This window comes from Nycticebus coucang, chromosome 3, assembly GCF_027406575.1.
Source record: "Nycticebus coucang isolate mNycCou1 chromosome 3, mNycCou1.pri, whole genome shotgun sequence".
Taxonomy (NCBI): Eukaryota; Metazoa; Chordata; class Mammalia; order Primates; family Lorisidae; genus Nycticebus; species Nycticebus coucang.
The window spans coordinates 101,845,439-101,989,617 of record NC_069782.1 but is presented as its reverse complement, the minus strand read 5'-3'; the positions used below and the strand labels follow the sequence as shown (position 1 = coordinate 101,989,617).

Sequence of the window (144,179 nt, the reverse complement as noted above, 5' to 3'; positions counted from 1 at the left end):
TTAATCTGAAGATTTGTGTCTTTATATTAATTTGAAATTACAAAGTAAAAAAATAAAATAAATAAAGAACCAGATATTTTAAAATGCTATAGAAATAGGGACCAAAATATCATTCTATTAGCACTTCATTTTCATCATCAACCCATGTACATAATATTTGCGTATTATTATCTTGGAGCTTTCACTTCTATTGTTTGGGCAAAGTGGAGAGTTTGCATTGGACCTCTCAAGATTTGTTGAAAATCTATGTGCAAAAGAAAAATTAATTGGAGAAAAGGCATATGAATTCATTTAACATATATACATGGAAGCCTTCAGAATAAAGATCAAAATACAAGAGAAATTGTCCATTTTTATGCTTAGTTTCAACAAAGTATGGACAGCCAAATACAAATATGATTGGACAAAAAGGGTATAACCTAATGCTAATATACTGAATGGGGAAACTCAACAAGGCCATCTGTCCAGATTTTTCCTGGTGTCTGAGCTTGCATCCCTTCCTTTTCTGGAATGGGAGTCTTATGACCTACAGTCAAACAAGAAAGGTAGGATATTTTCTTTATGGCCAGTTTTTACACAGAAAGGGAGGAGGGAAAGTTAAAGTAATATTGTTAGCTTTTAAGGCTGGATTGGGAAAGAGAGATTTTATGACCTGCCTTGGGGAAGAGAGAGTCTAGTTCCTGTGGCTAGCCTTCTATAAGAAAGCAACTGAGAAACCAGAGGGGAGAAGAATTCAGAGAAAAGGTTGTGTTTTGAGGCCTTTATTTTGGGGCATTATTTTCTAAGTCTCAACACTCCATCTGTATGCATTTAGTCCACTGCTTTTATAGGTACTTATATATATTTTTTCAAACATTTCGTTAGATCTGGGCTTTTTTTTTTTTTTCTGTAAAGTGTCAGAGGGTAAGTATTTTAATCTTTGTAGACCATTAAGTCTGTGTTGCCAACACTCAGCTCTATTAGTATAGCATGAAAGCAGCCACAGATGTTACATAAATGATGGTCATAGCTTTGTGTCAATGAAACTTTATTTAGAAAAGCAGTTGCCTGGTCTCAGAGTTCGGGCACTCCTGCTTTATGGAAGGATGGGGTGGGAGAGACGTTTTTACCATCAATAGAATCTATTCCTCCAAAGAAAGTGATTTTGGATCATTTATCACCACTTTTGACATGTAAAATTGGTAGTGGTGATGTAAAATTATTTCACTTGTTTATTGAAAGCAAGCTTAACAAGAAAAACTCTCATTGTGGGAGTTGCAGCATAAATCTTCCAGATGGAATACTTTCTGGTTTCACTTATGATCTTGACAAGGGCTTTCAGGATCCATTTCTTGCAAGACTGAGATACACAGAGAGGGTTAATTAGACACTGTCAGCTAAAATAAAAAATGCATAAAATATTAGATTTATTGGGCGGCACCTGTGGCTCAAAGGAGTAGGGCGCCAGCCCCATATACCGCAGGTGGCAAGTTCAAACCTGGCCTCGGCCAAAAAAAAAAGAAAAAACATATTAGATTTATTATTTAATTTTTCATTTTACATCAGCAGTAAAAATAAGTAAAGCTAAATTTGGTTATTAAAAGAGACTTCTCAGAGGGAATTATTGTAGGACTGGCTATAGCAGCATCAACAGAAAAGTGCTTCAATAAATTATGGTGCGTCTATACTATGGAGTGTTATGTAGCAATGTAAATAAGCTAGATTTTTTTTGAACTATTATGGAAAAATATCCATAGAATAGTACAATATGGGTAACTATGAGTTCAAAATATATATGACACATATTTTTGTTTTAAAAAAATACATCCAAAATATATGTCTGTAATTATTTTGAATTTTATAGAGTGCTGTGGATACTAATATAAAAAAAGTTATTATAATTCAGTTTGAAGAGTTATTTCTTAAAAAGGAGACCAAAAAAATAAACAATAATTTTGTATTTTGTCATTTGTATAAAATCTAGTAAAATGTTTGTCATAAAAAATAAACACTCAATCTCTTAATATTGACAAGGGCATTCCTGTCATTGTTATAAATATCAGACTTTCTCATATTTCATTCTAAGGAAAAGCATATAGGCTTGATATTATAATTCCCATTTACAGTCATATTTGAAGCACAAGTTTGCTGATCTCAATCCAAATTTCTAAATTCTACTTACTGACTCATGTATATATGGGCACACAAATTACTAACTATAAGGCAATCGAAGAAACCTATGTTATCACCTATCTGTGTGTGAGAATAAATTTCAGGCTTACATATTTTATGGTAATTAAACACACTTTGAGTATTAAGTGTGTTCACAACCGAAGACATTTCCTAGCACTTAATAAACACCACATAAATACTATTACTGTCATCAGGAATATTATCATAATAATCATCAATATTACTATTCTTAATAAGCATTAAGGAAATTGACTACATATGTGAATGAAATGATTCCAATCAAGACATAGCATGCTTTTTTCTATCCCTGAAAGTTTTCACAGCCAAAATTTTTAAACCTATAAATTATTTCATTACATTTTAGTATGGCTAACTGGTACATTGATTCGGTTTAAGAAAAATTGGAAGCAACTTGACATTTGCAGCACATTGAGACAGTGGTTACCTTGAAAAAAAAACTCAAGATGATTTTCTATAGGAAAGCCCTTTTGATCAATACCAGGTAAATTTCTACAAAATAATAATGTGTTCCATAAAGTCACCTTCTACTGCAAAACTACTGGGGTTATTTCTCGTTAGTTTATTTCTTCCAAAGAAGATGAAGATATGCACAATGAGCTGAATTTCCACAAGTTTTTACTCTGAATTCCTTAATACACAAAAAATATTTTCGGCAAATTCATTTTTTTAAATATTCCATAGGTAGGCATTCAACATTCTGCAGATTCACTGACGGCGCTATTTCCTACATTCAACTCCAACCTTATCAGTGGCAACTGCACACCCCATTCACACTGATTAAAGTTCCCAGCTAAGAATAATTCTTAGTAATTGCTTACTTACTCAATATGCTCTCTAGCTGGCTGTTCCAGTGAGATTCTTATTAAAGGATCAGCAACTTGTCTCCAATTCATTTCATTAAATGTAGCTTTCTATTATTGAGTAATGACAAGGTGCATAATCACAAAGTGAAAGGTGTTAATATCTATTCTTACTTAAAATGAATCACAACAGTTCTTCATCTTTTATCAGAACTTTAATTAGTATTAATGACCTAGAGGGTAGCCTAAAAGCAACTACAAGGTAAAGAAGACAATAGCTGGCCAGAATCCCCACCACTAAAGAATCTTTGGAGTCACCTAAAAAGTAAAAATGCTTAACATTGGTAGCTAGAAGTTAAGGTTTATGTGTGAAATTGGCAGTAAAAGTAGGTTTTCATAGTCATGGTATATTAAGAAGTCACTGAGAATATGGAATATTATTAGCAAGTTGTGCCTAACTTTGAATGAGAGATGAACAGGATTTATTTATTTCTTTTCTGCAGAATCTCATCTTTATTTTCTTTTTTTGTTTGTTTGTTTTGGCAGGTTTTGGCCAGGGCTGGGTTTATGTCACCTCAGGCATATGAGGCCGGAGCCCTACTCCTTTGAGCCACAGGCGCGGCGCTCGTCTTTATTTTCATCACAAAGTCAACCATACACTCCAGACAGCACTGGTTAGTCAGTGCTTAATAATTAAGGTTCGTGTGTCTTGGCTTGCCCACTTACTAGTTACATCATGGATATCAGGCTACTTATCTTCCCTGAGCATTAGTGTCTTCTATGTAAAATAGGATTATGAGATACACTTTAGTACCTGTCTCAAAGAGTGACTGTGAGATCAAAATAATCTACGTAAAACGCTTTATGTGGGGCTGGTTTATTACTCAGTGATGATAAAAAGTCAAAGCGATTAGTGTTGCTACTTCCTAAGTGGGCCCTTTACAAAAGGTTCTTTTATGCTTATGATGCAACAGAAATACGTTCCTTGAATGAACCCCAACTCCTCTCCACTCGCGCAAATTCTATTCATCATTTCCTACCCAACCCCGCCCAGCCCAAATATCCATGGGGTCTTTTAATGTCTACTCTTCTAATCACTCTTACGATTTTGTAGTATCAAGTTCGCATATTTTGCACTTTAAAAAGTCTTTTCTATTTATTAAAATGATTTCTCTTTTCATTTACATTTTTCTGCAAGTGAAATGTATATATTTTAATTTTTATTCCTTCTTGTGGATCTCAGTCCTTTTTGAGCATCTAAGGAAAGCGGTGAAATGTCTGCTGAAGATAAAGTTCATGTGTATGTCTGTATATGCGCACACAGAGATAAGAGGATTTCTGTGTATACAGTGTTCGACGATTAAGTTCACGGACTCACCCGAGCAGAAGCCCTATGTACATATCTCATTGCTGACTATCACTGTAGTCGCCTTCCAAGTCCACTCCTTGGGAAGCCACGCCCCGATGCCACTGCCTCATCCACCCTTTAAAGCAATTGTGCAATTCTTTTTCTGGATTGGCCATGAGAGCCGTCACTGTACAAGGTCAGACAATTAAGTCCACACACTCATCCCAGAAAAAGTGCTTTAAAAGGTGTTGGCATCCGTTGCATAGCTTCCCAAGAGGAGTAATTTCAAGGTGACTGCAGTGATACTCACCAAGGAGGTATGTAGCACTTTTTCTGGGATGAATTCAAGAACTCAGTTGTCTGATCTCATGTACACATGTTCACACACACACACACACACACACGCTTTCCAACCAATTTCCTAAGTGTTCTTAACCTACATCATATCACATCTCTGGTGCACCAAGGAGTTACCTGGAGATCCAAGATCCCAGCCTTAAATATTGCTGTGGAATCTCTAGATTTCTTGAAATCTCAACCTGACATACACTGAATTCTTCATTAGAAGATTAAAATTTCCTTTATCTTAAGATTAAAGGAAAATCTAGATATAATATAAAATATTTGGGAACTCATTGTGAAGCCAATTTGAGCTTGAAAAAGTGACTCACTTTTCACCTAATGGGAAGTGAAGTCTTATAAGGGCACTCGGGTGGGATGTAACAGGATATGAAGACAATGGAGTGTAGATAACAATGTAGAAAAATTTGAGATAAGTTTTAAAAAAGATATATGAATAGCTTTCCAAGGAAGTGCAAAGAAAGAGGAGTTGTCCATGGATATACTGTGGCTCGGAAAGTGATACCCCAAAGTAGTATGGTGCTTGACATGCCATGCTGAGGGGTTTTGTTTGTTTGTTTGATTGTTGCGGGGAGTGGGGGTGTTTGTTTTTTACAGAGACGGGGGGGTCTGTCATGTATCCTGGAGTGCAGTGGTGAGGTCATAGCTCACTGTCATCTCAAAACTCTTTTTTTTTTTTCTTTTTTTTTTTTATTAAATCATAACTATACAATGATATGATTATGGGGCATCACACACTCACTTCATAAACCATTTGACACATTTTTATCACAGTGGTTAACATAGCCTTTCCGGCGTTATCTCAGTTACTGTGCCAAAACATTTACATTCTACATTTACCAAGTTTCGCAAATACCCCTGTAATATGCACCACAGGTGTGATCCCACCAATTCCCCTCCCTCTACCCACCCCCCCCTTTCCCACTTCTCCCTATTAAGTTGTAGCTGGGTTATCAAAACTCTTGAGCTCAAGCATCCTTCCTAAAGTTCTGGGATTATTGCATGGCCCAGATGACATGCTCAGTATTTTGAACTAAAGAAGTGCCTGAGAGGGTGGTGCCTGTGGCTCAGAGGAGTAGGTTGTTGGTCCCATATACCAGAGGTGGTGGGTTCAAACCCAGCCTCGGCCAAAAACTGCAAAAAAAAAAAAAAAAAAAGAAGCGCCTGAGAAATAAGATCTTTTTGACTCTCCCGTGACCCCCTCTCTCTTTACTGTCTTTCTCTCCTAAAGCACAAAGAGAGACTCTCTATTCAATTTTCCTTTTCTGACTAAGGCAAGTTCCTCCAGAAGTCATGCAATTTGTCATGAACTTCCTCCCTGATTTTACATTAATCAGAGAAGATTAACTCCTACAGAAGGAGGGGAGACCAAAGTTCTCCACTCCCAGGCCATCACACCCAGAAAGCTATTCACCCACTCTCCTGAGGGCTGCTACCTGAAAGACTTTGTCTGAAGAATAAGACAACCTTTATTCTTGGGGCAATTTCTCCCCTCACCCTCCCATAGTGGCCAGGAGCCTCAGAGCTCCTGTTCTTTTTGTAGACCCCAAAACGTCAATCATTGGGCCCTCCTTTGTGTTTTATACTTTATGAGGCTTCCACGCATATTCACATAATAAATTTGTATTCCTTTTCTTCTGTTCATTTGTTGTTAGTTTATTTCAGCAGACTCACCAAACTTTCAGAGAGTGGAAGGAAAAATTACCTTTGGCACTGTCGATGGCCATGAGATGAGACGCACTGGGCTTGGGGATGCTTGTGTATGTGAAGGAATGGTAAATCAGGGCAGTGAGCCATAAGGATATGTCTTTAATTCTATATTTCTGTATATTAGGTCACATTAGTACATTCAAACTTTGCATTAAACACTAGTGGGCAAATGGAAAAGGTCAAAAATAATGAGCTATCAGTGGAGAATTCCTAAGACTACTAACTCCTGTCACATCAAAACAGATCTGTTCTTGGTGATATTTGCTGCACGAGAATAATGACACAAATATTCCCTAGTTTTTTCTTTATGCTGAACATGGCATACTGCACACAGCTATCTGTTGAAAAGTTTTGCCAATCAGATTCTGTCTGTGCGAAAACCTGGACTATTCCACTGTTCACTAGGAAAAGTTATTCAGCTTATTTTAGTTTTACTTTCTCATCAAATAAAGGCACAGAATTTTTGCAAATCAGTGTGGGGAAGACAGTGAGGAGCCATAGGGAGTGATGGAGTAAAGTGCTTCCATTTCTAATGCACTCGTGTGGAAAATTAACTGTTCACCTATCTAGGTCATTAGAATGACTTGGGAAGATTCAGGTAGGCTTAGTGATTAGGCCGCTGAAGTAGGAATTCAGAAACCTCAATTTTTGTTACCAGCTTTCTGCCTTTTGACCTTATGAAAAAGTAATTTCAGATCTCATTTTCTCTGGCTCTTAAATAGAATCATACATGTCCATAAGGCAATTTTAAGATACTCAGATGAATGATGTTACACAAGTTTAAATGCAATTCTCTATTGATTTACTGGAAGACATGTATTTCTTTTTTTGGAAAGTGTCTTATATCCTTTATTAGTCCTTACCATATAAAAAGTTCTGAAATACACTTCTCCTAGAATCCCCATTTTGCCCATATGTAAGCTGAATAATAAAAGTGCAAATAAAAAGATCAGAAATCACAATTTCAGAAATCAAATTATGTCAGTTGCTCCTCCAAAATGACAGCAAATAAGGAACTTTGATAAATTCCAAAATTCAACCTTTGATAAAATTTAGTAATGCCCACTGAATCGAATTCTCAAAAATACTCATTATGTGTGGGTACTGTACTAAGAGTGTTGCTTACATTAACTAAGGTGTTCTCACATCCACCCTTTGAGGTATAGAGTATTGTTCCATAGTATGCTTTAGAAATTTGAGAAACAAAAGAACCATCTAATACACTAGAGAACAACAAGTGGCAGAGCCAGGATTCAAACCTGGGAAAAATAGATTCAGAATCTGGGCTTGTACCTCTTCACTATTCTTCATATCTAGTTGGGTAGATTTTCATAACTGCTGTTAGGTCTAAAAATCCATGAAATCATCTCTCAAACATTATCTACCAACTAACTTCAACTGCCTTAAAAATTGGTTTAAGATCTTTGTTTTTTAAAACATGAAGTAACATAATGGACTGCGTTTTTTATTAGCTGAATCTATACTCTAACTGGAAGAAGAACCCTTAGTATCCCACTAACATTATAGGACACCAAGGAGCAACATGGTACAGTCAGATAGTTACTATTTATAATGGCTAAATTTGCTCAAGTGTCCAAGACTTATATGATAGTGTCACCTGGGACTTGAACTTTGTGAAACACAAAATGGCAAGTTCCACAAAGATTGTCTGGATGTTTGTTTGCTTAAGGTGATACTTCTAAGATCCACTTACTTAAAACTCTCATGCATTTCAAACAAAACTATTGGAAGTACACTTTGCATTTTAGAATTGTTCAGTGTAACCGAAGTATTTTAATCGCTGTTTCATTAATGGGTGATTCATAACACAATGCGACTCTAAACTCTTGTAACAAATCAGCATATATTCAAGCTGATTTATAAAATACAGAGGCAGAGTCACAGTTATTAGCCTATACCTACCCCACAGCCACAGGTCGTTTAACTGAATTAAAATTTGGCCTCATATTCTGCTAAGATATGATAATAATAGATTTAAAGGAATGTTTATTAATGTGAATACATCTCAACAACTTCTTATAAATTTGTTTCCCAAAGGACCCTATAATTATCCTTTATTGAAATGCTTGTGGATTTTCTTTTTAAAATATCCCAACCAAAATGTGTGGCCCAGATTTCTTGCATGAACCCCTTCAAATCACTTTACCAGCTGAGGAATCTATTTTTTTCTACATAAAATAATGCATTATTCTTCATCAAGTTACTCTTGTAGAGAACAAAAATATATGTTGAGAAAAACATTTCACCAAAATTGTTTTTTAAAAGATCATAAACACCGAAGGCATTTTTTACATTCCCAATGATACCAAACTATGTTCACTGGTTTTCCATTTTTAAATCTTGTAGACAGAAAAAAGCAACAACAATAATAACAAAAAATAACTACTCTCCCCCTACAACAAATTACATATAGCTATTTACTTGAGATCATGTTCAACTTGCTAGAAATAAAATATAACCAATATAATTAACCAAAATTATATGCCTGTCTAGCTGTCAATGTCTGTAATTGGGGTTTAGGATAGTACTTACATAGCTCGGACATATCGGAGAGGCTGAGCATCAGAATTTTTAAGCAACTTAGATTACAATGTGAGATAGGCATTGGTCCTCTTAGGATAATATGCCATATGGTAGATGGACAGTTAGGCTCTTACTTAAATTATATAACACCCCATAAAGCATAATGCACTGGAAATGGTGAACTTTGATTCCAAAAGAGAATTCATTCAGGATGTGAGACTACAGATTGCAGGGATTAATCTCAATAACATAAAGGTAAAAATCAAACAGGAATGCATTGTACCTGTTTTTCCTTGATATTTTCATGTTTAGAACAACATGAGGTGTCGTGGAATAAACACTCACTGACTGTAAATGGGCAACCTTAATGAGATACTACAGAGTGATGGACATAGGGATGAATTTTAAATAAATAAGAAAAGCCATTTTGGGTACCTCTCTTGGTATACAGGATTTATTTTTTAAAATAATACATGGAATTAAACCTATGTTGCAGCACAAGAGAAAACAGTTATAGAATCTAAATTCTCTAAACAGACTCCCATGGTTGAAATAAATGTTTATTTCTGCTCTATGAACAAGTACATGTCACAGTTTTCTATGCTGTGTCTGGGGAAAGTGACATCCCTTTTCTCTGTTAGATGTTACAACTTCACACCAGGGAACAGATAAATATGCCATTTGTGGATTTCTTCTGACAGAATGAACACTAAAAAAATACTAATAAAGAAGTTTGAGCCAGCTCTCTATGATGATTAGCTGTTTCCCCATTGCAACTTACTAAGTCATGACTTTTTAGGTTGCATATTGGTAGCCCCTCAAAGAAAATGCAATAGTCTCAATCAGGTCTTTGGACGAACATGTTGGGTAGTGCTCCATCAACTACTTTAGTTATAAGGAAAGAAACTACCTGTTCTCCTAGTGGAAATGCTTGATAGTTAGGTGTACTAATAGATCTCATGCTTCTTTATGAAACATGTCAGTTACGTTTTCTTTTACAAGATATTTCTACAATTTTCTCAAGGGCAACCTTTGTGTTATGCTACAAATACTGAGTGTGATGTTGCACACAAAATGAGCATGAAAATATGTCTGTGTTAAATGTATTGCATTGGCAGTTCAAAAGTTGCATGGAATTAAAACATGTGAGTTCAACTCCAATTATGCTACTTCAAGCTAGATAGTATGGGATCATTTTTCTCATCTGCATAAAAAATGATAATTATAATTATTTAAATAGGTTGTTATAATGTTCAAATGTGATAACATGTGAGAAAGTGCCTTGTTGGAATAAAAAAAAAAAAAAAAAGAAAGTGCCTTGTTAACTCTAAAGAGCTATAGAAATATACATTGTTATTATTCAGGACATGAATTTAGCTATATACTGTCCAGTTTAAATTATACATTGAACCAATTTTTATAAAATCCTTTGCATTTTTACAAGTTATTTTTGTCATAAGCTGTTTTCATTTATGTAAAAGAAACCTCAAAAACACAAAGGTTTAATTATTTAATAAAAACATCACTCAAGTCTACCATGATTTCACTAAGGAAGGAACCAATGCATTAAATGAATTCATTTTTGCCACCAATTTTGTATGTACAAAACAATCCTCTAATATTGATCAGGGTTATTTGTGATTGTAAAGGGATCAAATATTTAGATGAGCTGTTTTCAAAACTGAATTTTTTCTAAAATAATGTTAGTATGTTATTGACCCATAGAACAAAACAAGCATGAATAGAAAGGTATAATTTCTTGAAGCATTATCTATCACAGAGAATTAACTTTTTCAACACCTACAAACTATTTGCACAGTAAGAACAGAATCAATGGCTATTCCAAGCCACATAATAGGGCATTTTAAAAACTGGGCCCAATCGCTTATTGTACTTCTTTCTATGTTACAGTACATGTGTAATTGGCCATCTGAGAGTTGTTTTTTGTTTTTTTTTTTCTCCTTGAAACTACACAAGAAATAGTGGGCATCTCTTATTCTACTCAATGGAGGTATTAACTTTAGAGCTACCTATCTTGGAGAACAGTACTTGAATTGAACTCTTCAATTAGCGGGGGCTTAACTTTTGGTCTCAGTTTAGGACTGAAGGAGTGCAGTCAGGCAGAAAGCCAATTTAGGTCTGACAGGAATTTTGTCCTTGGGACTACTAGACTTGTACCCAGAGCTAAAGATCTGTTTTCCATTGTTTTAAAAAACACAATATAAAGAAAAATAAACAAAATGATTTGCTATTATATCTCTCTCGGTATTTTTCTGAATTTCCATATATGCACAAGATTAATTTTTCAAGCACATTATTATTTGGTGACAAATATTTCTTCCCATCCTTCCTACTTTCCATGGCTGTTTAGGAATCCTTACTACATAACCACTTTGGTGTCTCTCCCTATAGATAACACCTAAGTCAAGTCCTTCCTACCTTATTAATATTTGCTTATGTAATATTTTCCATTCTCTGAATTAAAAAAGATTAATTTGGCAAGATTGCATAGAATATGAATAAAGTAAATTCACATGTTTACTGTTGTTCCCTCTAATTATGTATAATACAATCGAGTTTCTTTTTTCTGTGGTGGCCTCAGTGATCCTGTCTATAAGCTTCCTGTGTAACTGGAATTACAGACACAAGCCATCATTTTTGACACTATTCACATTTTTAAGGCATTATGTCTGTATTGCTAATTTTCCATTTTAGGAAGGTGGTGTCAATTTGAACTCATAACCCATAGTTATGGAAATTCATTATTCATAATTTTCTAAATTTTGCCAATTAAAGATAAAAATCATATCTCATGTCTTTAATTTACATATCTTTAAAATTGTTTAAATATTTTTACTAGACTAGGTATTTGAATATCCTCTTAATATCTATTCTTATTCTAATTTGATTTTTTAGAAAGATACATTTATTCTTGACTTAGAAGGAAAGCATGTAATAATATGAAATTTTTATCATTTTTTGCAAATATGTTTCCCACTCTGGATATCTCATTTAACTTTAACAATTTCCATTTTTTATTATTATTTGTAACTTCATTGAATAAATGATTTTGGCCAGAGAAAATTTGCATACAATCAAATAAATATTTTGTTTTTTACTTTTTTTGATTTGTACGTAAAATTTTTTCTCCATCAAGATTGTATTTAATACATTTTCCTAATAATTGTGTGGTTTTCTTTGTCTATGTTAAACATATTGCTTAAAAGAACCTACCAAAATGGTTGCACGTTCTGTGTTATTCCATGGTAGAAATATGTCAACATAAATGTACATACATGCATTCATTTATGTTTCTGTATGTGTTCTTTGAGAATTCTTATTAATTTTATATTCATAATAATTCATACATCACATCAACACACATTGACTTTATTATGTTCTAAAAATTGATCTGCAACTTGCCATTTTTTTTTTTTAACCTATCAATATTTGCTGGGCATTTTCCCATGCCAATTCATACAGCATTCACTAGGTATTTTTTGTGTGTTTGTTTGTTTTGCTTTTTGTTTTGTTTTGTTTTGTTTTTGGAGACAGAGTATCACCCCCTTGCCCCAACTTCAAACTCCTGGCTCAAGTGATCCTCTGGCCTCAGCCTCCCTGAGCAGCTGGGACTACAGGCATGTGCCACCATATCCAGCTAGTTATTCTATTTTTGGTAGAGATGAAATCTCGCTCTTGCTCAAGCTCATCTTGAACTGCTGAGCTCAAGCAATCCACCTGCCTCAGTACTAACTAGTTTTAATGACTGAAGGATCATGTTTTACTTAACAATGGATATATATTCTGAGAAATGCACTGTAAAGTGATTTCAACATTGTGAGAACATTACACTTAAACCTAGAAGGTACAGTCTACTACTCACCTAGGCCATATAGTATAGCCTATTTCCCCTAAATACAGCTATATACCTATACCGTATTTTATTATATTGAATACTGCAGGCAACTGTATTGGAATGATAAGTAGTGTGTCTCTAAACTTAAAAAAGGTGCAGTAAAAATATGACATCAAAGGTAAAAAATGGTACACCTGTACAGGCCAGCTTGAATATAATCTTTATGCAACCACCACAACATATCCAATCTGTCCCTGACCTAAACATTTTTATGCAGCGTGAGACTGTATGCCATTTCACACAATACATCTGTCAATATTTATTTATACATTTATCTATTGATTAATATTCAAATAGTTTATTACTATATGTTTAGATGTGTTAGCATTGTATTTTGGTAGCATCAATTCCTAGAATGTTTATTTTGAAAAACATTTACAAATATATATCACACCTACTAATACTTGCTATTTTGGAGTGGGGTTATGATGGCTTTTTTCTTTGCATATTATACCTGTTTCATTATTTGCATTCTTTATATTTTTACCATTTCCAAATGCACTTGCCTGCAACAAATAAAAATACATTTAAAGAATTATGGAGGCTCTCCACTTAAATACAGTGATTGAAAACATGTATATAACAAATCTCTGTTTTTTAATATGATAGGAAGTGATAGGAAGAAGATGGAAAACACGAGGAAGTCTGAGTGCTTTAGAAATCTGATATCTCCAAATTGTCTATCAGTAGTGACATAGTGACAAAATTCACTTGGTAGATCCCTCAAAAGACATAGTCATGGGTGGCAACTTCTTCTTCAAGAAGTGTATGTATGGTGATGTGTGAGCTTGTGTGTGAAGAGAGAGTGAAAGAGAGAGGGAATAAAAGCAGAATTCCTTTAAATTCAACTTCCACTGTAACCAGCCAGACTCTGATCCTCCCCTGCCTTGCTCTAGGGGATTAATTCACTATAATGTAATAGTAACAGTAGGGTTTGGGGTGATATATACCATGAATAATTTAGTGTGGTGATACTGTACAGACACCAGGTGGTTATATGAATATTTGCATAATATATGTTGCAGATGTCTAGTTTCTTTCTCTATGGGTGTCCAGAATTCAATTAACTAAGCCTAACCCCTCTAGGAAGAAAACTTAGATCTTTCTCCTGGAAATCTGACCAGACAGAGATAAAAGAGATAAAGACATTGATAATGAGGAAACCCAGTGAGTGAATTATGGACCCTTATCCTGAGCCTCAAGGATAAGTCATCTTCTCCAAAAGTGTATATTGACCTTGTGATACTCTGAGTAAAGGACCTAGTTGAACTGCGGACCCCCTCCGCAGCGTGACCTCATCTCAGCATTGTTTCCAGCCAGCCGCTGAGTGGCAATTTGTTATGCAGCTGTAGAAAACTTATACATGAAAAGTCTCAGAACATTAGCCTGCAGCACCCTTTCAGAGGAAGCTCCTGAAAAATATATACCACCTGAATAGAATTGGTCCAGGCTCAGGCTTCAGCAAGAAAATGAATTAAGTACAAAGTGTGCACAAGATAAGGGATTCCAGACAGAAGGCAATAGAAGGAAATTGCCAAGATAAGTTTAAAGAGGTAACAGGTAACTACTGCGACTGGAGCAGGCGAAAAGGCCTCAGGAAAGTTTTACACTGTTGGACTTATTTGATAGAATAAACCATGCATTTGAACATGTTGAAAAGAGGTTTAGACAATTGGCACAGTGTTCAGTATTGACTAAGTGAAAAATATGCAGGGAACTACATCACCCAAAACAAGGCCGTATTAACTTCAGAGGAAAAAAGTCAAAGCAGGAATCTTCTTTAATGATCTTAGTAGAATAGATGGTTCAGCTGTGAATACTGGCTTCATAGTAATAACGCTATAAATATTAAAATTGGTAAAATTAAAATTACAATTTAATTAGATTAGACATGTGGGGAAAATAGAGGCTACACCTTTTGGGGTGGTTCAGGGGCTTGTCTAGGGCATAAAAAGACCTATATTTAAATTTCAATCTTAGAAATAATATATGATTCTTAAAACTTTAAAAAAAACCAAGAAGCAGCTGAATAGGTGTATTATTTAGAAATATGTAATTAAATTTTAGCAAAATCATATAGAATTTGAAGCCGTAGTGTCAGGTTAGGAAAAAGTATTAGGGTATGTAGATTACTACAAGGAACACTATAGAACTATTTGACTCCAGACATATTGTGTGCAAGTATAACTTTTGTTTCTTTTTTTTTTTTTTTTTTTGTGGTTTTTGGCCGGGGCTAGGTTTGAACCTGCCACCTCTGGCATATGGGACTGGCGCCCTACTCCTTGAGCCACAGGCGCCACCCGCAAGTATAACTTTTGTTTCTTGCTTTTTTCAGACAGATCCACTCACTCTGTCATTCTGTGTAGAGTGCTGTGGCAACATAGCTCACAGCAATCTCAAACTCTTGAGCTCAAGCAAAACTCTTGCCTCAGCTTTCTGAGTAACTGGGATTACAGAGTCCGCCATGATACCTGGCTCATTTTTTCTGTTTTTAGTAGAGATCAGGTCTCACTCTTGCTCAAGCTGATCTCAAACTCCAAAGCCTGAGCTCAAGCAATACACCTGCCTCAGCCTCCCAGAGTGCTGGGATTATAGGCATGAGCCACTGTGCCCAGTACCATGTATAACTTTTAAAAATAGTGAAAACAATAAATAAATTTTACAAACAGAAAGATGCTACTGTTAGGTATAATTGTTATAAAATATTTAAGAAATTAGTGTAGGATTAGTCAGAAAGCAACCTCTTTCTACTCTAACTAAAATTTCCTGAACCTGATTTCCATTACTATTTCCACTTGTTTGCTTTTCCAAAATGATACAATTGTTTGTAAGAGCACATTTTGGGGGGGTTTGGGGGCGTGGAGTGCGGTGGTGAGGTTGGCTTCTTTCTTTTTTCTTCAGAAATGTATCTTGTATATTTTATTTTTGTGGTTGTTTTATTGATTTTCTGTTTTTTTATTTTTATTTAATTTTTTAAGCATTTAGGGGATATAAGTTTTTTGGGGTTTTTTGTTAAATGGATGAACTGTAAAATGCTAAAGTCAGTGCTTTCCATGTTCTCAGGAGCAGAATAGTGTACATTAACTTGGGTGGTAGATAAAAATCTCTCTAAGCCTCCCTCCTTCATAGTGTCAATGTGCATTTAGTTAAGTCCTCTTTATTTATTATGATTGCTATTGTATTTGCTTTGGGGTATTACTCATAAATTCTTTACCTATGCCAATATCCAGAAGAGATTTTTTCCTATATTTTCTTATAGAACTTTAATGCCATCAAGTCTTATACGTAAGTCTTTAATCCATCCTGAGTTAAGTTTTGTATGTTGTAAGAGAAAGGCATCCAGTTTCATTCTGCTATCCCAGGAATAGTGAGTTTGTGGCCTTACGGTCCTTAAGGGTGGACTTTGACTAAGTCCAAATTTTACATAACGAATCCTTTTACTTGCATTTTTGTCATTAATATTTTTGCTTGTGTTTTATATTTTTATTAATGTTTTATTTTTAAAAGGAGTATATTTAAAATAACAAAGAATAAAATAAGTTCCAGTGAAATAATCCTCCCATTTTGCCCAGCACAATTAGAACATGAGTAAGCCATAAGGTCTACATTGACAGCAGCTACGCTCATGATTTAGTTCTAACTTCCTCCTCCTGACTGGTGTCAGTACCTCATAAGGTTAGCTGGCAAGAGAGTGTAGCAGTCAAGCATGCCAGTCTGTTATCAGCTTTTGACAATAGTATACTGTTTTTCTGTTTGAAGTGGAATTTGTGAATAGCTGCACAGCTTGACAGTATTTTTTAATTCTGTCTGCTTAACATCCCATCATGTCAAAGAAGACCAAGAGAACACTGAAAGAAGAAAACAGATTTTTTTTCTCGAGAATTGGGAATTGCAATAATATCCTGCTTGTGCTAAAGATAAGATGATTTGCTTGCTTTTTGATGCTGCAGTACCCACATCAAAAAATTCAGTGCTCATCAGTATTATAACACTCATAAGGACCACAAATATTTTAACTTAACAAGCTTAGGTACATAAGATTGTACTTCAGAAATTAAAAGATGAAAAGCAAAAGCAAAGACAATTCTTCCAAGCAGCAATAAGACCTGGAAATGATGCCACGGAAGCAACTTATAAAGTAGCTTACACACTTGCGCAAAAAAGGGAAGCCATTCAGGGAAGCATAAATTGTGAAAAAATGAATTCTTGAAGTTGTAGGATGTTTAGACTCTAGTAACATTTCAAAGTACAAACAACTTCCCCACAAAGAGAACCAAAACTGATTGGAAGCAGCATTAACCTTCACCTTCACCGGATAACTTGATGCAATACTTCAAAAGGAAAATACAGATTGTTCCATTGCTTTGGATGAATTAACTGATACCACTGACTAGGCACAGGTTTTGTATTTTATTTGTGTCATCTCAAAACATTTTCTTTGCCAAGAAGAGTTACTTCCTTTGTGCACTCTTGCAAATGGAAGACAGGGTAAAAATACATCCAACAACTTTGAAGATAAATGCTATGAAGAAGGACTGAATTTGCTAAATTTAGTGAGTGTATGTACAGACAGTGCACAGTCCATAACAGGAAAACATGAAGGGTATATTGCCCATATTTAAAAAGGAATTTCAGCCTCAGCCTCACCTAGCTGACATCATCAAGGCACCTCCAGCTACAAGTGTAATTCATTGAGCTCTCATTAGATGACATTATAAAGTCATTGTTTTCTGCTAAGAACGATCCCATTCAAATGCAGAAAACATGCAGTATACTACCTACATCTTTAGCAACATGCCTGAAAAATGTTGCCTTGCTCTTAACCACTTAGTGATGTGAACAATATCATCTGGTGACTAACACACAAACTAGAAAATCTAGAGGAAATGAATAAATATTTAGAAACTAACACCCTCCCCAGCTTGAATAAGAAAGAAATAGAAATCCTGAAGAACCTAAGCATGAGCAATGAGATTGAAAGAATAGTTCTTCCAACAAATAAGAGCTCTGGACCCGACAGATTCACAGCTGAACAGTATCAGATCTGCAAAGAAGAACACGTCCCTACCAAAACTCTTCTATAGTGCAGAGAAGGAGAAAATCCTCCTTAACTCATTCTACAAAGACATTATCATCCTGAGGCCAAAGCCAAGAAACGATTTGCATCTGCTAAGATGATTATATGATTACCTTTTTATCCCTAACCAAATCAAGACACATGTAAGGTCACAAATGACTGATACCCATCCAGAGGAGCAAATGAATCTGTGGACCTCTGTGCTGCTCCCAATATTCAAATGCTTTCTAACAAAAAGCAGACACAACGAAGTCATTAAAAGGTTAGTTAATTTGCAAACTAATAAATAGTTTTTATGTTTTGTAATTGCTAAGTACATATTAGTTATATTTTTGCTAAATAATGTATGAATGTAGCCTTATTGATTATACCTAAATTGATGTGGCCTTTCACCAGGAAAAGCTTCTCCACCCCCTATGTCTCTACCTTTATACTAGTTTCCTGCTGTTTCACTTAGCTGTAATAGCCTTGTAGTTTACGATAAGCTCATGTAATGTGATGTCTCCATATTTGTTCTTTTTGCTTAAGATTTCTTTGGTTATTCAGGTATTATTTTGGTTCTGTATGAAGTTTGGGATTATATTTTCTAGATCAGTGGAAAAGGATGTTGGTATTTGGATGGAACTTGCACTGAACCTGTAAATCACTTTGGGCAGTGTGGACATTTTAACAGTGTTGATTCTTCCAATCCATGAGCATGGGATTTTTTTCCATTTGTTTGTGCTATCTATTATTTCTTTCATTGGTTTGTAGTTAATCCTTGTAGAGACCTTTTGCTTCCTTAGGTAAGTATATTCCTAGGTATTTTATTTTCTATGTAGCTATTGGAAATTATATTATTAATATTGGACATTTGATTTGACTCTCCACTTGACTGTTATTAATATATAGAAATGCTACTGATTTGTATACATCAATTTGTAACCTGAATTTATTGATTTTTTTGTTTTGTTTTGTATTTGTTGAGACTGAGTTCTACCCTATACCTTGAGCAGAGTGCAATGGCATCATAGCTCACTGCAACCTCAGACTTGGGCTGTGAGCATCCCGCTGCCTTAGCCTCCGAAGCCGCTGGGATTATAGGCATTTGCCATGGCTCCCAGCTGGGTTTTTTTCCATTTTTTTTTTTTTTTTTCATTTTTTCACTCAGACAAGCCTCAAACTCCTGAGTTCAGCAATCCTCCCTCCTCAGCCTCTCATGGTGCTGGTGCTGGGATTATAGGTGATAGCCACTGCTCCCTGCTGACTTTATTAAATTTATCAATTCTAGCTGTCCTTTGGTGGAGTCTTTAGAACTTTTCTAGACACAAAAGCATATCATCAGCAAACAGGGATAGTTTGACCTCCTCTTTCTTGATTTGAATCTATTTATTTTGTTTTCTTCCTTTATTGCTTTGGCTAAGACATCCAGTAGTCTGTTAAATAAAAGTGGTGACAGTGGGTCTGTTCTAGTTTTAGGGAAATGCTTTCAATTTCTTCCCAGTCAACATGATGTTAGTTGTAGGTTTCTCAAATACAGCTTTCGTTATGTTGAGATAGGTTTTTTTCTATGCCTAGTTTGTTGACAGCCTGTATCATGTAGGAAGGGTTATTATGCATCTATTGGGATGATTATATGATTTTTGTTTTTAATTCTATTTGTGGTGAATCACATTTCTTGATTTCAGTACATTGAACCATTCTGTATTCATAGAATAAAAAGCACTTCATGGTGAATGATATTCATGATGTGCTGTTGAATTTGGTTTGCTAGTATTTTGTTGAGAATTTTTGCATCTGTGCTTATGAAGAATATTGTTCTACAGTTTCCTTTTTTTATTTGGTCCTTTCTTGGCTTTGGCATCAGGATGATAATGGGTTTGTAGACTGAGTTAAGGAGGATTCTCTCCTTCTCAGCACTATAAAACAGTTTTGGTAGGATAGAGGCCTGTTCTTCTTTGTAGATCTGATACTGTTCAGCTATGAATCTGTCAGGTCCAGAGCTCTTATTTGTTGCAATAATTTACACTCTTCTTTCAATCTCATTGCTCATTCTTTGGCTCTTCAAGATTTCTGCTTCCTTCTTATTCAAGAGTGAGAGGGTGTGTGTTTCCAAATATTTATCCATTTCCTCTATTTTTCTAGTTTGTGTGCTTAAAGGCTTTCATATTAGTCGCCAGATGATATTTTGCATTTCTGTGGTATTAATTATAATGTCTTCTTTTTATATTTCCTATTGATCTCATTTGAGTTCTTTCTGTTCTATTTCTGGTTAATCTAGCTAGTGTCTCTCAATTTTATTTTTTTTTCAAAGAACATATTTTTCATTTGATGATCATTTTCATTTTGGTGGTTGTCTCATTTAGTTTTGTGCTTAGCTTCGTTATTGCTTGTCTTCTAGCTTTTGGTTTGGTTTGATCTTCTTTTTCTAGTTCCTTAAGATATTACTTTAGATTGTTAATTATTACTCTTCCTTTCATTGTATATAGTTAAGGCTATAAACTTGCCCAGCAGCAATGCGTCTTCTCTATCCCAGAGATTTTGGAAGCTTGTGTCATCTTTGTCATTTAGTTCAAAAAGTCTTTGATTTTCATCTTAATTTTGTCATTGACACAAAGATTGTTCAGCAGCAGACTGATTTTCCTGTATTTGTGTAGTTTTGAGAGTTTCTTCTTGAAATTATTTTCTGGCTTGGGTCCACTGTGGTCTGAGAAGATAAATATATAATTTTGACTTTTCTGAATTTCCTGAGACCGATTTTGTGGTCTAAAATATGATTTATTTTAGAGAATGTCCCATGTGCTGAGAAGAAGAATACATATGCTGCAGTGTTTTCCTCTTTTCTTCTTTTTTTTTTTTTGTATAATGTTCTATAAATATCTGTCATGTCCCCTTTTTTCTAGAATCCTATGAAGTTCATTGTTTCTTTGTTGAATTTCTGCCTCAATAATCTGTTCAGTCCTATCAGTAGATTGTTGAAGTTGTACCTATCAGGATCCTCCTGTTCATTTCTATGCTTAGATCTAGTAGAACTTATTTTGTGAATCTGGGAGCATCTGTATTATGTACATATACATTTAGGATTAATATATCTTCTTGTTGAATTGCTCCCTTTGTCATTAGAAAAAGTCTGTCTTTGTCTTTTTTTAACCATTGTGAGTTTAAATTCTATTTCATTTGATACGAGAGTAGCTACTCCTGATCACTTTTGATTTCATCTTGCATGATACATGTTTTCTCACTGATTGATTTTTTGAGAATATTGGTCAGTAAATTGGGTTTAGTGGGGACAGTGTATATTTGGGTTGTGTTTTTATTCATTCAGCCTGTTTAGATCTTTTAATTGGAGCATTAAAACCATTTAATTTTCATATTAGTATTGATACATGAGATACGGTTTTGTTCATCATTTTGATTGTTATCTATTTGCCTTCTTCTTTCCCTTTTGTTAGTATTTTATATGATCTGTGAGTTTTAACTTTCAAGTGGTTTTACATTGGTAGTGGCAAATTTCTTTTTTTTTTTTTTTTTTTTTTTTTTATTGTTGGGGATTCATTGAGGGTACAATAAGCCAGTTACACTGATTGCAATTGTTAGGTAAAGTCCCTCTTGCAATCATGTCTTGCCCCCATAAAGTGTGACACACACTAAGGCCCCACCCCCCTCCCTCCATCCCTCTTTCTGCACCCCCCCATAACCTTCATTGTCATTAATTGTCCTCATATCAAGATTGAGTACATAGGATTCATGCTTCTCCATTCTTGTGATGCTTTACTAAGAATAATGTCTTCCACTTCCATCCAGGTTAATACGAAGGATGTAAAGTCTCCATTTTTTTTAATGGCTGAATAGTATTCCATGGTATACATATACCACAGCTTGTTAATCCATTCCTGGGTTGGTGGGCATTTAGGCTGTTTCCACATTTTGGCGATTGTAAATTGAGCTGCAATAAACAGTCTAGTACAAGTGTCCTTATGATAAAAGGATTTTTTTCCTTCTGGGTAGATGCCCAGTAATGGGATTGCAGGATCGAATGGGAGGTCTAGGTTGAGTGCTTTGAGGTTTCTCCATACTTCCTTCCAGAAAGGTTGTACTAGTTTGCAGTCCCACCAGCAGTGTAAAAGTGTTCCCTTCTCTCCACATCCACACCAGCATCTGCAGTTTTGAGATTTTGTGATGTGGGCCATTCTCTCTGGGGTTAGATGGTATCTCAGGGATGTTTTGATTTGCATTTCTCTAATATATAGAGATGATGAACATTTTTTCATGTGTTTGTTAGCCATTCGTCTGTCGTCTTTAGAGAAAGTTCTATTCATGTCTCTTGCCCATTGATATAAGGGATTGTTGGCTTTTTTCATGTGGATTAATTTGAGTTCTCTATAGATCCTGGTTATCAAGCTTTTGTCTGATTGAAAATATGCAAATATCCTTTCCCATTGTGTGGGTTGTCTCTTTGCTTTGGTTATCGTCACCTTAGCTGTACAGAAGCTTTTCAGTTTAATGAAGTCCCATTTGTTTATTTTTGTTGTTGTTGCAATTGCCATGGCAGTCTTCTTCATGAAGTCTTCCCCCAGGCCAATATCTTCCAGTGTTTTTCCTATGCTTTCTTGGAGGATTTTTATTGTTTTGTGCCTTAAATTTAAGTCCTTTATCCATCTTGAATCAATTTTTGTGAGTGGGGAAAGGTGTGGGTCCAGTTTCAGTCTTTTACAGGCAGACATCCAATTCTCCCAACACCATTTATTGAATAGGGAGTCTTTCCCCCAAGGTAAGTTCTTGTTTGGTTTATCGAAGATTAGGTGGTTGTAAGATGTTAGTTTCATTTCTTGGTGTTCAATTCGATTCCAAGTGTCTATGTCTCTGTTTTTGTGCCAGTACCATGCTGTCTTGAGCACTATGGCTTTGTAGTACAGACTAAAATCTGGTATGCTGATGCCCCCAGCTTTATTTTTGTTACTAAGAACTGCCTTAGCTATACGGGGTTTTTTCCGGTTCCATACAAAACGCAGAATCATTTTTTCCAAATCTTGAAAGTACGATGTAGGTACTTTGATAGGAATGGCATTGAATAGGTAGATTGCTTTGGGAAGTATAGACATTTTAACAATGTTGATTCTTCCAAGCCATGAGCAAGGTATGTTCTTCCATTTGTTAATATCCTCTGCTATTTCCTTTCTGAGGAGTTCATAGTTTTCTTTATAGAGGTCCCTCACCTCCTTCGTTAGGTATATTCCTAGGTATTTCATTTTCTTTGAAACTATGGTGAAGGGAGTTGTGTCCTTAATTAGCTTCTCCTCTTGACTGTTATTGGTGTATACAAAGGCTACTGACTTGTGGACATTGATTTTATATCCTGAAACATTACTGTATTTTTTGATGACTTCTAGGAGTCTTGTGGTTGAGTCTTTGGGGTTCTCTAAGTATAAGATCATGTCGTCAGCAAAGAGGGAGAGTTTGACCTCCTCTGCTCCCATTTGGATTCCCTTTATTTCCTTGTCTTGCCTAATTGTATTGGCTAGAACTTCCAGCACTATGTTGAATAGTAAAGGTGACAGAGGACAACCTTGTCTGGTTCCAGTTCTAAGAGGAAAAGCTTTCAGTTTTACTCCATTCAGTAAAATATTGGCTGTGGGTTTGTCATAGATAGCTTCAATCAGTTTTAGAAATGTGCCACCTATGCCTATACTCTTCAGTGTTCTAATTAGAAAAGGATGCTGGATTTTATCAAATGCTTTTTCTGCATCTATTGAGAGGATCATGTGATCTTTATTTTTGCCTCTGTTAATATGGTGGATAACGTTTATGGACTTGCGTATGTTGAACCAGCCTTGCATCCCTGGGATGAAGCCTGCTTGATCATGATGAATGACTTTTTTGATGATAAGCTGTAATCTATTGGCTAGGATTTTGTTGAGAATTTTTCCATCTATATTCATGAGTGAGATTGGTCTGAAATTCTCCTTTTTGTTTGGGTCTTTTCCTGGTTTTGGTATCAGGGTGATGTTTGCTTCATAGAATGTGTTGGGGAAGACTCCTTCTTCCTCCATTTTTTGGAATAATTTCTGCAGTACAGGAATAAGCTCTTCCTTGAAGGTTTGATAGAATTCTGGAGTGAAGCCATCTGGACCAGGGCATTTTTTAGTTGGAAGCTTTTTTATTGTTTCTTTGATCTCAGTGCTTGAAATTGGTCTGTTCAGGAGGTCTATTTCTTCCTGGCCAAGTCTAGGGAGAGGGTGTGATTCCAAATATTGATCCATTTCCTTCACATTGTCAAATTTCTGGGCATACAGTTTCTGGTAGTATTCAGAGATGATCTCTTGTATCTCTGTGGGATCAGTTGTTATTTCCCCTTTATCGTTTCTGATTGAGGTTACTAGAGATTTTACTTTTCTATTTCTAGTTAGTCTGGCCAATGGTTTATCTATTTTATTTATTTTTTCAAAAAACCAACTCCTTGTTTCATTAATTTTCTGAATGATTCTTTTGTTTTCAATTTCATTGATCTCTGATTTGATTTTGGAGATTTCTTTTCTTCTACTGAGTTTAGGCTTAGATTGTTCTTCTTTTTCCAATTCCATAAGGTCTCTTGTGAGATTGTTGATGTGCTCTCTGTCTGTTTTTCGAATGTAGGCATCTAAAGCGATGAATTTTCCTCTCAAAACTGCTTTTGCAGTATCCCACAGGTTTTGGTAGCTTGTGTCTTCATTGTTGTTATGCTTAAGGAAGTTAGTGATTTCCTGTTTGATTTCTTCCTGCACCCATCTGTTATTCAACAGAAGATTGTTTAATTTCCATGCCTTTGGATAGGGTCGAGCATTTTTGTTAGAGTTGAGTTCCACCTTTAGTGCCTTATGGTCTGAAAAGATACAAGGTAAAATTTCAATTCTTTTGATTCTGTTGATATTTGTTTTGTGTCCCAGGATATGATCAATTTTGGAGAATGTTCCATGGGGTGATGAGAAGAATGTATATTCTTTATCTTTGGGGTGGAGTGTTCTATATGCGTCTATCAAGCATAATTGTTCTAGGGTCTCATTTAAATCTCTTATATCTTTGTTTAATTTCTGTTTAGAGGATCTGTCCAGCTCTGTAAGAGGTGTGTTAAAGTCCCCTGTTATGATGGTATTATCAGATATCATATTGCTCAGACTGAGTAAGGTCTGTTTCAAGAATCTGGGAGCATTTAAATTTGGTGCATAGATATTTAGAATTGAAATGTCTTCTTGTTGTAGTTTTCCCTTGACCAATATAAAGTGACCATCTTTGTCTTTTTTGACTTTAGTTGCTTTAAATCCACATGTATCTGAAAATAAGATTGCAACTCCTCTTTTCTTCTGAATTCCATTTGCCTGAAAAATTGTCTTCCAACCCTTGCCTCGGAGCTTTAATTTGTCTTTTGAAGCCAGGTGTGTTTCTTGCAGACAGCAAATGGATGGCTTGTGTTTTTTAATCCAGTCAGCCAATCTATGTCTCTTCAGTGGGGAATTCAAGCCATTAACATTTATGGAGATAATTGATAAGTGTGGTAGTATTCTATTCGTCTTATTTGGTGAGAGTCCATTGCTTAGTTTTATCTTTTGCATCAGTGTGGAGGTTAGGTTCTGTCCTTTGATTTCTGAGTTCTTACTTTGCTGCTGATCCATTGTGGTGGTCAGTGTGCAGAACAGGTTGAAGTATTCCCTGTAGAGCTGGTCTTGTTGTGGTGAATTTCCTCAATGTTTGTATATCCGTAAATGATTTGATTTCTCCATCAATTTTGAAGCTTAGCTTAGCAGGGTACAGAATTCTGGGCTGAAAATTGTTCTGTTTAAGTAGATTAAAGGTAGATGACCATTGTCTTCTTGCTTGGAAAGTTTCATTAGAGAAGTCTGAGGTCACTCTGATGGATTTGCCCCTGTAGGTCAACTGGCGCTTACTCCTGGCAGCTTGCAGAATCTTTTCTTTTGTCTTGACTTTGGACAGGTTCATCACAATGTGTCTTGGAGAAGCTCGGTTAGAGTTGAGGCGACCTGGGGTCCGATATCCCTCTGAAAGCAGTGTGTCAGAATCTTTGGTGATGTTTGGGAAATTTTCTTTTATAATATTCTCTAGTATGGCTTCCATTCCTCTGGGGCATTCTTCTTCCCCTTCTGGAATTCCTATAACTCGTATGTTGGAACGTTTCATAAAGTCCCATAATTCTGACAGTGAACGTTCTGCTTTCTCTCTCTTCTTTTCTGCCTCTTTTACTATCTGAGTTATCTCAAAAACTTTGTCTTCTACCTCTGAAATTCTTTCTTCTGCATGGTCTAACCTGTTGCTGATACTTTCCATTGCATCTTTAAGTTCCCTGATTGACTGTTTCATTTCCTTCAGCTCTGCTATATCCTTTTTATATTCTTCATATCGTTCATCTCTGATTTGATTCTGTTTTTGGATTTCCTTTTGGTTATTTTCCACTTTATTAGCAGTTTCCTTCATTGTTTCCATCATTTCTTTCATTGTTTTCAACATGTGTATTCTAAATTCCCTTTCTGTCATTCCTAACATTTCTGTATAGGTGGAATCCTCTGCAGTAGCTACCTCGTGGTCCCTTGGCGGGGTTGTTCTGGACTGGTTCTTCATGTTGCCTGGAGTTTTCTGCTGATTCTTCCTCATGAGTGATTTCTTTTATCTGTTTCCTTGCCCTAATTTTCCTTTCACTTCCTCTTGCTCTTTAAGTTCTTGTGCCTGTGGACTAAGGGTTACAGGACCAGAAAGGTGAGAAGGTTGAAGAGCAAAAAAGGGATGAAAGAAAGGAGGACCGAGTGATAAGAAAAAAAAAGAAAGATAGAGAAAGGAGAGGGGGTAGGGATAAGGAATATTGACAAAAAGAAGAGAGGCACAGAAAGAGGGAGACAGGGCAATATAGGTGTACAGTAGGGTACTTTGACACAACCTTAAAAAACCCCACCTTCTGGGGGTTGGGTGCCCAGTTGGGTGGTTCCCTTGAGGTCAGCAGCTCTTTGCTAACCTGGTCAGACACAGTACCCCACCTCCACCAAGTAGAGAGGAAAGACAAAAATGCTATAACTCAAACCAAAACAAGCAAACAGAAAACTTTATGGCGATAAAATTGGGTGAAAAACCAAGTGATAGCGGTAGAAACACTAGCAAAAATGAAGTTGTAGTTATTAAAAAAGGCAGCAATGGGAAATTATAATTAAACTAGAAAAATTGAGAAAGAAAAAGGGATCTGTATGGAAAAGATTGAAATTAAGAAACAAAAGAACATCAACAACGTCAAAATAAACAAACAAAAAAACCCAACCAAACAAAAAAAAAGAAAAAAAAATACACAACCAAAAACAAAGCAGTTTGTATATGTTGATGAATATTGTCTGGGCAACACGTGGTCTTTTGGGGTATGGGATGTTAGTCACAGTTCCGATACGACTGGAGGCTGCTGATTTCTCAAACCCCAGCAGGTAGACACCCTAAATCTCTCTTCAGCCCACTTAAAAGGCACTTTGAACTTGTAAACTTGCTGAGCAGAAGCTTTCCCAGCTTTCTCGCTGGAATCGCTGCTGAAGTGGCTATCCACTTACTCAGTGTGCCAAAACTGGTCTCACTCTGCCCCTGAGGGTTAGGGCTGCAAGGCGGCTCAGACCCCACCCTTAGGCTACTTGGTTGCTGGGTTACCAGCTCCCACCCGTTTCTAGCTCTGTGACCCTGAGGGCGGAGCTTGCCGGGGCAGATCGCTGACAATGGATCCGTGTGACCCACCGCCAAACACTATTAGCTCCGTCTGGCTCAGCGGCTCAGACTGGGGCCCTAGACAACGGCCAAAGTTCTCCGCACTCCCACTCAGGCCTTCCCCAAGGCAGTTCAACTCAGTGCCAAGTCCAAGGACATCAAAAGAGTTCACAGGTAAGGCCTTTCTGGTTTGCAGTCTCGCTGCTACTGAACTTACAGTTGTGGGCGGGTTTAGACGGGTTGAACACACGCGACCACTTGCCGGTTTTCCACTGTTTTAGTCCTCCTCTTGGGGTCCAGAAGTCTCTCGCTGACTCCCTGTATCCTCATAGGAGTGATGATAGGCAGTTCCCACCAGCCAGAGATGCCTGGAGTCCTATCTCCCCAGACTCACGGTGCCCAGATGCAAGGAAGCTGTTACTCGGCTGCCATCTTGCTCCGCCCCCCGCCTGGCTATTTTTTGGTTGCAGGTTTCATTGTTGCTTAGCAGGCCCTGGCTGGGCTGGAACCCGCTAGCTTTGGTGTATGTGGCTGGCACTCTACTCACTGAGCTATGGGCGCCGAGCCTCTGTTTTGTTTTTGATCCCACTCCTGAGTTGGAAACCAGGAGAGCCCTGGACTAGAAGATGGGGGCTCCAAGATTCTCCAACCATTCAAATGTCCCTCATTCATCTTGAGGCCTTACTTTTCCCATCTGTTGGCTGAGAGGGCTGGGCTAGTTGACCTCAAGGGCCTGCTGGCTCTGCCCCTGGTTTATTTGTCTCCTGAGTGCAGCATGCAGAGTAGGACACGTGGAGAATGACAAAAACCACCTTCTAGGCCTTGAACTGGCTGCGCAGGCAGGTATGCTAGTGCTCTCGTTTGAGAGGCCTGCGCTCAGCTGCTACCAGACCCTTGCCGGCACCCTGTTGGATCACAGCCCTGGGACCACACTTAGACCGGTAGTGGCAAATTTCTTTAGAAATGAAGTGTTGGGAAAGAATTTATATCTCCTTCCTTTATGAAGCTTACTTTTGTAGGATACACAGTTTTGGAGGTCAAGTTATTCTCTTTAAGAAGACTAAAAATGGGCCTCAGATTCCTTCTGGCTTATAAGAAGTCTGCTGTTGGTATTATGGGTTTTGATGGGTTGATTCTTTTCCCTACATTTTTGACTAACTGGGTGAATTGGAAAGCTATTTATCTTCAAGCTCTGAAATTCTTTCTTCTTCTTGGTCTAGTCTGTTGTTAGAAATGTCTGCTATTTTCTAAAATTTCCTAAATTTTTCTGAGTTCTTTCATGTCTTTTCTTATGCTATCTCTTTAATTAATTTTTCATTCATATCTTGATTTTTTTTTTATTTTTTCATGTTGGTTTTCAACCTTCTCATCAATCCCAGTAATACTATTTGCCATCCATTTTCTGAATTTCATATCTGCCATTTCCAACAATTCCCTTGTGGTTGGAGTCCATTACTGGAGAACTATTGTAATACCTGGGGAGAGGGTGGTGTCAAAACAGCCTATAATTTTAATGTTGTCAGAATTCTTGTTCTGTTTCCTTCTCGTCTAAAACTTTTTCTCTCAGCTCAAGATAGATAGCTTTGCAGTACACCTGTTCTCCTCTGTTGAACTGTGTTGCTCAGAGAAAAGAGGGAGCGGTCCTTGGGTGGTGAGCTTGATTTTTATACCAGAAGAATGACAAAGTAGGAGAGGGGCAGAAACACCATGAGCCTTTAATACTGCTGCTCTTCTGAGTCTTCCTGTCCCTCTTTGTTTCTCAGGCGCAGTCCATGTGCTGCATCATGAGCAATTGGCTCACCCCAAGTCTATCAGTAACATTTGTTGGCCTGTGGCAGCTTGAGAGACCGTAGCCCAGGTCTCTCAGCTGCAGCCTTTGTCACCCCATGTTGAGTTGAGCACTGCCTCATCCAGGTCCATCAGCAATGATATCTGTTGTCTTACAGTGGCTTGAATGCTACTGAAGCTGATGGCAGTGGGACAGTGACCTGTGTGTTCACCTGTCCTGGTCCCCTGGTGGTGTCAGGCATGTGTAGCATTGGCAGGGAATGTGGAAGAATGCAGGCCTCCCCTCCCAGGTCCAGCAGGGCTGATCTGAGCCCTAGGTAAATGCAGCACCCTGGCACCGGGATAAGCCCTGGTATCAGGGCTTATAAGCCAGTGGGAGACTGCCGTGCCTTCTATTCAGAGCAGTGCTGCTGCACAATATCCATTCAGCTCCCTCTGTCAGTTAGTGTGGCAGCATGTTGCACTAGAGAGCCGCTCACAGCTCTGACTGTAATGTTATGGGGAAGTGTGGAGCCCTGGGATTCTCTTCCCTACTCTGTCTCCACATTCGGATCCTTTCCCCGTGTACTTTGGATTCTGCTTAGCATGTCTTCCCACCTCCTCCTCCTTCACTCTAGGAACTTCCTTTCACCTCTCCATTGATTACCAATACTCCCCGAAGGTAAAACACTACTCACTACTTTCAGTTTTTTCTGAGAGTGGTTTGTGCAGCTTCATCTTGCCTCCCATTTGGAATCCCTCTGGGAAATGCTCCATCTTGGATATTTTAAGGAGATGTTACACCAAAACACACAAATCATTCTCTTAAAATTAACTATTTCTTTGAAAAGATGTTTTCCAACATCTTGCCTAGACAAGTCAACAAAATTACATGAATACTCAATGAAGTAAGTGCATTTAGGTATATAATACATGTACTCAATGTTCCCATATAAAACCCCCTTTTGAAATAGATATTCTTCTTGCTAGATGGTACTAGTAAATGGTAAATATGTTCCCTATGGAAGAAATGGAATGGACCATTAAAGTGAATAAAGTTAGTAAAAGAAAATCAAAAGTATGAGCAAAAACGATTCTGGTATATTTCCAGCTAAGAGAAAGAAAATGTTAAATTCTAATTTTTAACACTGTATTGCAAAAGCATGAACAAATGCTTTGGTTCATAGGGCAATTTATATTTAGATGAAGTTTGTTTGACTTCTGCGATATAAAATATTTTCGGAATGTTAGTTTACATTTAATTTGTTGAGAAGCTTCACAGCAGAAGTAAAGAAAAGAAATTTTATTAAATACACTATCAGCTATATAGGAACACAAGTGAAATTTATATTTTTTTTTACATATTTTCATGAAAACAAATTCACCAGAAAAAAGCTTTAACATTTGAAGGCAATCATTGTAGCTGATCTACAAAATAAAATTCAATTTGTTTTCATGTAATATTTAAATGAAGATTTTAATAACTTAGTTACAATTCTGATATAATGTGGGAAGTTTAATTTTTATTAACTAACATATTATTTTGAAATTTTAGATTTACAAATAAGTTGTAAAAATATAAAAAAGTACCATAAACTCTTTTCTTGGCTTCTTATAATACTAACATCTTAAATAACATTAGTACAATTACCAAAACTTGTACATGAACATTGGGACAATTCTATTACCTAAACTACCGACCCATGTGAGTTTTACCAGTTGCCAGCTCTTTATTCTAGAGTCCTATCTGGAATCTCATTTCCACATGAATGTAAGCCTCCTTGGTCTCCTCCAATCTGTGGCAGTTCTTTGTCCTCTCTTTCATTAAATCACCTCGACACTTTTGAAGAGTAATGGTCTGTGACTTTTGTAGTCTGTCCTTCAGTGTGGATTTGTCGGGTATGTTGTCTTGATTAGAAAATGGTATAAATGTGGGCAAGAATGCCACTAAAACAACTTTGCACCCTTCTCATACATCAGGAGGTGCAGATACGTGTTTATGACCAGTGACGTTAATCATGATTGCTTGCTTTAGGTGATATCTGCCGTGTTTTCCTCTTACAAAGTTATTATTTTTTCTTTGACAATTAACAAATATCTTTGGGAGATAATTTTAGAACATTAAACATTTTTCTTTATTCTCAAACTGCAACACACTAATTTTAGCATTCATCAATATACCTCATTTGCACCAAGTATAGTATTATTGAGGTATATAACTAATGGTGGTTTTTCTGTTTTACTTTTTCTTTTACATTTATTAATTGGAATTATTTTATGAGAAAGACCTCTCCCTTCTCTTCGTGTATTTATTTATTCAACACTGTATTGTTATCAATACAGATCTGTGGATATTTGTTATATTATGTGGAATATAATGCATTACTGTCACACTTTTATTTTATTTTATTTTATTTTATTTTATTTTATTTTATTTTATTTTAAGACAGAATGTCTCACTCTGTTGCCCCAGGATAAGGTGCTGTGTCTTCATAGATCACTGCAACCTCAAACTCCTGGGCTCAAGCAATCCTCCTGTCTCAGCCTCCCAAGTAACTGGGACTACAGGTGCCACCACACTAGGCTAGTTTTCTATTTTTCAGTAGAGACAGGGTCTCACTTTTGCTCAGGCTGCTCTTGAACTCCAGAGCTCAGGCGATCCACCACCTCAGCCTCCCATAGTACTAGATTATGGGCGTGAGCCACCGCACCCAATTTTTACCCTTTATTTTAATATGAATAATAAAATAATTTTCCAATTCTAGCCATTAGGAGCTCTTTTGGGTTAGTATCTGAGTTCTTTCAACATGGTTCTGTCCTTTTTGTGAGTGTGCTTACTTTCTGAGAGAAGATCTTCTGGGTTCAGGTTGTATTTTCCCTGTCTTAGTCCTGCATTAAATCATTTCTCCAAAGACACTGTAATAGGACTCTCTCAAGAAAATGAAGCAATGGGATATGTGCATATATGTATACTGAGACATTTTGTTTTAAGAAACTAACTCACACAATTTTGGATGCTGGCAGGCCCAAAATCTGCCTGGTAGACCGAAGGAAGACCCTGGGAAGAGTGATGTAGCTTGTATCTGAAGGCAGCCTGCATGCAGAATTAGCCACTTCTTCTGGGAATCTCAGTCTTTTTCTGTTAAAGCCTTCAACCAACTAAATGAGGGCCACTCACGTTATGGAAAGTAATCTGTTTTACTCAAAATTCTAATTTCATCTAGAAAGCACCTTCACAGTACCATCTAGACTGGTGTTCACCATGGTTTAGGCTTGACACATAAATTAACCAGCATGGAGCTGGTTTCCTTTAACGGAGAATTTTAGAAATCAGCACCTGGATGCCAAGTGTTCTCTTTGCTACTGGGAAATTGGAGGCTCTCAGTGGACAAAGCTAAAAACCATAGGTAAGCATACTAATTTCCTAGATACATGAAATGCATGTGCTATGGTTCTATGCATGAACCATAGAAATGCATACTAATTTCATGGATTTCACACAACTCACTCTCTCTCTTCCCCTATCTACCTGAGTTCAAACTTAAACTTCTGATTTCCAATTAGCACCACAAAGTTTATATTAACCTTTCTCTTTCCTCCAACATGGACTATAACAAGACAACACGTGTGTAAAGTCATTTGTGAATGACTCATATTCTTGAGAAATAACTGTACTCACTGTTTAACAGTATGAGTCCATTTAGTCAAATGCATGTATAGTGTCTTGTCAAAATATTATTTTCCAATATGAATTAGGCTGGTTTTTTTTTTTTTTTACCACTACCTTCAGTGAGGTTATGTTATTCATTTGTAACACATTTAGCTTCTCTTGTTTGTTTTTAGTACCTTTTTGGTGGTAGGTCAATTTTCAATTCAACGATTTTATGTAATGAACAGTGAATATTTAGACTTAAATGTCTATCAATTTGTTTTCTTTTTTTTTTTATTGTCGGGGATTCATTGAGGGTACACTGATTGTATCAATTTGTTGTCAAAAACATGTGTTTATCCCTAAGTAGTAAATGTGGCTTCCATTTTAGATTTCGGATAAACTCAGTCTCCCATATGAAATCAGAGGAGAAGTCATTGACCCTCCTCCGCATATAGATTTTGTTCTCTCCTCTTCTAGTACTTGCCAATTCTTGGGATGTTCACTTAGCACCAATAAAACTGTAATTTTGTGATGAAAAATAAGTAAAAATGCTAGCATAATGCTTGAAACTGCCATGATAACTCTCAAGAATTCTCTAAGACACATGGTTTGTTAATTGATGTTGCATTAGTTTTAGTATCTAGTAAGAGTTTGCGGTAGAACATCGAAAATATACAAGAGTATTCAGCAGTGTTTACTTTAATTCAACAGTGGTATTTGGTCATTTTATTTATTTTATTTATTTTTTTATTAAATAATAAACAAATAGATCATGTATACATTAGTGCATGTATAGGTTACAATGGGCTGATTTCATATAGAATTAGGAATGCTTACATCACACTGGTTAATGTTTCTCTTTTATTGATACATAATGTTTACACATATTTATGGGATATACGTGGTATTTTTGTATGTGCATAGAATGTGTAAAAATCAATTCAGGGGATTTAGGATACCCATACCTCTAGCAATTATCATTTCTTTTTTTTCCACTTTTTTTTATTAGTAAATCATAGCTGTGTACATTAATGAGATTATGGGGCACCATACACTGGTTTTATAGATCTTTTGACACATTTTCATAACACTGGTTAACATAGCCTTCCTGGCATTTTCTTAGTTATTGTGTTAACACATTTATATTCTACATTTACTAAGTTTCACATATACCCTTGTAAGATGCACCATAGGTGTAATCACACCAATCACCCTCCCTCCACCCATATTCCCCCCTCCCTCCCCTCCCTTTCCCACTTCCCCCTATTCTTAGGTTATAACTGGGTTATAGCTTTCATATGAAAGCCATAAATTAGTTTCATAGTAGGGCTGAGTACATTGGATACGTTTTCTTTCATTCTTGAGATACTTTACTAAGAAGAATATGTTCCAGCTCCATCCATGTAAACATGAAAGAGGTAAAGTCTCCATCTTTCTTTAAGGCTGCATAATACTCCATGGTGTACATATACCACAATTTATTAATCCATTCGTGGATCGATGGGCACTTGGGCTTTTTCCATGACTTAGCTATTATGAATTGGGCTGCAATAAACATTCTGGTACAAATATCTTTGTTATAATGTAATTTTTGGTCTTCTGGGTATATACCTAGTAGAGGAATTATAGGATTGAATGGCATATCTATTTTTAGAGCTCTAAGCGTTCTCCAAACATCTTTCCAAAAGAAATGTATTACTTTTGCATTCCCACCAGCAGTGTAGAAGTGTTCCCTTTTTTCCACATCCACGCCAACATCTCTGGTCTTGTGATATGGGCTAATTTTACTGGAGTTAGATAATATCTCAAAGTAGTTTTGATTTGCATTTCTCTGATGATTAAAGATGATGAGTGTTTTTTCATATGTCTGTAGGCCACGAGCCTGTCTTCTTCAGAGAAGTTTCTCTTCAAGTCCCTTGCCCAGCCTGCCATGGTTTCACTCGTTCTTTTCTTGCTTATACGTTTGAGTTCTCTGTGGATTCTGATTATTAAACCTTTGTCGGAGACATAACCTGCAAATATCTTCTCCCATTCTGAGGGCTGTTTTCTTGCTTTACTTACTGTGTTCTTGGCTGTGCAGAAGCTTTTTAGTTTGATCAGGTCCCAGTAGTGTATTTTTGAAGCTGCTTCATTTGCCCGAGGGGTCTTCATCATAAAATACTCGACCAGACCGATTTCTTCAAGGGTTTTCCATACACTATCTTCTAGTATTTTTATAGTTTCATGTCTTAAGTTTAAATCTTTAATCCAGTGAGAGTCATAGTTAGCGGTGAAAGATGTGGGTCCAGTTTCAGTCTTCTGCAGGTCGCCAGCCAGTTCACCCAGCACCATTTGTTAAATAGGGAATCTTTTCCCCACTGAATGTTTTAATTGGCTTGTCAAAGATCAAATAATGGTAAGTAGCTGGATTCATCTCTTGGTTCTCTATTCTGTTCCAGACATCTGCTTCTCTGTTTTTGTGCCAGTACCATGCTGTTTTGATCACTATTGATTTATAGTATAGTCTGAGGCCTGGTAGCGTGATTCCGCCTGGTAGCGTGATTCCTCCTGCTTTGTTTTTATTTCTGAGTAATGCCTTGGCTATTCGAGGTTTTTTCTGATTCCATATAAAACAAAGTATGATTTTTTCAAGATCTTTAAAGTATGACAGTGGAGCTTTAATAGGGATTGCATTATAGTATCCCTATTGTATATTGCCGTGGGTAGTATGGACATTTTAACAATATTGATTATTCCCAGCCATGAGCATGGTATGCTTTTCCATTTGTTAACAATTTCAGTTATTTCTTTTCTTAGAGTTTCATATTTCTCTTTATAGACATCTTTCACGGCCTTTGGTAGATAAACTCCCAAACATTTCTTCTTCTTTGGCACTACCGTGAATGGAATAAATCCTTAACTGTTTTGTCAGCTTGACTATTGTTGGTGTATATAAAGGCTACCGATTTATGAATGCCTATTTTGTAACCTGAGATGCTGCTGTATTCCTTGATCATTTCTAAGAGTTTTAGAGTAGAATCCTTGTTTTTTTCCAGATATACAATCAGATAATCTGCAAAGAACAAAAGTTTGATCTCTTCTGACCCTATATGGATACACTTGATCGCCTTTTCTTCCCTAATTGCCATGGCTAAAACTACCATTACAATGTGAAAGAACAGTGGAGACAATGGGCAGCCTTGTCTGGTTCCTGATCTGAGTGGAAATGATTTCAATTTAACTCCATTCAGTATGATATTGGCTGTGGGTTTGCTGTAGATGGCCTCTATCAGTTTAAGAAATGTCCCTTCTATACTAATTTTCTTAAGTGTTCTGATCATGAAGGGATGCTGGATATTATCAAAAGCTTTTTCTGCATCAATGGAGAGAATAATATGGTCTTTGGTTTTTAATTTGTTTATGTGTTGAATTATACTTATAGATTTACGTATATTGAACCAGCCTTGAGACCCTGGGATAAAACTGACTTGGTCATGATGTATAATTTGTTTGATGTGTTGCTGGATTCTGTTTGTTAGGCTCTTGTTGAATATTTTTGCATCTATATTCATTAGTGATATCAGTCTGTAGTTTTCTTTTCTTGTTGGGTCTTTTCCTGGTTTGGGGATCAGAGTGATGTTTGCTTCATAAAACGTGTTGGGTAGTCTTCCTTCTTTTTCTACATTTTGGAACAGGTTGAGTAATATAGGTACTAGCTCCTAAATGTTTGGTAGAATTCTGACATGAAGCCATCTCGTCCCAGGCTTTTCTTTTTAGGGAGATTTTGTATGGTTGATGCTATTTCGGAACTTGATATTCGCCTGTTTAACATTTCCACTTGATTCTGGCTAAGTCTCGGAAGATGACATGCTTCCAAGTATCGGTCAATTTTCTTCAGATTTTCATATTTCTGAGAATAAAGTTTCTTGTAATATTCATTAAGGATTTTTTGAATTTCTGAGGAGTCTGTTGTTATTTCGTCTTTGTCGTTTCTGATTGATGAGATTACAGATCTCATCGTCTTTGTCGTTTCTGATTGATGAGATTACAGATAGTACTCTTTTTTCCCCTGGTTAGGTTAGCCAAAGGTTTATCTATTTTATTGACCTTTTCAAAAAAACAACTTTATTGATTTATTGATCTGTTGTATAATTCTTTTCTTTTCAATTTTATTCCATTCTGCTCTAATTTTGGTTATTTTTTTTTTTCTTCTACTGTGTTTGGGGTTGTAATGTTCTTCCTTTTCCAGTTGCTTGACTTGTCCCATTAAGTTGTTAACTTCCTCTCTTCCTGTTCTCTTGAGGAAGGCTTGCAGTGCTATAAATTTCCCTCTTAGGACTGCCTTTGGAGTATCCCAGAGGTTCTGATAATTCGTGTCTTCATTGTCGTTTTGTTCCAAAAATTTGGCAATTTCCTTCTTAATCTCATCTCTGACCCAGCTATCATTCAGCATAAGGTATTTAACTTCCAAGTTTTTGTATGAGTATGCAGATTCCTGTTGTTTCTGAGTTCAACTTTTATTCCAAGGTGGTTCGAGAAGATGCGTGGAATAATTTCTATTCCTTTAAATTTACTGAGGTTAGACTTGTGACCTAAGATGTGATCAATTTTGGAGTATGTTCTGTGGTCTGATGAGAAGTATGTGTTCACTTTTGTAGGGATGAAATGCTCTGTAGATGTCTGCTAAATCCAAATGTTGGATGGTTAGGTTTAAATCTAAAATTTCTTTGCTAAGCTTTTTATTGGAGGATTGATCCAACACTGCCAAAGGAGCATAGAAATCTCTGACTATTATGGACCTGAGGAAATCAAGTTGCTTGTGTCTGTTAGAGTTTCTCTTATAAATTGAGGTGCATTGAGGTTGGGTGCATAGATATTAATAATTGAAATCTCATCATATTGAATATTACCCTTAACAAATATGAAGTGACCATCTTTATCCATCCTTACTTTTGTTGGTTTAAAGCCTATTGTGTCTGCAAATAGAATTGCAACACCTGATTTTTTCTGATTACCATTTGCCTGAAATATGGACAACCATCCTTTCACCCTGAGTCTATATTTATCTTTTAAGGTAAGATGTGACTCTTGTATGCAGCACATATCTGGCCGGAGTTTTTGTATCCAGTCAGTTAACCTGTGCCTCTTTAGAGAACAGTTTAAGCCGTTGACATTAATGGAGAATATTTATATGTCTGGTAAAATTTTGGGTATCGAGTTTTTCGAAAGTCCAGTGGACATTTTTAATCCTTTCACCACTGTGTAAGTTGGAGTTTGATCAAAAGTTTCTGAGTGAGTTTAATTTTGTGGTAGAGGATTGGGCTTGTCATTATGGAGGATAGGTCTTAGAATATCCTGAACAGCTGGTTTGTTTATGGCAAATTTCTTCAACATATGAATGTCATTAAAGTTTTTAATTTCTCCATCATAAATGAAACTCAGTTTAGCTGAATACAGGATCCAGGGTTGAAAGTTATTTTGCTTTAGGAGATTAAAAGTCAATGAATACCCTCTTCTGGCTTGAAAAGTTTCAACAGAGAGATCTTCAGTCATTCTAATACTCTTCCCTTTGTAGGTGATGGATTTCTTATGTCTGGCTGCTTTCAGAATTTTTTTCATCATATTAACTTTAGTGAAGTTAATTATGATATGCCTGGGGGATGTCTTATTCAGATTGAGTCGTGCTGGGGTTCTGAAACTGTCTGCTATCTGAATTTCGGAATATCTTGGTATGTCTGGAAAATTCTCTTTCATAATATCATGGAGAAGAGCCTCTGTGCCTTGCGAGGCCACTTCATCACTTTTAGGGCAGATATTAGCCTTCTTTGAATTATCCCTGAGCTCTCTGAGTGAATGATCCATTTTTGCTCTCCATTTCTCTTCCTCTTTGAGAGTTTGGGAGTGTTCAACAGCTTTGTCTGCAATGTCAGAAATCCTTTCTTCTGCTTGCTCAACTCTGTTACTGAGGGATTCTACTGTATTTTTGAGATGTTTGAGGGCTGCAAATTTTTGCTTCAATGTGTCAAAATCTTTGGTAGTTTTGTCTTTAAATTAGTTAAATTCTTGAGACAACTTTTGAATTTCTCCTTGAATTTCTAATTCTGACTTTTGAATTGCTAATTGCAAATTTTTCTCCATTCTATTAATCTTGTTTGCAATCCAATTCTGAATTCGATTTCTGACATCTTGGCCAGCTGTTTATGAATGGGATCTTCAGTTATATCTGCCATATCTTTCCTTGGGGTGGTTGATCTATTCTGGTTATTCATGTTACCAGAGTTTTTCCGTTGATTCTACCCCATGATTATTTTACACCGTTTGACTTTTCCCCTGGAGCTTTGTCAAGGACCTGTACAGTGCTATGGCCTGAGAAACTGGGGACCTGTTTGGTGTGGTGGGGCTAAGTGGTTCTCTCTTGTTTTCAGCTGGTCTCTGTCTGGCCCTAGTAAAACAGTTACTCTGGGTTGAAGTCTCAGCTGTGGAGAAATACCAGCAATTAATTCACCCCGCCCCCCACAGGCAACAATTGGAAAAGGAAAATCAAACCTTCCTACAACCACACACCCAGGGCAACACTTGGATAGTCCTCGGGCAGTTGGCTCAGTTCAAAAGGTCCAAATCAATTGTCTCAGTCAGTACCTACCTCAGGTGGGAGAGTTTAAAAGGTCTCTGGCAACTGGGTCACAGGGGTCTGCTGACAACTCAAATATGACTTGTTCCAGTGCTCTGTGAAGCACTGGAGGACCCACCCAGCAAACAGATTAGTCTGGGAAGGCTGATGCCTCCTTCCCTACCTTGCACCTCTCTCACATCCAGTCACTGATAGCCCCGCAGGTCTGTGATCCAGTTGCTTCCAAGGAGCAGATACTCCAGGGGTTTGCATCTGCCTGAATCACAAGGAAATCCATATATCTGCTCAGCAAGGCTGCTGCTTTCTGCCTCTATCCAGCAGGCGGAGGTGAGGCCTGACAACCTCGAGCACTTGATGGAGGCTGGGTGGTGTTCACTCAGTTCCAGCCCCGCCCCTGATTGATGTTACTGACAGAACAGAACAACTTTGTGGAAATTTGTTTCTGTCCTTGCTAAATTCTCCTGCAGAAGAGAAGCTGTTTTGAGTTCCCAGAACCTGTGCCTCAGGCCCTATCTTTGCTCCTGCAGGTTTGTATTCACAGCCTGGTTAGCTGTCAGTTCTAGCCTCCTGCCTTCATTTGTCTATAGGCTGATGATCCCCTGAGGGCCAGGTATGTGTTAGGCTCAGTAAAGCCGTCCTCTGGGTCAGCTCTGCCCTGAGAATTTCCCGGTTCTGCAAGTGCGTTTTCTAGTCCTCGTGCTTCACCCAGGCAGGTACCACCTCAGGCAAACCCTTTACTCACAGGGCCTGCGTTTCAGCCCCAGATCTGTTCTGCTGTGGTTGCCACCTGATAAGATGCCCGGCCTCCTCTGGTTGCCCAGAGAGACAGAGGGTATGGCTTTGGAATATCCGGGGGTGAGCCCTATTGTTGCCAAAAATGGCTGCTGCTCTGTGTCTCGGGGCACCACCGCTCTGGCATGGTTCCCTCTCAGCCGATCATACTCTCCTCACTCCTGTGCCACAGAACCAGCACTGACCAGCTGCAGTCCAGGCCCCGTCCACACCCCTCAAGAAATCAGCCAAGAATCTGGACTCCTGGAGGACAGCCTCCAGACCTCAGAGTGAGAGCAGGGGGGAGTGGTGGGAGCTCAGAACTGCAGGTAGAGAATATATACAGTTTTATGCCTGGCAGGGGAACGCCGTGGCACCCTAGTAGGGGAGGTAGGTCCAGTTTTTAGAGTGTCTCTCCAGTGGAGTGTTGTGGGAGGACCTTTGAATTCTGCTCATTTGTTTGTGGGTCACTCAGAGCCATTCTCATGGGGGAGGGGACTCCCAGCCGCTTGGTGATGGATTTTGTACCTTTTGTTTGTATTCTTGGTGTCGCAGTTCCCCTCAGCAGGGTTGATGTGCGTTCTTCAACCTTCTCTCTTGGTGCAGCTCTAACCCACCAGGTTACTTGCTAAATTTCTGTCCTTTAACTCTCTTTCTGGACGGGAGCCTCTATGGAAAGCTGGCTTCAATCAGCCATCTTGTCTGCCTCACAATTACCATTTCTATGTCTTGTTAACATTTCAAATTCTTTTCTCTAGCTATTTTGAAATAACAAACATTGTCAATGACCATAGTCACCTTCCTCTGCTATTATTTGAACATATTCTATCTATTTAACTGTATGTTTTCTTGATCATATTTTTAAAAATAAGCTCAACTTCAGAGAAATGGTAAGCAAATGTTTTTCTAAAGAACTTATATTAAATCACTAAATATTAACAATTTCAAAACCTTGGAACCTTGTAATAAAAAAGAATGTACTGTAAATGTATGATTTCATATAAATAACATTCTAGAAAAGGCAAAACTTGCTGGGAGAGAAAACAGAGCACTGTTTACCAGAGACAAGATTGATATCAAGTGACCATGAAGGAACTTGTGCTGGAACAGAAATAGTCTACATCTTGGTGTTGGTAACAGCTACAGGACTGTATACATTTGTCAAAGCACATCAAACTGAACACTTTAAAATTGTGTATGTTATTGTATTGCAAATCATATTTCCATTATAAAAACCTGTAATGCAAAAAGTAAAAAAGCTGATTTATAGTCCATTAAAAGTAAGGTTTAATGACAGTAGGTTGGAATGATTATTCAATGATGTGCTGTAGATGACAAAAAAAAAAACTACTTTTTAATCTTAGGATTCTTTAAAATTTACACTATACCCTTATAATGTACTCTATACTCATTTGTAGTGATCGCTCCTCCAGCAACAAGTTTTACATATTTATAGTCACTCTTTATATGAATTGAGATGAGACATTTAGGATATTTCCTAAATATAGGAAAGGGCAATAGAAAAGTTTTATAAAGTTGATGTAAGCTCAGAATAAGCCAAGCAGTCTTGAAGTAAGAGATTAAGACCTGTTTAGGAGTAGATTTGTAATTTTTAAATTTAAATAGGAGTACTTTGAAAAACCCATTAGATATCTCAATTAAACTACTTACTGGGGCCCTTTGGGAGATGAAAGGTCTATTGAATGCCTTTTCAAGAGAAAATCATTCTGTACTTTGAGATGAAATATGTGTACATTGGTTACTATTAGTAATGTCTGTAATTCCAAAGGAGATAAGGATTGTCCTTATAAGGACCACACTGTGATTTTACTGTATATGAAGACATGCGTGACTTTGATTTATATTTTAGATATAGGGGAGTTAAGAGTTATTAACAGAGTTAAGAGTTCTTTATCTTGGAAAAAATAATCTCCTGCCCACTAACTCAAGAGAGGGCAAAAAAACTCTTTTGACAATCAAAACTTCTAGGACTGCGATGAATTCATGAAAGTTGTCTAATTGGGCTGACTCTTGAGCCCAATCCATTATAAGAGAGATCTAGTTAAGAGATGGAAAGCAGCAACACTTTACTGAGCTTCATCACTTGTGATTATTTCAATGCCCCAGGCACAATCTACAGACACTCATTACTGCTGTGATCATGGCAATGCCACAGGCACAGTCTACAGATACCATTGCTGTTGTGATTGTGGCAATGCCATAGGCACAGTCCACAGACACCCATTGATGCTATGATCATGGCAATGCCACAGGCACAGTCTACAGACACCATTGCTGCTTACTTAGAGCATCCCAAGGAGATTTGCAGACAGCCAAGAGGTCTGGGGGAGGGATGACCTCCTTCCTCTGGTACCTTGAAGGTTCTCACAACAGAAGCCACCCACTTCTATAGGTGGAAAATAACAGACGCCTCAGGTTTGGCTTCATCCTATATTAAGGAGGCCTCAACATGGCCATGCCAAGCTGTGGGGTGCTGCTTTCATGACACAAGGCATAATGACCAGCTAGTTAGAGAGGGTTATAAACTCAGAGTTTGTGAAAGCCTCTATTTACAGGGGAGCTGAGTACATGGCCAGAATTTTTTATTGCAATGATATGTAGCATGGAACTGAGAAGGGCATTTTTTTTTTTTTCATCAGAAGCCCAAGGACAACTATGGCCATCATAGATAGTCCAGACACTCCAAGAGGCATGACGAGGTGAAATGCTAAAGGCAATACAGTGAAAGAGTCTCTGAGGTTCTAGTAAAGCAGTTTCTGAGGGTACTAATGGGAGTATCTGTCTGTTTGTTTAGAAACAGAGTCTTCTTTTGTCATCCATATTAGACCCAACCATAGCTCACTGTAACCCAGAAGTCCTAGGCTTAAGCAATCCTCTCACCTCAGTCTCCTGAGTAGCTTTGTGTACAGGTACATGCCACTACACTTAGTTAAGTATTTACATTTTTAGTAGAGACAATCTCATTATGTTGCCCAGGCTATTCTAATCGCCTAGCCTCGAACCATCCTTCTGTCTTAGCCTCACAAAGCACTGGAATTACAAGTATGATCCACTGAATACAGCCTGTTTATTTTAATTTTGAGAGATTCCAGAGCCTTTGTTGGAAGGGCCCCCATTTAGGGAGGCTGATTTATAAGTAGCAATCATTTAAGCAAAATTTGTAAATGATATGTGTATGTTGCTGCCACAACCCCCGAAGGACTGAAAGATGTTAGAATTCATATCTTTGATGAACACATGCAATGATTCTCTTTGGAGAAGGTTTCCATCAAATTATCTATTCTCACAGAGAATAGTGGATGCAGTTAAGATCCTGTCTGCAAAGATGGTATGCAATGGTAAAATTGCTGGTTCATTCCATGGGAGTCTGGTAAAAGTCTGCTACATTCTTTTGAAGATAAGAACTCACTCTGGCCGAGGGGTTGTTGAATAATCACAGAATGGAACGTATTAGCCAAATCTACGATGGCAAAATATTTACTAGTTGCTGACTCAGCAGGGTTAGTCATTTCAAAAATATTCAGTATTGGGTGTGGAGAACTTAATGCATGGGACCATAGCATTGAGTCTATAATAATTTTACATGACGTGTCATTTATTCTTTCCAGTTTTAAGAACAGGCAAGATTGGCTGTCAAATAAAGAAATAGTGGAGATAATCACCACTCATTAATTAGACCTGATGTACTATGTTTCACTCCTTAAGGCCCTAGGTTTAATTTATGTTTGGCTGTATTAACCATTTCAACTGGGAGTTCATGGGGTCCCATTCTGCCAGGCCAATTTGCAAGTGACAAAGAATCAATTTAATTTATTTCATCGAGTAATTTTGAGTAATTTTATTACTCATTGTGTCAGAATGTTTATGCCCAAAATGGGGTATTTTAAGGCAATGTGTAGTATGACTATGAGAAATTAATCCAAGGCAATAATGAAAGTACCAGACAGTGGGGTTTTGTTTGTTTTTTTTTTTTTTTTCAGTTTTATATTTCAATTGGAGAGCTATAGCAGTCTCTCCTTGGAATAGCAATTATTTCCCTTGTCAGAAATATTGGTCCATTTAAATGTTGATGTGCAGCAGCATTCACCAAGGCCTGACTACTCTGGCAAAGAGTCCCCCTATTTAAATAATTGTATAACATTGGCAGATCTCAGGGGTACCCCTGGGTTTAAACACGGGGCTACTGATCTCAAAGAGTGAAACCCATAATACTCTACATGATCAGGGGAACGTGAAGATAGCTGGCCAGAGGAATAGGGGATATACAGGCATGTCTAGGGAATATTACAGGTTCAGTTCAAGACCATCACAATGATAGTCACAGGAAATTGCTGTTTTCTCAATGCATACAAAAGTTATTCTTATACTATACCACAGTCTACTAAGCTTGCAATAGCATTATGTCTAAAATATTTACATATCTTAATTAAAAAACGAAAAAAACAAAAAAAAAAAACACTTTAATGGGGCTGGGCCTGGTGGCTCACTCCTGGAATCCCAGAACTTTGGGAGGCCAAGGCAGGAGTTTTACTTGAGACCAGGAGTTCAAGATCAGCCTGGGCAACAGGCTTTTACAAAAAAAAAAAAAAAAAAATTAGCTGGGCATGGTGGCATGGGCATGTAGTTTCAGCTACTAGGGAGACTCAGGATAGCTTCAGGCCGGGAACTTGAGGATATAGCAAAGTATGATCATGCCACTGTACTCGGGCCTGGGTGACAGAACGAGATCCTGTCTCCAATAATAATAGTGGTAGTAATGATAATAATAATTAAAAAAAAAACTATTGGTAAAAAATGCTAATATTCTTCTGAGCCTTCTGTAGATCACAATTTTTGCTAATGGAGGGACTTGCCTCAGGTTGATGCTGTGGTCTGATCCTGGTGTTGGTTGCTGAAGGCTGTGGTGGCTGTGGCAGTTTCTTAAAATATGAAAACAATGAAGTTTGCTGCATCAGTTTACTCTTCCTTTCATAAAAACTTTCTCTGTAGCGAGCAATGCTGATTTACTCACCTTAGAACTTCTTTCAACATTGGAATCAATCCCCTCAAAGTCAAATACGGCATTACCAACTAAGCATATGAAGTAGTCTAACTCCTTTGCTGGCATTTCAACAGTGTTCACATTCATCTCCAGAAGCCACTGTCTTTGTTCCTTCATAGAAGCAACTCCTTATCCCTTAGACATTGTCATGAGATTGCAGCAATTTGCTCACACACCTTCCGCCTCTAACTTCTGATGCTAGTTCTCTTGCTATTTCCCCCACATCTGCAGTTATTTCTTCTACCAAAGTCTTTAGCCCCAGAGTCATCCATGAGGGCAAGAATCATCTTCCAAATTTCCATTAATGTGGATATTTTGACCATCCTCCTATGAATCACACACATTCTTAATGTTGTCCAGAATGCTAAATCCATTTCAGAAACTTTTCAATATCTTTGATAGTGATAACCTTATGAAATGTATTTATCAAATAATAAAATTTGAAAGTCAGAATTATATCTTGATCCATGGACTGCAGAATGGATATCATGTTAGCAAGCATGAAAACAGCAGCAATCTCTTTTTACATCTCCACCTGAGCTCTTGGACCACCAAGGGCTTTGTCGATGAGCAGTAATGATTCAGAAATGAATCTTATTTCTGAGCAATAAGTCTCAATAGTGTGCTTAAAATATTCAGTAAACCATGCTGTAAAAATACGTGCTGTCATTCAGCCTTTGTGGTTGCATTTAGAGAGCAGGCAGAGTAGGTCTAGCATAATTCTTTAGAATTATGGTGGAGTCAATCTCCTCAAACTCAAAACACTGCATTATCAGCCAAATGCATGAGGTAGTCTAACTCCTTTGTTGGCATTTGAGGTAGTCTAAATTACTAGTTCTTAAGAACGAGGATTTTTGTGATGGTAATAGCACTTGTCTCAATTTAAAGTCATCAGCTGCATCTTCCTCTAAAACAAGAAAGTCTGTCCTTTTATGCTTTGAAGTCAGGCATTGACTTTTCCTTTCTAACTATGAAAGTCCTAGATGGCATCTTCTTCCAACAGAAGGCTCCTTTGTCTACATTGAAACTACAGTTTTGTTGTAGCCCCTTCATCAATTACCTTAGATAATCTTCTGCATAACTAGCTGCAGCTTCTGCAGCAGACTTGCTGCTTCCCCTTGCACCTGCGTGTTATGCATTTCTTTCCTAAACCTCATGAACCCATCTTTGCTAGTTTCAAACTTTTTCTTCTGCAGCTTCCTCACCGCTCTCAGCCCTCATGGAATTGGAGTTAGGCCCTTCCGCTGTAGCTTTGGTTTAAGGGACTGTCATGACTGCTTTGATCTTCTAGGTAGACCACTCAAAGTTTCGCCATATCAGCTATTTCACTTACTTATCATTTGTGTGTTCCACAGGGTAGTGTCTCAATTTCCTTCATTAACTTTTCCTTTTGTATTCACAGCTTGGCTACCGGTTTGTCACAAGAGATTCAGTTTTCAGTCTGTCTTAACTTTCGATATGCCTTATTCACTAAGCTTAGGCATTTCTAGCTTTTGATTGAAAGTGAAGGGTGTGTGCCTCTTCCTTTTATTTGGCACTTAGAGAACATTGTAGGGTTATTGCTATTATTCAATATTATTGTGTTTCAGAAAATAGGGAGGCCAGAGGAGACATAGAGAAGAGAATGGCTGGTTAGTGGAGAGCAATCAAAATACCTACAATATTTATCAATTGAGTTGGCTGCCTTCTATTGGCGTGGTTTGTGGCAACCTTTAGCAATGACAATAGTAACATAAAATATTACTCATTACATACCACCATAAGAAATACAATAACAATGAAAACGCTAGAAATATTTCTAAAATTACCAAATGTCACACAGAGAAATAAGTGAGCACAGGCTACTGGAAAAATGGCGCTGATGGACTTGCTGGACCCAAGGTGGCCACAAACCTTCAATTTGTAAACACTATCTGTAAACCACAATAAAGAGGAATCCAGTACCTGTGGCTGCTCAGAGGGCAGAGAGACCTCCCCTTTGGTCACCTGAGCAACATCAATGAAACTCTGTGCAGTTCCCTGCAGGGCAGAAGCCCAGCCTGTGACCCAGGGATTGCCTGAAACATGCCGGAAAGGCAGGGGTCTTCCCCCAACAGTGACAATAAAGAAATAACAACGCAAAGCAGTGAGGAGCCCTGGAAGTCAGCCTCTGTCAAGCATATGGTGTGACCACCAACACGAAACTGCTGATCTCAGAGAATGCAGCACAAGTAACCTCATCATTCCTGTCCCCTTAAAAGGGGCCCCCTCCTGGGCTAGTGTCAAGCCCCTGTGGAGTTTAGTACTGTTCATTGTGGATATTCCAAGATCAAGGAAATGTGGAAAGAGAAACAGGGAGCAAGTTTCATAAAATGTAAAGATTCTTTAGATGGTAGGACGCTGACTCTGGGACAGATGAAATGCAGAATTCTTTGTTACTCATGAGAAAAGATTGCCAGGCAGGGCCGCACAGGAGCTGGACCACAACAGGGGCTGAGGCTGCAGGGGGCAGCTCCTGTGGCCACTGCAGTGTAGGTTGCCTGAGTGCCCTGGGAACTGGCTTATTTTTTTTTTTTTATTAAATCATAACTGTATACATTGATATGATCATGGGACATCATACACTTGCTTCATAAACCATTTGACAGATTTTTATCACAGTGGTTAACATAGCCTTTCCGGCGTTATCTCAGTTACTGTGCCAAAACATTTACATTCTACATTTACCAAGTTTCGCAAATACCCCTGTAATATGCACCACAGGTGTGATTACACCTGTGGAACTGGCTTATTTGAATAACTTTACAGGCTTCAGAGCATAGTGGCTGTCCCTGTATGTCTGATACCTGACCCCAGGGGGACTCAGGCTGATGCATAGACATCGGGCAGGTGAGAGCTTTTCATAGAAATGGTAGGGAAATGGGCTGAATGAACTTCTGGAAGAAGGACTGAAGGAACTCTAGTTAGAAACTCAAAACTTGGCCAAGAGACCGTTTTTAAAAAACATACAAAAAAATGTACTATAAGCCTCATGTACATCTATAGGCTCAAAATCCTCATTTTGACAATGTTTTCAAAAGATGCCAGTGCACATTTCAGTTTGGGAAATGCTGTTTTAAAAAATACCTTTTCAGGAACTGATGAAACTTTGGGAATTTTTTTCTTTTTTTTTTTGAGGCAGAGTCTCAAGCTGTCACCCTGGGTAGAGTGCTGCGGTATTACAGCTCACAGAAACCTCAAACTCTTGGGCTTAAGTGATTCTCTTGCCTCAGCCTCCCAAGCAGCTGGGTCTACAGGCGCCTGCCACAATGCCTGGCTATTTTTTTGTTGTTGCAGTTGTCATTGTTGTTTGGCAGGCCTGGGCTGGGTTATAACCTGCCAGCCCCAGTGTATGTGGCTGGCGCCCTAGTCGCTGAGCTACAGGCGCTGAGCCAATGTTGGAAATTTTTAATTTGAGAAAGAAAAAACTTCAAAAGCAAATGAAAATATATATTTGTGTGTAAATATAAGACAGAGGGATTTCATTATGTAAATGGCCCTTAGAAAAGAATAAGAAATATTCATTATAAATTCAAAAATATAGATTTTGTTAAAAAAAAAAAAGACCATTGCTGACTGACTATTTGGTGATCTTCTTTGTGGTAGAATTATACATCCTCTTTGTGTTTCACTTACATGTGGACACATACTTGTTCTGGACAATGAAATGTGAAGGGAAGATATATTTGTTAGCTCCAGGTAGAAATTTTAAGAAGCAGTAAATATGTTACATTTTTCCTTTCTTTTCTTCTGGGGCCACAAATACCTTAAAGAGATAAAAAAATGTATATTTACCATTTAATCCAGCAGTCTCATTGCTGAGTCTCTATTGAAAGGGGGAAAAAAAGGTAATTTTATCAAAAAGACACCTGCACTCAAATGCTTACCACAGCACAACTCACAATTGCATAGACGTAGCATTAACCCAAGTGACCAGCAATTCAGAAGTGGATTAAGAAAATGAGACACGTATGTATCGTGGAGTACTACTTGTTAGGCTGAGTACTCCAAGTACTACTAACTGAGTAGTACTACTCAGCCATAACAAGAAATGAAATAATACCTTTCGCAGTAAATTGAATGAAACTGGAGACCATTATGTTAAGTGAAGTATCTCAGGATTGAAAAAACAAACACCATCTGTACTCTCTAAGAATTGGGAGGTAAACAATTGGCACACACAGGTGCAAAGAGATGGAATAGTTTAGTGGAATCCAAGAAGGGGAGGGTGGGAGGAGGGATGAGAGATTAAAAACGTACTTATTAGTATAATGGACGCTATTCTGGTGATGGGCATACTAAAATCCCCGAATTAAGCATTATCCTAACAAAAAACATCTATACTCCCTTAATATTTTGAAATAAAAATAATGGTAGAACTACCAACAGCCATATATGCCAGAGACTATAGTAAATAGTGTGTCTTTCTATTCTGCAATAAATGTATAGTGTAGAGAAGAGACGTTTTGTCAAAAAAAAAAAAAACTCGTTAATATTTATCTGCTTTTATCAAGCGTTTGAAACCTAGAGGGTGTTACTAATATAATATAACCTAAGGTGTCCCATTGGATTAAGAGATGAAAGAATTTCCTAAAATGTTACTTGTTGGCTTGCAAATAGTTTTCTGAAGTGATTCCTTGGGGATCATGGTGTAAGTCTGCGAGGATACTGAAGGGACGGCTCCAGGTCTGCAGTCTCTTATTCAGTCAATGCCTCCCCAATGAATCTTCTTTTGTACGTTACAGTGACATTTAAAGTAAGTTGACTAAAAATGACCAAAAGGGATGGAATATGAAAAACAGCACTCTAGAAAATTCCTTGTGGATGGAAATGTTCTAATGTTTGTCACAACATAAATATTACAAATAACCTCGGGTGATCATCTTTTTTAAAATATGAGGAAACTGTCATTGCTAAGAGGATTAAATTTTGATACCTTAAACCATTAGAAATGAAAAAATTCCAATTGTACATTATGTGGACACTTGAAAGCATCATGTGGTTCAAGTAATAGAATTATAAGAATGCAGGTTTCCATCAAGTTCAACATTCTTTAGAATTATAGGGGAAAATCAATTGTAGGCCTTAAGAGTAAGAAAAATAATATTTCAACCAAGAGCCATAGCCAAGTTACGTACAATTTGACTTAAAATGTAAGTTTTAAATCTAAGGGATGTTTTCAACATCATGACTTCCTTTGTCTGTAATAGGGCTCGCCTATGTAATCAGTATTACAGTAAAAAGTTCAACTGCATTCTCACCAATAGTTCTGCTTTGCAGGTACTCAGAACTCAAAAGGCAACTCCAAAAATGTTACCTTAGGAAAGCAGCCCTTCATGTGGTTTTACTAGTAAGCATTTGAAAACCTATGAAAATTTAGAATCCCCTATAGAAAACATAATTACCTTTATGTTATTAATCATTTACAATAGGAAATCTAAACATAAATATTTGTTTTAACTATTTTTAAGTGTTTGAGGCTTTGAAAATGTAACTCTAATTTCAATTATGTAATTAGAAATTTAGATTTCAAGTTGAAGTTTTTTTAAGTATACAAATAATATTGGTGTGCTTAAAATAACTTAAAATCACTCTTAGAAAAGCTTTAGATAACTTAGAATCACCTTTAAAAGGTTTAAGATGTAACGATTTTCAGAATCACTCTGGCTGCAAAGGTTTGTCACCCAGATAACGGAAAGAATATTAAAAAGGAAAAGAGTATTGCAAAATATCTAATTATTAGAGAGACTAAACTCTTAAGTACCTCGCATTGTCATTTAAATCGTGTTAGCCAATATAAACCAAACTTAGAAAATTTATCCTTTTATAAGCATCATTGTCTGTGGGGGGGAAAAAGCCAAAGGTAGCCCAAAAGACCTCAGCGTGTACTTTCCCACGTAGACATATAATCCTGTTCCTCGTTAACTTCTGGTCATACTCTTCAAGTCTGTAAATAATGACATGTGGCCACATAATAAAGTTTAAAACTTTAAGTCTAATCCTAAATTTTACAGAATACTAGGCACTTGAGCAATGGGGATTTGGGAGTAAATCTAATCTTCTAACAGATTTTTTTTAATACAGATGGGCAGTTTTTAAGAATGTTCAAATAATAAATGAACCCCATATGTAAAATCTAAAGTTCAGACCTTGAGTCCCTATCTGATGGAAGGTTTAATCATGAAGTCAATATTTTGAGAATAAAAGTTCTAGTGAGATGACTATTTCTGGGGAGGATATTTTTAAGGCTCAGTGATGCTACCTGGTAAATGAAAGTCATTGAGGCATAACCTGAGAAGGAAGTTGGTGAGACAAAACATTCGGGTGTTTTCATGAGATATCGGAGCAAAACAAATTATTTCATCTAATCACTGTGATGTTTTAAAGTTGGCTGATGCCTATGTAATGGATCATCAGAGTGTTATAACTTGTAGTTGTGTGTACTTTATATCCTCTAAATTTCATTGATTCGTAATTTCTTTTTTTAAGTCAGTCTGCATCAGCACTAAGATTGAGTGGAGTTTTTATAAGGAGAACTTTGGGACAGAGAAAATTATAGGATGGCACTTCTGTTCTTTTTCCCCTACCTCTTTCATAAAAGAAAAATAGAGAGGGTGAAAGAACTAGCCCTGCCTGCTCTCGCTAGGCACTCACAGAGAACTGGTTAAAGTATTGACCAGTTTACTATGTATGGCACATGAGGTTTCTATAATTCACCACGATCATAGGCCCTGCACACCTGCCTCAAAGCTCTCCAGAGATGAGACATGTTGGTTACTCCCATGTTGGAAAATTACTTCCCTGATTCTAGAAAGCCATCACCAAAATACATTTCTTTTTTGTGAGACTGAAAATAACACGGTTTATAAAAATGAAAGAATGAATAAAGGGGGGACTCTGATCAGTCAAGATGCTACTTACTTTGAGCAGAAAGATCAAAGAATTAGGGAATTAGTTGACTCTTTGCAAATTGATCTGTGACTGTGTTAACCTGGTGCACAAGAAAGAAAAATGTGCCACTGATTATTTCATCCTTCTCTTTTGGGGCTTCTCACTTTTCTTTTGCTATTATCATTATTTCTGTTGCTAATGCAACAGGGGATCTATGCTTCCCTAAGGCTAAGATGCACACACATGTAACATAACACACCAAATTAGAATCTACTTGAAGTCCTTCAGCAAAAAAATTTGTCTGTCTGTCAGTATCTTATTGAATCTAGGCCCAGTTCATTTCTTTTTAAATACAGTTAATCAAAGTGTGGTAGACAAGGATACATACCACTCATATTTCCCTCAAGGAAGGAGTTTCCCTCTACAGAAACATGGTCAGCAGAGAGCCTCCAACAGTCAGCTCCTTCATCATCTGCCTCAACTTTAGAGAGCAGCCTTGCCAGAGGTCATGATTTTCTCTGGATGGCTCACACTAGATGAAAGAGAGGGCACAGTCACTTCAGCTGAAAATAGGAAAATACTGACAGTAAACACTTGCTTCTGACATCCTCAGTAAGGTTGGCTGAATCTCTGTCAGACTTAAATTAGAGTTCAACTTTTTTCTGTACTCAGTCTTACTTTCTCTCTTTTCACAGGTGTTGATCCTTAAAAAATACCTTGCACCAAGGACAGTGCCTGTGGCTCAAAGGAGTAGGGCATCGGCCCCATATGCTGGAGGTGGCAGGTTCAAACCCAGCTCCGGCCAAAAACTGCAAAAAAAAAAAAAAGCAAAACTTTGCAACCAAAACTTTACCTTAGTGTAAGCTATTAGAACTTCCCAAACTGTGACACCAATGAATTTCTGCTGAAGTGTTACTAGCAATTAACACTTTAATGTGTACCTAGCAATTTAAGTAGAGACCCATGGAAATATAACACCTTTATCCAAAAGCAGAATTCTAAATTGCTAGAACATTTCTAACTTGATAAACGATAAATTTACGCAAATATTTGGAGGGCAGAGAAAGGTTTCCTAGAATCATTTTAATTGACCTCATTGGGCAGCTACTAATTCTTTATCAACCATTTTATTGACACAATTAGAAAGATAAATCAACCAGTTAATTTTTTATAAAAAAGAAATAATTCCATAATTGAAAATGCATGTAATTATTTTAAAACCAACAATATGTCAGACTGTATTAAATTCTGTACATTCATCATCACAAATTGATTCTTGGAGCATCCTTATCTAAACTTCAGATACTAGGAAACTGAGGCTCAGAAAAGATACACATATATGTGTGTGTATATGTAAAAGTAAATTTTGTATATGTCAAAATTTATTTGACTTATGTTCCTGTATCTAGGAACAGAAAAGAAAGGTAAAATTTTGGAGGAGGAAACAGTGCTAATTTTACCATTAGCAGACCTAGGAGTTGGATGCAGCGACTCAGTAGAAGGAAAGAGAAGGAAAAGGGTAAAGTCTTTATATTATGTCAGCACTGATTCCCTTTGGGAAAGGAATTGCCTAAACTAATGTAAAAATTCTCTAGAAATTTATTTTTTGTATGATACTTGACATGAAATGACACGACTACAGTATTTTAACTTGGACTCCTTATTTATAAATTAAAACTTTAAGAATGTAGTGAAGATCAACATATTCCTATCAAAGTCTTTGATAATAGCTGACTTTTAATAAAACCTCAGCATTATCACATATTTATTGAGTCTCAACATTAGACAGTATCATGTAAAGCACAAAAAAGATACTACCTCAGTAACTCATATTATTTACGTGTAGTCAAGTTTGCTGGTGTCTACTGATAAACCTCTAAAGCCCACACATATCAGGATGGTTACCTTGGCAACTGAGATTAACCAACCACACATACTTTTTAGGATGGCAGCAGACCGTTGGCGATAAACAGTCCCAGGTTGACATAGGAGGTAAAATTGGCATACTGAATCTGAACAGAGCTGGAACATATTTAAGATAAGCACAAAAAAAGAAAACTGCTACAGTAGAATGCAATCTAATAACCCCCCCAACCCCCCACCAAAATCATTAATGCTCAAATAACTCCATTAGTTGCTAGGGATATTTAATATTTTACCATACACTGAGTTCTCAAAGTGTTGAAGCCTGTTTGGCCTGCCATAATCTTTACCTTAATATTGCATGGTTGAATTCAATTGAGTTTAGATAAACAGATGATATTCTGAACAGTGTTGAGGTCACTAGAAAATCTTAGTGAAGTGCTAAGATACTGAAAATAGCACTGAAAAGTTGACGCTTAATTCGTTGATCTTATTTATTAGGTATGTGTGGATACTTGGAAAAGAGAGAAGAATATCATCTATATATCAACTATACAAACACACACTCACGCACCAACTATACAACATTGGCATATCCAACTTTCTTGATTTGTTACAGCTGAGTTTATGTTGAGGTCTTCTGGTAAGGTTAGTTGAAAATGTCATTTGGCTCTACAGGATAAGATAATTTAGTATCTAGATAATATGCTGAGTGGCAAAACTGGAATTCTATACTATTACTTCAGTTTACACAGGTAGCTAGATTACAAACACCCAAGTATAATTAGCATATTTGCTGAAAAATAGCCCATTTGTTTACATGGAATAGATACCGCCAAAATATGACTCTACAAATATGATTCTTGCATTGAATCACTGGGCCCAGAGGGAGTAAAACCTTCAAAGAAGCCCCTCTAGTCAGATTTCACAACTGGGTTGGGTGCTCCTTTCATGTCCGTGAAAAAACCGCATGGTATTAATTATAAGATTATTTTATAATTTTTTTAATACTAGCTTGTCTGTTCTTTGACTAAAAGCTCCTTGAGAAAAGTGATCCTATATGTATAAATTCATATCTCCGGGGCCTTATTCAGTTTCTAGCTCAGAGTAAGTGTAAAGTACATAAAGTACATTTATGTTTGTTGAATGGACGAATGAAATAACAGAGACTATGTGTGAATTAGAATTACTCCCAGTAGGGCAACTCCTGTTGACTTTGGACCTTCCCTCTAAGATGGCTGTTTCACACAGCTGGTTGGTAATTAGAGCCATCTAATCTGTCAGGAAATAAATTGGGAGTGAGAAGACAATTTCTAGGCAAACTGGGCTTCTCCCCTTCTCCCTTTTTTTTTTGGTAGACTCACACTCACCATGAATTATCAGTTCCCAACATTCCTTTGAAACAATCTTACCTTTTACAATATTACCTGCCCAGAGCCTAAAGTATCAGCCTTAGATGTAAGATTCTAAATTTTTGACTAATCACACTGGATTGGTGACAGTCTCTCTATTCTATGTCTTGATTCCCTGATTCCTGACAAGCAGCTGACTGAGCCCCTCCAGGCTGTCTAATTTTAGCTGTGACTGGGTCTGCCTCCTAGCTAGATCGGCTTATGGTTGTTTGTTAGCATAATAATCAAGAATTTTAAATTTTGGACATTGTCTTTTTGCCAAAAATTGTGCAGAAATTGGGTCAATTACATATGTTGCCGTCAAAACCAGCCTCCTAATAGCCCGTCTGAAAGCAAAATGTATATGCATGCTGCTACATCTTGATGATACTTTTTATCTTTTTCAGAAAAAATATTTAATTTGGATGTTTTGTTTTTATATTAAAATTCTCACTGTCCTGGAGAAAAATATCGTATCCCTTTTATAGTTGAGCAAACCAAGGCTCTGAAGATTTGTGTGAATCAGCAGTACGGAGAACCTGGACAGGAATTCAGGACAACTTTACCCTGTGAGTCATCAAGGACTCTTCAAATAACATCTCATATCAGAAAAAGAACTTAACACATTTATTAATTCCACCTGGGCCACAAGAAGATGCTGCAGTTTTCATATTGCTCTTAATAAAAGTATGTTATGGTAATTGGAGAGGAGTTATATGAACAATGATATAGTAGATTCCAGATAAGAAAAAAAAGGCATCTGTCTACAATTTGTCAAGCTATTGTGACGTGAAAAAAATGAAAAGGCTTTTGGAAATGTTTCTTAAAAACTATGACACATACTGCTGTCCCTGTTACATTTATTGACATGGTTTATGCAAGAAAAGGGCCTTTTACATAAACAGGTATTTCATAACTCATTTCAGGTCTCTATTGTACTGGAAACCTACCTTTTTATTTTTATTCATTCTGTCTTTTCTTCCAGAAATCTGTGCAATTTCTTTTCTATGAAAATATCTTAATTTGATGAGCTAGAAAACTATATCTTAATATAACCTCTTGATAGACAGATATAATAAACATTTATTTAAACTGATGTTGTAAAGACAAAATAAAGTTCATTTTTTTTTTTTTCAATTACAAGATGACCTTTTGAAGCAAGGCTAACAGTCCTATACCAAAATGCATAACTGATATAGAAGACATTACTTTTCATTTGTCATGATCTGCAACCACACACGACATTTGTATTTGAAAAGGTCAGGATGGATGATGTGATTGTGTACCAAAATTAACACCCACTAAAATTAAAATTAGATATTTTATAAGTGCATTATTGAATTATTTTAAGGGTCACTAGGAACAATTGATAATGTGTCTAAAATATTCCCGTTCTAAAATTGTCATAGCCACATATAATTGATTGTCTATGATAGATTGTGGTAAAAAAGTGTGGTCTCAAACTTTTCTTCTGAGAAATGTCTTGGACCTACATCAAAATATTTCTGAGCCTACATCTGCAAAACATATTTGGCTCATGCTTTAGTTGTGTAACTTAAGCTTTAAAATATCATGACAAACGTGTCTTCTAGTGAGTTGATAGGTAAAAATACATGGATCTAAAGTGGAAATTTCTTTCTTTTTTTTTTTTTTTTTTGGTAAAGCACCAATTGGAACATATTTCAAGCATTGTAGGTTACTCAGCTATGAAGATGCAGCACAAAAACAGCCACAGAAAATACACAAACAAATGTGTGTGGCCCTGTTCCAGTAGAACTTCATTTAGGAAACAGATGGTGGCTGGATGGGCTGCAGTTTGACTTCTGGTAGAAAAACAGCGTTCTATAGTTTGGTAGATAAAAATTCCTTAGACCTTCTAATGTGCAAAGTACTAAATAATCTACTGTGAACAATATTACTCAGGGGCTTACCTTGAAGGAGAGGTAGTACCTCATTTATTTTACCAACTTTCAACTTACCCAAAGCTTTTCTGGAGAACAGTATGTCTATGGAATGTTCTTAGGTAGCTTTTAGTTAAAATGTGTTTGAGAAATGCAGTAATCCCTCTTTTTATGTGGGGTATACCTTTCAAGACCTCCAGTGGATGCTTGAAATCACAGATATTACTGAACCCTGCATATACTATTTTTCCTATACATACGTACCTAAAATAAAGTTTAATTTAGAACTGAGGCATGGTGAGAAATTCAATAATAAATTATAAAATAGAATAATTATAACAATATGCTGTAATATGGTTATGTGGATATGACCGCTCTCTTTCAAAATATCATGTTACATTTGTATTTACCTATTTTGGGGCTGTGGTTCACCAAGGTTGATCACTGGTAACTGCAGAGGCAGAAATTGAAACCACAGTTAAGAGGGCTCTATATCATAGGATTAGAAAAGCTAATAACTTTTTCTGGAGCAGAATTTATCATAACACTTAATATAATAAAATACACCAGGAATTTTCAAAGAGGGAATGAGAATTTTCCTAAACTTATTTTGGTTGTTTATTTTTTATTCTTCCTGACTTTGCAATGTTTATTCTTTAAAACATAGTTGCTCTTTCTACAGATATACAAAGTTTTTAATGTTTCTGTGCCAATGGAATATAATGGAATTTTGCAACTGTATAAAAAATTCACCTTTACCTAAGAAATGGTATTTACTATATGTGTGTACATAATTGACTAACAAAATTCTCTACAAACCAGCACCATAGTTAATTGATGGAATAAGCTACCTCTTATTACAGAATTTCCAAAAAGAAAGAAAGAAAGAAAGATTTAGGTATACACATGCACACGCACACACACACCTTTCTGTATTTCAAAACATAATACCACAGCCTTATCTGCAGGCAACTTACAATAATTGTCAAATGTGATTTACTATTTAAAAAATCCTTTCAGTAATGAAAAAATACTTGTAAGTCTTATTGAAGTACAGTTTTAGTTTAACTATACATATGAAATAACTTAACCTTTGCTATTCCAAATATATTTAATGTTCATTTTTTTAAGATAAGCTTTCCTTCTCCAAAAAGTAACTGCATTTTATCTTTGAAATTAAGCCGAAAAACAAACCAATAAAACCCCAGTGCTGGTGACAAATGTACAGCAAAATCACTTCCTCATTCTTAGCAAAGACTGAAACCAATTTTTAAGACCACGAAGACTAGAAATTCACCTATTTTCAAAGACTTGTTTGTAGACATTGCAGGAACTTTGTTCTTTCCTTCAGAAAGCATGGAAGCAGTACCATCAATCCAGACCTTTTCATTTTTTTAAGACAGAGTCTCACTATGTTGCCCGTTAGAGTGCTGTGGCATCACAGCTCACAGCAAACTCAAACTCTCCAGCTGAAGCGATTCTCTTGCCTTAGCCTCCCAAGTAGCTGGGATGACAAGCATCTGCCACAACACCTGGCTATTTTTTTTTTTTTTTTTTGTCATAGTTGTCACTGTTGTTTAGCAGGCCCTGGCAGGTTAGAACCTGCCAGCCCTGGTGTATGTGGCTCAATCCAGACCTTTTAAGGTCTACTCTAAAAGCTGTGTCCCCCCCCCCTTTTCTGTTTTTTCTATGTTCAAAATCTATAAACTCCCTGCCCCCATGACCTCCTCTGAAACCACCAGGAAATCCTTGAGGAGTCATGAAGGCACCACGTCTGCCACCAGCATGCCCTCTGCCACCAAGGAAACTGAGACTTCCTCAGCTTCTGCACCTGTCACAGCCATGGGTTGGAAAAAGTGATATTCCCCATATTTCTGCATTTCATCTTCTTCCTTCTGCCCAGGGTGGTCTCTGTTCTCTATCATCATCACAAGAAATGTTATCAAAGAAGGGTTAGTTAATAGCAATGAAATCCACGTGGATCTTTTTCCTCAGAATTTCCTTTACTATTTTGAGTATTAACTCCTGAGTCTCTTTTATCTTCACCATTCACAGGGTTCTCTTGTTTCTCAAGTTTATCTTATTGTAATTTGAGTTTATTAATGTAACTCTATGTTGATATTCTTGTTGTTAAATTGTGCATTTGCTCTTTCAAAGTCAAAGTCTTTCTCAAATTTGATTGGCTGGTCTCCCTGAATGCCAATCTTCCCCTGCCACCTCAGTGACACCCAGGCTGTCTTCTTGGAGCTGAAGGTGCCCCTGGAGCTACTTATCTCTTGCTATCATATCTGAGTTGCTTATTTTCTGGCCTTGAAACCTTGTGTATCTAAGATAAAATGGGTGGCATACGAATTGGAGGTTTCCTTGTGGAATCTTAAATGTAGATCTGAATTAAACACTTTCCAAGTGTAAGGAAATAATGGGAATAAAGACAGGAGGTTGTGAATAGAAGGAAAGCTACATTAGGGAAGAGAAACTAGGCATGTTTCTTAATGGAGACATACTTTAAAAAAAATTATAAAGGTAGACCGATGTAGATCTGAGTGGACATTAGTCCTATAATAAGCATTTTCAATTTCTTTGTTTAGGACACAATGATATTCATAATCAAGATATACATCACAGAACAATGAAGGTGGAATACAAACCACTTTAAGGTTACTTGGGATAAAATTCAGATAATGAGAGAGAGAGAACAGGCATGGGGCCAATTTCAATCCCAGAACTGGAACAACAAAAATTAATACATCACATTACATATGAATTCAAGAAATTAAGTAATTTAAAAGCAAGTATAAATTCAAAAAAGTCATACATTAAACTTGACCATGTTTGGATTGACTGGGATCTTTTAATTGTGAGCACGTTTTGTGATTTCAAGTTTATTTTTCAAATGAGACAGGAATAAAAAAACGTAATTAGCTTTGGTTGGATGTTGATCCTAGAAGCTATAGTAAATACCCATCTATTGTGTTTACCTTATTATGTTTTGCTAATTGCAATAGGATAGCAGCAGCTTTAAATTTCTACTTCTGAAAGAAGTTAAGAAACCATAAAAATGTTCAGATGAACTCTTAGCATTTATTTCAAATTGTTTATTTTCTCGAGGCCCAGATGACATACTGAGGATATGGAGCAAGCAAGCTCTCCAAAGCTGGATTGGTAGATTTCTGAAAATGTAACCATCTTATTTTCTTGTAATAAATATCATAGTATGTCATAATAAAGTACAGAATATATTTACTATTAAGAGAATTCAGGAATCCTACCTCCACTCACAGTGATCCTTAGATAGGTTTTTAATGCTTTACCCAGGGTTTCTAAGTTTATGCATTTACTAAAAGACCGAGATTGAAAATGTATCAATCTCTAAAGAAGAAAAGTCTGCAAAAGAAACCCAGAAAATTTTAAATCTGAGTCTAAACAATAACAACAAACATACACCATTACCTTCTTGAAATAAAAAGTCAATCTATAAGATCAGGCAGTTATAAAGAAGTCTTGTAAGTTGTATCACAGCAACAGGAACATTTATTTATAAACATTTGAAAAAGAGAAATAATTTGAAAAAGAAAAATTAAAAGTTACATATAAATATTCCTGTTTCACCATAACTGGTATGAAAGATATGTACCATTTTAATGTGGTTGACTTTTAAACTATTTAAATATATCAAAAAAATAAAATAATAGGAAATATTGGGTCAGATATGCATGACACTAACATTGATAAATTAAACCTAGATGAATAGTTAAAATACATATGTTGAACAGTGTGAAATATTTTCGTTTAGTTAACGTTTATCAATTGTTTTTATTCATGCTCCTCTTTGAAAAATATAGAATTATGATTTTATATTTTGAAAAATTTAGTTATTTGAAATCTCCTAAATACATATATATTTTTTAAATCAACCACTCTTCCCTGAATCCTATCTATCCTTGAGAGCTTTGGATATAAATCTGTAGAAGATAATTTTCTCAGGAATTAATTAATTAATGGAACAAACCACACAAGTGGTCAAGTATCCCCAGTAAAAGATGATGCCTGGAACAAATATATCAAGTGCTTTATGTAGATTGTGACTATTGTGATTGTTTTGTTGTTGCACCCATTTAATAGCAACAACAAAACACCATCATTCCAAAGCAAGTGTAGGAGGTTGGCAGCCAGACAGATGACATTATCAGTGGTATAGTATGTAAGGCTACCCGCAATTCCTCAGAAACTCTTTATAATTATACAATAATGCAAATGTTCTCTAAGTTGCTTTAAAAGCAGTTAATGAGAAATTCATAGCATTAAATGCCTATATCAATAAAATTTAACATAATTTTATTAAGGAAACAAATTTAAATTCTGAAATCAGAACAATAAAGTAAATCACACAATAAAGGAGGAAATTAACTAATAAAGATTGAAGCACAATGTACAAAGATATAAATTATAAATTTTACAGGTTAGGTAATTTAGTGACAGTGAGTTAATTTAAACTCACTGTTTCTAACTTAAGAAATCAACTATGGTGGGGTACCTAGAAATATTACAAATACTTAAGATGTAAATAATATACTAATAAGTAACTTGCGGATCAAAGTAGTAATTATAAGAGAAGAAATAAATTTTATTAATATGAAGGATAATTTAAAAACATTAATAAAATTAGTAGGCCACGGATGAATCACAGTTGAAGGAAATTTTATATATGTGGTGAATATATACCCTAAAATCAATGACTTATTTTCCACTTTAAAAAGGCACAAAAGAAGAGAAAAATAAACCTAAAGCAAGTAGGACCAAAAAAATAATGAAGATCACAGAACATAAATGAAATAGAAAACGGCACATAATAGAAAAAATTAACAATGTGAAAGTTAGTTGTTTGAAATGACTAATAAAAAAAAATCATCAGAAATAAAAAATGAATGATTATATATATCCAAGATAGTAGATGATTATAAAAGAATATTATGAACAAACTTATGAAAGTAAATTCAACGAATTAGGAAGTCTTAGTATATAAGGTTAATATGCAAAATTTAATGATATTTCTATGTACTAGGAACAAAAATATTGATGTGAAATAAAATTACTTACAAAGAAATTAAAAACATAAAGTACATGAGAACAAATTTAATAAAGGATACATACCCTTACACAAAGAAATGTAATATTACTGAGAAAATTTAAAGAACATACAAATGAAGCAGAGAGATATAGTATGTTCATTGCTTAGAACACAATATTTTAGGGACATACATTATAAAATTGATTTAAAAAAGCAAAAACAAAATACCATTAAGAATTCCAGCAGATGCATGTGTGTACACGTGTATGTAGAAAGGTAATAAATTCAAACTTTCTAACATCAAGACTTAAAATATAGCTACATTAACTGAAATGTATAATCCAAACATGAAAGTAAAGAGACAAGCTACTGACCCACACGTGTAGTCAGTTGATATTCAAAAAGAGTATTTAATGTGATTAAATGGCCAAATGTTAGTATTTTCTGTAAATGGTGTTGAACAACTGGATACATCTGTGGAAAGAAATTAATCCTGACTCCTGCCTAGTACCAGCCACAAAAATAAATTGAAATCAATTATAAGCCTAACAGAAAAAACTAAAGTAATAAAATTCTGCAATAAAACATAGGAAAAAGTTTTGGTTACCTAGGAGTTTGCAAATATTTCTAAGATATTAAATGCACACCGCATAAAACAAAAGTTGAGAATGGAATTATGTCAAAACTGAAACCTTCTGCTCCTCACAAAATACTACATATATACGTACTAATGTTTATATAAATGTATATATAAAAATTTTGCACACATTTATATATGTATATAAACACTAAATGTATAAACACTAGCTATTTATACGTAATATATACGTATGTGTTATATATAGACACACACACACACACATATATATATAAAACATATATATATGTCTGTGAGAAAGCCACGGACTGAGAGACTATATTACAATTAGCCTATCAAGCCAAATCACAAAATTTTAAACAGAACCTATAAAGAACTTTAATAACTAAATAATAATAAAATCAACATGCCCAAAGGTATGTGAGAAAGACTTGAAAAGATATTTTGAAAAGTATTTATTAATTTGTAATAAGTTCATGGAAAAAAACTTCAATATAACTAGTAATCAGAGAAGTGTGAATTAAAACCACTTTGAGATATCAACTAAAGGAAGACTGACAATAACAAGTATGAGATATGGAGCTACTGAAACCTTCATACATTGCTTTAGAATGAAATTTGGTAGATTGTACAATATTATAACACCCTTGTAATATGATACACTAATTCTACTTCTAGGTATTTTTCCAAAAGAAATGAAAAGATTTTACACACAAATATTTTTACTTAAATTTCACCAAAGCTTTATTTATAATAGTCATAAATAGGGGATAAAATATTCATCATCAGAAATGCACTAAAAGAACTACAGATAACTTCATCATTGATGAATATTAAAAACATCATTCTGAATAAAACATGGTTAAGTCACTGCCTAAGGAAGGAGATAGTTGGGAGAATGAATAAAGAGTGGTCCAATGTATTACAGAATTGTTCAAAATTTCAAGTGCAGTGGTGATTAATAAAAGTTCATATCTTTCAAAACACATTAAACTGTATATTTTAAAGGTGCATATTTCGCTAGGCATCAACTATATTCATATGAAATTGTTTAACACTAAATGGGCAGATAGGCAATATTTTCCATTTCAAAATAAGATAGTTAGTATAATAGTTTGATAGTTTGAGAATATTTACCCAAATGTAGAATGTGATTGTAGAAAAATATTACTAAATTAATCTCATTATTTTGTCATTCATTCCTCTCAAAAAGCATTTTGTGCAGCTATTACCTCCTACTGTATTTCCAGGCACAGTAGTGATATGGGAAGGAAAGAAGAATGAAGACAGCTGGAAACGTCCAATATTTCAGACTGGAGTCATTGCTTGTTGGCTCATCCCAGCAAAAGGCAGGATATCAGATAAGGAGAGGGGATAAGAGCTGGAGCTTAGGTGTGGCACACAGAGAGATAAGTTAGGGAAGGCTAGGGACCCCACAGAGAAAACTGTAAAACTGAGAAGAAGATAAAGGAGATATTGGTGAGAATCAAACCCAAAAAAGTTTGGGGCCCAGAGAAAGGGTAAAGGGAGATTACTCTCCCCTTCATTAAGTGCCTTCAGTGAATAGTGGAAGACTAAGCATAATGAAGATTCTTCATCCTTTACAAGCCCAGCTAGTGGCAAATATGTAATAATGATGTGAACTCGGGAGTCCCAGAAGTTTGGGCAGCTGGAGAGGGACAGCCCTTGGGAGAGCACCACAAGAAGCTGGAAGCTTTCTCTCTTGCAGATATTTTCCCCCTCTGCCTTCCCTGTCCACTGCAACTGAGAAAGAAATGTAAGCTTGAGCTGTGAGGAACTCAGTACAATCAGGAGTGTAGTTTAAGCTGAGGAGTTTTCAAGTGGCTGCTTCTTTCTAGTAGGTGCACATCCCAGGCAATGGGTGCCTCAGAAAACAGGACCACTTGCAGACTTGCACTGAGACAGGGACATTTCACAGGGTTGCACATTGCTGGCTTGGAGAAGCAAGCCAGTCTAGGCACACCCCAGATATGAGAAGGGTGAGGGGGCAGGAAAAGAGACAGCTCAGAATTGCACTCAGGTGGCAAGGAAGCTCCCATGGTTTCATGGGATGGGAAAGTGTTCTGGGCTGCTGAGGAACCAGGATCTGGGTGTGTGCCCATCTTCCTAATTGAGGAACCACCATAAGTATGTGGCATTCAGAGAGGAAAAGTCTTGCCCCTGGTTCCATAAGCAACTCAGCTGGTTGACCAAAGTGAGGGGCCACTCCCCCCACTCATAACAACGAGGAGAGTATCATGCTAGAAGTTCACAAGCAGCCATTTATCCCAGGGGCCCACATCTCTTCCTCCAAGGACTGGCAGTGGAAAGTGGTGTACAACTTTAGAATTCTCTGTCTCCTGACATTTCATGGAGATGTACGCTAGTGGGTAAGACACTTGGGTGGGGGGAGGTGGTGGTGTTTTGAGAGCTGGGTAGTAGGAAGCACACATGGACTGAACTGACAGGAGTATGCTGTGGGGGTCCAATAAGCGGTGATTTGGGGGAGCACCCACTACTGCCCAGAGGCAAAATGTGTTACTGGATAAGGGCAGAAAGATCTCAGCCTAGGGCCTTAGCATTGGGCATATAGGGTCATCCCCCTTGAATGGATATTCACCCTTGAACAGCCTTCATGGTTCTAAGGCCCCATCCTGAGAATCATAGCAGAGACTCGCCCTCCTGGCCATAACACATTTTAGTCTCTCACACTGTAGTCATGAGCTGCCTTGCTTTCTCTACCTCACTGATAACTTAAGCTTCATGCTGTCTCCTAAAGCTTGGGGACTCAAGTATTCCAACTGAGGGAACAGAATCTGCAGTGGCACAAAAATATCTTGACAGTTGGCTCTTTCACACAAACATCAACCAATGACAGGAAGAACAACTTTATTGTTCATCGTGTCTTTCCCAACTCAAGCAGACATCATGTAGCTGGTTAGTAATCACAAGTACCATCCACCATATCAGAGATGGAAGGAAGGGACCCAAAACAATTCACACTACTGAGAAGACGTGAAGCTAGAAGAGAGGCCACCAAGAGGATCATCAAACCTGCTTTAACACCATGTAGAAAACGTGGGGCAGCACTCTCCTTTCAGGCACAATGAGGGATTAATTTTCAGAAATATGAGCATAGGCTCACAAGGGAAAAATACCTTTACAGGGAAGCAAGAAAACGCTGAGGGAATCTGTCAGGACCAGACCTGCCATATAGAAAATACTCAGATCTGCATTATACATTGATCAGCACACTAGGTATCCACCAGTTTAAAATCATGCAAAAACTAAACCTCAGAGCCCATCCATAATAATAGCTCAATAAAGAGAGCAATATGGTTCTACTCAAGAAGATGAACAAATGCATCCCACTTATCAAATTTTTTCAATCAATGTGACTGGCTTGAATTCCACACTCAAGACACATAGCCCAGCTGAACTGATTAAAAAAAAAATACAAGCTAATATCTGATGTCTCCAGAAAACACATCTAACCCATAAGGGCTCATTCAGACTTAAGGTGAAGAGATGGAAAAGAATATTTCATGCAAAGGGAAATCAAATGAAAGCAAGTATAACCATTCTCCTATCTGATAACTGGATTTCAAACAAACAATAGTAAAGAGAGACAAATATTGTCATTACATAATTATAAAGGGAACAATTCAATAAGAAGGCATAACAATTCTAAATATTTATGCACCGTACACAGGTATACCCCAATTCATAAAGCAGACCCTACTTGATCTAAACAAAATGATAAACAGCATCATTGTAATGGCTGGGGATTTTAACACCCCACTAACAGAATAGAACAGATCCTCTAAGCAGAAAATAAACAAAGAAACAATGGATTTAAATGGAACTCCAGGACAAATAGGCCTAACAGATATTTACAAAACATTATTCTCTTCATTATATGGAACATTCTCTATGATTGATCACATCTTAGGCCACAAAATATGTTTCAGCAAATTCCAAAAAATAGACATTATACCATGTATCTTCTCAGACCAGAGTGATGCCACACTGGCCATAAAAACATTTTCTGAACCCTGCCAAGGCCTTGCAAAGCCTTTTAGTTTCCAAAATGTAGCCATGAGCTGCCTTGCTCCTTTCCCCACCTCAGTGGCAGTAGATATCAAATAATGCCCTGGGAGCTTCAGGTGCTCTCCCAAAGCCTGGGGCATCTAGTACTTCACCTGGGAGTATAAAGTTTTAAATCAACTCCATCAAAAATAATCCCACACAAGGTCATGGAAATTAGACAGTCTATTGCTAAACACTTATTGGGTAAAGGAAGAAATTAAGATGAAAATTAAAAGATTCCTCTAACTAAAAGGGGACACAAGCAATCAAAATCTATTACAGTCAGTAAAAATAGTACTAAGAGGAAAATTCATAGCCTTAAATTCTCACAGCAAAAAGATAGACAATCTAATGAGTCATCTCAAGGAACTAGAAAAGGAAGAAACAACCAAAACAAATTCCAATAGGAGAAAAGAAATAACTAAAGCAATAGCAGAACTAAATGAAATCACAAACAAAGAAACAACGAAGATCAATCAAATAAAAGTTAGTTCTTTAAAAAGATAAAGAAAATTGATAGATACTTCACAAAATTAATCAGAAACAGAAAGAAAGTACCCAAATAAGCTCAATCACAAATCAAAAAGGAGATATTACAATGGATACCACAGAAATACAAAACATCTCCAAATATTATTAAAGTCTCTATGCACTTAAACTCAAAAATGTTGAGGAAATCAACAAATTCCTGTAAATACATTACCTTCCAAGGCTTAATGAAAAAGAAATAGAACCCCTGAGCAGACCAATAATGAGAAACAAAATTAAAACAGCAATAAAAAGTCCTGGACTAGATCGTTTCACAGTCAAATTTTATTAGACCTACAAAGAAGAATTGGTACCTACAGAGTAGAAGTTATTTCATAGCATTGAGAAGAAAGGGATTTCCCCAAACACACTCATTCTATGAAGGCACTATCACCTTGATACCAAAGCCAGGAAAGGCCACAGCAACAACAACATCGATAGACCCTTATCCTTTATGAATATAGATGCCAAAATTCAAAACAAAATTTTAGCAGACAAAATTCAGCATATATCAAAAACATAATACACCACAACCAAGTGGGCTTTATCATCCCTATGCAAAAGGTGATTCAACATTTGCAAATCCACAGATGTGATTCCGCATGTTAACAGAAGCAAAAACTGTTAGGGACCAGCCCCAAAACCACACTGTAAATTCTCTCCCAGTGACTGGAGGAGATGAGAAGATGAGGGAAAAATGAAGATTCAAAGACAGAAGAAGAGAGTTTTTTAAAGCTAGCCAGGAGACTGTCCACCTGCAAGCATGAGAACTGGTGGAAGCCCCTAGCACCGGGCTAGCTCTGTTTTAATTACACACATCTTTGTTTAAATCATCACTCTAACGGGAAAAGGCTAAACCCTTACATTACGGTCCTTGCGGGGCTTGCATTTTATAACCACGTTAATTAAACTGATTTACCTCTTACTATTATTACTCTAATTTTTTTTTTTTTTTTTTTTTCAGTTTCTGACCAGGGCTGGGTTTGAACCCACTACCCTGTCATATAGGGCCGATGCCCTACTACTTTGAGCCACAAGTGCCTCCCTTCTCTAAATTATTTATGGGATCTTAATACAAACAGAGCATGAGACAGGGAACACAGTCCAGGAGCAGGATGTCAAAGCAGACTCCACTCAGACCATGCAGAAATCTCAGAAGTAGCAATTAACCCCCTGGGAAGCCTTGTGTGCAGCCGAACTGGTGCTCTTGCTAATACCAAGATGAAAGAAGAAAGAAGATATTTCTCTCCCTATCTTCCTGAGAGACTTTTTCTCTCTTAACAAGATTAAGGCACCTGCCCTGCCTCCAGTGAGTTCAGCATTCCCTCACTAACTCCCCAAATGCACTAACTCTCCAAATGCACTAACTCTCCCTGAGAGTCAGCCCTGTCTGTCAATGCTCAGTGACCTCTGAGCTGAGTTGCACTAGTGAAGGGTTGAAGCTCCAACAAGATAATTTGCTTGAAAAAATTCCAGGCTTCAGGCTGTCCCACTTTGCAACAGATTTTGGGTTTCTCTGATCCACTTCTCCCTGTCTCTGTTCCCTTTTGCCCGTCATCTGCAATCATTTTCTTAATTCATTTCCTAAACTACTTATAACCAACAATTGAAAATTGATTTTAAGCTCACTAAATCATTATTTCTAGCAATGCCAGCACATCAAAATATGACTCTTCCCTTAAGTATCCACATGTCCACCCACAAGGAAACAAAGAAAATGCTAAAAAGTACTGAAGAAAAATTAACACCCTTTTATCATAAAAACTCTTAACAAATAGGCATAGATGGAGCTTATTTCAAAATTATGTAAGTCGCACATATAAAAGCGACAGCCAACATTATGTTGACTGGGAAAATGTTGAAAGTATTTACACTTAATACAGAAGCAAGAAAAGGCTGTCCATTGTCACCTCCTCTATTCAACATAGTGTTGGAAGTCCTTGCCTGAGCAATCAGTCTGGAGAATGAGATTAATGGCATTTAAATGAGGAAAGGGAAGGTCAAACTATTGCTCTTTGCTGATGATGTGATCTTATACCTACATCACACAGCAGACTGTACCAAGAGACTCCTGGAACTGATCAACAAATTCACAGGTTACAACATTAATGTACATAACTCAGTAGCATTACTATAAACCAATAACAGTATACCCAAGTATCAAATCAATGACTCAATTATTTTCTCAATAGGTATGAAGAAAATAAAATGCTGAGGAATATATTTACCCAAGGAGGTGAAAGATTTGTACAAACAGAACTACACAACACTGAGGATGAATATTGCAGGTGATATAACATTAAAAAAGAACATAGCCTGCTTATAAATTAGCAGAACAAACACTGTTTAAATGTCCATACTACCTAAGGGGATTTACAGATTCAATTCAATTCCCATCAAAGTACCAACATCATTTTTTGCAGATCTAGAAAAAAATAATTCCACACTTTTTATGGAATCTGAAAAGAGCCACCATAGCCGAAGCAACCTTAAACCAAAGAAATAAATCTGGAGGCATTACTTTACCACATTTCAAGCTGCAGTACCTATAGTAACCAAAACAACATGTGATGATACGAGTGTGGCATAGACTAAAGAAACAGAACAGAGAAGCCAGAATAAAACCATCCACATATTATAGATGATCTTTGACAAAGCAGACAAAAATATACTGGGGTAAAGAATCCCTATTCAATAAATTATGCTGGGACATTTGGATAGCCACACGTTGAAGATTGAAGCAGGATCCATGTCTCTCCCCATTCACTAAAACTACTCTAGATGGACAACAGAGTTAAACCTAAGGCATGAAACCATTAGAACTCTAGAAGAAAAGGTTGAAATGACTCTTCTAGACATCAGCCTAAGAATTAGATATCAGCAAAGAATTTATAAAGAAGGCCCCCATAGCAATCACAACAATAAAAATAAATAAATAAATGGGACTTGGTTAAATTGGAAATCTTCTTCACAGCCAAAGCAATCAAAAGAGCAAATAGAAAACCTATAGCACGGGAAAAAATATTCACATACTATACATTCACTGAAAGGCTAAAATAGTCAGAATCTATAAAGAATTCAATCAAATCAGCAAGAAAAAAAATCAAACAACCCCAGTGAAAAGTGTGCAAAAACATGAACAGAAGCCTTTTGAAAGAAGATGGTGTGATGGCCAATAAACAAATGGAAAATGTTCAACACCACTAATTATCAGAGAAATGCAAATCAAAACTACACTGAGATAACACCCAACCCAAGAGAGAATGGCTTTTATCAAAAAGTCCTAAAAGATGCTGGTATGAATGCAGAGAGAAAAGAAAACCTGGGTCTGCAAATTAGTACAACCTCTGTGGAAACTATAACGAAGATTTCTCAAGAAACTAAAAGTAGACTTACCATTTGATCCAGCAATCCCATTTGCCCAAAAGAAAAAAAGTCATTTTATTAAAAAGTCACTTGTACTTGAATGCTTATTGCAGCACTATTCACAAGTGAACAGATGTGGAATCAATCCAAATGTCCTTCAAGTCATGAATGGATTAATAAAATGTAGTATATGTATACCATGGAGTTCTACTCAGCCATTAAAAAAAAAAAAAGAATTAATTCATTTTGTAACAATATGGATGGAACTGGAGACCATTCTCCTTAGGTTAGTATCATAAGAATAAATAAACAACAGATATACTGTACTTACAATTAAATTGGTGGTAACCAAATGGCACAGCGCGCGCACAGATGGAAGTAAAACTCAATGAAAATCCAGCAGGTGGGATGGCAGAGGACAGGATCGATGAAGTCAGACTTTACAAGTAAAATGTACACTATCTAGGTGAGGGGCACGCTTATAATTTAGTCCCAAACAGTATGAAAACAATCTATGTAACCAAAACATGTACACCCCTGTAATATTCTGATATTTTAAAAAGGAAGAAAAATGAAGACAAAATACAATTTTAACTCTCAGAAGCTTCTACTATACTTGTAATTTTAAAATATTATGTCAAAACTTGGAAAGTATTTCGTATAAACTTTGAAACAGGGACATAAAATTATTATTTGTTATAGACACTGTGTACAGTGAACATAATTATATGTCAAAATAACAGTAAAAGTAAGAGTGGTTTGTGGGGTGCCTAGTTATAAAATTAACATGCCAAAAAATTAGCCTCATGAATAGAAAAAATAATAAGAAGAATTTATGATGGATGAAAAGGCATAAAGTACCATGGATAGCTTAAAAAACAAAGCAAAGCCAAAGCCAACACCAAACCTGTCCCATTAAAAGAGGGAAAGTGCACCTTTGACCCCATGAGGAGACAGATCAAACCTCGGACCCAGAAACAGTCAGTGGGTACAGACAGCCCTGTGCACACGACAGCCCAGGACAGAGCTGGACAGGCAGAGGCCAAGGCCAGCCTCCAGAGCCCCTTCCAACAGACAAACTGGAAGAAGCTGTTGTGCTGGGACAGCATCCCCCTACCTGAACCGGCAAATCAGCCTGCTGTAGTTGACAGGTGTGCAGACCCCACGGCCCCACCCCTTCGTGCCCCAGTACCTGAGGTAGAATGACAACACTCGGTAGGGGCTAAAATGCTTTGGGTGCTGGTGCCTCATGAGATGCCCATGGACCTCCCATGGCTGACCCTGGAGGTCACACAGGACAATCTCAACAAAATCCAGACCCCTCCCTGCCAGTGGACAGTGGTGAACGGATGTCCGGACACGCAGGGTAACTGGTACAACTGGACCCAATGTATATGGGTCGAATAGGAGGATGGCAGTGGTCCTTGACTATTCTGCCTTATGTCTGCTTGGACTGACCAGCCCGTCTCTGCCTTGTCTGCCTCCCTGACATTTCAGTGATGTCAAAGAGTTTAAATATTCTTTGATTTGCTAATATAGGTATCAGCTAGTTCAGATGCATGAAAGTTGTTTTGGAAAAAATTGACATAAGACTCCATCACAGAACAATACACTTGATTGTGACATCATGAAAATGTTTATCTTACATCTACCAGTGTGATCCTATGGAAAAGGGAGGGTGAGAATAGGGTAGGTAAATGGTGGATGCCCAATGATAATGGTGAGATAATACATCTCATGGAGCTGTGGGACCCAGCTCTGAGATGTTATGATTCTGCCGGTTAGGGGTGGACCCTTGAATTTGCACTTGTATCAAGGTGCCTGGTGGTCCTGCTGCTTATCCTCCCCCCAGAACCCAGTCTCAGTAGCACTGAGTGTGGGAAGGCAAGCCCGGCACATGCAAGCTCTGTACACGCAGTCACATCTCGGTAAAAATGCTGTCGGTTCCCCTTGAGCATGTTTATTCATCTCCCAAAACACTAATGTCTTCTCCCCAATAGGTATTCACTGATTAAAGCTAATTTTATTAAGCAGGAAAGAAGGAAGAAAGGAAGGAAGGAAGGAAGGAAGGAAGGAAGGAAGGAAGGAAGGAAGACAAAACAAATCTATATAAACAAAACTGTGATACATCAAGGACAGCCAAAAAAGAAATCATAGAGGGCAGCGCCTGTGGCCCAAAGGAGTAAGGTGCTGGCCCCATATGCTGGAGGTGGTGGGTTCAAGCCCAGCCCCAGCCAAAAACTGCAAAAAAAAAAAAAAAAGAAAAGAAAGAAAAGAAAGAAATCATAGACATGGAAGGGCTTGGAGAGGAACAAAATGCATCATATGTGTGACTCACTGTGTTAGGGTTCTCCGGAGAAAACAGTGGATCAACAGAATGTGTGTATGTGCGTGTGTGTTGGCATCTCCCCATATACAGAGAGATTTATCATAGGAAGTTAAATCGTGTATTATAATTATGGGGTCTTGCAATCAAAATCTACAGGCTGGAGACCATGGAGAATTAATGGTACAGATCAAGTCCAAAGGCGTCAGGTGGGGAATTTCTTCCTGTTCAGGAGGCCAGTCTTATTGTTCTTTTCATATCCTCCTCAACTGATCGGACGTAGCCACTTACATTAGGGGGAGAATATCTCTGAAAGAATGAGAAAACAAATGACATTGTGTGTTTTTCACTGCATTAATGTCCTTCATAAATACATCTAAAATGTTTAAATAACTAAAAAATGAAAATTAGAACACCATATTAGCTCTGTCGTAGCATACTCCTTATTCTACTCCCAACTTGAACACATCTATACGTATGAAAATTATTTTCTAGGCCCCTATAATTTTACATAATGTAAATTAGTTTTTAAATTATCATTCTCCATTTTGATACCCTGTTTTGTTTTAGTCAGTTTGCATGTTTCCAAATACATTTGTCTAGTTTCTGTTCATAATCTGATCCTTCAGCTCTATTTTCCTAGTTTGATAAATTCTAGTTTTTCACATTATACCTTCAGATTTACTGTTTGATTCTTCTTTTTAATTCTTACCATGGCGTGTTTGCCAACATGATTATATAACACCTTTCACTACATCTTGTTTAATACCTGTGACAGTAGTTCTTGCTGGGAACAAGAAACCTTTCGTTACAATGTTCTTTCATCTATTCCTGCCTGAAAAACAGATGAGGTGTTGGTTGTAAAGCAGCTATTATGTAACTATGAGGTAAGGAGATGGAGGCTATGAGTTACATTCCGAAGATGACAGAGTAAAACTTTTGACAGTACCATCTCACTAACTGCACTCCCCAACCACATCAGCTCTAGATCAAATACTTTTCAGTTTTTGTTTTATGAGAAAAATAAAATCTTATTTTGATAAGCTTATTAGTCCAACTTTCTATTACTCTTAGCTAGATTTATTTCTTACTGAACAGAAATGATATGTTGTCTTATTTTATTTATCTTGTTTAATAAGCACAATTGTCATCAGTTATCCACCACCCCACCTCCTCACCTGGGTTATCCTTTATGATACTTTATCTACCACAAATCATGTATCAACTCCCTCTGGTAAATAAAATGCTTGCTCCCCTGCATTTTTAAGGCAAATGTAGAATTTCTTCAGTTGAATCTATAAGAAAAAATGTTCATAAACTCAAATATTTTTACAGATCCTAATAGGAATACTTCTATCACTTTTTTATAGTCTAAATGGTCTGTAATGATTCCCTGATCTGTCATTCTGTTAAAACTTATTCCTGACTATAATATGGTATAATTATTTTAGTTAGAGATAAATTTGCTTTTTTATATTTTTTCTTTTCCTACAATAAATTTAAAACCAAAGAAAGTGCTTTTAATGAAATTTTATGCATTATTTTTGCTGTAGCTTAAGGAATAGATGATAGTTAATCCAATAATCAGAGAAATTCAAGTGTTTTCATTTCTTAGCAAAATAAAAGAATAATAAAAATACTGGCTATGAGCAGACATACTGTCTCTTGTTCATCAATTATCTATTTTCACATTCAGTTAGTAGGACCTGGCATACTTTATTGCATAGTACTTATTTTCACCCAGAATATAATTAATATCCTAATATGCCAGAAAGAAAGATTGCTGTCCCATATTTATTGAAGAAATGAAAGCAGAAAATAGGGCGTGAAAATGATTTGTTTACCTTGGTCCACAGTAAAATTGCTTGAATTTTTCCAGCTGCATTGCTGCAGTAATTTAAAAGCCTGAGCACGTCTCCCAGTATCATCAAAACAAAACCGGAATTAAGGCACAATCCACTCAATTCATATCATAAAACAGTCAAGGAACTGCTGATGGTGGTTGAGCTATTGAAGAGTTGGCTGGAACTAATGGAATATATATCATAAAACATTATGCAAATAATAAATTGATGATGTTATGCTTAAAGAAAGGGGTTTGCCCCAAAGATTCTTGCCTAAAAGTGGGGTATGGATGGGAAAAAGAGTACCTACAAGAAGTCTGTCAGAGGGATGGAGGGAGGAGGGTGGGGCCTTAGTGTGTGTCACACTTTATGGAGGCAAGACATGATTGCAAGAGGGACTTTACCTAACAATTGCAATCAGTGTAACTGGCTTATTGTACCCTCAATGAATCCCCAACAATAAAAAAAAAAAAAAAAAAAAAAAAGAAAATGCATCAGCTAGGTAGAATAGTTAAGTTCTACAAAAGTGTAGTCAGAGTGCACCATTTTATGATAGAGGTATGGTAGGTTGAAGTATTTGGCACTTCAGGAAGATCTTTATCCCATGAAAATGTCTCTGTTTTGAATACAAGTAGCCTAATATTATTTTTGTACCTTTCATTTCCAAAGTATGTGTTTGTGTGTGTGCAGGCACATGTGTGTGGGAGGGAAGTGGCTATTGAGGTTATTGAAGGGTAGCCTGTCTATTGATGGTTCACTGGGATTCCAACAGAGCTCAGATTGAGATCAAGGGATTCAGTGGAGCCAGAAGTCAAAGGAGAAGCTGAGTTCAATGAAATCAATATATGCTTTACCTACAATCCAGCCATTCCAATTTTAGGCAGATACCTAGGGACACTCTGACACAGGTACGTTGGAGACATGCACAAGGATGCTCATTGCAGCATTTTTTGTAATATCCCCCCAAATGCCAACAACATCCATGCCATCATTACGAGAAGGAGCACGTAAATCAGCATATAGCCCATCAGGAATACTGTGCACAGTGAAAACGACCAGCAGACTGTGTGGGTCAACTGGGATGGATCCTGAAAATGCACTACTAAGACATGAAGCAGTTGAAGTTTCTGGACTATAATATAGTTCCTCATGCAGAGTTCAAAACCAGACCACACTGAGCAATATAACTCAAAAGAATGATTAACATCAAAAAAAGAAGAGTGGTTGCTTGTGGGAAGGAATTGTGAGGTGTGTGATAAGGGAGGGATAGAAATAGGTTTCCATAGTAAACTTTGGAGGGTAGAGAAATGTTTGTTATGTACGAAATGTAAATTACATACAAAATACAAAAAGAACACTGTTATTGGCTCTCTTTTATTGAGCATTTTCTCAGAATTTTTCCAATTTACCTTCACATCTTATTGGATACTGCTTGTACCTGCTTTTATATAGAGGAAAACTTAGGCACATATTTACCCAATCAAAATCACACAGAGTAAATTATCCAAGACAACACAGCTGGCAAGTTTCAGATCTGGGATCAAAACCCTGGTCATTTGACTGCAGCACAAATCCTACTTCAGAGAGCCAGTGTACCCATTGCTTTATCTAAGCATACAAATGATTTTAATGTGGTTACAATTATATCAAATTCTATATTTTATATGTAATATTACGTTCAGGGGTATTTTGTGTGTCATCAATACTTTGTGAAAAGATACATTTTAATGGTTACATAATGTATTATCCTGCAGTTGTGCCATATTTTATTTAGACAACCTAAATGCTTATTTCCAATGTCTCAACATAATAATGCTTCAAAAGCATCCTTCAATATATTCTTTATTTTCATAAAGTTTCCAGAAATGTAATCACAATAAACAATAAAAACACATTTTTAAAACACCTCTAATTATTCTCTAAAGACTTTGTATCAACTGACATTCCTGTTAGCTGTTTATGATAGAACCAGTATTTTGAAATTTTGCACATCATGATCATATCATACTGTAGATTCAATCTGCACAGTTAATAAACAATGGGTTCAGATTTTTATATACATATTGACACATGATTTTGCATGATTTTGATTTTTTTTACTTCTTTCTATGTTTGTTAATATATTAGGATTTGTTTAGTGGTAAATAAGATTGTTAAGGATACTGATTCTTTGTCACATTTGTCTAATTACAATGACCTGTAATTACCTGTAATTACTGTACAGGTACCTCTTAATTTTTTTTGACCTAAAATGCTTTTAATTTTTCATGAGTGTGTGGTTTTATTGTCAGATATGCTATGATACTACAGTCTGAATCATAAAGAGGGCAAAACCCTTTCAATGGTGTTAGTACCCTTGTTAAAGATACCTGGGACAGCTGCCGAGCCCATTACACCCTGGGAGGACAGAGAGAAGGCTCTATTCACAAACCAAAAATACCCCCTAACTGGACACTGAATCACTGGCATGTTGTTCTTGGAATTCCCAGTGTTCAAACAGTGAGATATAAATTTCTGTTACTTATGAGCTGCCCAGTCTAAGGTATTTTTTATAGTAGCCCAAAGGAAAGACAGATGAGAATGTCACTTTTTTCCCCATAATCATTACTAATTTCCAGCAATTTTTGAATATTTATTATTTCAAGTGGCATTCAACTTGTGATCTGTGAGCCACATGCAGATCAAGGCCTGTTTTGCTTATCTGTGGTGTCAGATATGGCAAAAATTATGCACAGATTTTCTTTTGCTCGTCAACTTTCATCAGTATTTGTGTATTCAATGTGTGGCCCAAGACAGCTCTTCTTCCAATGCACAATAGGAAAAAAAAAGGTTGTATACACAGTGTGTATGTTACATATATGTAATCCCTGGGATGTCCTTTTTTACCATAATTTTTCTATCAATTTTTCACTATTATTTCTTTTTTTTTGTAGAGACAGAGTCTCACTTTATGGCCCTCGGTAGAGTGCCGTGGCCTCACACAGCTCACAGCAACCTCCAACTCCTGGGCTTAAGCGATTCTCTTGCCTCAGCCTCCCGAGTAGCTGGGACCACAGGCGCCCGCCACAACGCCCGGCTAACTATTATTTCTTAATAGTTTACTTATCTATTAATTTTTGTATGTATACCACATGCTTTTTCATATATAAGTAAAGAAAAGGTCTGTTATACTTCTACTTTCTGGAGGTTTCTAGATTTCCATTTACTCTACTAATTTAGTAGCATATCCATTACTCAGACTGCTGCCATGAGGTCCTAATTGGTTATTTACTTCAGTACTTTCCTCCATTGCCAGTTCTCCACCAAGCAGCCAGAGCGGTCCTTGAGTAGGCCAATCCTATTATTTTCTCATTTTAAATACTCCGATAGCTTCCACTACATTTTAAAGTATAAATTTCCCATGGATTGCACACCTCTATGGGATGTGGGCACCCCACTCTGGCCCCATTTCTTAGCCTAAATCTCCACTTCTCTCCTTCTGTTCTAGCCACTCTGGCCTTCCTGATACTCTAGGAATAAACCAAGTGTACTTCTCTCTATACAAAATGCTGTTGGAATGTTACATTATTTTTAGTGTTTCTAGGATTATTTCAGTAGTAACTTGGAGGAGAATAAACCAGTTACTGCTAGCTAGCTTAGTACATTTAAAAAAGAAAATATTTCCCAAAATTTATAGACCTTAAAATGATGCTGGCATCAATTAAAAATGACATTTCTGTTGCTTTTCAGATTCTAAATTCATTAAATGTAAAATAACTCTGTGCTTTTCAAACAGCCTTACAAATGGATAAAAAATGAGTTTTTATTTTTATTTTTTATTAAATCATAGCTTTGTACATTAATGCAATCATGGGGTACGATGTTCTGGTTTTATATACAATTTGAAATATTTTCATCAAACAGGTTAACATAGCTTCAAGGAATTTTATTAGTTATAGTGTTAAGACATTTATATTCTACATTTAGTAAATTTCACATGTACCCTTGTAAGATGCATAATAGGTGTAATCTCGCCAATTACCCTCCCTCCTCCTTTAAACATGAAGAGGAGTGTTATGTCACGCACTGAGGCAAACATCTCAATGGGTAGCCCTGAGTCAAAAACCAATCTCCAAAATACAATCCTCCTCTAGGAATTTGATAATCTCCTTTGATAACCAGGAGCAGGAGAAGCCTAAAGACATGCCTTGGTACAGACTCTTTGGGGAAATTAGTTTCATGTCATCTGAAACTCTCAATTTTAATTGTGGCAAAAACTACAACAAACACAACCAATAGTCATATCCAATCTCTGCAGAGCACCATGTGGAATAAGCAGAAATCTTTGGCTAGTCAAAGCACTTACATTTTCCTTTTTGTTTTATAAACTTTAAAACAACCTAAATACACAAGTGAGAAGAAATTGCTATCAGTCTTTGCTTACAGATGCAACGAACAAATTTTCTATGCATGACATCCCTGTATACCGAGCATCAATTTTCTCAAAACAAAAAACTTCCCTTTTAAGAAACGTTAATGACAATCTCTTGTTTGTGTGCTAATGGAAATTTATTTGTGATTCAAGGCTTTGTTCCACCAGAAGAAAGTAACTTAATCTGAGTTAATTGAGTATGTTTATGGTATCCAAGAATCCACTCTGAGGATATCACCTCTTCTAAAGATCACATGTAATTTCCTGGAGCAAATAGCTTACAAAGAGGGCATTTTGTTTATCATCATTACCCATGCTGGCACTAGCTGGACATACAAGTCCCCATCAGCTTTCACTTCACAAGTCCCATGCGGATCACAGCTGTGCTCTTTTGACCTTAACTACACAGCCACTTTAAATCCTACACTTCCTCAGTTAATTTGATGCCCCAGTAGGGGACAAGGAAAGTGTTTTCTTGCCCTCCTTCACCTCTCTGAGGATTGTGAGGAAAGTCTTAAAACTATCAGCTTCTCATGCTTTATACATTGCAATATACTTTCTAATCTGCTTTTCCCAGAGAGTTAAGAGCCTATGAGGTTTTTCTTTGAAAATCCACCTGGAAATCCCGTCACAAACTCCATACAATTTAGTCCTTATATCTACATAGGGATTTTGTTCTTCAACTCAGCTACCTCTACCTTAGGAATTAGCCTTGGTACAGCAGGTCAGAAGCCTTTTTCTCAGGAAAAAACATACAAATGACTAAATTTGTTCTTGACATGAGACTCCACATTTTCTACCCTTTCTCTGTGTGGGTGAGAAAAGTGACATTACTAACAAAAGATTCTTTTAGTGTATCAGTTTATGAAATGCACTTATATCCATAGCCATCTGGGTGGTAGGTTTTGTAACACAAAATATTTTTTCTTGAGAAATTATAATGTTTTCCATGATTCTCAAATGCCAATTGTGAGGGAAATAGGCAATAATTGATATTTTTGCTCATTTATTTTGTTTTGTTTGGTTTTTAATTACTCTAAATCATCCTTTTAAATTTTCTTATTTCTACTTATGGGTATATTAATGTTGTATATCTTTATAGGGTACATGTGATGTTTTGAATTAATCTAACCAGGTAATTGGGGTGTCAGTCAGCTCAGGCATTTATTATTTGAACTGTTTACTTTCCTTTTCTGATATGGAAAAAAAATAAAAAACAAAACCCTGATACACATTACCTGTGGTTGTAGGGAGGAGATGACTTGGGCACTGACTGGGCCACGACTGCTGCTGCTTCACTGGGTCAGGTATGCCCCAAGTCCACTGGTGCCCAGTCAGCCTGCCCACAGGAATTGTCCCAAGACTGCAGGCTTTGTTGTCTGGCTGTGTTACCCATTTAATCCAGGCCCCCATCTCCTTCGTGTCAGCCTGTGGTGGGGCTAGAGAGAACTTGGGTTTCAGGGTGAAGGTTTTCTCCCTGGTCGGGCAGATGTAAACGCTCCCTCCCTGAGCACAGGCAGAATTCTGCCCTGTGCTATGTGGTGGTCCTGAGTTTCAATGCAAAGTCACACAATCACTTCACTGCTCCTCGCCCTGCGCACACAGATTCTGTCTGCACGGGGCGTGCTGTCAGGGAACTAGCAGAGGAATGGGGAGGATTGGCATAGGCAACGTAACTTAGTCTTCTCTGCCCTTTCCAGTGCCTCTTTCCTTGATATAATGTTAAAACCAGGTGTGTGATCATTCACCTGCTTTTTGGTTCTTCTGGCCGCGTTTGCTCATGTAGATGTTGTTGAATTTATTGTTTGTGTGGAGGACTGATCACTGGAAGTTTCTATTTGGCCATCTTGCTTCAGCTCCCTGTTCTGTGTATTTTTACATAGTATCTTCTGATACGGGAGCCAGTTAATTCTTACTACTGAATGGAAAAGAAAAAAGACAAGAAAAATGAGTCTGAATGAAAATAATTATGTCATTCTAAAACGAAACTATTGAAGAAAATAAAATGAAAAAATGAAAACTTCTGGTGTTTGGTTTCTAGGATACTGCTATAGTGTTCATGGGTCTCCAAAAAAACAGAAACAATAAGAGATTATATATTATATTATATACATACTCTATGTATGGATTTATTATGAGAGATATGCATTATGAGGAATTGGCTCACATGATTCTGGAGGCGGATAATTCCCAACTTCTATATACAAGGTGTAAACCCAGCGGAGGTAAAGGCCTGAGATTCAGAAGAGCTGATGGTTTGAGTTCTACACCATGTCCAAATTCATGAGAACTGAAGAGGTGTTATTGTAAATTCCCATCCAAATACAAGAGAATAAAAATATTCCAGCTCAACAGTCAGGCAGAGAGAGTGAATTCTCCTTTCTTTAAACTTTTTGTTCTATTCAGGCCCTCAAGGATAATATCCACCTACCTTGGGGAAGGCAACCTGTTTTACTAAATTGACTGATTTAAATGTCTTCCTCACATAAACACTCCCATAAGAATACTCAGGACTAATATTTAAATAAATGTTTGGGCACGCTATGACCTGGTCAAGATGACACATAAAATCAACCATCATGTGTTCACCGTTTTTCAACTTGGCACTATTTGTGTCTCATAAAACCACAGGTAATTCTCCTAATGAAGACAGTGATGAGATCGTAATTCTGCCTAACATGGCATAACTATCCTGTGATGGCCAGAGGCATACTAACTCCCTCCCTCAGAGAGGAGATCAAATACATAAGTGACGTTTACTCTTCTCCTTGACATCCTTGAACTTAAATGCTAATAAGTAAAATTAACAATATTTAAATACTATGATATAAATTCAATACATCTTAATTACATGATAAGGGAATAAGAGAAGAAAGAAAATAAATTAATACATGCACAAAAACATATTCATACAAAATAGAAGTAATACTTGTGACAATTACACTTCTCATTTCTGTAATTTGTCACGTGGGGATAGCTGGTATTGGTAACTACTTTCCTTCACTGTACATTCTGGTATTCCCTTTGCCTTCAGCAAGCACCACAGTTGATTTTGGTTGTACACCAAGTAAGGATGACCTAAAACTTCATTTCTGAAGAGTCTGGGCCATTAGTATTCTTGCCTGCATTGGGTTTTAAAGTTTTATGTTATCTTTAATCACAGGATATTGTAGTACTAAGAGACAGACTTAGAGTTTAACTGTATTCCAGACAGACTTGCTCTTACCTCTACTGTGGTCCAATTTTCCTCTGACTGTCAGGATCAATCACCTGAGACAGTCTAGTAACCCTCTTCCTTGCTATTCAGAGGCAAAGGTGCACAGTGACCAGGTGGCAGTCTTAACATTCAGTTTCGTGGAATCATTATGCTTCTGACAGAAACATTCCTCTTTTTGAAATTAAGGTCTCTAGGCCAATAGAGCATAAAGATGTGGAAATAAGAGGCAAAAACATTGCTGGTGGGTCACTAGGAGTGATTATGAGAGGTGTCACTTCCATTTCCATTCCTTGATTCCTGGACCTTTGAATCCTAAAGAGAAAACAGCATCATATATGAGTTGCTGATTCAGAGCATATACAGCTTTCTGAAAATCACTGCCCAGACCTGCAAGATATTTCCAGCTAGATGAGTCTTCAAAAGGCCATTGCATTGTTCTGTCCAGTCAGCTGCTTCAGGAGGGTAGGTAACAAGTAAAGACCAGTAAATTCCATGCTCATATTGGCCCATTGTCACAAGTCTTTCACTGTGACATGAGTTCGCTGTGTGGAATACCATGATAGCGGATGACACATCTGTAAATCCATAGATTGTAGTTTCAGCAGAAGCATTGTTTATGGAGAAAGAAAAACCATATCCAGAAGCAGTATCTATTCCAGTAAGAACAGAATGTAGCCCTTTCCATAATGGAAGCAGTCCAATGTTATCAACCAAGCAGCTGGCTAATTACCCCCAACATTATGGCAATGGTGCTGTATTAGGGGCTCAAGGTTCATCTCCGCTGCTGGCAGACTGGACACTCAGCAGTGGCTGGCCTTGGTGAGTTGATATTGCTAAAGTCCATATTGCTAAAGCCATGTATAACCTCTATCCTTGCCATTATGACCTCTTTTCTCATGAGTCCACTGGGCAATGACAAGAAGGATTATGAAAAAAGCCTGACTGGTGTCCATAGAATGAATCATCCAAACCACATGTTTATTAAAATCCTCCATTAAGGTCACTATGGTGAGCAATCACAGAGGTCACAAACATGTTTCCTCTTTCTTTGCTCCTTCGGAGAAGTCTGTTCACATATCTCTTCCCTCAGTTTCCTTGCTACTAGTTTTTTAATTATGTTCTTTCCAAATCCATGACTATCCAGCCAAATCACTGATCACATTGAACTACTTTAAATATAAAATCACATGTCTAGCCATTTCTTCTTATGAAAAAAGTGAATAATCAGATACACAGCTCAAAACTCTGCCCACTGAGAGAATTCTCCTTGAATACTATCCTTCAAAGCTGTCCCCAGAAAGGTGCTGTAGTGCTACAGGTGTCCACTTTGGGACATTCCCTGCATATCATGCAGAGCCATCTGTAAACCGGACCTGAGTCTTTCCTTCCTCTACCATCTAGTCATGTGGCCTGCCCATAAGCCCGCAGGCACAGGTTGGGAGAGAGGATGCAGCAAAGCAGCATTGGGGACCATGGGCATTTGGTCTACTTCTACACAGAAATGACTTGCCTTTTTTTTTTTTTTTTTTGTAGAGACAGAGTCTCACTTTACCACCTTCAGTAGAGTGCCATGATGTCACAGGACTCACAGCAACCTCTAGCTCTTGGGCTTCAGCGATTCTCCTGCCTCAGCCTCCCGAGCAGCTGGGACTACAGGCGCCCGCCACAACGCCCGGCTATTTTTTGGTTGCAGTTCAGCCGGGGCTGGGTTTAAACCCGCCACCCTCGGTATATGGGGCTGGTGCCCTACTCACTGAGCCACAGGCTTGGGCCCAGTCACATACATACCATTTCAAATGTATGATAGAGTGCTGCTGTGCAATTCCAAATTTATTGGTTGGTAGGCCAGATCACACTCAGCTCATGATGAGAAGTTGGGCTTATGGTAACTTAGCAATTCATGGCTAAATATTCAGTCTCATAGCCAGTAGAGAGAGCTATTTCTTACAAGGAGAAGTAGCTATCTGTAGAGAATGGCCAAGTCTTTTCCAAAATCTTAATAGCCTTCACTGACACTCACCTATGAGGGCCTGCCAAAGGCTCCAAAGAGCATTCCTATCTGCCACTGCCACTTCAAGTACCATTGGGTCTACCGCATCATAAGGGCAAGGGACAGAGAACCTTGCACAGTAGCCTGACCTACTATAGAGCCTTCTGCGGTGCTGGGCCCCGCTCAAAACTAGCAGCCTTTTAGATCATTCAGTACTTTCACACTTGGAAATAATGTGTAATAGGCATGCCAAGAAGAAATGTTTACTCAAAGTCTTATCACCCAGAGTCACAGTCAAGTTGACATACAACTTTAAGCAACACAATTACAGTGAATTGGAGCGGCTTTATTGGAATATATTTGCATGGTCAGAACATTAATTCAATCTTAATCCTACTTGCCTTTTGAGTTTGTCTTTCTATCTGTATGTGTGTATATATACACATATATATTATCTATTTATCTAAATAAAAGTACCATATTGTGCTGTGTTTAACGTGATCTTTGTATAACACAAAAGTATGTTTTTGGCCCAAACTTTCATGAAAAACAAATCTGTCATTTAATTTTTTGATTAAAATTTATATTTTTTTATATTCAGCTACTTATTTTTTGTGCCATAAAGGAATTCTAACATTTATTTTTAACATATTATGGTATAAGAAAGAGTTACACTTTAAAAATATAAACTTAAATAAAAGAACTAAAAACATTTATATAGATACGAAATTAGTACTACCCATATGTAATGCACATTTTTATTTTTCTCTCAAAAATTTGGGCAAAAAGTATGCATTATGCACAGAAAAATACAGTATATACATTTAAAACTAACATGTGAATACCGATGGAATATAACATTACAAATACTGTTTAAAAGTCAAATGGCTTTGAAGACTTCTGCTTTCCTTCCAATGTCAAATAAATTTCTGATTTTGTGTTCATCACTCTCTTGCTATTCAAAATAGTTTTGCTGCAAATGGATGTGTTTTAAATATGATATTGTTATATTTGTATGTTTCAAATTTTATATTTATAAAATACTCATGCATTACTGCCCTTTTTTCTTTTGCACTCAAAATTGTTGATATTTATCCATATTATTTTATGAAAATTATTCTAATGCCTAAGGCTGGGTTATTCATAAACCAGGCCATAAAAGAAGCATGATGCCAGAATCTGCCTCTTGAGAGAAATGCTGATTCCACTCATGGAGGAAAATGAAGGAGAGCTGGAATGTGGATATCACCAGGGCAAGAGAAGAAGCAAGAGAAAAAGGGAGAAGATGCCATGTTCTTTTCAATAGTAAGTTCTTGTAAGAACTAGAAGTGAGAACTCACTCACTCCCATCCGAGGCCCCTGGGCATTCATGAAGTATCTGCCTTTAGGACCCAAACTCCTTCTACAGACTCACATTTAACACCAGTACCAATTTTCAACATGAAACTTGGTGCAGCCATAATGGTTTGCCATACACAAACCATAGTGCAGATGGACTTGTGTTATTATCAGCACTATACATGTTTCAGTGGAGAGATTTTCCACAATATTTAAATCTATGTCAGTATGTTCTGAATGATACCATTCTAGAAAATTTCTAAGAAATGCTTTTGGTTGTAATGCAAAATAAATTTTCATGAACAGTATATATGGGCTTGAAAAATTATTTTCTCAAGTTTCAGATAAAAGGGTTTTGTATGTGTACGTTTAATACAGTAAATTTTACATTGGTTTTTTGTGTATAGACTTACTTATTTTTTGTCTGCATTACCTGTCAATGACTATTACAAATGTGTTGAAATATTTTAAATATAGTGATGAATTTGTCATTTTCTCTTGAATTATATTTTCTTTTTTTTTTTTGTACAGACAGAGTCTCACTTTATGGCCCTCGGTAGAGTGCTGTGGCCTCACACAGCTCACAGCAACCTCCAACTCCTGGGCCCAAGCGATTCTCCTGCCTCAGCCTCCCGAGTAGCTGGGACTACAGGTGCCCACCACAACGCCCAGCTATTTTTTGGTTGCAGTTTGACTGGAGCCGGGTTTGAACCCGCCACCCTCGGTATATGGGGCCGGCGCCTTACCAACTGAGCCACAGGCGCCGCCCTGAATTATATTTTCTATATCCTATGTTTGATGTATTTCTTGTCAACATTAACCGGAGAGAATATTTTAACTATAACCTAGCAATTATGGCCTTTTAAATAGTCACTCAGTCTTAAATGAACATCATGGTTATGGATATATTTTAAAATATCTATCGCGTCACATAATGCTTTCTCAGTTTCACTTTTCCCCAGGTAATACCCTCCTTTCTTGCCATCTTGGAATTACTTTCAGTGCACATTCTTCCAACTTTATTTTGAAACTACATAATTCAAGAGCTTTTGTTCAGTGCATACTCATTAAAAATTATTATATTTGTTTAACTTGAATATTTATCTTAACCACTTCCCCCCCAAAGAAACAGAATTTAGAACTATATCTCTGCAAAAAATCTATTTAGAGTAGTATTATTTTCCAGCACCTTAGTTCCAATGTTTTATTTCCTAGTCACACAAAGGAAATATTATGAACATGTTAGGGTTCTCACAATTTCATGAGCAAGGCTATTCGTGGACAAAGATGATTACATTTGACTATTACAGATCAATGATTCTAATATGAAATATAATCCTCCCATGTCCCTTCTCTCTGATTAATGGCCTGAAAGTATCCCTATAATTTTTCCTTTTTGAATATGACTATGGAAGATATCAGTTCTGTTTTTATAAGCATTCTAAACTGTTAAGCAGTATTGTTATCTCATTTTAATCAAGAAATTGAACCTTTTCTTTACATATCGATCTCTTTGGAATCTTATAATTTGGGGGTAGGTATGAGCTAAGGAGACCAAAGGTTAACTCTAGCATCAGACCCTGGAGGATAAATACTTTCGTTTTCTTAGAAAGTCTTTCATCTTGTTTCTGCAGCACATGATTGATCAGATAATTCTCTGAAAACTACAAAAGCAGTAATGCTAGCTGTATACACAGAAACTCAATTACATATTATCAGGAAAAAATTATAATCAGCGATGTGATACAGGTGACCCAGATGAATAAAAAGCTTCATCATGTACAACATCACACAGTCTATTCCAACAAGACATTAGCTGAAATGGTGAATTAACACTCAGTAAAAAAAAAAAAAATTCTTTTTGACATTTTTCACGTTTTTTTTTTTGTTTTCTTGGTTTTTCTATTCTTTTTATCTTGTTACTTTTCTTTTTTTTTTTATTTTTCTCATCCATTAATTCTTTTATTTCAATAGGTTTAGAAGGTACTAATTTAAGTCCCTGGTGTGTATATATTGTAGAGTGGTGGAGCCTGAATTTTTAGTGTACCCATCAGCCAAAGAGCGCACATTCCATCTGATAGGTACTTTTCTCTCCCTCATCCTGTCCCCCTTTTGAGTCTCTAGTGTGTTATACCACTCTGTGTGTTTTTTCATAGCCATAGCTTAACAATGACTTTAATGAGAACATGTAGCACTTACTTCCTGCTTCTAAGTTATTTCACATAGAATAATGGCCTCTAACTCTGTCCAAGTTCCTCCAAAAGACTTGATTTCCTTCTTTTGTATGACTGGGTAGTATTAGGTGGTATCTATCTATCTCTATCAATCTATCTATCGTCTATCTATTTTTTATCCACTTATCATTTGATAGGCACTTAGGCTGATTCCTATCTTTGCGATTGTGACTTGTGAGGCAATAAACATGTGTGTGCAGGTATCTTTTTGACATGATTTCTTTTCCTTTCCTTTAGATAGATACCAGTAGTGGGATTGAAGAATTAAATGGTAGATTTACTTTTGGTTGTTTGAGAAATTTTCATACTCACATTCATAGGGGTTGTACTAATTTGCATTTCCACCAACAGTGTATACATGTTCCCCTTTCCCTGCACCTACACCAACATCTTTTGTTTCTTGGCTTTTTACTATGGCCCATTCTACTTGCATAAGATGGTATCTCATTGTGGCTTCAATTTGCATTTTTTTTTTTTTTTGGTATTAGTGATGTTGAGCATTTTTCATGTTTCTTGGTCACTTGTATATCTTCTTTTGAAAAATGTCTGTTCATGTCATTTGCCTACTTTTTAACAGAGATTTTTTTTTTCCATACTGAATTGTTTGAGTTCCTTATAGATTCTAGATATGAATCCTCTGTTGGATGTATAGTTCATGTATATTTTCTCAAATTCTATAGGGTGTCTGTTTATTCTCTTTATTATTTCTTTTGCTACGAAGAAGGTTTTTAGTTTAATTAAGTCCCATATGTCTTTTATTTCACTTTGCATTTGCTTTGGGGGTCTTAGTTATGAACTTGGCATTTATTCTTACTGTATTTGGATTTCCCTGTTGATAACTGAGAAACATTTAAAAATTTTAAGTTTAGATTACAATGGGAAAGAAGTAGAAAATGTTATTTAAAAATATAAAGTGTATTACACTAGTTCATAAGCAAAAGAATGGCAGAAATCTGTTGAAACCTGAGAATTAATTAATGTCATTCAAAGGTAATTGGTGGGAGCAAAGATAAATTCTAATTAATAATAGAGATTTAAATAGAAACAGATACAGAAAATGTTTACATTCTGAAATAGGATTTTATTCAGAAGAGGAATATTTTGACTCTCAAAGCCTAATTTTTGTCAGTATTTACCTTTCAATGAGCCAACTATTGGATTTTATTGTAAATTTAGGGAAAATGATTACATAAACATGATGCTATCTGTGATGAGACCATTTTTCAAATGTCTTACTTTACACTCATTGACATACTTGCCTAAGGTTTATATTTGAATGACATCAGAGAATTCTTGCTAATTTTTTTATGTATTTATACATACTACTCATTCATACATACTAGTACTATGAATGAAATAAATTGTGTCATTGTTATTGGCAAAATGAGTGAGCAACAGAATTCTCAAAAGAGACTTTTACAGATCACATTATTATTTTCCTGTGCATATTTCATCCTCATTTATTTATAGAAAATATCAGAACTATAGCTTCGAAGATGTTCTCTCTTCTTGGAGAATGATTTTCTCAAATATTCTGTAATCAGATGTTACAGAAATTCATATTAGCTACTTTTTTTTGCTAAGTTCTCCATATTTACATATCCTCCTTTGTGAAATATTACATATGTCACGTGATTATTATTACTTAGTATCCTCAAACTAAATTTTTGGTGATTTCTTAAAATCATTTCATATTATTTTAATACAAGTTATATGATTTTCTAAATAAAAAATCTGACATTGTTTAATCATTGCCAGTAACAAGTTATACCATTTAATATTTCACTATATGCATTATTTCAAATTCACTTAAACATAGAAGTAATAAATAAAATTAAGGAGGTTATGTTTAAGTTTGAAAGATTGATTTTACTTATCAGATATAGGATATAGTCAACAATGTTGTTAACTGAAATAAAATAAGCATAATGATTACAAAGTCAAGTATTTAAACATGAAATCAATCTCTAATATTGTCAAATCTACTGTTGAGATTAAAGACTCTTATCCCTTACAAGGTTATATTAAATTTAAAAATGGTGAGAATTTAAATAATCTGACATTGATCAACAACAGTTCATGAAGCCTAATAAAAATATAAAATGAAATTCAGTATATAGTTGATCTTTTTTCTTCTAAAATAGGCAAGACAGAAAACTGAATTTATATTATTCATAAGCAATATTTTTGACTAACATAAGGCCAAAAGCACACAAAAGACATGGCATAGTAAAGATGAGAGTGTACCGACTAAAAATTTTGATAGACTCTGTTCTTTTATGGTAGGTCTCAAAAATAATTTCTAAAAAACTTTTTTACTTCCTGAGCTAGAAAAAATGCCTGCATACTGCTCTTAAAGCCAGCTCATCTTCGTTCTGTATGTATCAGGACCTCTGATAGGTTCATACAATGAGCTACGTGTATTCTGAGACTATCCAACCAGCTATACTCTAACAAAACATGTGTGTATGGGGGGGTATATAAACTTTTAACAGATAAAGAAATATTTTAGGCCAAAATAATATTCCAATTTAAAAAAATTCATTATTTGATTTACATGTTATTTTATTATACTGCAAATATTAAAATTTTAATGAGTTTTCTTCCCAATTCTAATATGGCGCAATACTTAGGTTGCATTCAATGATGATTACAATTATTATTGAAAGATTATTTCATTTAAAACTAGCCAAGACATTCCAAATAGAAACAAGTTTGACAGAATATGAAATATTACAGAGTCCACTGTGTCATACTATAAATATTGGATTTTGTTCTAAGAACAAAATGAAGTTTCCAAAATGTTTCAAATGGGGAAATTGTAGCATAATTAAATTATATTGTTGGATAACGATTCTTTATGGAATTGAAAGAAGAAATTAAATAAGGCAATGGTTCTAGTGAGAAAGCATATTGGATGGAATTAGTGTGGGATCGCTGTCAGGTAAAGCAGTAGAAAATTACGTATTTTAAAATTAAAAATGTCATTATTAATTGACCAATAAATTGTATATCTGAGAATTCACACTGCCACAACTCAGTGATTAACTTTCTGTAGCTGGTTAAAGGAAAGAAGGTGTCTACAATGCCTTACATCTTCATGAATGTCGTTCCTGAATAAATGATGGCACCACTTGTAATATAGGGAATATTGGAATAGAAAAAAATTTGAGTGACATGCCATGTATTTTTCTTAAGTACATTAAGTTTGAGATCACTTGTATGTCATTTCATAACAACTTTGAAATTCAAAAATTGATTAGAGCTGGTATTAAACATTTGAAAGTTGTCAGCATATAGTTGGTAGAAATTGCTGGAGTCAAAGGTTTCATTGGGTGATATACAGAGTGAGAAAGGACAATTATTTAAACAGTAATGTTTAGAAATTCCAACATTTGATGGATGTGCAACTAAGAATAAGCAAAGCAGTCCGAATAGAAGTTGTCAGAGAAGTAGAGAAAGACATAGAAATTACCTTGGCATAAAAGCCATAAAAGGATGGTGCTTTTCTTTTTTATTCCTTTCTTTTCTTTCTTTCTGTTTTTTTTTTTTTTTTTTTTGAGACAAAGTCTCACTTTGTCACCCTTGGTAGAGTGCTATGATGTCATAGCTCCCAGCAACTTCCAACTCCTGGGCTTAAGGGATTCTCTTGCCTCAGCCTCCCAAGTAGCTGAGACTAAAGTCGCCTGCCACAGTGCCTGGCTATTTTGAGAGACAGGGTCTCGCTCTGGCTCAGGCTGGTTTCAAACCTGTGAGCTCAGGCAATCCACCCACCTCAGCCTCCCAAGTGCTGGTATTACAGGTATGAGTCACCGTGCCTGGCCTACACTTCTTTTTAAAACAAAGGGTGCTGAATTCTAGTTAAAGTTGTTTGACCATTATTGTTAGAAAGAACTTTTCAGTGTAATAATTAGATTTGAAGCCATCAAAGGTAAGTTGTATGTAAAAAACTAAAGGTAATAAACAAATGAAGAACCAAATGTTTCCAGGAGTTTATAAATGGGAAGAGAAGATAACATAGTAACTAGAAAAAGATGAGATAAAAATATGTGGAATAGAAGATTATCTTTTGAAAGATGAGTTTTACTGGAGCCTGCACAAATGTGGCATTCATTATTGTGTTGAAGGTAGAACACAGGAGACTATAAGAAAAAGGCAATGACAGAGAAAAGTTCCTGAGAACTTAAGAAGATGTAATGTTGAGAACACACGTGCAGGGATGGTCTTCATAGAGGAACAAAATACCCGTGAATCAAGATAGATCAAATTATTAAATATAAAGACAATATATTTATATACCAGAAGAAAATATTAGAAAATATTTAAATGATTTTTGATATGAATAAACTTGATCCAATGGTTAAAGAAAAAACAATAGACTTTACTGTATAAATACTAAATTTGTAGTATGTGTGTACCAAATATCATAAGTGAAAGAGGTTAAATAAGGAAACTATTTTCAGAAATATTAAATGTTAACAATATCAGAGTAGATATTAAAACACATCTTATAAGTAATGGTCAAAAGTAATGATAAATCAAGGAACATAAATTGAAAAAAGACGATGCAAGTTCAACGATTGCATAGAATGTAGAAAGTAACAACAGAAAACTGTTCCACTTCATGACTAAAGTAATGGATAATCTATAAAAACAAACACTTTCTTAAACTCATCAAATATGAAGTCCCAGTATAACCAGGTATGCTGTTTAGCACATCGCCCAATTCACACACACACACCCACAAACACACCCCAGCGGGCGCGCACACAAACGCATATGAAGTCTGAGTTCTTGATCTCATCCTAAAAAAAGTACTGCACAACGCACTGCTGAAAATCACTATTGGTCAGCTCTGAAGGACTCCCCTTAGGGAGCTCTACTCTGATGCCAGTGACTAGGCCACCCTGCAAAGCAATTTTGGAAGTCTTTTTCTGGAATGGCCATCAGAGCTGTCATGACAGGCACTCAAAAGCACACAACATCAATAATGAATGTCACTCAGCAAACATTGACCACACATTGATATTGGCCACGCATTGACACAAATACAGCTGTGAGGACTGGTATACCAAGGTCATGAAACCTCAGGGAGTTGTTTGTACAGCTCCGCCAAAATAAGTGCATGGTGGTGAGCTCGCGAACTTTAGCATTAGACTTCATAGAACAACCTTTCTTATAGCTGCCAAATGTGTTACATGCATACGTACAACTACTGACCTATGTACAAGCATTAAATCTTTCTTATTCAGGCTATTTGATGGCAGACATTACCTCTGGTTGATGATATAAAAATATTTATTTGTAGCAATTATAATTTGCTACAATAAAAATACAAAATACATTTTTAAGCTCTTCAAGAAAAATTTATATAAACTCATTAATATAGAACTGCTATTTTCTGAGGATCCTTGTATATGATATAAATTATAGTTCATTTCTATTCCACACACATTATTAATATGAGATTTAGAACAAGGAGACTAGAATAACTATAAATGCCCAGCAAAGCAATTTTGGACATTCAAGGATAATAACAACTACACAATATTTTCAGATTCAAAACATAAATGAACACTTGAGGGCTTCTTATAAGAATATAATTTTACATCTTGGAATTTTCCTAAAAGAATGCTGACTTCAGAATGAAACACAGAAGAATCTGCTTAAGCATAGTACGTCTCTTTTAGACATCACCAGCAACAGTACCTTATTTTTAAAATATTTTATTTGTTTTACACATCTTTGTCATGCCACTGGCAAATTCATAGGATTAAAGCCAAACCTTAGTAACTTAGACTAAAATCAATAAGCCAGGGATCTTTTATGATTTTTTCCAGGTTTTAAAAATGTCTTCTAGAAATGTCTTTGCACATTCCGAAAGTTAGAAAAACAGCTGATGTAAATAGGAGCTATTGGAGTTAAAGCAATAAAGTCTAAGGTTGCAGCAGCAAGAAGATGATAACTTTGTCCATTTTTTGCAAGATTATTTGCCTTTCTCTTACTGAATGATTTCATAGGCTAGGAGATAAAGTACTAGTTTGAAAGTGATAAATAGAACTCAAAAATTGAGAATTGGGGAAAGCAGGAGCTATATGCTGTGTTTACCAATCAAGTAGCCGTCGTTTTAACCAAGTTTTAATATTTCTAGGTTTAAATTTAATAACAGAAAATATGATATTCACAAATGTAATCCAAGTTCTACTGTGGTATTGCAACATCTTGGTTATTCTAAATGGACCCCTTTAATCCAGTTGAAGGGCAATCTTTTATACCTTTATTGTTTTAGACTAATTATCATCAGGATTTATCCAGAGCTTAAGATCTGCCTAGAATATTTCTGGGCCTGTATCTCAACTAAGCACAATCCACACAGGTTTATAATTCATAAAACCTGCCAGGAACCTTTCTGTCAACTAAATCTGTTCTAAACTTCTTTAAAGGACAGATGCATACTATGATGAAAAAAGCAAAACAAAATTGTTATTTTCTGAGGATGAGTGCAAACACACTTTAACTCATTTGAAGGAAACTTTCTGTGACAACAGAGCTAAGAAAAAAATGGTTAAAGCAAAATTACCCACATGCTTATGTACAGGGTATTGACTATTTGGGGCCATTAGAGAAGTAAATTATTGCTCTAGAAAACTCCAAGCACCACAGACTATGTTACACACTGCATAGCATTGTAATCAATGATGGAGGGCATGTATGACAGGAGACCTGTAGGATTCTAACACTGTGTATTTCTACTGTACATTTTCTATATTCAGATAGGTTTAAAAACACAAATACTTACCATTGTGCTACAAATGCCAACAGTACTCAGGATAAAAACATGCTATCCAGGTTTATAGCCTGGAAGCAACATGCTGCCCCTTATCCCCTGGACATGCAGCATGCAGAATAAATCTAATTATTTCAGATTCTTTGTTTCTTTTAAACTCTAGTTGTTTTGTTATGGTGGTTGAGTTGTAAGAGTTCTGTTGATATTCTGGATATTAATTCCGTAACAAATACATTATTTACAAATACACTCTTCTATTTGTTTATTCGTTTTGTTTATAGTATCTTTTGATGTACAACATTTTTTAATGTTAATAAAGTCCCACATATCTTTCTTCTATTCAAAAGAAAACACTGTCAAATCCAATGTTAGGAAGATTTGCCCTTATATTCTCCTCTATAAGTTTTAAGATTTTCGCTAATATATTTGCTCCATATGTCTATTTCGAGTTAATTTTTATATGTGATTTGAAATGAGATTCTAACATTCTTCATTTTCAACTGAAAACCCATTTGTTTCAGAATCAGTGGTTGAAAGGACAATTAGTTCCCCCATTGAATGGTCTTGGCATCCATTCCAGAAATTATTTGATTATATATATCTATCTATATATATATATATCTCTCCAGATATTCAACTTATTCCACTGATTATATACGTATAAATTTGATATGCATATGTATAAAATCAGTGGAATAATTTATTCACTATAATCAATGAAATTATGTATGAAATTTATATGTATATAAATTTATTAATTTATATATATAAATTTATGATATATAAATATTCTGGTATTAAATTACTATAATTATTGCTGCTTTATGTGAACATTTGATATATTTTTTTTTTTTTTTTTTTGGCCGGGGCTGGGTTTGAACCCGCCACCTCCGGCATATGGGACCGGCGCCCTACCCGCTGAGCCACAGGCGCCGCCCTTTAATTTTTTTTTATTGTTGGGGATTCATTGAGGGTACAATAAGCCAGGTTACACTGATTGCAATGGTTAGACAAAGTCCCTCTTGCAATCGTGTCTTGCCCCCATAAAGTGTGACACACACCAAGGCCCCACCCCCTCCCTCCGTCCCTCTTTTGATATTAAAGTGTGTGAGTCCTCCAACATTGTTCTTTTGTAAGATTGTTTTGGCTATTTGGGGACCATTACAATTCTATATGAAATTTTAGAATAAGATTTTCCATTTCTGCATCAAAAAACGCTCTTGAGATTTTGATGGAGACTGGATTAAATCTATAGATAGTTTTTAGTAATTTTACCTTCTAAACATTATCAGCCTTGCAATCCATTAGCATAGCATATCTTTCCATTTATTGAGATCTTCTTTTCTTTTAAAATATTTTGTGGTTTTGAGCATACATATTTTATACCACCATAGTTAGATTTATTTCTAAGCATTTTACTCTGCTGCTATTTTAAACAGAATTGTTTTCTTTCATTAAAATTGCATAGAAAAGCAAGTAAATTTTGGATGTTAACCTAGCATCCTGGATCTTTAGTGAATTATTCTAATAGATCAAACAGATTTTTGTGGATTATTTACGACTTTCTGTGTGTAAGGTCATGTCTCCTATAAATATGGAAACTTTGTTTCTTCCTTTATAATGTGGTTATTCTTTACTTTTTTTGAATCTAATTTTTCTTGACAGAACTTTCAGTAGAAAGTTGGAATGCAGCAGAAGCTTGTTTTATTCCTGATGATAGGCAGACAGGTTTAAGACTTTTACTATTGAGTCTAATATTAACTATGAATTATTCATAAGTACTCTTTACTATTTTGAGAAAATTCTTATTTATTTCTACTTTGTTCAATATTATTATTGTGAAAGGGCGTTGGATTTTATAAGATGATTGTTTTGTGTCACTTAAGACAATTGCTGAATTTTTACATCAATTGGACTAAATTTCATTTTGTTATAGTGAACAAATATTTAAATATGACGTGATTCGGTTTGCTAGTATTATGTTGAAACTTTTTTGTCTATCTTCATAAAAGATATTCATTTATTTTCTTTCTTTCTTGTGATTTCTTCATCTGGCTTTAATATCAGGGTAATACTTACTTTATAGAATGAGTTAAGAAATATTCCCTCCCTCTTTTTATTTGTTGGAAAAAAAAAATGAAAAGCATTGGTGTTAAGTCTTTTTTAAATTTCTGGCACAATTCACTGGTAAAATAATCTGGCCCATTTCTTTGAAGGAAGGTTTTTGATTAATGAAGCATTCTCTTTACTCTTTACAAGTCTGTTTAGATTCTCTCTTTACGAGTTAGTTTTGGCAATTTGTATGTCTGTAGGAATTTGCCCATTTCATCCAGTTTTTCCAATTTGTTGGTACTCTATTATTGATAATATTCTCTTAAAGTCCTTTTTATTTTTGTAAGGCTATATTTTTACTAATGATATTTCCACTTTAATTTATGATTTGTTATTTGCGTTTTCCTTTTTGACTTATAGTCATTCTATCTAATCGGCTTTTGCTTTTCTTGCTTCTATTGTTTTCCAGTCTTTATTTTACTTATCTCCTCTCTTGTCTTTATTATATCTTTCCTTCTATTGGCTTAGGGTTTAGTTTGTTCTTCTTACTCTAGTTCATTAAGGTGTAAAATTAGGTTATTGAGTTGATATTCTTCTTTTTTATTTTATTTTATTATTATTTATTTAATTAATTATTTTTGTAAAGACAGTCTCACTTTGTCACCCTTGATAGAGTGCTGTGGCATCACAGCTCACAGCAACCTCCAGCTCTTGGGCTTTAACCTCAGCCTTCCAAGTAGCTGGGACCACAGGCACCTGACACAATGCCTGACTATTTTTGCTGTTGTTGTTGCAGTTTGGCCAGGGCCGGGTTTGAACCTGCCACCCTCAGTATATGGGGCTGGTGCCCTGCCCACTAAGCCACAGGGGCCACCTGAAATTCTTCTTTTTTAATGTAGGCAATTAAGCTGTTAAATTTTCCTTTGAGCACTCTTCATAGGAGTTAAAGACAATCTATAACTTTATGGTTAAATATCACTCTTTGGTCCTCTTTTTGTGGACTGAGCCCTTCCCAGTGTTTTCAACTTGTCAACCTTTCTCTCTCTTTTCCCCACCTTAGGAAAGGGAGGAAAGTGGGAGCTGAGTGACGTTAACACCTTTCATCTTGGTGGTCTTTACTCCACATTGTGTTATTTCTACTGATTCTCAGAGACTTACTTATGGCTGTGATGACACTGAATCCTGCCTTACTCTTTGCTTTAGCACGAGTGCCTGAGTCTCAACTGATGGGGGGAAATACAGGTTGAAAATATCCAGATAAGAGTACTGTGAAAAAAGAAAATAAGAAAGAAAATGAAAAAAGAAAAGTCCAAAAAATAAGAAATGTTAATACAAAATCTAATGAAAACACTATATGATCTCTGGCATGCACATACGTACAATGAAAATTTCTGAAGTGCTTCAAGAGTGCATTGTGCTGAATAAATAGATACTGTTATTACTGCCATTTAGTTCGATTTAAAAAATGTGCCATTTCTTTTATTTGAACACTGTTAAACTTGAATAATTTGGTCTTTTCTCCTTTTGAATGTGCATAGATCCACAGTGTTAATTAATTTACCTCTGATTTTTCTAATAAAAGAATTGAAAGAAAAATACCTCAAAAAGCAAATTAATGCAAAATAAACAACCTCATCATAATTCAAAAGAAATGACTGTAATTGTTCTCATTTTTTAAAAGTTACAAAAAAAACCTTGTTAAAGATGGTATCTTTGCATTGAAAAGTAATTTTGTTCATTTTTCTCAAAAGCAGCACAATTCCATTGATAATATGCTTTGGTGACCTATACAAACACAGTCAGATGTATTTCATAGAGGTTTTATTCAAAAATCAACATCTGAAATTATTTAATTGTACTTCCATTTGATTGGCACATTTCTAAACCTTGTCTGTAAGTGTAATCCCATAAATATACTTTTCAATGTCACAAACGAAGAGTTAGCGATAAAAGTAATTTAAGAAACCATCATGATCTATTTTGTCTTAATTTGTACATCCCTCATTTAACAATCTGTTCATGTAATGACTAGATTAAAACTCAAGGAACAATGAAATTTCTCCATTCCAGGAAGCAAAAAGAAGCAAAGCTCTGGAACTCTTCTTCCAAGGATCCCAGGATGACAGATAAGACAGGCTGCGGTTGGCACTAATTGGTGCTCCCCGTTGCTATGGCACATCTTCTTGATTCTAATGTGTGCAGGATAATTTTGTACTTTTCAAAGTATTAAACACAAGTTTCATATGAAACAAACAACTTATTTCTATAACTGAATAACAAACATTTTAGGAGCATAGAAGATGATATTCTGAAATTGCTGCAGAAAAGATCAGGTGTAGTGTACAAATGCTCTAGACAACATATAACTTATTCCTTTTAAAGTGAAGTTTTTATTTTAATATTCATAAAAAGATAAAGATATATGTAAAAAACTTGCCTATTTTAATATAAATATTCAGACATAAATAATGACAATGAAGTGTGTACCTCCTTTAAGTATTTCTCTTTATAGAGGTAAAGTCATGTGTGCACAATGGTGAATATTCATTCTAATAAATGCCTTGTCAGGTGATTTCATTATGATACAAACACCATAAAGTGTATGCACAAAAATCTAGATGGTATACACACTTAGGCTATATGGTACAGCCCATTACTACTAGGCTGCAAACTTGTGTTATTATAATAATACAATGAATACTATAGGCAATAGTAAAACAATGAAAAGTATGTGTATATAAACACACCTAGACATAAAATGGTACAGTAAAAATATGGTAAAAAAAAAAAATTGGTGCACCTGTACAGGGCATTTATCATATATAAAGCTGGCATAACAGGAAGTCGCTCTGGGCGAATCAGTGAGTGAATGGTAAGTGAACCAGAAGACCCAGGGCATGACTAGAGACTGTTGAAAACTTTATAAACTTGGTACATTTAGGCTACATTAAATCTGAAGAACCCACCCCCAAAAAGAAATAGAATGGATATTGATCTATTCTACACAAAATCAACATACAATAATCATTAGCATTTCTAAATGTCACCAGTGAATAACCTGAAAAAAGCCAAAATTAATCTCATTTTCAATAGCTACAAATAAAAAATCAGTATATAAACTTAACTAAAGTAGTGAAAGATCTGTATAATGAAAACTATGAAACACTGATAAAGGGAACATAAAAATTAGAAATATGTTCCATGTTCATGAATTCAAAAAATCAGAATTTTGTTTTTAAGACAGAATCTCATTTGTCACCCTCCATAGAGTACCCTGGCATCACAGCTCATAGCAACCTCAAACTCTCGGGCTCAAGCAATTCTCTTGTCTCAGCCTCCAGAGTAGCTGGGACTATAAGTGTCCCTCACAACAACTGCCTATTTTTAGAGACGGGGTCTCGCTCTTGCTCAGGCTGGTCTTAAACCTGTGAGCTCAGGCAAACCAACCACCTCAGCCACCCTGAGTGCTAGGATTACAGGTGTGAGCTACCATGCCTGGCCCTAGAATCAGTATTTTAAAAAATATCCATACTACTCAAGAGATCTATAGATTCAATTCAATCCCTGTCAAGATACCAATGACATTCTTCACAAAAATAGGGAAAAAAAATCCTAAAATTTCCATGGAGTCCATAAAAGACCCAGAACAGCTAAAGCCATGCTGAGCCAAAGGGGAAAAAAAAGGAATCACACACTTCAAGGAGGTCAAATTGTATTACAAGGCTATAGTAATCAAACAGCACCATGGTGGCATAAAAAGACACATAAATCAATGGAACAAAGCAGAAATATCCAAAATAAAACCACGCGTTTATAGTCAGCTATCTTCGGCAAAGACACTGAAAGTATACACTGGGGAAAGAACAATTTTTTCATAAATGGTGTTGGAAAAACTGGACATCTATACACAGAAAAAAATGAAACTAGACCCCATCTCCACCAAATCAAATCAAAATGAATTAAACTTAAATCTAAGACCTGAAATTATTAAACTGCTAGAAGAAAACATAGAGAAACACTCCAGAACATTGTTTGAGCAAGGATCTCTTGAGTAAGACGTCCAAAGCAGAGGCCACCAAAGCAAAAAATCAAGCTAAAAATCTTCACAGCAAAGAAAATAATCGACGAAGTGAGCACACAGCACCCAGAATGTGAGAAAACATTTGCAAACTACCCATTTGCCAAGGGATTAATAACCAGAATGTAAAGGAACTCCAACAACTTAGTAGGAAAACCCCTCAAATCATTTGATTAAAAATGGAAAAAAGACCTGAACAGATGTTTTGCAAAAGAAAACACAGAAATAGACAACATGTTTATTTTTTTTTATTATTATTTTTTTTTGTAGAGACAGAGTCTCATTGTACGGCCCTGGGTAGAGTGCCGTGGCGTCACCCAGCTCACAGCAACCTCCAACTCCTGGGCTTAAGCAATTCTCTTGCCTCAGCCTCCCAAGTAGCTGGGACTACAGACGCCCGCCACAACGCCCGGCTATTTTTTTGTTGCAGTTTGGCCGGGGCTGGGTTTGAACCTGCCACCCTCGGCATATGGGGCCGGCGCCCTACTCACTGAGCCACAGGCGCTGCCCCAACATGTTTATTTTTAAAATGCTCAACATCGCTAATGATCAGCGAAATGCAAATCAAAACTAAAATGAGATATCATCCTCTCACCCCAGATGAAATAGTAGTTACCTGAAAGAAAGGCAATAACAAATGCTGCTGAGGATATAAAAAAAAGAGGAACCCTTTTTCACTGTTGATGAACAGCTACTCAGATGAACAGAATGGAGATTTCTCACACAACTGATTCGACAATGTAGCTGCTTGGTATGTATACAAAAGAAAGGACATTCCATGTGTTGGAGAGAGAGCTACATTCATGTTTATCGTGGCATTATTCACAACAGAGAAGATACGGAATCATCCTAAGTGTCCATCAGCAGATGAATAGATAGAGAAACTGAGGCACACAATGGAATATTGTTCAGCCCTAAAAATACAATATTGTAATTTACCATGACATGGATGGAACTGAAGGACCTTGTGTTAAATGAAATAAGTCAGACACAGAAAGACAAAATCACATATTCTCACTCACGTGTGGGATGGAAAATGTTTTAAAAATTCAACTAATGGAGGTAGAGAGCAGAATGATGACTTCCAGAGGCTGCGGTAGTGGGGAGAGGGGTAAAGAAGGGTGGGCTAATGACCACAAAGTACACTTAGATAAAATAAGTTCCCGTATTTGGTAGCACAATAGAAACATTATAGTAAATAATAAGTTATTATACTTTAAAATAACTGAAAGAGTAGAATTGAAATGTTAAATAAAGAAATGATAAATGCTTGGCATGATGGATCCTCCAATTGCCTTAATGTGACCACCACGATTTGTATACCTGTATTAAAATATCACAGTGTTTTCCCATAAATATGGACAACTATTATGTATCCAAAATAATTGAAAATCAAAGAGTAAAGAAAATTTTTTGTCTTCAATAAGATTAACCTTAGCTCATTGAACTATTTTACTTTGTGAACTTTTAATGTTTAAAACATTTTGACTCTTTTGTGATAACACTTAGCTTAAAACACACATTGAACAGCCATACTAAAGTATTTTCTTTCTTTATCTTTTTATTCTACCATAGAAAGTTTTATGTATTTTAAAATTTACTTATGTGTGTATTTATTTTATTATTTAAACTTTCTGTTAAAAGCTAAGACACAAACACACATGTTAGCTTAGACCTTCACTGAGTCAGAATTGTTGATGTTACTGTCTGCCACCGCCACTTGTTGCCCCACTAGAAGGTCTTCAGGCCAATGACAGCGATGAAGCTGTCATTTCCTATGATAACAATGCCTTCTGCTGAAGGACCAAGCTGAGGGTGTTTTACAGTTAACATTTTTTTTTGTAAGTAGAAGTAGACTGTGTGATTAAAAGCATAATATAGTAAATATATAACCCAGTAGCATGGTTATTTATTATCATTGTCAAGCATTGTATATGGTGCATAATCGTATTGCTGTACTTTCACAGGACTGGCAGTGTAACAGGTGTATTTATACCTGCGTCACCATGAACAGTAATGCTTTGCACTATGATGTGGTATACATAGTCCATTGTCAGACAAAACATCGTTATGTGCTATATGACTACGTTTAAAATCATACTAGATGTATTGTTAATCCCGTGTTTTCTCTTAATATTGTCAACTAATAAGCATTTTCCCATTACACTTCAATAACATCACCTAGTGAACATTTTCAAAGGCTGCATGCAATTTCATTAAGTTTATTCATAACCTTATACTTAACCTTTCCCCTATGTCTGAAAATGTGAGCTCTTGTCTAAATATTGCCTGTATAAAGAAAAATGCATTTCATATCCCTGTGCATATAAATGTTTCCAATTAGTAATTATTTCTTATTGCAGTTAAGCAGTAATAAAGATTCTAAGATAGACACAGAAATATTTCAGTGCGGATACACCTTGCCAAACTGCTTTATAAAAGAATGTTCCATTATCACTCTCAAAATAAAATCTCATGAATACTTACTAGCCTGGGCTGTATTTTTTTAAAAAATTTGTTTTAAACTGTATTTCTCTGATGACTATGGAGGAAAGCAATTTTTATACATTTGCTCATTATTTGTATAACTGAAGAAATTATCAGTTCATTGCTCTTCCTTGTTTTTTTAATTAAAGTCAAAGTGCTGTGTATATATTTGTTATTTAGTGCAAAATAAATGTATGTCACAATAACAGTAAATGTATTGCCATTTCTTATCTGTGGATTTTGATTGCCATTTCATATAAACGATATATAAATTTTTATAAAGTTAAAACTTATCCACCTTCTGCTTTTACATTTCTTCTACTATTTAAATAAAACTAATCTATCCAAACTAATTTGATTTTTGTTTAGAATAATTTCGGATTTGTTGAAAGATATGACTTTTACTGTATCAATTGTCCAAGTAGTTAACGGATTGTCCCAATGCTATTTAATATAAATTCCCTTTCTCCTTGATTTGTGCATTTCCATTTATGATGTAATAAACTGATCTGTAATGGCTCCCATTTGCTGATGTCAGGTTTTTTTTTAATTTTTATTTATTTATTTTTGACAGAGTTTCATTATGTTGCCCTTGGTAGAGTGCTGTGGCGTCACAGCTCACAGCCACCTCAAACTCTTGGGCTTAAGCGATTCTCTTGCCTCAGCCTCCCAAGTAGCTGGGATTACAGGCGCCCACCACAATGCCTGGCTATTTTTTGTTGCAGTTGTCATTGTTGTTTCTCTGGCCCAGGCCAGGTTTGAACTCTCCAGTCTGAGTGTCTGTGGCCAGCGCCGTTACCACTGTGCCATGGCGCTAAGCCCTGTTTTGTTTTATTGCTCTGTCCCTCTAATTTTATGTCAATTTCATACTATTAAAATTAGTGCTGAGATGGCTAGTACCCTCTCTTCTATGTCAGAATTATTCTTGCAAGTCTATTCTGGTTTATTTTTCCTGATATGCTTCAGAATCATCTAGTCAAAGTTTGAAATTGAATTCTATTGGATTATGTAGTAGAACTGAATTAAATAGGAGTTAAAATTTGTCTAACAGTGGCTTCGATCTGAATTAAGGGGGATAATCTGGATTCATCACTTAAGCAGTAGGGATTTGCAGTCAAAATCACCCTGATACAATATTTCTTCACTATTATGCTCTAAGATTTATAATTATTACTTCTTATCCACCTAATTCAGCATTTCTTACTTGTTAAATGTTGCCATTAACTTTGTGAGAATAGTTCTTACTGAGGAACCTTAGGGAGGAATTCCACTGGTCATCCCATTGACTGATGCTGTAGATAAGGAACAATTAATCAGGCATCCACGTATAATACTGGTATTTAATACACAGAGAGCCCTGAAGAATATTAATGAATGAAGTACAAGGTTCCCATCCCAGGGCTGACTTTTCTTCTCACAAAAGTGTTACATATTTTCCATACTATAGAATTCATGGGAAATCTGACTGCAAAAATTTCAAGGGAAGGAAAGACTTTTTTTCTGTGTAAGTTCCTCTCCTATTGTACTACTAGTATACTAGATTTCAAAACCTTTTTCTACAAAGTGATATTTGAATTATGCAAAACTCCAAGTCTCTGCAAAGTAGCCTTGATACTACAAATATTTTTTCATAAAATTTACTTGCATTTTTCATGAGACATTTTATTCATGATTCTCCTTTATATCAGAAAAAACAAAAGCAGCAGTTGCAATAGTACTCTGCTATATTAATTAGTTACAATTTGCTTGATTTCACATAAGAAATGAGGAGCCTTGAATGAATTAAAGCAGTTTAAGAGAGAAACAAATTGATCAAGAAATGTATCACAAAAGAAATACAAAAAGAAACAATCAAAAGTAAGAAGCATCATAACATTTAGATAGGTCACAATTCTCCAAAATCAGAATTAACTGCAAATCTGGTTTAAATAAAATAAACACATTTTCAGCTATGTCAATTTCTCCATCAGGCTCACATGCTGTGATTTCTCAGAAGAAAAAAATCGTTTCCCCTGCCTTTGTTAAGAAAAATTTTAGACATGAATTTTATGGTGGAAGCTAAATTAATGACGCTAAAAATGTTGCAGCTAAATTCGTCTAGTAAAATGTTGTTTGTATGTATATATAGTTCCTTGTTTCTTGCAGTTTTACATTCTTTAATGTTGGTCTATGTGATGGTGCTGAAGTAAAGGCTTATAGTTACAATTTGGAGTGGGAAGAAAACCAAAGTGGCCAAACCAGTGAGCTTTCCGACCGTTTTACTGATTCCAGGAAACAGTAAGGAAATATGGATCAGAATTACAAGCTTCCTTTTAAATATATCAATTCTTTCAACCTGACCTTTAACAAAACTTGAACAGCAAGCATTTTGATAACATGCTCTTTGGTCTGGTTGTAAGTTGTTAATTAAAGGAAATGTGTATACCTTACAAACTGTCTAAGAGAATAGTATACATAGCCTTCGCCCTCTTGTGGACAGAAGCCAATTCCAGCTGCTGCTTTAGCATCTAATCACCCTTCCTCTCAACAGAAGGGATGAGGAGTGTTTTTAAAGAGTGAGCTTGTTTTTCCATTATTCCAGTAATAGTTAATCTTGTGTGTTGGAATTCTACTTTCACTACTATGCTTTCTGAGTGCTTACTTTGTTTCTAATACTGATATAATTTTTCCTGTTTCAAATGTTGTTTCATCGGGCAGAGATCTTATCTCAATATTAACATATAAATGTTTGTGTTCTCCACCTCCCAAAATTCCTATGTTGAATCCTAACTATTAATAGCTCTTTATAGGCTGACGATATTAGAAGATGAAGATTTTAAAAGGCTCTGCCCTCATGATCTGGATTTGTACCCTTATTAAAGAGAGCTAGCTAATCTCTTCCTATACCCAAGGACACAGTTAGAAGATGCCATCTATGAGGAAAAGGGTCTTTACCAGACAACTAATCTGCCAGCACCTTGATCTTCAACTTCCCAGGCTTCAGAAGTCAGAAATGCATTTCTGTGTTTTATAAGCTAGACAGTTTTGGTATTTTTTTTATAGCTGCTTGAATAGAATAAATGGAAAATTAAAATAATGGATATTGAGACACACTAGCAGGATACATAATCTCTAAATTATTATACATGGGTTTGTCACCCTTAGCCATCTTTTTTTGGTAATAAATGTAATAGCATTTTTTCATACTTTTGTAATAATGTTAAGAGGCCTTAAGGATAAATGATATTTCAATTGTCAACTGGAAGAAACCAGCTACCCTTGGAGGAGGAAATAAACCTTAGGCCTTAGTGTAAATAATTTATCAGGATATGTTTCCTGGGGTCTATTTTATTTTTTAAATTTTCTTCCATGCTATTCTCCTGTAGTATGGTAATACTAATAAATTGTACTAAATATTATGACAAAATGCCTAATATACTAAACTGGGGTAATAAAGATATCCTTGTTTTTTTCTTGCCTGATATTAAAACAAAACATAACATAACAAATCTCTTTGTGATTCAATGGAGAATCAGTGATTTCTAAAACTCTTATAAGTTATAACTTTTCTATATATATATATATATATATGTCTGTGTGTATGTGTGCATAATTTACCTGTTCTTGTTAATGGACGGTATTAAAAAATAAAATTAACATCCTTTCTTTACACACTACAATTTAGAAATAATTTTTTTATGACTTGACATATCAGTTAAAAGTATAAGCAACAAAGTTTTAATTGACAATTATTTTAAGTCTGTCTATTGAACCTTATAAAACACCAAATGGAAACAGAGAATTCAAGGTTTGGGGAAAATATTGGAAATTTGCCTGCCTGCTGTTACCTCTCTCTGTGGCATTAGAAAGGTAAGGTAACCTCTTTGCTTCCATTTTATCTTCGCTTATGTGATTTGATAGATGGAGTTAGTTGCTATTTGTAAAGAGCTTTGAAGGTAAAAAGTAGTGTGTAACCAGAGAAAGTGCTTGAATTAGATTTCAAATGATTCAAAAATAGCTCAGTGTAAAACATCTCCCCTAACACCTGCTCTCTCTTTTCACATGAATGTTTTTTTTTTTTTTTTCCCCTATAGGACATGAATTCATTTGAATTCCCTTTTTAGATATACGTTTTTTAAACCTATTTTTAGAGTTTTGTTATATTAAAGAAATTCATTCAAATCATGCATATCCATGTTGGGAACTAATTTAATTTCTCTTTCTTTTATCATTTGTATCACCATTGAAAAAATAAGTACATAAAAGATAGATAAATAATACAACTGACAAAGCTCACTCAAAGGAGTGAGGCGCCAGCCCCATATGCCGGAGGTGGTGGGTTTAAACCCAGCCCCAGCCAAAAACTGAAAAAAAAAAAAAAAAAGGTAAGAGAGAGTTAAACCATTAAAATACTTGCATTGCTTAGTCCTAAGTTGCTTCCAATATGAGAGGAAAGCTAATAAAAAAAAAAAAAAAACTTACAGCCAAATCTTTGAACTGTGATTGGTTTCCTAATTACAAACAGAAATACCTAGTAACATTTACAGATTAAATTTCTAAAAAATCATAATTTCACTTACTTTAGCTCCTTGACATTTTCACATTTACAGTTTTAAAGTTTCAAAAGTAAATTCAAGTCTGTGGGGTGTTTGTGTTACGCTGAGGCAATTTTATTTTGTCTACTGTGAGACTTGTGAGCAATTGGGATTGAGATTTCCTTTTCTGCATGTTGGAAATTAATATATATTTGCTACCCCCTTACTGGATCCATAGCAGTTTCTATTTTTAATGTAAGAAAAAAATCATATGTATTTACATACTTAAATTTATTTAACATCTACCCACTATATTAGCAAAATACATCGATTTTATGCATATCCTACAATTTACTGAACGCTATAGCCTCTTTCTTTTTTTTTTTAATACTTGAACCATTGCAGTACAATCACCTACTAGCAACATGGCTAGAATTTAGGCCTTCTGCTTGGGTTCTCCGGGTACATCGGAGTTTGCTAGAAGGCAGCCTTCTGATCGTTGGCCTCGTGATACTGAGTCTGCAACACAGAATGCTTGGATGTTTCTACTTTGTTTCTCAGAGATTCCCTTTGTTAGTTCTATTTGTATTTATTTATTTTTTTTAATTTTTACTTTATTATTTTTTTTTATTGTTGGGGATTCATTGAGGGTACAATAAGCCAGGTTACACTGACTGCATTTTTTAGGTAAAGTCCCTCTTGCAATCGTGTCTTGCCCCCAGAACGGGTGGCACACACCAAGGCCCCACCCGGTCACACTGCCTTGTTTGTTTTCAGGTGCGATAATGGTGTGTTGGGTGATGAATGGTGCCCTGCACTCCTAGTCACCTCACCGACTGAGGTGGACCTTCTACCATTCCATAAAGAACAACAGAGCAGGATGTACAGTTAACAAAAACCGGCTGAGGACCTGAGGGCAAGAACACATACATGCATACACATGCCTCAAGAAAACAACCTTAGAGCTAGTCCTCACACCCGAGGGAAGCGCATACCCTTCAGTTATCACCCCTTAGTTTCCCTTTCCCGCAAACATTACCCTTCAAGGAACAAGATCAAGAAGAACAAATTAGCCCAAAATTAACAAAAGGAGGAAAAAGTAAATGATTAGGGCAGAAAGCAACAAAACAGAGAAGAGAGAAGCATTTTTTAGAAAATTAACAAAACTGTTTCTTTTTTTTTTTTTTTCAAAGATAAGATTGGCAATCCTTTAATAAAGAAAGAAAGAAAAACAGAAATGAAAGAGGGGACATCAAAATTCAATATTACTTGTAAAAGAAGCTTCTTATTGAAGATATCTCTAAATTTTAATTCTCATTTAGTCAAATATATCAATCTTTTCTTTATGCTTTGTGCTGTTCTATCTCTTAAAAATTATCTCTGCTTTGAAAGTTTCTTGTGTATGTGGTTTTAGAAGTTTCTGTTTATTTTGTTATCCTCCCAATATTTATCTAATTATTTGCCACATTCATATTTGTATAAGAATTACAACTATAATTTTCCTACAGCTTTGCAATGTAACCCAGGAGTACAATATTGCATTTTTCTGGGGGTCTATTCTGGTTTCTCTGTCCCCTATACTTTTCACCTTGCCTATTTATGCCACAGAGTTTAGTACCTTAAAATAAGTCAATAGAAGTAGGACAATTTTATGATTTCAGTCCTATATAGTCCTAGATATTTTTGTCTTTGCTATTTCTTTCCTTTTTTTTTTTTTTTTTTTTTTTTTTCAGTTTTTGGCCAGGGCTGGGTTTGAACTCGCCACCTCGTCATATGAGGCCTGCAGCCTACACCTCTGAGCCACAGGCGCTGCCCTCTATTTCTTATCATTTTATCTTCAACTTTCAGAATCTCTCCCTGTCTCTCTTTCTCTCTCTCTCTATCACACACACAAACTATGAAATGTCATACACGTAGATTGCATCTGATGACCTTTGCAATCAATATGCATAATAAGCTAAGAAAAATTCTCATTTTACAAACTTGAAATCTTTTATTCCAGTTTTTATGTATTTTTTCTCAACAATTTTTGTATCAAGCATTACGTATTTTTATTACAATTACTATAAGGTATCTTTGGTTTTTTGTTGTTATAAATGTTCCTTTTCTTCCCAATTATACATTTTAATAACGTAAAATTTCCTTCCATTTCTTTGTTTTACCCACCCCGAGAAATAATTGGCTTTTCCATAGGATATCAAGATGTGTAGATTTCTAGATTTTATCACCAAATTATGTCACCATTGAGTCAACAAGGAGGGTTTTTTCTCCTGGTTATTGCTTTTAATTTTAGATGGCATTCTTTCCTGGATCATCACACAAATCTTGCCTTTGGATTTCTGGCTAAGATCAGGCCAAATGTTCCTGCCTGGCCATAAGGAGTCTAAATTCTGTGACAGAAGGGGTCTCTGTCAACAGAGAAGAGGTGGCAGGCACAAATGTTGGAAAACGTTAAGCAAGTATGGGTGAAGATCACAGCTTTGTATGAGGGAAGCTCACTGGGATAGCAATGTGGGCTTCGTATTGCCTCCTGTGCTTTGAAACAGAGCTTAGGGATCTATTCTCTTAAATATCCAAAGTGTCTAACCTATGTCTGTTGAGATTTTTAAAAGTTGCACCATTGGGAAGCATAAGCCACTTCACTTCCCTGTCAGAACGAAAGGCTGGAATTCCAAGGCTTTTGGTGCCAGTAGCATATCTTGACAAATATTTGTATTTTCTAACGCTGACTATTCCTCATTTTGGAGTGTCCACTCCCCTCTTCTGATATGATACAGGGGCGAGGGCAGTTATGGTAACTAAGTTTTCAAGGATTGCATTTTTACCTGTTTGATGAACAGACCTTTGTGCTATGACCTCTGCAGGAAAAAAGAAACAAGTCAATAAATAAATAGCATCAAATAGAAATTATTAAATGTCTCAGAGTAAAGGCTAGACTGATGATAGGTTATATAACAGGGCACAAATACTTCACTCCGCTGACTACTAGCACATCACCCAGACTCTGCTGCTACCCAGAACAGTAACCAGTGTCCTAGGAAGCAGTGTCCTATGTCATTTAGCCACTACCCAAGTGATATCTTCTGTATCATTCATTCATTTTTCATCCTTGTGCTTTCATACCTACCTTGTTTGTTCTTTGCCATCTTTCACTGCCCTCCAGAGCTTCAGAGCCATAAGTCAATGGCAAAAATGTATCTTATAATACAGTGACTCACAGTAAGATTTTGAAAAATCTAAAAAGGTAACAATTTGAAAAGATTTTCTTCTTACTCTTACGATGGTCTGATTTCCTTAATCTGTGTTACCTTCCTGTACAACTCCATGACATACTTTTTCATATGTTTCTTAGCTTGCTTTTAAGTTTGGCTGATTATTTTAAACTTCCGGAATCTAATCTCTATTCAGTTATTACTTCTTTACTCAAATACAGTTTTAAAGTCAATTTGGCTAGTATATAATTGAAATGTTGACTATAATTCTCTCTTCACATCTCTCATATTTTTAGTCTCTTGTGAAGAATAGCAACATGCGCATTTTTTATTCCTTATGAATAAAATGTTAATAAGAATATATCATTTAAGCACAACATATATTGCATAACGTATTGATTTATGCTATGACTATGGACAATACATATTTTGTCAAGGTTCAGATAATAATGAATTCATTTTTCTCTTCAATCATTCGTCTGAATAAATTCTTTATGTGGGATTTTTAACACTGCATGTTATGAATAAAGCCTGGATCTTCTCATGAGAATTCTCTCACAAATTTCAAATTGAATTAGAATTTATTTGGGTTTATGGTTTATAATTATTAGTATCATTTGGACTTCGGATAATGCAAGTACTAGCAAATGAGCGGGACACAGGAAATTATAGTGAGCAATCGTATAGTCCATGAACACTTTCAAACATCAACCTCAAAGACATTACATAACACTTGTGTTTACATTAAAAGACATGTTACTCACTGAAAAACAGAAGAAGTTCCAACAAATCCAGAAAATGTAAAACCGGCAAATAGCAGGTGGGTGGGGGTTTAAGATGCCAATGAGATCCACGTATTTTGCTCACTGTTCTAAAATACAGTTCTTCTGCAAGGAAGAAACAGCAGCATACTGATTGCTTCTCATATTTTTGCTTGCCTTGTATCACTTTCAAAAGAAAATTGTCTTTTTAACTGTAATTCATAATACATTATGTAATTTACCGCTACACTGAACACGCGGAAATTATTTGTTTAATTTAAAAGTTAGGAACTTCTGAGCTTGGTCCAATTAGTGTGACAAAGAAGGAACTATTTTACTTTTTCTTTCTTTCTTTCTTTTTTTTTTTTTTTTTTTTGAGATAGAGTCTCACTATGTTGCCCTGGGTAGAGTGCGGTGGCATCATAGCTCACAGCAACCTCTAACACTTGGGCTTAAGCAATTCACTTGCCTCAACCTCCCAAGTAGCAGGGACTACAAGTGCCCAACACAACACCCGGCTATTTTTTTTGTTGTAGTTGTCACTGTTGTTTGGCAGGCCTGGGCTGGGTTCAAACCCGCCAGCTCGGCTGTATGTGACCGGCACACGGAGCCAACTATTTTACTTTTGTTGAAATTCATCTTTCTATACTTAATTAAGATTTTTGGATATGTAGTTTGACCATGGGCCATTTCCTTTGTTAGTTGAGTTCTATTAATGGCAGTTTTATTGTCATTTATGAAAACAAGATTTTTATAATGACTCATACACATCTTAACTTTTGTTCTGGGGATTCCACTATGGTAAGCCATTTCCTTTTTCATTAATAAATGATGAGAAATTCAATGACAGTGATAAATGGCTGTTGGCCCCCTCCATTCTTATCTAATAATAATGAGGTTGTGTCTTATAAGCATATGCACATACATATATGTACATGAAAATACTTGTCTTAATATTTTTATATAATTTCAAGCCTTCATTAGTCCTATTTCAAGCTGATCTACCCCATGTGGCCAGATACTTGAAGGAAATTTCTTAGGACTTGTCCTAATTATTTCCATCAGATTAATTTGGAAGCCATAAAATTTAGGTTACTAAAAATCAGTCAAAGAGAAAAAAATAACATTATTTAGGCACCTACTAGAAACTCAAACCCTAGGCATCAATATCTATCCAAGTAATACTGGAAACTTCAAAATTTCAAATCATGAGGAGCAAATCAAGATTGACATAAGCAATAATGACTAGTGTTTCCCATTCATCCCCCAGGGAAAGTCAGGGCTCCTGTGCATGTTCAAAAGGACTTACAAAACCATGGGCTAAAAATATTAGGGAGCCCTAATCACATCATAATTCCTGAACATCAAGCACCCCGTCACTTTAACTCTGTTTATGACTCTGCTTTTAGGAGAGCCAGTGACCAACCTCAGGCAGGATTAATTCTGCTTCTCTGAAGAGACCCATTGTTTATCGCATAGAAACAGTCAGCTTTTTCCCTTTTTCTGCTTTTACCTCTTGCGATGGTATCCCTTTTTACTTCCACATCCATTATTTCACAATCATCAGGAACCTCATCTGAGATAGGACTTCATTTCAGTACACTTTAATACCATCACATAATTGGCAAGGATATCAGGAATTTTTCCTGAAGCAAGGGTTCTTAACTATTTGTAAGCATATTTGTCTGAGATATTTGGTTAATTTAACACTGGTTCACATTCCCACGTGGTAAGTGGAGCTAAATCTCTTCTATTCCTGTTACATTTTCCACTTTTTAACCAATATTATCTGCCTTACTTTCTGTTTTTTGAATCATGTTTTATTTTCTACACAGATAAAGCAAAACATAGATGTACCTATTTTAAACTTCCCAACAACACTGGGGAGATACAGTATTCTCTTATCAACATAAAAGCCATATTTAATAACTCACCCAAAGTCAGGGAACTAATAGACAAATAGCATCATTTTATACCTGTTTTATCCTTTTCTAATATCTACACATTTTCTGCAGGTGAACATTTTCTCAAGATTTAAATAGCTATTATTAACTGTTTCTATATTCCTGACCCTTCCACCTTGACTTTATTTGGTAAGCTTGCATAATTAATATCTGAATATAAATCTATTTTTTCTAAAGGATATATATTTGCTTAATATTTGTATTCTTCATTTTACACAAATATCACATTTTGTTTGCTAAGAGAGTTGAATTATAAATAACTCTGGAGCCAGGAACATCTTAAACTTTTTAATAAAATGTAGTACAGTATCATAAGAAGTGATCACAAAATAGGAGTAATTTTGAGATGTTGACTATCAACAGGAGGCCTCAGTCCTGTAACCAAATCTGACTGATCTGTGGTAGCGTTCTGCTTGTCGGTCAGTGTCATCCTGCCTAATGAAAAAGTCCACTTCAACCCCCAGCTCTTCAAGAGCTACATACCAGCCTGCTTCATGCAACTGAAAGGTTTCAGATACACACATCTGACATTTTTAAAAATGAGAAATTTGAAATTCTCACAAATAAAAGACGGCGTGCTCTAGATGAGCAATTGGCTTGCATGAGATTGGGAAGCATCCCTCTTCTGACAGCAAATTTTACTCTGCTTGTTAGAAATTAATTATCGTTAAAAATCACAATTATTGGATAACTATCTAAGTTCTGATTTTATAGAATGTACGTATTAGCAATAAGACGTGGAAATATAATATCTCCAAATTAAGTTTCCTGTTTTGTAAACTACACTATTTACGTGTTTAGCTGTTATGAGAAGAGACATCAAACACCTTGGTGCCCAGCAAATTATAAATTGTTTTCTCACAGTCCCTCACGGGGAACAGAATATTAGTGTATGTGCCTTCCAGGTGAACCATTATTTTCCATATGCAATGGCTCATTGTATAACGAAGCCAGCAGAGAATCCTCCTCACCTATGTACTTCACAGTTCATTCTCCTTTTAAGTGAGAATGAAACAAACAAGTAAAGTGACCTTCAGAAATAGACCTAGTCACATCTTTGAGGACTGTCCATACTGTTTTCCGTAGTTTGTACTAAGTTATAGTACCACCAACAGTATATAAGCATTCTTTTTTAACCACATCCCTGCCAAGATCTATTGTTTTTTTATTTTTTAAATAATAGCCATTCTGACAGGGGTGAAATGGTATCTCCTTATGGACTTAATTCACAATTCCCTGATGATTCGTGATGTTAAGTGCTTTTTCATATGTCTGCAGAACATTTCATACTTTTTTTTACTTTTTGTAATGTTTTACTCTATCACCCTGGGTAGACTGTGATGGCATCATACTTCACAGCAATCTCAAACTCTCGAGGGCAAGTGTTTCTCTTCCTTCAGCCTCCCAAGGAGCTGGGAGGGACAAGAAGTCCCTGCCGTAGCACACAGTTAAGTTTTGTTTTTTGTTTTAGTTTGTTTTTAGTGGAGACAGGATCTCATTCTTACTCAAGCTGGTCTCCAACTGCTGAACGCAAGCAACCCACCGGTCTCAGCCTCCCAGAGTGCTAGGATTACAGGGACGAGCCACCACACCCGGCTTGTACATCATCTTTTGAAAAAACTCTGTCCACGTCATTTGTCCAATTGTTAATGGGGTTATTTGGGGTTTCCTTGCTGATTTCTTTGAGCTCTTTGTGGATTCCAGATATTAGCCCTTTGTGGTATGTATAGTTTGCAAATATTTCCTCCCATTCAGTAGCTTGTCTATTTTCTTTGTTAATAATTTCCTTGACTATGCAGAAACATTTTAATTTAATTAAGTCTTATTTATTTTTTTGTTGTTGCTATATTTTCCTTTGAGGATCTTAGTCCTAAAATCTTTGCCTATGCCAATATCTAGATGAGTTTTTCCTGTGGTTTATTCCAAGATTTTTATGGTTTGGTGTCTTACATTTAAGACATTGGTCTTGAGTTAATTTTTACATATAGCAAGGGATGTAATCCTGTTTCATTCTTTTGTATTTGGCCATTCACTTTTCCCGCCACTATTTATTGAATAGGGCATCATTTCCCCCAGTGCGTGTCTTCATCTATCACAAATCAGATGGTTGTGGCTACACAGTTTTATTTCAGAGTTCTCTATTCTGCTCCATTCATCTGTGTCTCACCTTTATATTAGGATCACACTGTTTCAGTTACTAGAGCCTTGTAGTATAATTTGTAGTCAGGCAATGTGATACCTACATAATTTCTTTCTCAAAATTGCTTTGATTGTTTGGGCTCTTTTTAGTTCCATATGAAGTTTAGAATTAGTGTTTCTAGATACGTAAAAAATGTCACTAGTGTTTTGATGGGAATTGCATTCAATTTGTAAATCATTTAGGGCAATAAGGACATTTTAACAATGTTGATTCTTCCAGTTAATGTGCCTGGGATATTTTCCGTTTATTTGTGTCATCTATGATTTCTTTTATCGGTGTTTTATAGATTTTCTCGTAGAGCTCTTCACCTCCTTGGTGAAGTATAATTCTAGGTATATCATTTTCTTTGCAGCTATTGGGAATAGTATTGAATTCTTGATTTGACTTTCAGCTTGACTGTTATTAGTATATAGATGCTACTGATTTGTGTACATTGATTTTGTTACCTGCTCTACCCAAAGGAAAATTTGTGTCAAAAATACCTCTTTACCCAAATGTTTATCACAGCCCAATTCACAGCTGCAAAGATATGGAATTCACCTAAGTGACCATCATTTGAAGAGTGAATAAAGAAATATAAATATATATATAACATAATATATTTATGCACACACACGCCATGGAGTACTACCTGGATGTCAAAAGGACTGGAATAATGTCATTTTCACCAATTGAATGGAAGTGGAGAATATTATCCTAAGTGAAGTACCTTGGAATGGAAAAATAGACATCACATGTTCTAACTACTAAGCTGGTAAATAAATACACAGGGTCATTAACTGGTGTAAAGAACATTAGAAACTAATGAAGGGAGAAGGTGAGAGAGGAAAGAGGTATAAAAAACACACCTGTCAGGTACAATGTATGTTATTCTGGTTATGGTCACACTAAAAGTCCTGACCTCATCACTATACATTTAATTAATGTAATAAGAACACTTATACAACCTAATATTTTGAAATAAAAATTATTTTAAAAAGACAAAACCAAAATACAGACCTGCATCGATACATTGTTAAATCCTGGGAAATTTACCTTTTCATCCTGGACTCTAAACTTCTTACTTACACCATAAAGTGGTTCAGCAAGGTTATCTCTAATATTCCTTCCAGCCAAAGGAGTCCAGAAAGGTGACAGAATGAGTGGACGTGTAACAGACTGTTCCAAGTTCCAGTCAGCCAAAAAAAAAAAAAAAAAACAGAAAAACATCAGAAAAGTTAATAATGACCCGCACAATTAAAATGATGCACAGCAAGTGCAGAGGAGGCATCAGGGTACTCAGGCTTCCAAAACAAAACTCCATAGACTGGGTGGCTTAAATGTCAGAATTTATTTTTTTCACACTTCTGAAGGCTAAAAGTCCTAGTGTGGGATGACAAAAAGTTTTGGTTTCTGGTGGTCTCTTTCCCACATTACAGACCACCACCTGTTTGCTGTGTCTTTACAAGGCCTTCCTCTGTGCTTAGAAAGACAGGCAGATTGAAATGGAGGGAAGAGGGAGGGATCTACTATTTCTCCTCTTCTCTCTTTTTTTTTAAAGACAGCCTCACTTTTTTGCCCTGGGTAGAGTGCCGTGCTGTCACAGCTCCCAGCAACCTCTAACTCTTGGGCTTAAGTGAGTCTCTTGCTTCAACCTCCCAAGTAGCTGGGACTACAGGCGCCTGCCACAAAACCCAGTTATTTCTTGATTGTAGTTGTCATTGCTGTTTGGCAGCACCAGGCTGGATTCAAACCCACCAGCTCTGGTATATGTGGCTGGCCCCTAGCCGCTGAGCTATAGACACCAAGCCCTACTATTCGCCTTCTTATAAGGGCAACCTTCATGTCCCATTGGGGCTCCACTCTTGCCACCTCCAATTACCTTTCTTAGCTCTTTAGCAGCCCTGGTGAGGAAATTCAGTTCATAACACAGGTTATGGCAAAGTAGCTGTAAGATAAAAATGTGCATTCTTAATAGAGGAATCCATCTTTCCATACACACATTAAGCCAAACTTTTAAAACTCAAAAAGATATTTTTGTTTTTGAAAAACAAATTTTTTTTTTTTTGAGACAGAGCTCACTTTGTTGCCCTCAGTAGAGAACTGTGGTGCCATAGCAGACAGCAACCTCAAACTCTAAGGCTCAAGTGAGTCTCTTACCTCAGCTTCCCAAGTAACTGGGGCTACAGGTGCCCGCCACAACACTTGGCTATTTTTAGAGACAAGGTCTCACTCTGGCTCAGGCTGGTCTGGAACCTGTAAGCTCTGCCTCGGCCTCCCAGAGTGCTAGGATTATAGGTCAAAAAGATATTTTGAATGAATTAATAATTATGAAAGGAGAGATTAATGAAATAGAATTTTATTTTATTTTATTTTATTTCAAGATAGAGTTTCACTTTGTCACCCTTGGTAGAGTGCCGTGGCATCATAGCTCACAGCCACCTCAAACTCTTGAACTCAAGTCATCCTTTGCCTCAGCTTCCCACATAGTTGTGATGACTAGCACCAGCCACAACACCTGGCTATTTTTAGATAGGGGTTTCCCTCTTGCTCAGGCTGGTCTCCAACTCGTAAGCTCAAGCAATCCACCTGCCTTGGCCTCCCAGAGTGCTAGGACTATAGGTGTGAGCCGCTGAAATAGAGTATTTTAAAATGGAGAAGTCTAAGTAATTGCAATTTAATTTCTTGTAACTAAAGTCCCCTCTGATCAAGAAAAAAGATAGAACACATAAAATATAACATTAGGTATATAGGTATGTACTACAGGTATGATTGAGAATAAAAAAAATCCTCTACATTTATGTGAACTAAAATTGGCTATCCATGTGTGATAACTGAGTTTCTGAGAAAATACACATTACTTTTATTAGCTAAAAAATATAAATAAGTTCACAGAATTAGTTGAAAAGTTAAATAGTGAGCTATTTGTAATATTCAGGGAATGTATAATTAATATATTCCCTAATACATTTCATAGTACATAAAATATGGAAAATGTCAGATTCGTTCTTTGATAATCAATCATATTAATATTCACTAATTAATATTAGTTATTACTCTGAGCCCTCAAAAGAAAATCCTTTGCCAATATTACAAAACTGAATTAGAAATTTATAAATAAATATTCACAAATAATATTCACCAGTTCCTTAATTAATAGTTACCCTCCTTTAGAAAGTATAATTACCCCTCCCAAAATGCAAGGAGGGTACATATCATGAACAATTCACCACGTTATCAAATGTAATTATTTGGTCAGTGACTGTCAGGGTTATTTCACCAACAGACATTTCTGTGGATAAGAGTAGGTTTTACATTTCTTTTAGTCATCTGTCACTGCATAAGAGCTACTACAAAATTTAGAAGCTTAGTATCAAGTTAGTGTATGACATCTATGATTCTGCTATCTGTGTGAGTCTCAGCCAAGCATTTTGTTGGCTCTATGCAGTGTCTGTTGGTCTGGAATTTCCAAGGTGGTAATATCAGGCTGCTAGGACACAGTGGGTGACTTAACAATAGAAATTTATTTTGTTCCATTTCTGGAGGCTGGAAGTTAAGGTCAGGTTGCTGGCAGGTTTGGTTTCTCCTGAGGCTTCTCTCCTTGGCTTGTAGACATTGTGTCCTCACGTGGCTTTTCCCTGTACATATGTGTTCCTGGGTCCTGTCCTCTTCTTGTAGGGCACAGTCCTGTCTGATTATGGCTCCACTCTTATGACATCATTTAACCTTATCTTCCTCTTTAAAAGCCAGATAGCCAAATATAGTTACATAGGGGGTTAGAACGTCAATGTAAGAATTTGGGGAGAGACACAATTCAATTTTTAAGAGTGGCTTTATCACTTACGTGTCTAATACCTCAGCCGGGATGGCTGGAACAACTAGAGGCTGGGTGGAAACTCTAGTTTCTCTAAAAGGCTTTTGTTTGGGTTCACTACAGCTGGTGGCCTCAGGGCAATAAGACATCTGGTATGATGATGACTTTCAAGAAAAAGAAGCTTCAGGATCTCTTTCTTGAAGGTTAGACCAGGAAAGGACAGGGTGTTACTTTCGTAACATTGTATTAATCAAGGAAAGTCATAGAGTCCAGATTCAGGGTGGGAGGGCTTAGAACAAAGGCATGCATATCTTGGAGGGAGGGAAATGATCATTTCTTCTATTGGAGGCTACTACACCCTTTTAAAAAATTAATGTTCCCAATGTCATCAACTTAGGAAGATTAATACTGGGATGGGGGATACATGTCATGAAAGAGACATTATATGAATAAAGGGAGGATCTTCTTTTTCTGGATGATGGAATAAATAGTCATATTTAATCCCTCTAGAGGTCTGAAACAGTTGTTAGGAAGAGATAGGTTGAAAAAAAGAGCCCTCCGGCTTGGTCAGAAGTTTCACTTCACTGTGTGTTCTATAATTCTCATTCACTGTCTATACTCTTTTATTAAACTTTGGTTAAAATTACAGACTGGTATTGACTCTGCTAGGTGGATGCAGAAAAGCTCTATTTGTATTTCTGATTAAATAATATAAATGAGAGACTAATGTTCTTGCTCAAAAAACCAACAGGTGATCGATAGAAGTCCAAAGAAGGAATTGCAATAAGGTAAAGGTTATCTACAGAAACAGTAGTAAGATAACATGAAGCCATATTCCCTACTCTCACAAGAAATTGTATCTTGAAAAATAGTACGTGAATCCTTATGCCACTATAATTTGAATGCATGGTGACATTATACAAACTTCCATTTCACAGTCTGCCCCATTTAAATGACATGTCTTCTAGTGCATATAAGGTAAAATGTATGCATTGTAGCATAACATAAGAGGCCCTACATAATTTTGAGGCAATAAATAGACAAAATATTTTCCATTAATTCTTAATAAAATATAGCATGTGACTGGTTGGTTGAGATGGTTTTCCTCAGATTGTTAGTGGAATTCATTATCCAACAAAAATTGAAAAAAAAAATGCCTTACTCCTTCATTTCTTACCATATTCCCATTACACTTGACCCTCAGACACATACATCAGTTGAAACTCTCTGAAAATGTTTCATTTAGTCACATTTCCATGTGTTTTCTCGTTGTCTTTACTGAGCCTGGGCTCTCTTACCTCTTATGTATTTGTTCCCTTTGGAAGCATATAGGTAGATTAAGCGCAAGCCTACCTCTTCATTGCTCTCTTTTTGAAATCGTAGCTGCATACATTAATGCATTTATGGGGTACAATGTGCTGGCTTTATATACAATTTAAAATATGTTCATCAAATCAGTTAACATAGCCTTCACTGTATTTCTTAGTTATTGTGCTAAGACATTTATATTCTACACTTAGTAGATTTAACATGTACTCTTGTAAAATGCACCATAGGTATGGTCCCACCAATTACTCTCCCTCCACCTATCCTTCCACGTTTCCTCCCCCCACCTTTCCCCTTCACCTTGGGCTATAGTTGGGTTATAGTGTTCATATGGAAGTGTGGGTGCTTATAAATTGGTTTCATAGTAGGGCTGGTATATGTACACCATGCAATATTATGCAGCCTTAAAAAAAGATGGAGACTTTACCTCTTTTATGTTTACATGAATGGAGCTGGAACATATTCTTAGCAAAGTATCTCAAGAATGGAAGGAAAAGTCCATCTCTTCAATGAAACATTTCCTGACACTGGTCTTAGCTCCTGAAAATTCTGCCTCAAAGATAAAGACTCATCCTGCATTCATATTTAGAAAAAAAAAAAGCATTAACTATTTTTAAATAATTGAATGATAGCTATACAGTAGAACCTCTGTAAGTTAACCACTCAAGGGATTATAACCAACTGGTCAACATAAGGAGATGGTCAGCATTTGGAACTAGGTCTTCGGTATATTGAGCACACGTGATGGCACGTAGAGTCTATGAAAATTAGGTCAATTTAAGGAGGTGATCAATGGAGAGAAGTGGTCAAATATGAAGTTTCTACTATAATTTCATACAGAGTTCAAATATGGAGCTCCTGAATTGGTTTTCTTTGTTAGAAAATTTCAATTTGGAAGGAAAAACATGGCAACACTAAGACTTAGTCTCCATATGTTTTCCTTGAGATGTATATGCACATTGTGTTCTAGGAGAAAACCTCAATAACCTCAATACTAAATAGTCCCTTAAAATAAATGTAGAAACTAATTTTAATAATAATATTCTGTACCATATGTTTTTGTCATGTAAAAGAAACTACAGCCAATAATCTGTAAAATTGCATTAGTGTAAGAAGTCATCTTAGACCAGCTTTTTCTGGGCAGAGATAAATCTAACTCTAACACTATTTGGCTTGTAAAATGTATTATATTGATGTATATTGACTTTTATTATAAACTAAAAATTAATAATTTTAGAGGATGTTTAGGTATGTAAGTGACACAGTATCTAAGAAAAAATGTGTGATATCATCTAACTGAACATATGTTCCATAAATATGTTTACTCTCTATATGCAGCCATACAAATGATTTTTTGTGTTTGTAGTATGAAAAGTTAATTGTTCCTTTTTGATATCAAACAAAAATAAAAGATTTGGTTCTTCTTTGGAGTGTTATATCTAATATAAACAATAAAATCACAATAGCTAAATACCTAGGAGGTAAAAGCTATTTACCCAGGAGGTAAAAGACCTCAACGGGGAGAATTTCAAGTTACTGAGGGAGGAAATCACAGAGGATGTAAACTATGGAAAATATGTCATGCTCAGAATAGGCAGAATTGACACTGTTAATAATGTTTATACTGTCCATAATGATCTACAGATTCAATTCCATCCCCATTAAATGGCATCATTTTGGACATCTAGAAAAAAAATAGTTCTATGCTTCATGTGAAACCAGAAAAAATTATGAATAGCCAAAGCAATATTAAGCAAAATGGACAAATTGGGAGCCGGTATTTTGCCAGACTTCAAGCTATACCACAAAGCTATACTGAACAAAACAGCATGGTACCTTCACAAAAACAAAGACATAGACCTATAGATCATAAGCCAGAGACGAAACCACCCTCATTCTCCTATATGATTTTTGACAAATGAGGCAAAAGCAGACATCAAGGTGAAGGAATTAATATTCAACAAATGGTGGTGGGAAACTGGGTAGCCACATGTATGAGTAAAACACTGAAATAGGATCCATACCTCCCACCAATCACAAAAATTAATTCATGATGGATAAAAGACTTATGCCTAAGGCATGAAATTATAAGAATTCTACAAGAAAATGTTTGAACAACTTTTATATATATTGACCTGGGGAAAGAATTTATGAAGAAGATAACAAAAGCAATCATAGCAACTGAAAGTGGGGGGCACTTGACCGGCAAAGATCTCACAGACCACCAAGGCTTGTACGAAAGGTTTTTATTGGCGAGGGAGGGATGCTGCAGAGCAGCACCAAGGAGAGAGAGAGAGAAGGGAGGAGAGAGAGAGGAAAGGGAGAGGGGGAGAGAGGAGAGACGGAGAGAGATAGGAAGAGAGAGGAGGAGAAAGGTGGGGAGAGAGACAGAGCACGCGTGCGAGAGAGAGCTATATAGGTTTGGTTAAGGGAAGTCTTAGAATGGTGACAGGAGGGTAGAATAGCCAATAAGGAGTTACTGCTCTGGCCGAAAGAGGCATTAGGGGGGAGGCCAGTAAGTTCAAAATTTTTAGCCGGTAGCTGTGACTTTAAGAGTGAGATAGCTCCCATCCGAGGGTAGCGGGTTCAAACCCGGCCCCAGCCAAACTGCAACCAAAAAATAGCCGGGCGTTGTGGCGGGCGCCTGTAGTCCCAGCTGCTCGGGAGGCTGAGGCAAGAGAATCGCTTAAGCCCAGGAGCTGGAGGTTGCTGTGAGCTGTGTGAGGCACTCTACAGAGGGCCATAAAGTGAGACTCCTCTACAAAAAAAAAAAAAAAAAAAAAAGAGCGAGATAGCTAATCTCGGTCTGTAGAAAGTAGGCGGGGCTTTTCTGGGAGAGGGGCTTTCTCTGGGGACAATTACCTAACAGCAACAACAAAAATAAGTAAATGGGACCTGATCGAATTAAAACGTTTCCTGTTATCTGCTTTCTTTGTTTGTCTCCTTGTGGTAAGGCTGTAGCTGCTTTCTGATGTTGCAGTATTCCCTGTTAGTTTCCCTCAATCCTTCCCTCAATCCTGCTCAAACCTTTGGAAATCATCTCCCTTTTAAATTTACACTTAACTTCCCAATTCCAGTGTGCCAGCCAGTGGCATCTGGACTGCCATGCATACACACATAGTAATAGCAGAGAGTGATGTCAAATTTCTTTCTGGTATTGACTTTCTTCACAAGAAAATAAAATCAGCATTTCTTTTGGATTTGTTATATAAGTTCACAGATAAATAATGGAAAATATGGCCACCAAAGGGTTATGCTTGTATGAACAATCAAACTGGCCCTTATGCCCAGCTAATTTTGGTGATTAAAATCATATTATTAGTCACTCTAAAACAAAGTAGTAAATCTATACAAATCTTATTCGATGAGTATTTATTAAAATGCTTAGTATGTACCTAACACTGAGAATATGGGGCTGCCTACTTGGATTCGCCCCTCGACTGCTAGAGGTTCTGTTCCCCTTCTTCTGTTCACCCTCTTTTGCTTATCATGTTTATCCATCTTTCTCTCCGTCATGCGGCTTAAAAAAAAGAAGAAAACAAATGACTATAAATGTCGAAATGTCAAATGTATTCGTGCAGATGGTTTATATGAATTACCTCCTTTTTTTTTGGCAGTTTTTGGCTGGGGCTGGGTTTGAACCCGCCACCTCCAGCATATGGGGTCAGTGCCCTACTCCTTTGAGCCACAGGTGCCGCCTTCAATTACCTCCTTTTAGTCTCTGACCAACCTTAAGGAGCACATCTTATTTCAGGTGTGTCAACTTAGAAAATTTGATGTTATTAATTTTCCCAACGTTACCCAATAGTGTTAAGTGTTCCATCTGGATGTACCTTCAGTGAGTTTGATTACACTTCTCACCATTAAGCTCTTCACTATCTCACACCTCTAACTTCTTTTTTTCTTGTGTAAATTAAATTTTTTTGTTCAATGAATATGATAGAGACTTTTGGATACCTTTAATACCACTTATCTAAACTCCCTAGGTTCAAAATAACAAATTTAGGACATGGAATTTTTTTGTTCCATGAATTTGTTGACACCGAGAGTAGTAGCTAGTGATTTTGAAAATATTTGCTGATCACCATAGCCTACAAAATAGCCATTTCCATTTCAGAGGTAATGACGAAGAATATTTGGCAAACTACCATGTCATTCACTTAAGCAATGTTCCAGGTTCTGCATGTACCATGGGGGAGGGGGAAAAGGATCTGCTCTGAAAGAGTTTATGGAGTTTTACATAAAAGTCAGATAGTAAAAAGTGTTATGAATAAAAATAAGGAGGGACAAATGCCGAGGGTGGTGGGTTCAAACCCAGCTCCGGCCAAACTGCAAAAAAAAAATAGCCGGGCATTGTGGCGGGCGCCTGTAGTCCCAGCTGCTCGGGAGGCTGAGGCAAGAGAATCGCGTAAGCCCAAGAGTTAGAGGTTGCTGTGAGCCGTGTGACACCATGGCACTCTACACGAGGGCGGTACAGTGAGACTCTGTCTCTACAAAAAAAAAAAAAAGGAGGGACAAAGGAAATAGAGAATGAAGAGGCTTTTTTTTTTTTTCTTTTGAGACACAGTCTCACTATGTTGCCCTCAGCAGAGTGCCTTGGCGTCACAGCTCACAGCAACCTCCAACTCTTGGGCTTAAGCGATTCTCTTGCCTTAGCTTCCCGAGTAGCTGGGACCATAGGCATGCACCATAACATCTGGCCATTTTTTGGTTGTAGTTGTCATTATTGTTTGGCAGACCCCACCTGGGCTCGAACCTGCCACCTTTGGTGTATGTGGCTAGTGCCCTAGCTGCTGAGCTACAAGCGTCAAGCTTTTCACATTTTATATCTGAAATCAGATGTTCAGGGAGGGCTTCTAATGTTACTGAAGAAAGTAAAAAAGTAAACCAATCAAGATACCTGAGGACATGCTTTCCAGAGAAAGAAAATAATAAGTACAATGCCTTTGCACCTCTACCTTCTAATAAACTTATAATTTAGAAGGATCACAGATATACCAACAATTATACCAGTTGTAGCAATAATTGATTTGGTTATAATGAAACAAATGAACTGCAATAGGCACTGAGCAATTATTTAGTAGGAATAACTAGTAGTCATGGAATAATGACAGCTAAGCTGAAAACTGACCATTACTTAAGATTTAAACAGGTGAAAAGGGGGGTAGAAGACTATTTCTAATGGAGAAAGGCAAATAGTGAGAGTCTTAGGCAAGAAAAAATTGATATATGTGAAGAAAATATGTGCTGATACTGTGGCCATATTATAGTTTACATAAACATTAGAAATGAGCGTGTGTGTGGGTGGGGAACAGACCACAAAATACAACAGTTCAATAGAGATAGTTGTATGAGGAGTTTCAACCTTGTAAGTAATGGAAATCCTTAGCAATTAGGGATGACATGCAGCAGCAGGATGGATCTGGAATTAAGACTCCAAAAGTAAGAAGTTTCACCAGTAACATTAAGTTAATAATGGTCCTCTGCTGAGGCTACAGCAGGCTAGCACAAATTGGCTGGCTTAAACAACAGAATTCATCCTCTCACAGTTCTCAAGTCTAGAAGTCTGAGATCAAGGTGTCTGAGGGTGTGTTCCTTCTGAAAGCTGAGAGGAAGAGTATTCCCTTGCCGCTCCCTCCCTTCTGATGGTGGTTTGTTGACAGTCTTTGGCTTGATGACACCCCGATCTCTCCCTGTGTGCTTGTCCATGCCCACATTTCTCCCTTTGATAAGGACACGGGTTCTACTGGATCAGGGCCCCACTCTACTAGAGTATGACCTCATCCTATCTAATTACATCTGCAATGACTCTCTTTCCAAATAAGGTCACTTTCTAGGATATTGGGAATTACAACTTTAATATGTGGATTTAGGGAGGACACATCCCAGCCTATGACAGTAGTCACCGACTAATTTACCACCTGCCTCAAATAGGCTTCAACTGTGAGGGTTCATACATAAATCTCAATTTCTCAGTATAAAATACTGAAAAGAAATTGAATGAATTTATCCCACCAGTTACAGAATCAGCTAATAGACTGCAACAATAGTTTATTATCATTCTCTGCCAAGCATATTGATGAATCATTTTTTTTCTGTGTTCTTAATAGAAATATATGAAGGTTGACTAAAGTTATCTGAAAAAAAAAAAAAATGCCCGGCAGTGCTCATGAGAGAATCTAGAAGGTTTCCTTTAAAGTTTAGGGGCTGGAGGACAGAGTACTGAATCCCCAGCAAAGGCACTTGTCTGATGGCTGGGCCCTTTGATGCTTTCTCCCATTCTTCTGAGAGGAGTTATGGTGAAGTGCTGAGCATATATGAGTGCAATCTGTCTCTCACCATCCTCCTCCCCATTTCTTCCATTTCACTTCATCTTTCTTTGTAAAAATATTCTTTGGAGAGCCCATGAGCATAGCAGGTCTTTGTGGGTGTGTGTGTATTTTAAATCAAAGAGACTTCCAGTGAGCAAAGAGTCAGAGATCACAGGTAGCAAAACTCCCAGGTCCGAAAGGTAACCTTCTGCCTTTTCTCCAAAAAAAGGCAATTGTTCCTCTCTGTATGCCATTGCTTATGTACTATACTTAGAGGTATCAAGAGTTTTGAAAGCACAGTATGTTCCATTCAAAGATCCCTATTCTGCTGCCTATAATAACTAACAAAATATAAGTGGGATTGAGTGCAAGTTGGTCTAATCCCAATGCTAAAAACATTACATCCTAAAAAGTATAGATTGTTTTGTAGGTGGAAAGAAATGTTAAGACATGTAATAAAAACATATAAAGGTATATAATATGAAATGTGATGTTTCTTACTACGTAATCAGTCCTGCTGTTTTTGAGAATGGTTTTGCATTCACTGTGTGAGGAGGAAATGAGTGATAGGAAAACACTGTAACAGAAATAACTCTGGTAAGAATCATAACATCAGATGTAGAATTAGAACAATTGTCATTGAAGTATACTGGAAAATAATGCAGTAATAAGGGAAGAGGGAGGGTACTTGGGGGACCTCACCTAATGTCCATAATGCAATGGTACATTTCAAAACGATTAAGAAAGGAGTCTAATTGTGATGGATGTGTTAATCAGTTCAGTGTAAGCATTTCACATTGTATATCAATCAAATCAGTGCACTGAATCCCATAAATGCATCAATGTACACGGTTATGATTTAGTAAGAACAAAAAATAAAAAATGCAGTAATAAAAGTCATTTTAATTGGTGATATTTGATGTCTAATTCCATGTTAAATCTCATTGGAAACTGCAAAAGTAGCTGATGCGAATATGGCTGATGAAGCTTTCTAATGTTTCAGAAAGATGCTGCGTTGTTACCTGCGTCAGGAAGCACATGTTTGTGTAACACACATTTCGTTAAGTTTTGTTTAATTGTGCCTTGCAGGATTGCTGAGGGATGGAGAGGAAGAACATGAATAGGAGACTATCAACCTGACAGGATAAGTTACATGAGGATATTTTATTGTCTAGACCTTTTTCTCTCTGGGGTAGAGTTTCAAAAATGGAATCTTGTCTCCTGGGGAATTTTCCTTGCAAACATTTTGAAGAAAATCTTTATTGTAAGGATGTTTTCCCATAATAATCTAAAAAACTACAGACAGTGCAAGATCCTTGACAGGGAGTGCAGTTTGCTTGGTCAACTCAAGCTACATTTGAGCAAGTTGTTTCCTTTCATTATTAATACCTACAACCCATATAAATGGAAATGTCCTTCAATAATCCACTCTCAAATCAATATTCTACACAAAGAGCTATTGATCAATATTAGCCCATACTAAAAAGTAACTTTTTTTTTAAATTATTATTTTTTTTTTATTGTTGGGAATTCATTGAGGGTACAATAAGCCAGGTTACACTGCAATTGTTAGGTAAAGTCCCTCTCGCAATCATGTTTGAGACAAAGTCTCATTCTGTTGACTCTGTTACCCCAGGCTAGGTTGCTGTGGCATCACAGCTCACAGCAACCTCAAACTAATGGACTCAAGCAAGCCGTCTTCTTGATGCGGCCTCCTGAGTAGCTGGGACTACAGCACCCAACACCATACCTGGCTATTTTTTTTCTATTTTTAGTAGAGATGGGGTCTCGCTCTTGCTCAGGCTGGTCTCAAGCTCCTGAGTTCAAGCAATCCACCCACCTTGGCTTCCCAGAGTCTTAGGATTACAGGCCTGAACCATTGCTTCCGGCCAATAAAACATAATCTTCAAAAGAAATTCAAAGCCTGCATCACTATGAAAACATTAAGGAGTTTTAATTCACAATTCACTCATTCAATTTCATAACTTTTCTTTTTTTGTCCTAAACCACACAGTTATGCTCAAGCGTCCAACTCTAGAAGCCCTCAATATTTTCTTCCCTCTGTCTCTAATTCTTGTAGCATTTCTCCATGTTTTCAGCCCTCTATATTCCCTATTCTTTTTGGTTCTCTCAGCTATTTCTTTAATAGATTAACTTCTCTGATCTGCCGTTAATTTTATTTCTTCTTTCTCTAATATCAAAACTTTTTACCATGAATGAGAATCTCAGAAAACTTCTCAATTCTGGCCTTCCTAGCCTCACATCTCTTTACTGATCCCTCTTCTACAGTACCAAAATATAAAAATATACAGATAAGAAGACCTAAAACTAATTTCTAAACTTTCACCAGCATAGCTAGATAAGGCTCATGAAATTTTAAGTATTACGTCCTTTTTGTGGATAAACGTTACATCAGTAAGTCCATGATTAAGAAAGGAAGCAATGTATTCCTTCCCAAAAAGGAAGGTTTTTGTTTCTTCACAGAGTCCGTGTGCACATCCGTCTATCTAATTTGTCATCTATTTATTTGGTACCATGAAAATAAGAACTTGCAAAAACAGTGGAAGGGATAGAGGAAAAATGATTAGACAGGCTGCTATTAGCTCTCAGTTCTTGCTTTTAGCTTTCCAAGAATTAAGATTTTGCAATGACCAAAGAAACCCATTGAATATTTGTTGTCTCCTGCGCACAAGCAGGTTGTTGGTAGGGAAAAATGAGATTTAGGGGAAGTCTTTGATTTGCTGAAACCCACACTCTTACCCTCTCTTTTGTGTCCTTTGTTATTTCATGTGCCTCCTACTTCTCCTGTGGGAGTCTCATTAACAAAATCAAACTCCCAGCTTGGCACCTGTAGCTCACTGAGTATGGTGCCAGCCACATATACTGAGGCTGCAGGTTCGAGCCTGGCCTACGCCTGCTAAACAATGACAGCTGCAACCAAAAAAAAAAAAAGCCAGGCGCTGTGGCAGGCACCTGTAGTCCCAGCTGCTTGGGAGGCTGCGGCAAGAGAATCGCCTAAGCCCAGGAGTTGGAGGTTGCTGTGAGCTGTGATGCCACAGCATTCTACCCAGTGTGACATAGTGAGACTGTCCCAAAAAAATCAAACTCCCATCCCTACCTGGAAGGATCCTAGACAAAATATTTCTTGGCTTCCAGTGTCCATATTCCAGGGGAGACTAGAATACAGAGGATATAAGTGATGAAGTGTCACTATCAGCCTGGTAGAACCAACAATGTAAGCCACTTCCTACATTTTCCTTTTTTAACTTAAAATACCATTTTGCCACAATAGTCTTGTACTATAGGCTGAAGTCTGGTAAAGAGACGGCCACTGATGAGTCCTTATTGCTTAAGGTTACTTTGGATATTTGGGCTTTTTTCTGGTTCCATACAAAATGTAGAATTATTTTTCTGCATCTGTGAAAAATGCCACTGTACTTCAATGGGGATTACATTGAATCTGTAGGTCACTGTGGGAAGCACAGACATTTAAACAGTGTTGATCTGCCGATACATGAGTAGGACAGGTTTTTCTGTCTGTTTACATCATCCGTGATTTCCTTCTTCAGTGACTCATAGTTCTCCCTGTAAAGGTCTTTTACTGATAGTTAACTATATTCCTTGGTACTTTATTTTCTTTGTTCTATTCTGAAAGATACTAAATGATTTGATTCTCAGCTTGACTCTTGCTGGAATACAGGAATGCAACTGAAGTGTGGACATTGACTTTGTATCCTGAGATGCTGCTCCATTTATTGATCAATTCCATGAGTCTTCTGACAATTCTTTGGCGTTTTCTACTAATAAGATCAGATTGTCATCAAAGAGTGATCAAATGGATGGAACTGGAGAGCTCTCTTCTAAATGGAGTATCTTAAAATGGAAAAAGAAACACCACATGCTCTACACTGTTAAATTGGAGTTAATCGATCAATACCCTTGAGCACATTTGGTAATAAAACTCAAGGTTTGGTAGAAAGCAACCAGGTGGGAGGGGCAGAAAGGGAGAAGTAAACTCAAACCTAACGGGTACAATGCATCCTGTCTGTGTGATGGGCACACTTGTAACTTTGATTGAAACAGTATAAAAGCAATTCATGTAACTAAAATGTCTGAACCCCAGTAGCATACTGACATTTTTTTAAAAGGAAAAAAAAACATTTTTGTCATGTAAATACCCCAAAAGATAAAACAGTCAAAAGCACTGCTCGTCTGAGTCTTTTGTAAGTCAAAGATTTTTACATTTATATTGTCTCAAAAAATTGCGATACTTCCTCAAGATGCTACAGAAGGAAGAGATCACCCGTGTCAAGGAAACTATGGGATGGGGGCAAGAGGACATGAGAAGGGAGTCTTAGGATGGGCTGGTGTGAAGTCCTGAGTGGGGTCTATGACTCGCCCATCTGAATTCAAGCAGGAGAATGACAGAGTCTAGAAAAATTGTTTCTATGAAACCCTGCCCCTTATCAATCACATGAGGTGTCAGACTACATGACAAGGCCCCTAAGAACCCTTTTTGTTTGTGGTTAACTCAGAGGGAAAGTTTGAAACAATAATGAAACTGGGGTGGAGGATGGGGTGATATATATATGAAAATAAATGTAAACCTAGTAGGGTGTATACCTCAGACACATGTAATACTATGAAGTATTATATATTTCATGAAGATGAAAATATATCACACTAATTTATGCCAAATTGCAATATAACCACAATTGGAGAATACCTTATGGTGACTTTAATGTGAAGAAAGTTGATAGATAACATGCGGAATTGAAAAGTCAGTACTTTATATTACTGTAAGTGTGTAATTTAGAAATAGAGTGGCAAATGATTTCTAAAGTAGTTAGAAATACGTTTCTGACTGTGAGTGAAAATAGGATATTGGAGGAGGGTAGGTGGGGAATGCTGACTTTTATTATAAGTTTGATAGTACAGAAAGGCTAAATAATAACACTTGTAAGTCAAGGAAGAAAAATAAATACAATTTTTAAAAGCGTCTAGTGTTTTATTAAAAATTTAGAAAACTATTTGGACAATGTGTGACTAAATTGAAAAAAAAATAACGTCTACCAAAGATCAATCTGGTACTTGTCCGTATCTTAAATAAAACAATGGGAAGAAAGACAAAGAATGTGAAAGAATAAGGACCAGGTTGCATTTGTGCATACGAATGTGATACCTCCAGCACTTAACTTTTGACAGCACATATGTAGCTAAAAATATATGCATGCGTCTAGAGATGCTAAGCATTTCAACTGCCATATGCATATGTAGCATCTTCACATCAAAGTTAATTGATGTGCTAGCATTCTAAAAATAAGGACCAGATTTTACAGAATTCATCTACCTTATGTGTTTCCTACTTCTAGGCTTTAAGGCCTTCCTGTGCCATTAACTCCTACTGAGAGGAATATATTGTTTGGTTTGGAAATTAACAGCACAAATCATTCAAATGGCATTTACTCAGGACTTTTTAACCCTGTAAGCAAACCTTGTCATGGAATGATATTTTCTGTAATTTATTCTCCAAAAATGTGATATGACAAAGCACACCTTAGAGAGAATAGTCTATGACAAAGAGTTTGGTAAATAACACACATGCCTGTTGATCTAGGATGTTGACCAAAATAGTCTTAATGTTGTCCTCAGTTTGACGAAATGTTACTTATTTTTGAATAGTAGAGGGGACTAATGTTTTGGTCACATAAATTGCTTTTGTACTCTTTGAGTTAAAGTATAAACGTGCTCATCGTCCAAACACTGTGCTTTGTACCTACCAGGTGGGAATTTACTCACCTCTTCCATCCTCCTCCCACCTATTTTAATTTAATGAGTCATATTTTCGTATGAGCATATAATTATTAATCCATTATTTCCAATTTAATAGTAAGTCCATGCAGTGTTCGCTTTTCCCTTCTCGTGACACTCCACTCAGAAGAATGGTCTCTAGTTCCATCCAGCTTGTTGCAAAGGTATCAGCACACCATTTGTGTTGATGGCTGAGGGGTACTCTGTGGTTTACCTATATAACATTTTGTTCATCTGCTTATGTATTGATGGGCACTTGGGTTGTTTCCAAATCTTTGAAATTTTGAATTGTCCTGCTGTAAATATTTGAGCATAAGTGTCTTTTTTATTAAAATGTCTTTTTTCCCTTTTGGGTAAATACCCAGTTTTGTTGGATCAAATGGTAGGCCTACTTCTCGTTCTTTGAGGAATCTCCATATTACTTTGGATAGAGGTTGTACGAGTTCGCGATAAAACCAACAGTGTACAAATATTCCCGTCTCTCTGCATCCAGGCCAGCATTTGTTGTTTTGGGACTTTTTGGTAAAAGCTGTTCTCGCTGGAGTTATGTGATACCTCATTGTGGTGTTGATTTGCCTTTCCCTGGTCATTAGAGATGCTGAACAATTTTTCTTTCGATTCTTTTTTTTTTTTTTTTTTTTTTTGCTAGTAGACTATCTTCTTCCAAGGAGTTTCTGTTCATGACTTTTGCCCACATTTTAATGGAGTTTTTTTTTTTTTCCTTGCTGACTTGCTTGAGTTATTTGTAAATGTTGGTTATCAGCCCTTTATGGGAAGTGTAGAATATACATCCATTACATAAGTTGGCTATTTACTCTAATGACTGTCTCCTTGGCAGTGCAGAAGCTTTTTGATTTGGTTCACACTTGTTTATTTTTGTTGTTGGTGTGATTGTTTTGGGGGTCTTCATAAATTCTTTGCCTAGGCCGATGTCTATAAGTGTTTACCCAACTTCATCTTCTATAATTCTTATAGTTTTGCATCTAGAGTTGGCTAAACTTTCGACAGATTTCTTCCTGACTATTGGTCTCTGACCTCCCTTTGATTAGTGTATTTATTTTAGATTACCTGCAATTGCAATTGTAAGTTATTTTTTGGTCCCTTTGAGATGTATATCTTCTTGCCAATTTTACAGCCCAGAAACCTCTTCCTCAGATATCTGAAAGCCTTGACTATGAAATGTAATCACAGAAGAGATTACATCTCTGTCTCCCAGTCTCTGTGGGATGATAGGAGCTGAACGTCCTTAAGTGCCAATTAGCAAATACAGATGCTCTAAACAGATTTACCAGTCACTTCCGTAAGGTCATTCTATACTTTTCCACTATCCTACCCCAGTGTGTAAAAACTGCTGCCTTTTCTTTCAATAGAATTGAGGTTAACCTCTCTCCCCTATTTCAGTAGTCTTTGATAAAGTCTCTCTTGTATGTTTAAATCCATCTGCTATAATATTTCTTTGGCAATATTCGCAAAGCAATTTTATAATAAAAATTTTAAGAAATACTGCAGAAAAAAAATCCAACTGATGTTCTTTAACTCAATCTTATCACAATGAAAACTACTATTATTTGTTAATAGATATTCTACTCAACTAGTGGCTCTCAAAATGTGGTCCAAAGTTCTGGAGCATTAACATCACCTGAAAACACATTAAAAATACAATTTGGAAGCCTCATCCAGACCTCTTGAATAATGTGGAATCTAGCAACCTGTAGCTTAAAAACTCTACCACGTGATTTTGATGAGCGCACACTAAACCAATACTCTACCATACACGTTGGTAAATACAATCTTAGTTAGAAGCTATGAAGAAACAAGAGATCAGCGAAGAAGGAGTATTATTAAATTAATTAATTAAAACAATTTTTGTTCTGAAATTTTAATTGCAGAGAAGACAAATTTTAAACTTTATTTATAATGAAAGGTTTAATCTGAGTTTTTTCTGTACCTGTTCTCTTTCACCCACCGCATTCTCTGTTCTTATTATTACGTGGAAACTATATCAATGGGCAAGAGACATGAATAGAACGTTCTCTAAAGATGACAGACGAATGGCTAACAAACATATGAAAAAATGTTCATCATCTCTATATATTAGAGAAATGAAATCAAAACAACCCTGAGATATCATCTAACCCCAGTGAGAATGGCCCACATCACAAAATCTCAAAACTGCAGATGCTGGCGTGGATGTGGAGAGAAGGGAATGCTTTTACATTGCTGGTGGGACTGCAAACTAGTACAACCTTTCTGGAAGGAAGTATGGAGAAACCTCAAAGCACTCAAGCTAGACCTCCCATTTGATCCTGCAATCCCATTACTGGGCATCTACCCAGAAGGAAAGAAATCCTTTTATCATAAGGACACTTGTACTAGACTGTTTATTGCAGCTCAATTTACAATCGCCAAAATGTGGAAACAGCCTAAATGCCCACCAACCCAGGAATGGATTAACAAGCTGTGGTATATGTATACCATGGAATACTATTCAGCCATTAAAAAAAATGGAGACTTTACATCCTTCGTATTAACCTGGATAGAAGTGGAAGACATTATTCTTAGTAAAGCATCACAAGAATGGAGAAGCATGAATCCTATGTACTCAATTTTGATATGAGGACAATTAATGACAATTAAGGTTATGGGGGGGGAGGAAAAGCAGAAAGAGGGCCTTGGTGTGTGTCACACTTTATGGGGGCAAGACATGATTGCAAGAGGGACTTTGCCTAACAATTGTGATCAATGTAATCTGGCTTACTGTACCCTCAATGTATCCCCAACAATAAATAAATAAATAAATAAATAAATAAATAAATAAATAAATAAATACAATAGATAAACCCCACATGAGGGAAAAACACAATTAAATTAAAGTGGGGGAGGGAGTGGGAAGGAGAGAAGGGAGAAAGGAGGGGGAGTGGTAAACTCTAACTTAATAGGCACAAAATACAGATGTATAGCACACCCTCTAAGTAAAGAGTCAAATACAATTTGAACTACACCTAACAAATGCAAACCATGTAAAAAAAAAAAAAAAGAAATTTGACTATTCTTTGTTTTTTGTTTTTCATTATAAAAGTAAAGATATTCATGTTGTAGGTCAACTCGCGCATTTTTTTTTTTTTTTCAGTTTTTTCAGTTTTTGGTTTGAACTTGCTTGCCACTTCTGGCATATGGGGCCAGCGCCCTATTCCTTTGAGCCCCAGGCGTAGCCCAATTCTCGCATTTTTAACTGGCATTCCCAAGCCAAATACTGTTATTTATAGTTAATAAATTTTTTTCCACAGGCATACATAAATTGTCCACATGTTGTGTTCAAATGCATCATGAGTCTGTTGAGAAAGCAGAACACTAAATTAGTGGTCATTCTGCTTTACAGAAGGCTTACCTTATTTATTTTTGTTTTGGTTTACCTGTGGAGAAATGTTGCTAGTTATCCAAAGTACAAGGGACTGATTTCTTCTTCTTTACAAAGAAGGTCCATTCTCCATCCACATTCTTATGTTTTTAAAGTTTTTGACTGTAAGGCTGGAAAAGCTAGAAATGAGAGGAGGAAGTGATGGTTCTTATATACCAATGCATATTTAATGATCACAGTCATGCACAGAGATTAAGTCCACCCTTTACAATGACATTTGTAGATTTTTACATGTGTGTAAATGTAATAAAGCTGTGCGATTTCCCTGTGTAGGAATAATCAATCTTCAAATACAAGGAGATTATTAATATTTGCATTAATTAATGTTGGCTTTTTATTTTGCTTTATGCCATCAGCATGTATCTGCTAGAATCAATGCATTTTCCATTCTGTTTCATTAGATCATATTCTTTCATTAACAATTTGCCAAAACAATATAGCTAGGAAGAATACCAATAACTGTCACTGAATGAAATTTGAAATACTTATCCCATTGGAGGTCCTATAGGCTGAAAAAAGTTAATCATTCCCATTTTCCTCAGGAAGATAAATGAGAGGAAATAGACGTCAGTTGCTTATAGGTTTCTATATTCTTCTAGAAAATATATAGTAATCCAGCAAATCATTGTCACAGATGGGTTATGATAAATTTGCTTTGAGGATCGTCTATAGAAGAATCATTAGAATTCCTGTTTGGCATGGACTCTCTTTGTAGAGAAACATCTTTGAAGTTAGAAACTATAAGGTGCTGTTTACAAACAATCTCATTCATATTTTGGTAAATATATATCATTTCTTGTTCTTTTATTCTTTGTGTTTTGAATGTTTTCTGTGCACTGATTTAAAAAATATTAGGGACCTCTCTTGGATTAATAGATAGGTGAAACCAAATAACATTAGTATTCCTGTGACATTGATTGCTGGCAAGCACTTTTCTGTCTTCTCTAAATTCTCTAACATACCATTTGCTGTTCTATTAGTCACATAAATGCATGGAGGAAAAACCTTCTTAGTTTCTAATTGCACTTGTTTACTGTAAATTGCTCTTATGAAAATATTCCCAAGTATTTGCCTGTGCAACTGTGCATGTAATTGCATTTTGGCAAGAGTACAAAAGTACATCCTTTTTGAAAATGTAGTCTAAGTGGTGCTATCCCCAAATATGACATTTTCAGCTTGAATTTTAGCTGAAATTTCTTTTTTATTCATAAAACTGACAAGTTGACAGCCTTGTCATCCAAGCTTCTCCAGCCACAAGACAGGTACAAAACAGATGCTTCTAGGTTTTTTCTGACATTGAACCTTTTTTGAACATGCCACACTGAACGATAAAGAGAAATCTCTTGTAAGCCCCTCACATATGCCCCGCTGTGGGCATGCTTATGTACCTCTCAAAGCCCATCAACTGAGTCATATGCAAATGTATTCCACAAGGCACTGTTGCTATTGTAAGATGGAGGTGAATCAGAGGGTTTTTGCAATAATGGTACAAAATGGAGCTGAAGGCTTTCCGTCTGCATCTACTTACCAGTAACCCATCAATAGGTGGCAATCCAAGTGTTCAACTCATTCATGAGTAGATGGCAGCTGTCTAAAGTTTCAAATCGTAATTACTAAAAAGAAGAATTTGTGAAGAAGGGAGATTTAATAAATACGTAGTCACTACAAGAGTGCTGAAAAACCTTTCTTTTATAACATTATATTATAAATATGGCCTATAAGTTAATTCTCAGAATGTGAAGTGATTTTGATGTGGATGACCGGGATTTAGCATGGTCTTTATTTTTCCAGGTGGCCATCACTGGGGATTTTGCAACTTTAGGCAAAGAAATTTAGCAATAATAAATAGAAATAATAGTGAAAGGAGCAAAAGGAGAAAAGTGCTTTTCCTTTTCTACTTTGATGTTGCTACTTTTGATACTATTGACATTACCTTCTACAGTCCCATCCTAAAATTGCCTTTCTAAATTTGTCTGCTGCAACGTTCTGATGTAGTCAAATACATCATAAATAATAAGCTTAGGGAGGAGGGATAAAATGAGGATGGTTAATGGATGCCAAAATATAGTCAGATAGGATAATGAAATCTAAGCTCTAGTAGTACAACCAGGTGACTATAGTTAGTCACAAGTTATTTTATACTTTAAAATAACTAAAAGACAGCTACTCGGGAGGCTAAGGCAAGAGAATTGCTTGAGTCTAAGAGTGTGAGGTTGCTGTGAGCTGTGACACCATAGCACTCACCGAGAGCGATATAGTGAGACTCTGTCTCAAAAAAATGAATGAAATGAAATAAAATAAAATAAAATAAAAATAACTAAAAGAGGAAAATTGGAATGTTCCTAATACAAAGAAATAAATGCTTGAGGTGATAGATACTTCAATTACCCTGATTTGAATACACATGGTATGACTATCAAAACTTACATGTACTCCGTAAATATATAAAACTATTATGCATTCATAATAATTAAAATTATAAAAAACTAATTCTAAATGTACCTCTCGCTTTCTATTCTCTATGCCTTTATTTATTCTGTCCTTTTGGAAGCCTTACTGCATAAAAGTTGACCATTGTGTCTAGAGAAAACTCTTTTGATATTCTTACTGTATTCTCAGATTCCATTTGTATTTAAATGCATCTTTCACTCTTACCTAACTATTCATAAGTAAGCCTTTCAGACCCTTTGAGAGGTGGTCCCCTCAATGCATTCACTATTATGCATTGTACAAAGAGTAGGCATCCATATTTCTAAGTAGAATGTTTTGTTATGGGTTTACAGGCAGAGAGATTTAATAGCTATTAGGAGGGATTATTTTATCAGATTAAAACTCATGGTCACGAATTATTACTATCAAAGAGGTATTGAAATAAAGGACTATACATGCTGGTGTTTAAAAATCAAGGGAAGAGGGAGAAAAAAGATATAGGACAACTCATTTAGCATGTAGATTGCTGGCATCATGGGTGAATTTAAGAGGTTCTGGCAAGTAGGACAGTGCTTATAAAACAAGATTGGTTTTAGAATCACAATAGGAGTTTTTTTATTGCTGCATTTATCTTCTTCCCTGAAAGTATATTTGAATATTGAGAAGAACATTGGTGGTGGGAGGAATAGACATGAATATTTTGAAAAATATCCTCAAATGACTTGTAAATACCCAGTATATATATTCCCCTACAAATTAAGAAACAATAAAATAAGGGTAGACAGGCATAAAAAAGAAAAGATTAATTCACCCACAAGACTATAAACATGACTATGCTAGTGGTATGCTTATCTTCACCTTCCAGACCTGGGACAGAATATATAATACAGTAATTATGTATTAAACTTGGTCAAAAAGAGAGAACACTACCCGTACCCATAGCATATTAATAGGTATTACTTACCCACATGGGCTTTGTGGTCAGATAGATTTGGAAAGCAGTGGATGAAGTAAAGCTTGACAAAATCTTTCTCGAAGACTTCTCAGATATGTAAGCACACCTTACAAGTTTTTAAGAGAATATATTTTCCAAACTTACTTGACTGAAGTATACTTTTCCTATCTTTTCTAAGAAACTTTAGTGGAACTCTGATTCCACAAAATAAACTATTGGAAACACCAGTTACTTAGATTAATGTAAAAAAGTCAAGCTAATAGGTCATCTGTGTTATACTTTAATATTAATTTATCCGAAAGTCTATCTTTGTTATTTTACCATTGTGCTCTAAAAATACAATACACAGGCGGCACCCATAACTCAGTGGTTAAGAGCTCTGGCCACATGCACCAAGGCTAGCAGGTTCAAGCCCAGCCCGAGCCTGCTAAACAACAATGACAACTGCACCAAAAAAATAGCCAGGTGCTGCGGCAGGCTCCTGTCACGCAGCTACTTGGGAGGCTGAGGCAAGAGAATTGCTTAAGCTCAAGAGTTTGAGGTTGCTGTGAGCTATGGTACCATGGTACTCTACCAAAGGCAACATATAAAACTCTATCTAAAAAAAAAAACAAAATATATATATATGCATATATATAATATTACAGCTGTCTTAAGAAACATAATTAAATAAAGGATTTCTGATTATTATTTTTAATTATTTATTATTATTTATTAGTAGTAAAGCATGACACCTACTCACACCTCTTACCTAACCACCATGGCAGAAATAGTGATCTCCACCTAAAATTCTATTTAATATCCTGAAAGAATACAATTATTAAAAAACTTTGCTCCTATTATAGATCACAGACTACAAATTAAGTCTCAATTTATCAACAGTGGGTATTTGATATATGTCCTTTTACCTCATATTTCTCTTCCTAGCAGGGACATTGATATAGGGCTATTAACTTTGACATTTTATTCCACATAAGCATGACTTAAAAATGTGTTAATAATTGCGAGACATTTCTAACAACATTCACAAAACAAAAATTAATTAATATTGCCAAATGCTACTGCTTAACCTAAGTAGAATTATTGATTCTGGATCTTTAGATTGAATAATTTATTCCATGATGATATTGATATGATTTAAATAATTTATTCCATGGTGATATTGATGTGACACCAATATCATTTCATTTACAACTATCAAAAAGGAGAAAAAATAATGATAGAAATTTGATAGAAAGAAATTTTAATGTTTTCCCATAGAAAAGAAAACACATTGTTTTGAAGTTTCAAAAACATTTTAAATATGTAATTAATAGCGTGACAAAAGTTGAATCTATGATAGTTACCTGCAAATTGACAAGTGACATATTTACTTTATATGCTTCTTATATTTTTGAAAACCATTATGAATTCATAGATTTTTTTTTTTTTTTTTGAGACAGAGTTTCGCTTTATCACTCTCAGTAGAGTGCCGTAGTGTCACAGCTCACGATAATCTTCAACTCCTGGACTGAAGCGATTCTCTTGCCTCCGCCTCCCAAGTAGCTGGGACTACAGGCGCCTGCCACAATGCCTGGCTATTTTCTTGTTGCAGTTGTCCAGGGCCGGGTTTGAACCTGCCACCCTCAGTATATGGGGCCAGTGCCTTACCCACTGAGCCACAGACACCCCCCTAAATTCATAGATTTTTTTTTATGGAAAAACTGAAATGAACAAAGATAAAGAGAATAGTGTAACAAAAACTTCAGATACTGCTCACTTCTCTGTAACAAGACCAACATGAGTACAATCTTATTTTGGTTAAATCATTTAGGTTCTCCCACTGCTGAGAGATGTGAAGAAGATTCCAAGGATTGTATTATTTCAGCCATAAATACTTTAGCAAGTTGTGAAGTTTCCTTTTAAGGTATGTATGATAATAAATGTAATCATGATTATTGTCCCTACCACATTAGTTTCTTTTTGAGTTCAATTTTAAACTCCGCAAGCTGATTCTGGTATCCTAAAATGGCTCATTTCTACTTTCTCCTCAGAATGGGAACTCATGCGTTTGTCTTTTAAAATTAAATTATCTCATCATTACATTTAGCAGAAGTTCCTCTACATTTGGGGGAAATAAAAATATATTGACCATCCTTAAGGGAAGTTTGGGCCAAGGAATGGGTAGGAGTCTCTCCTTACCTTTTAATTTTGTTCAAAATTTGGATCCTAATGGTTTAAAAATGGCTCAGTTGACATTTTTTATTGTATTTTTAATATTATTTCATGTAAGCCAATAAGTAGACAAAGAAGTTCTGAATATTTTGAAGGTAACTGTTACAAAAAACCTTTAATCTGAAAGTTGGTTATTGAAACGTTTAACCTGTTCTTCCAGTAGGACTTACATCTCAAGATAACCAAATAACTATAAGAAAAACTCTCCTTTACAAAAGGATCGTATCTACTAAGGATTCAATAAAAATTTTTAAAAATCACCAGTTCACATCATTTAATATATTTTTATTTCAGATTAATATGAGGATACAAATGTTCAGGTAACATCACTTTCATTTCTAGGATAAAGTTCATGTTGTAGTTGAGCCCTTCACTCAGGGGATGTGCTGAATACCCTCACATTGTGAACATTAGGTGAAAATCCACCACTCTCCCTTCCTCCCCTTCCTTCCCCTTCCTCCCCCCTCCCCTTGTCTAGACTATATTTTGTTTACTTTTGTGTGGGCATGTAGTTTTTTATATATTGATTTCATATTAGTGTTGAGTATATTGAATACTTGTTTTTCCATTCTTGTGATACTTTACTAAGAAGAATGTCTTCCAACTCCATCCAAGTAAACAAAAAAGATATAACATCTAATAATACTCCATGGTATAAATATAATACAGTTTGTTAATCCATTTATGGGTTGATAGGCACTTGGATTGCTTCTACATCTTGGCCCTTAACTGAATATTCCCTGTGTGCTGAAGCGTCATCTTGGGTGATAGACAGCTTTGTAATAGAGGAATTAGACTATAACTACTTGAACCTCAAAATTAATTTTATCTGAACCAATAGAAAGATAAATAAGACACATATGTACACTGGTGTGATACGATGTGCAATGCCACGCTTCGTTACTGAATCATTCTTTCCTAATTATTTAATCTGAATTTAGTCAAGTTCATAGGTCTAAATTTCTATAGAATGATGCAGAGAATAGAGGAGTATGTAAAACATATTACCAAAATTATTACATTAACCTAAAGTAATATTGATCTATTGCTTCCCAAAAGTTCCCAACATAAAATATAAAGTGATGGGAACTGCTTTTCTAATATAAAAAATATTAAAAAGAAAACGTTAACCCTCATTTCAACAACTCACTGTAGAAAGACATTTCAGGAATAATTAAGGACATTTAAGAAATTGAGTAAAGTTTGCTAAGTATTATTTGATACTAAAGAATTACTACAATTTGGGGATAGGATGGGGATTAGGTGATACTAAAGAATTACTATAAT

General features: G+C 36.2%; 1 pseudogene; it reads right to left on the bottom strand.

Annotated features, from left to right (window-relative positions):
• Positions 1–54,355: 54,355 nt before the first annotated feature.
• On the bottom strand, positions 54,356–125,269 carry LOC128581072 (protein LSM14 homolog A-like; annotated as a pseudogene).
• Between the last annotated feature and the right edge of the window lie 18,910 nt (positions 125,270–144,179).